At 35.1% G+C, this 144,179-nt stretch overlaps 7 protein-coding genes across 24 annotated transcripts in view; 4 read left to right on the top strand and 3 right to left on the bottom strand.

Annotated features, from left to right (window-relative positions):
* Positions 1–48,540, bottom strand: part of cfi (complement factor I) — a 74,925-nt gene extending 26,385 nt beyond the window's left edge. For 2 of the 10 annotated variants that reach the window (XM_051096562.1, XM_051096568.1), the window contains exons 1-6: positions 48,357–48,534; positions 43,810–44,554; positions 43,253–43,403; positions 42,988–43,175; positions 42,784–42,891; positions 39,729–39,833 (exon numbers count right to left, since the gene is read on the bottom strand). In XM_051096562.1, coding sequence (XP_050952519.1) covers positions 39,729–39,833; positions 42,784–42,891; positions 42,988–43,175; positions 43,253–43,403; positions 43,810–44,554; positions 48,357–48,407 — 1,348 coding nt within the window. In that variant the 5' untranslated portion in view covers positions 48,408–48,534. Of the gene's footprint in view, positions 1–106; positions 263–32,154; positions 32,306–32,495; positions 32,764–32,875; positions 33,873–39,728; positions 39,834–42,783; positions 42,892–42,987; positions 43,176–43,252; positions 43,404–43,809; positions 44,555–48,356 lie in introns of those variants that run through there. The other 8 variants (XM_051096563.1, XM_051096565.1, XM_051096564.1 and 5 more) reach the window with 8 other exon arrangements.
* Positions 9,969–18,409, top strand: LOC127154777 (phosphatidylcholine:ceramide cholinephosphotransferase 2-like). Its single transcript, XM_051096586.1, has 6 exons — positions 9,969–10,021; positions 14,315–14,701; positions 14,955–15,070; positions 16,239–16,394; positions 16,524–16,696; positions 17,964–18,409. The coding sequence occupies exons 2-6, from the start codon at positions 14,331–14,333 to the stop codon at positions 18,147–18,149; spliced, it is 1,002 nt and encodes a 333-aa protein (XP_050952543.1). The 5' UTR covers positions 9,969–10,021; positions 14,315–14,330; the 3' UTR covers positions 18,150–18,409.
* A 1,713-nt stretch (positions 48,541–50,253) lies between the features above and the next one.
* On the bottom strand, positions 50,254–80,341 carry LOC127154693 (tetratricopeptide repeat protein 39B). 2 transcript variants are annotated; one of them, XR_007825508.1, is made up of 19 exons: positions 80,130–80,341; positions 70,816–70,850; positions 70,618–70,722; positions 67,732–67,863; positions 67,579–67,655; positions 67,422–67,489; positions 67,270–67,334; positions 65,752–65,857; positions 65,514–65,579; positions 65,125–65,233; positions 64,883–64,950; positions 60,691–60,750; positions 59,715–59,876; positions 59,536–59,627; positions 59,341–59,461; positions 59,141–59,252; positions 57,183–57,300; positions 56,912–57,024; positions 50,254–53,917 (listed from the first exon to the last, which is right to left on the bottom strand). XR_007825508.1 is itself a non-coding variant. In XM_051096397.1 (19 exons), the coding sequence occupies exons 1-19, from the start codon at positions 80,172–80,174 to the stop codon at positions 53,821–53,823; spliced, it is 1,755 nt and encodes a 584-aa protein (XP_050952354.1). In that variant the 5' UTR covers positions 80,175–80,341; the 3' UTR covers positions 50,254–53,820. The 2 variants fall into 2 exon arrangements, 1 of the variants encoding a protein (XP_050952354.1); XM_051096397.1 differs by having other exon boundaries at positions 56,912–57,028.
* Positions 80,342–83,120: 2,779 nt separating this feature from the next.
* psip1b (PC4 and SFRS1 interacting protein 1b) lies at positions 83,121–96,169 on the bottom strand. 8 transcript variants are annotated; one of them, XM_051096703.1, is made up of 17 exons: positions 96,055–96,169; positions 95,570–95,662; positions 95,399–95,460; positions 94,957–95,095; positions 93,145–93,723; positions 92,879–93,053; positions 91,866–92,015; positions 91,164–91,313; positions 90,091–90,240; positions 89,661–89,863; positions 89,339–89,580; positions 87,863–87,903; positions 87,696–87,775; positions 87,516–87,617; positions 87,279–87,435; positions 85,797–85,875; positions 83,121–84,057 (listed from the first exon to the last, which is right to left on the bottom strand). In XM_051096703.1, exons 1-17 carry the CDS (start codon positions 96,058–96,060, stop codon positions 84,042–84,044), a joined length of 2,424 nt encoding a protein of 807 aa, XP_050952660.1. In that variant the 5' UTR covers positions 96,061–96,169; the 3' UTR covers positions 83,121–84,041. The 8 variants fall into 8 exon arrangements, with proteins under 8 accessions (XP_050952660.1, XP_050952659.1, XP_050952663.1 ...); XM_051096702.1 differs by having other exon boundaries at positions 95,929–96,092; XM_051096706.1 differs by lacking the exon at positions 90,091–90,240 and having other exon boundaries at positions 95,929–96,092.
* Positions 96,170–96,403: 234 nt separating this feature from the next.
* Positions 96,404–117,185, top strand: LOC127154849 (coiled-coil domain-containing protein 171). The gene is made up of 24 exons (XM_051096701.1): positions 96,404–96,637; positions 98,627–98,787; positions 98,864–99,014; positions 100,490–100,664; positions 100,884–101,074; positions 101,673–101,819; positions 103,183–103,275; positions 103,347–103,507; positions 103,870–104,050; positions 104,388–104,499; positions 104,641–104,714; positions 106,302–106,391; positions 106,492–106,650; positions 106,752–106,919; positions 106,992–107,147; positions 108,583–109,144; positions 109,252–109,433; positions 109,524–109,658; positions 110,542–110,727; positions 111,189–111,334; positions 112,903–112,957; positions 113,046–113,177; positions 113,587–113,739; positions 116,009–117,185. Exons 2-24 carry the CDS (start codon positions 98,657–98,659, stop codon positions 116,144–116,146), a joined length of 3,678 nt encoding a protein of 1,225 aa, XP_050952658.1. The 5' UTR covers positions 96,404–96,637; positions 98,627–98,656; the 3' UTR covers positions 116,147–117,185.
* Positions 117,186–119,002: 1,817 nt separating this feature from the next.
* On the top strand, positions 119,003–130,724 carry LOC127154880 (zinc finger protein basonuclin-2). Its single transcript, XM_051096753.1, has 9 exons — positions 119,003–119,017; positions 119,110–119,191; positions 119,281–119,375; positions 124,089–124,265; positions 126,352–126,606; positions 126,898–126,960; positions 127,914–128,028; positions 128,171–128,403; positions 129,543–130,724. Exons 1-9 carry the CDS (start codon positions 119,003–119,005, stop codon positions 130,722–130,724), a joined length of 2,217 nt encoding a protein of 738 aa, XP_050952710.1.
* A 3,292-nt stretch (positions 130,725–134,016) lies between these two features.
* si:ch73-168d20.1 (NACHT, LRR and PYD domains-containing protein 3) overlaps positions 134,017–144,179 on the top strand; it is an 11,642-nt gene continuing 1,479 nt past the window's right edge. The window contains 21 exon segments of the mRNA XM_051095695.1: positions 134,017–134,786; positions 136,025–136,108; positions 137,029–137,089; positions 137,377–137,584; positions 137,842–138,576; positions 138,579–138,904; positions 138,906–139,098; positions 139,101–139,289; positions 139,292–139,542; positions 139,544–139,582; positions 140,118–140,290; positions 140,449–140,622; positions 140,910–141,083; positions 141,476–141,649; positions 142,171–142,252; positions 142,254–142,345; positions 142,759–142,932; positions 143,256–143,429; positions 143,757–143,930; positions 144,077–144,096; positions 144,099–144,179. The exon segment at positions 144,099–144,179 is cut by the window's right edge and continues 70 nt beyond it. Of these exon segments, the coding sequence (XP_050951652.1) occupies positions 134,770–134,786; positions 136,025–136,108; positions 137,029–137,089; positions 137,377–137,584; positions 137,842–138,576; positions 138,579–138,904; positions 138,906–139,098; positions 139,101–139,289; positions 139,292–139,542; positions 139,544–139,582; positions 140,118–140,290; positions 140,449–140,622; positions 140,910–141,083; positions 141,476–141,649; positions 142,171–142,252; positions 142,254–142,345; positions 142,759–142,932; positions 143,256–143,429; positions 143,757–143,930; positions 144,077–144,096; positions 144,099–144,179 (3,595 nt within the window). The 5' untranslated portion in view covers positions 134,017–134,769.

Below are 144,179 nucleotides of genomic sequence, written 5' to 3'. Positions count from 1 at the left end.
TCAAAATACCAGTGTATTTATCATGACTCATTTTTAAAGTTAATGAGATGAATTACTGCATTAATCACAGAATGACTTTAATTTGATCAGATACACAGAAACTCACGGCAGTCTGGAAGAGAAGACACGTGAAGAAAAAAACAGCCCTCATGATTCCTCTCTGTTCTTCTCTTCGTCCTGTCCCCGACTCAGTCTGATAGACAAATGATTATCCGCTGCCAACAGATGCCTGACATCAGACTGAATCAGACAGAGAGGGAGGAGAAACACAGCAGCTTCTGCCCGGAAAGGTCAAATACTGATGCAGTTGATGCTGTGTCAATATTAGAGTTTTGCACTAGTCAGTAAAAACTGTTTATTCAGTCAACAAAAACAAGGCTACAGGTCTACTGATATGAACCAAACCTACTAAAAAATAAGTCTAGTCAGGTAAAAAAAAAAAAAAATTTAAACCAGCAAGTGCATAAGTGAAGGAAAAATTTTCTCAACCCTAAACAATTTTTCTCTCTATGAATTAAACATAGTAGTCCATGAACCAAGCGTGCCTATTGTCCAGATTCCCTTGAATGACCTTTTGTTTTTTCTGTATGTGTGAAAGTACGACAGCGTTTTAATGTTAAAAAATAATAAAAAATCTAAGATTATGACATCAAAGTCACAATATTTCGAGAATAAAGTCATAATATTTTGAGAATAAAGTCATAATATTTTGAGAGTAAACTTGAAATTATGAGAATAAAGTCGAAATTATGAAAATAAGGTCGTAATATTTCAAGAATAAAGCCAAAATTACGAGAATGAAGTAGAAATATTTCCAGAATGAAATCGAAATGTTATGAGAATTAAGTAGAAATATTACGAGAGTAAAGTCCGATTTTTTTTTTTTTTGATTTTAAAAACTGGATGTTTTGAACATTCCGAAATAACATTTTCAAAACTTAAAGGGAACATTGGCAAAATGTTCTTAAGATATATTTTGTTAACTGGGTAGAAAGGTTAAATGACTGATTTGAAGTGCTTTTAAAACTTCATCTCAGTTTTCTCTGCGTTTGGTACCTACGTTTGGTATAAAACAGGCTTGTTTATGTGATTACAGAGTGAACTGGTCTGTTCCTTCATTTACTGGTTATATTTGGTAACGGCCGGCCAGCCTGTGTGGAAGCGGATCCAGTCGAAATAATGTGCCACTTTAGTGTAGACGCCAGGATAATTGGGTTCGCCGCATTTATCGCCCCAGCTCACTATTCCCCACACGTACGACAAACCAGACGCGTCTTTACACACCAGCGGCCCTCCAGAGTCGCCCTGACACGAGTCCACCTTCCCTTCCAGGTCACCTGACACAGAGAACAACCAATGACAGCACAGGAACAGGTCAACAAAGAGTCACTTAACATGTTACTGTTTCTTTATTTAAACAAAAGCAAAATCATTAAATTACCCACAATGCATTTTATTTCAAAATGTTTTGTTTTTTTTCTTGACAGGGTTTCTTAGGGAGTTTTTCCCTTTTGGCTCACTGGCGTTTGTAAGTTAGATATTCTTTTGAAAATAAAACTTTCTAAATGTATTGTGTGAAATGCTACACAAATAAACACACATACATATGATACATTTGTTTAATAATATTCTATTGGTTTTTGCAGCTTCTGGCCACTGTCTGTGGAATCCTATTTCCACCATGGTGTAAAGAAACAATAAAAGAAAACAAAAAAGGTAAGTGTGAGTTTTTAATCAAACAGTTCACACTTTTTTCACCTTTCTGAAGAAAAAAGGTAAGAATTGTGAGATATTTTAAAATGTTGGCCTTTTTTAGTCAGAATTATGAATTTACAGTTCACAATTCTGCTTATTTGTTTCTGCTACAGCATTTTAAAGTTAATTTCAGTAGTTTATATCCACAATTCTCTTTATATCTTGCAATTCTGACTGTTTTGTACCATTGGATAAAAAAAAAAAAAGTCAGAATTGCAAGAAAAAAAATCCAACTTGTGAAATATATAACTATTTAAAGTCGAGTGAATTCTAATTGGCTGTAGATCAGTTCTGTGGCAGAATATGAATGACTCTCTGCTTAAGAGATAAACTCAGTCAAATGTCTGGGAGGAAGGTCTCACTCCAACTTATATCTCTCAAGGTTACATCTCCTAACCAGTAACTTTCCACACATAGTAAGAGTCAGATAAATACATTCTGCTACGTCATACTCCCTTTATATTTAGGGCCCCGATACCCTTCTCTCACATCATCCTCACGGCACATAATAAAATGATTTTTTTCTTAGACAATTTCCCCCTTTTTGTCATTCATTGATAACTACTCACTAAATTCATTACTATGCTAAAACTCTTACTCATATATCTATATACTCATATATATATATAAATATATATATATATATATATATATATATATAATTTTTTTTTTTTTTTTTTTTTTTTTTTTTTCTAGTCATAACAAAGCAAACTTATGTCATTACATCACACTTGTTCTCTGGAAGCCGGGCTAAACGAATAAGCACTGTTATTGCATTTTCTGACATGTGTCAGACCCTCAGTCACTTCAGAGATACCAAACATGAATGTTGCTTATCATTCCAAAGTCCATCCAATTGTACATCCAATTTAACCATTTGATGGGATACACTAGTTTTCACCAGTCTCTGTACTGAGCTGAATACAAGCTGATAAACACATGGCAGGCACAACAACACCAATACTCCAAAATTGGTAACACAGTATTACACAGCCTGTATCCCTATCCTCCCCACAAATTTGCAAACCATTAAAACCATTAATTGTTTGCTTGTTCAGGCTCTTTTACGGGCCTCATGTGGGCAAAAAGCACTTTGTGTTTACACCGGACTCTGGCATTTGTCAAGTCAAGTCAAGTCACCTTTATTTATATACCGCTTTTAACAAGAATTGTGACAAGGCGGCTGTACAGTATCAAATAGGAAATAGTGCATCAATAATGCAAAAGGGCAACAATAAACACTCAATATTCAGGTAAAGGCAGTTCATCATTGGATTCAATGATGTCATCATCCAGCTCAGTCCAGTTCAAATAGTATATGATATTGTTTGAAGAAAAAGTGTCCCCAACTAAGCAAGCCAGCGGCGACAGCGGCAAGGAACCAAAACTCCATCGGTGACAGAATGGAGAAAAAAAAACCTTGGGAGAAACCAGGCTCAGTCGGGGGGCCAGTTCTCCTCTGGCCAAAGTTCCCGTGGTCTTGTGCCGACAGCCGTCTAGGTGATGTGGTCTTTAATGTGGATCCGTCTCTGGGGCTCATCTAGTTGATGTGGACTCCGCTGACATTCAGGGCTGTAGAGGTCGTCTCTAGGTGCTGATCCACCGTCTGGGCTGGGTTCGGACTGGATCCGGGGGACTGCAGTGACCATCTGATCTGGATACGGACTGGATCTGGTGGTTAAGGTGACCTCGAAATAAGAGAGAAACAGACTAATATTAGCGTAGATGCCATTCTTCTGGCGATGCACTGAGTACATCGGGTGTTATGGGAAGTGTTCCCAGATTCAGATGACCTAATTAAATGCAGTCTAACAATCCTTTAATGGATCTGAATTATAGAAATATGTTGATGTGTTATGTGTAAGCAAGGTTAAAGAGATGGGTCTTTAATCTAGATTTAAACTGACAGAGTGTGTCTGCGTCCCGAACATTGTAGGGTAGATTGTTCCAGAGTTTGGGCGCTAAGTAAGAAAATGATTTGCCACCTGCAGTTGACTTTGATATTCTAGATATTATCAAATTGCCAGAGTTTTGAGAACGCAGCGGACGTGAGGGACTATAATGCGATAAGAGCTCACTCAGGTACTGAGGAGCTAAACCATTGAGGGCTTCATATGTAATTAGCAAGATTTTAAAATCTATACGATGTTTAATAGGGAGCCAGTGCAGTGTAGACAGAACCGGGCTAATATGATCATACTTTTTGGTTCTAGTAAGAACTCTAACTGCTGCATTTTGGACCAGCTGGAGTTTAAGCGAGCAGAACAACCACCCAATAAAGCATTACAATAATCTAACCGTGAGGTCATAAACGCATGAATTAACGTTTCAGCATTTGACATTGAGAGCGCAGGTCGTAATTTAGATATATTTTTGAGATGGAAAAATGCAGTTTTGCAGATGCTAGAGATGTGTTTTTTAGAAGGAAAGATTGCCATCAAATAGCACACCTAGGTTCCTAACTGATGACGAAGAATTGACAGAACAGTCATCAAGTATTAGACAGTGTTGTAGGTTATTACACGCTGAGGTTTTAGGTCTAATAATTAACACCTCTGTTTTTTCAGAATATAGCGGTAAGAAATTACTTGTCATCCAATTTTTTTTAACTCAACTACACAATCCATTAGTTTTTCAAATTGGTATGTTTCGCCAGGGCGCGAAGAAATATAGAGCTGAGTATCATCAGCATAACAGTGAAAGCTAACACCATGTTTCCTGATGATATCTCCTAAGGGTAACATGTAAAGCGTAAAGAGTAACGGCCCTAGTACTGAGCCTTGAGCTACTCCAAACTGCACTTGAGATCGATGTTACCTCTTCAATCACTGCCACGAACTGATAGCGGTCAGATAAGTACGGTTTGAACCATGCCAATGCACTACCACTAATGCCAACATAATTTTCAAGTCGGTTCAAGAGAATGTTGTGGTCAACAATATCAAACGCAGCACTAAGATCCAGTAGCACTAACAGAGAGATACAACCACGATCGGATGATAAGAGCAGATCATTTGTAACTCTAATAAGAGCAGTCTCAGTACTATGGTACGGTCTAAAACCTGACTGGAAATCCTCACAGATATCATTTTTCTGTAGGAAGGAACATAATTGTGAGGATACAACCTTTTCTAATATCTTTGACAGAAAAGGGAGATTCAAGATTGGTCTGTAATTAATTAATTCGTTGGGGTCAAGTTGTGGTTTTTTAATGAGAGGCTTAATAGCAGCCAGTTTGAATGTTTTGGGGACATATCCTAATGACAGTGATGAATTAATTACCCGCACAGCTTTTCAATTCTTCTGAAATGTACTTCTTGTTTCGTACTTGCTCACATGATCTCATTTTCTTGAAATATCCCAATCGCACTGATTTTAATTTCTTTCTAAATGTTTTAACCATGCTTGCTTTCCTCACATAATTTTCTTTACTTCAGAACGGATTGGCTGTGCTGTATTCTCGTGATTCTAATTTCCTTCCGAAATTATCTCTAATCATGTTGCCCACAGAGCTGGACAAGTCACTATGGTTTGTCCCCCTTTTTGTTAATCCCAATTCTAACAATACCAATTCTAATTTCAAAACCAAATTCTAGTTTCGAAACCAAATTCTTTTAGAATATTTTGATCTGTCTCTTACCAGAGAGTTCTGATGCCACCTGAGTTCGTTTACTGATTCCAGTGGTGTTCCTCCCGGGCCCTGACGGTCGGTCCCTCATCCCTTAATCTAATCAGGGTAGGGCTATGACTTCTAAGTCCATGATGAAGATAAGGATGATCAATCACCGTCCGCTCTCGGGCCCAAAAGGCACATCCAAGGAATCCCACCATCTCAAGGTCCCCTTTCACAAAAACCTGAGAGCTCCCAATAAAATGTATGGCCAGCCCCACCATCTAGCATTACAAAGCATTGCCGAATTGATGGATCTTCCAAACATTCACAGTGGAGACGTGAGAGATACTGGAATGCTGGAACAGCTGGGTGAGAAAGGCAACGTGAGCTGGAGTGTGGGTCACATGTCTCCAGATCGATGAGTAAACTGCCACAAACCCTGCAAAAAGCTTGTCCTCAGCAGTCATCTTTATGGGTCCGTTCTTCTGTCAGGTTTGCGTAGCAGGCAGAAAGACGAAGACTGGAGAATGACGTTTTAAACAATGTAATTTTACTAGAAACTGAAAAGACAGGGAGTACACACAAATAATAATGACTGAGAACGGACAAAGACTTAAACTGAGGGTTTAAGAAGGGGAGCAAATCAAAGGAACTAACAAGTTAATTAATAAACACAGGTAAACAGAATAACAATCAGGAAAACTAGGTCACATAGGAACAGGCCAACCAAAAACTCAATGAACACAAGGGACAAAAACTAAACATAACCCTGACAATTGGAAGCAAATATTGTAAGCAGCATGGTTGAAAGAAATAGATTTCCCCCCAAAATTCTCAAATTTTAAAATATCAAGAAAGCCAATATTGCTAAAAAGAAACTATTGTCTATTCTTGATTTTTATTTTTATTTTAAACTACATAGAAAACTTCTAAAAAATATATTGACACTTAAATGAACAAAATATATATATATATATATATATATATACACTACCGTTCAAAAGTTTGGGGTCAGTACATTTTTATTGTTTCTTTTTTTTTTAAGAAATTAATACTTTTATTCACCAAGGATGTATTAAGTTAATTATTAAAAGTTAATAATAAATAATTTACATTGTTATAAAATATTTATATTTTGAATAAACACTGTACTTTTTAAACCTGTTATTCATGAAAGAATCCTGAAAAAAAAATCACACGTTCCAAAAAATATTTGGCAGCACAACTGTTGATATTATCCAACATTGATCATTCTAATAATAAATCCGCATATTAGAATGATTTCTGAAGGATCATGTGATACTTAAGACTGGAGTAACAGCTGATAAAAATTCAGCTTTTCATCACAGGAATAAATTCTATTTTAAAGTATGTTAAAATAAAAAACATTATTTTATATTGTAAAAACATTTTGCAATATTACTGTTTTTTTTTTCTATATTTTTAATCAAATAAATGCAGCCTTGATGAGCATAAGAGACTTCTTTAAAGACTATTACAAGTCTTACTGACCCCGAACTTTTGAACGGTAGTGTATATGTGTGTGTGTGTGTATATATATATATATATATATATATATATATATATACACACACTACTGCTTTAAAAGTTAGGCTCAGATTTGGTCAAAATATCTGTTCATATGCAATTTATTTCTGTGATCAAAGCTGAATTTTCAGGATCATAACTCCAGTGTTACATCATGCTTCAGAAATCATTCTAATATGCTGATTTGCTGCTCAAGAAACATTTCTGATTATCATCAATGGTGAAAACAGTTCTGCTGTCCAAATTTTTGTGGAAACTGTGATATATTTTATTTTTTCAGGATTCACAGATAAATAAAAAAAAATCAAAAGAACAGCATTTACAGATTTTTTTTTGTAGCATTATAAATGCTCTTACTGTCACTTTTGATCAACTTAATGCATCCTTGATATGATATATATATATATATATATATATAAACACAGTGTATATAAACCAGTTTTTTTTCTTTTTTTTTTTTCTTAAATATTGACCCCAAATTTTTGCCATCACCTCACTATGTTTATATGATTATGTGTTCAGCTGGTCGGCTGCCTGGTGGTGTTGTTGTGTAATGTGCAGCCAATAAAGGTAGGAGGCGTTCAGTCGCAGGCCCGCCTCCTCTGCGCTGTCAATCAAGAGATCATGGAACCCTTAACTCCGCCTACTACTGTCCAACCTGGCGACAGAGTCACTTTCGAGAATTACCCCGGTAAGAGCTGCTCATCAAAACATCAGTCTGCTTTTTGCTCATAAACGCTGTCGGTTTGTAACGGATTGTGTTTGATGTGGCAGGTGAACCTGAGAAAGAGCTGAATCCTAAACAGCGGATCTGGGAGCGTTTACAGCCCGACCTGTGCATAGATTCGAAGGGCGTGGCCACATATAAGGGTGTGGCCTTTCAGGTGTGTGGGAAGGGCCTCTGCCGGGCCCCGAACGTCAGCAACGGCGGGATCAAATAACAGACAAGCTTCAAAAAAAAACTGACATCTAACATCAAAAGCTAATCAATAAATTATTTAAAAAAAAAAACTACAGTCCTCAGTGTTTTGCATAAACAAGCACCAAAATGTCAACAAACACCATGAAAGTATGTTTGAAGAACACTTGCTTGATGTCTTTTACAAAAGGGCTTTATATGACACTGTTGAGATCTCTCAGCATGAGATATGGAAGATTGAAAAGCTGAAATATTAATCAGAAATAGCCAAAACTCAAGAGTCAGACATACTTTAGCAACTGAAGCATTTCAAGGCAGGTTTGACAGGTTTTTGCGCCCTCTACCGACCAACAGCAGATAAAACACTCAAACACCACAGACATTATTCATAACTTGTACATAACATGTCTGCATTATCATTATCATCAATCCAAACTAAAGTGGATTTATGAGACAACAGATCATTAAACATTTTGAACACACAGTACTAATGATTAAGATCTAAAACATTTTATAAAACATACATAAACAGAATGTAAATGCTTTTTGCATTATTTATACATTATATATTATAATAGAATACATAATTAATTAATATAATAAATCTTACATAATATTTAATATACATATAACAAATATATTTAATATGATATTTATATATAATTATGAAAATGTACAAGAAAACAATATATGTCATAATATGAGGTTATATAACTTATACTTAATAATATATCTACAATTAGTGTAACAGATGATATGATATATTTATGATATAATATATCAGATAAATTGATTTTATGAAGTTTATGGAAATGTATTTGCTTTTTCATGAGTAGAAAAAAATTGTATTATACAAAATAATAATATATAATTAATTTAATATTAAAATAACAAAATATAAATATTCATATATTCAAATAATAATACAACAAATAAATAAAAGTAATATAATATATATTTATGATGTTATTGTTTTTTATTTTATTTATATACACTGACCAAAATTATAAATGCAACACTTTTGTTTTTGCCCCCATTTTTCATGAGCTGAACTCAAAGATCTAAGACGTTTTCTATGTACGCAAAAGGCCTATTTCTCTCAAATATTGTTCACAAATCTGTCTAAATCTGTGTTCGGGAGCACTTCTCCTTTTTCGAAATAATCCATCCACCTCACAGGTGTAGCATATCGATGCTGATTAGACAGCATGGTTATTGCACAGGTGTGCTTAGGCTGGCCACAATAAAAGGCCATTCTAAAATGTGCAGTTTTATCACACAGCACAATGCCACAGATGTCGCAAGTTTTGAGGGAGTGTGCAATTGGCATGCTGACTGCAGGAATGTCCACCAGAGCTGTTGCCCATTAATTAAATGTTCATTTCTCTACCATAAGCCGTTTCAGAGAATTTGGCAATGCATCCAACCGGCCTCACAACCGCAGACCACGTGTAACCACTGACTGCAGTTCGTCGTCGTAACCGGCTCGAGTGGGCAAATGCTCACATTCGATGCCATCTGGCACTTTGGAGAGGTGTTTTCTTTACAGATGAATCCCGGTTTTCACCGTACAGGGCAGATGGCAGCCAGCGTGTATGGTGTCGTGTGGGTGAGCGGTTTGCTGATGTCAACATTGTGGTTTTGCAATGGTCATCATCATAAAAGTTTTTTTATATTTTGATTTTTAAAAAATATGTATGTACACTTATAACACTATACTTTGTATTACATTACCTTTTCATCAAGTTACAAAAAAACTAGTTAATGCTATGCAAGAGTGTTTCTAATGCCACATCTATGGGAGGGAAGGTAAATTAGACATTGTACTCTCTTCTGACTGCCGATATCAGTCTCTCAGTTTTTTCCCTTTGATTGAAAGTCGTGAAAACACTATCGTGTAGTTTTTATTTTGCTATTTTAGCAAATGGGAATGCAAAAAATATATTTCCCATTCATTGCTCTTGGATTTTACCCAACTATGACGACTTCCATTATGAGAAACCCGGAAATGTGAGAAAGGTCCATTACATAATAACACATTTTTGTTTTGTTATATGCGCCCGCTCTGACTCAGCGATTCTCAGAGTGGGCGTGTCTGAGAGCACAGGTGGGCGTAACCGCAGGTTAAAGACCCTTTTGCCAGGCATATAGTTTCAGTTTTCCGGCGCAAGTACTCTGTTAAACAGGTAAATCGCCTGCTTTACATCTCTTTTCTCTTTACTCATACATTTAATATGTCATATCAGTGCTGTTTTATGCACACAGTGTTTACATTTGAACTTTTAACAGGTGTGTAAAGGGTTCCTTTCTCTTTGGCGTGTGAATTGACTTTATTGTAGATGAGAGTTATAAACATTATAAAACGTGATCATGACTGTTGATAAGGTTCGTGAGGGATCCGGTCTGATGTGTATTAAATTGGTTTCTACAAAGAAAGTTTTGACAGAGACTGTCAAAAACCTAGTCAGCTTCCTACCTGGACAGCATTTTAGACAGATTTTGATGTCTCACTGTGTTTTGAGGCACGTTCTTGGTGTTTGTGTTTATTTTGGGATCTTGGAATGGGTTTTACCGGCAGTCTCTGATTGATATCAATCGGTGCGCGCGGCAGCTCAGCAATGCTGTCAGACAGGCAACCCTTTAACTTTCACCCCTAAAAGGAGATAATGAAAAAATTATTTTATATTTATTATTTATATTGTTTTTTCTAAAACTCCACTGTCTGGTCGAGGTGTCAGTCCATGGTAAATCTGGATTTAACTTCAGAGAACTATTTCATGAGTTATTTTGCAATAATAAACATTCCTTTAATTTTATTAGTACTTTGGATACATCTCATAATCTTCAGGGTCCACAGAGTAAAAAAAAAAAATGTAAGTGTCTATATAATATATATATATATATATATATATATATATAATTTGATTAATTTTTTAGTAATGGAGTAATTTATCATGTTATAATTTACTAATTAGTATAGTTACAAGCATGTCTTACTGACAGAATGTGATTTATCATGTAGATTATACAAAGGGTGTTGGCTAGCCACACAGGACGTTCTTTACCTGAGAATTACTTTGACTCAGGGGCGGATCTAGAAAATAATTTTTAGGGTGGCATGGGGTCTATGAGGGGTGGCAACTCCAAAGTAAGCCCCCATGCATAGTTTTTGGGGATTTATAGTCTGACATACACAGTTGTGTTCACAAATATTGCATTACCATTAAGTAATCATCTATACTGTTTAAAATGAAAAATAACATTTCAACGTCCATCATGGCACCAAGTCAATAAACAATATTAATGAAAAACAAAAAAAAAAACTTCAACAGGTTATACAGTAAATGTTTGTGTTTATATCACTAAAGAAGACATGCGATTCTATTAAATTACTACTTAGATGGTATAAATCATGTTTTAGTGCAAGTTTAAGATGTTAATGTTGATGATTTAATGTTACTTTCCTAACATTAGAAAGAAACATTATAATATCAAAGCACTGAAACTGGATCAGTTTTGGAAACAATGGTTGATTTTCTGTTATTAACAGAGGTGGGAATGTCTGTAATCACTCATGACACACAATCAACCATACAATCTAGCAACACCCATAGCATAGCAAGAGCCTAGCAACCACCCAGAATATCGTGGCAACCAACTAGCAACACTTTAGCAAACTATGTAACTGACCAAACTATTTATGTTTTTAAACAAGTCTTAAGACAAGCCAGGATAAATTTGTCTTTCAAATGTTTCAATCTAGTTATTACAGGTATTTTTAAATGATTACACACAGTTCAAATACAATAATGACTCTCCTGCGCAGTGAACACTCATCAGATCAATAACACTAACCAAAAAGTCATATTAGGAATTAATTTGCAACTCAATGTCTATACAGTATACAACATAAATTAAATTACAGATTGCTAATTCAGCAATTAATTTTTGGGGAAAAAAAAATGTTTCCATTTTACTACTGTAGTCTTGCAAGTAATCTTGCAGCAGATTAAAAACACTAGAAAAGTTCAAATAATAAAGAACTGTATATGAACTTGGTATGCACCACAATACAGTACAGTAAAAAAAAATAAATTTAAAATTAAATTCAGCATCCTCTGCACATTTGGCTAAATTTCTTTAGATTATACAGTATTATTTGGTCTCCTGACACAAGACTATATCTCTAGGTCATTTCGCATAAAAAAAAAATGGTTACAAATAAAATTTGACAGTCACACGTCTGAAGGTGTATAACGTACTACAGTTTAATGTGTATATATAGAATAATGAAATTTCCATCACCTAATATACTGGTACTGTACTATAATTATACTGTATGTGTAAGTATAATACCCATGTAAATGATTCGTTCATTTCTCTCCTCTCTCCGTTGTTGGATGCAGAGATTCTGACTGATGTGTCATCAGTTTTGATACTTTATGATACTTATTTGATACTTATGTTTAACTTACTTATTGTTAAACTTTTTGAGAAATGTGTCTTGTTTTAGCACTGAATGAATGGATTGGGAATATAAGCCAACTAACATAATTGTGTTAACAATCGAGAAAACTGCAATACGACCAGATGCTTACCTAACTCTGCTATTAGTTTCCGTGATCGGCATCTTCTTATTGATTTCATGCTATTATATTATTTCGTCGGATATGGCAAAAAGGCCTACAGTATATCCATGATGAACGTGGTGCGAGCGGTCAGAGAATCGGATCAGCAAACAATTACGCGATGAATCTCAGACATATCCGGACGGGATTAGATTTCTTAGAGGACTTCTGAGTTAGCCGAGAAGCAGTAATTATCTGATTCACGACAAATGTAAAATAATTCGTTAATGAACTGGGCCGCGCTTTGTGTTTTTGACTCAAAACGAACCGTTTCATAAGAGTCATTTGTTAATGGAGTCAAATACACTGAGCGCGCTGCGTGCGCGTGCAACTATCGTGCACATTTTATTGAAAGACGTGTTTTTGCCATTATTTTGCGTTACGCTGTCATCTCTGCGGCTGGAAAGTAGCACATGAAACACTGCTTACATTTATATTTTATTCTGTGATAATTCTGGGGTGGCAGGTGGGGTGGCACAGCTTTTTCTTAGGGTGGCAGTTGGCTATAGAGCGCAGACAGCTCTGCATGCTTTTAAATCGCTCTTGCGGTACTTTAATGTCATACACCGGTCGGTGTGCGCAGCGCAACTTCAAGCCTCCCGCACCTTCTTCTTCTTCTTCTTCTTCTTCTTCTTCTTCTTCTTATTATTATTATTATTATGTTGAAAACAGCTGAGTACAATTTTTACAGGTTTCTTTGATGAATAGAAAGTTCAGAAGAACAGCATTTATCTGAAATAGAATTATTTTGTTACAATAAAATGTCTTTATCATCACTTTTGATCAATTTAAAGCATCCCTGCTAAATAGAAGTATTAATTTCTATCATGTCTTTCCCAAAAAAAAAAAAAAAAAAGAAAAAAACTTTAGAACGGTATAGTGTATAATGTTACAAAAGCTTTTTTATTTAAGATAAATGCTGATCTTTGGATCTTTCTATTCATCATAGAATCCTGAAAAACAATGTAGGCTACTCAACTGTTTTAAATATTGATAATAATAAAAAATCGTAAATGTTTCTTGAGCAGCAAATCAGCATATTAAACTGATTTCTGAAGGATCATGTGACACTGAAGACTGGAGTAATGATGCTGAAAATTCAGCTGCGCATCACAGAAATAAATTACATTTTTAAATAATTTCAAATTGAAAGCAGGTATTTTAAAGAGTAAAAATATATCACAATATTACTGCATTTGCAGGCTTGGTGAGCAGAAGAGATGTCTTTAAAAAACATTTAAATATACTTTAAATTGTATAAATATGTGTGTGTGTATTTATATAATATGTGTGTGTGTGTGTGTTTTTATATATACATAATAAATACACACAGTACAGACACATATATTATGTGAACACAAACTTTAATTTTGGATGTGACTAATTGCAATAAATAATTTGACAGCCCTACCTTCTATATAGAAAACAGAAGCAATAGTGAGATCAGCCTGAAAATGCTATATATTTTACCACGATTAAAGAGTAAAAAACAAAACGTATTAAACTTTTGTTGACAGATTTAAATGCTTATGTAATTAAAATAAGATACTAACCGTCAGTTTTGGAGATTTTGCCCCCCTCAATATATAAATGCTGATTGTAATCAGATTACAGTTACTGTTTTATTTATTACATGGTTACATATTCACAAGCAGCAAAAAAGTAATCTTAAAAAGCAGTCAGAATACTTCAAATGAGTAACCTCAATTGTAACGAACTACAATTTTCATTATGTAATCTGTAATCAGTAATGGACTACAATTTGTAAGTAATCCACCTAGCATTGTATATATATATGTATGTAATATAAACAGTTTACTTTGTTTTTTATTCAGAGTGTTTGTGTGTTAGTTGTAGTGTATGAGCGATGGCAGCATCTCATCTTTTGGATGATCGAGAAGATGATCGAGAAGATGCCACGCCCAGTGGCAATCAGGTTGACGACAAGCCAGAAAACCAGGACTACTCTCGCATCTCAAAGCCCAGCAGCTCCCAGCTGCCGTCAGAATGGTGGAAGACGGGAATCGCCTTCATCTGGGCCGGATTTAACCTCGTCCTTACTACCGTCATGATCACCGTCGTCAACGAGAGGGTCCCGGATAAGTCCGTCAGCCCGCCGTTACCGGACAAGTTCTTCGATTACATTCCGCGTGTGGAGTGGGCGTTTTCCGTCACCGAGGTGAACGGGATGATCCTCGTGGCTCTGTGGTTCGTCCAGTGGCTCTTCCTCAAGCACAGGTGAGCCTTTAGTGATTCATCTAAATCTTAAATTATGAAATGTCTTAGTGTGATTATCAAATCGCAAAGGCTGTGAACAGCAGCTTTAAGGCATTTAGATTTTAAAAGAGTAGCATTTCTACGTTCAGTCAGCTACTCCCCAACACTGCTGTCCATTCAACTTAAACCAAGCATTTGACAGATACAGTTGCAAATATAAATTCTGTGTACTCACTGAATCCCATGTTTCCTCCTCCTCCCGTTGTGTTGACAGAGCCATCGTGGGCCGGCGGTTTTTCTTCCTGCAGGGAATGTTGTATTTGTACCGTATAGTGACCATGTACATCACAACTCTTCCTGTTCCCAGCATGCACATGGACTGCGCCCCCGAAGGTGAGTGCTGCTCATTGAACACAACCACGTGTAAATGAGTGAACGATTATCAGCACTGTAGTGAGAAATTAGTCTTTAAAAAAAGACATGAATATAAAAGTCAGATGCAATACTGACATAATACATCTTTATAGAAGTTAAAAATGTATTTAAAATAAATGCAATCAATGTAGATCAATGTCAGATATTTGAGATCACTACTGCATGGTTAATGTAAAAATTCTCTTGCCATTTTACGTAAAATAACTGATCATCATTCTGTTCTAGTTCATTTGTATTACGTAAGGCTTGTGTTGAGATTTTAACATGTTACATGTTATTGGAAACAATGGATTATTTTGAGCTTTTTGTGTTATTTTTGTGTGGTGAGTTTAAAATCTTCTTGAGGATGTCATGTTTTCTCATATTATATGACCGATGACTCATTGGTGTCTCATAATTATTCATCCATCCATACTGTGAGTGTAACAGATTAAATGTCTTATATAAATGCTGCAAAATAAGTTTTAAAGGTAATTAAAAATGCAACAGTGTATTCATGTGTTCGATGCACAGTACAAATGCAAACAGTTAAAATAATTTGTGCATTAAATTATAGCTGTCGCATAAGCAAGCTGCCACTGAATAAAATTCTGCCACTGAATAAAACTGATAAAACAGCTAATTATGCAGATTTATCTCACAATTTGGACTTTTCTTTGCTCAAATTTGCAAGTTTAATTCTCACATTTGTAATTTATGAATTCACAGTTGTTAAAATTTTGCAGTAAATTTTTTTCTCCCAGATTAGAGTTGCAATGTTGCAATTCTGATTTTTTTTTGCACTGATTTAAGTTTTTTTTCATTTGATTTTAGTTTTTACATCATGCAATTCATTTTTTTACAGATTACAGTTTACATCTTGCAATTAATAACTTGCATTTGTAAGCTATAAACTTACTATTCAAATTTTTTTTTTTTTTTTACATATTGCAATTAATAACATGCAATTAATAAATTGTAATTAAATACCTTTTTTTTAAAAAAATTTCATAAATGTATCAAGTGTAGCTGTAATATATTTGTTAATTATTTTTTGCGTGCAATGCTGAATTGCGAATTTCGTGGGCAGCTTTGGCGCTTTTATTTCAGGTGTTTTTTTTATGTATGTTCTGCTTCTGTTTGTAGCTCTACAATGATTCTCATGGGAAGATCAAGCGTGTTTTGCAGCTTTTGTCTGGAGGAGGTTTGTCCATCACTGGCTCTCATCTGATGTGTGGAGACTTCCTGTACAGCGGCCACACGGTCATGCTGACCCTCACCTTCCTCTTCATCCAAGAATGTGAGTATGAAGAAACCATCGTCATCACTTTTTTAATCGGGTCTCAGTCCACTTCGCATTCACACTGTTGTTTGTTTGAACCTGGTGTAGGATAGGTTATGTTCTGAAACAAGATGTTTTGTGTCGTAGACTCGCCCCGCTCGTGCAGATGGCGTTGCTATCACGGGTTCTGCGGGTTGCTAAGCGCGACGGGCGTGTTCTTTATGCTGATGGCGCGTGAGCATTACAGCATAGATGTAGTGGTGGCGTATTTCATCACCTCGCGCCTCTTCTACTGGTACCACACCATGGCCAACAACCAGGTAACAGCCAAAAAATGCTTTGTTCAACTTTCATTCCATATTCGTGTGAACTTGCTGAGATGCAGCTGTGTGATGAGACGATTATTAATAAATATTCACCAATTCATCTAGTATGTTAAAAATCTGAGTATGATCTTTATGTGACAAAAAAACGAGGTTGGGCAAAAAAATATAGAAGCTTGCTTCCACCATGGAATAAAAAACAAAAAAGGTCATTGTGACTTTTTATCTCACAATTCTGACAGTTCGATTAAGTCAGTTGAGATACAAACTCACAATTATGAAAAGTCAGAATTGTCAGGTTTGAACTCACAATTGCAAGAAAAAAGGCAGAATTTCAAAATACAAATTTAATTCTAAGAAGAAAAGTCGGAAGTGTGAGGTTTGAACTCACTTTCGAAAGAAAGAAAAGTCGAAATTGTGAGAAAGAAGTTAGAATTGTGAGATACAAACTTAATTCTGAGAAGCAAAGTCACAATTGTGAGATTTGAACTTACTTTTACAAGACAAAAAGCCAAAATTATGAGAAAAAAAAGTCAGAATTGCAGAATATTAACTCAGAATTGTGAGATACAATCGCACAATTCTGAAAAGAACAGTTGGAATTGTGAGATTTGAACTCCCAATTACAAGATACAAACTCAATTTCAAGATAAAAAGTCAGAATTGTGAGAAGTCACACTTTTTTTATTTTTTTTTAATTCTGTGGCAAATCAAAAAAGCAGAGCTGTGATATGTAAACTTGTGAGGAAAAAATGAGCTTGTACCTAGTTTTTATGATGTATTTTTTTCTCTAAATTACGGAAATTGAGGGAAAAGTTCCAACTGTAAGATTAAAAATGTTGTTACCTTTTTTATTTTTTATTCCGTGGCGGAAATGGGTTTTCATACAAAACAGTAAACCTTTAACATTAGTAGTAACAAAACAGTAAAATAGCCCCAAAAAAGTAAAAACATAAGAAACATTTTAGCATTTCTCATGATTCCCAGCCAAACTGTGCACCAAAAACTCATCAATGCTGTGTAAATTTCTGCAAATAAAGGCATCTTCCAAATGCATAAAAGTACATGCAAACACCTTTAGAGGGAAGCTGAGAAACTGGCAGAACAAAATGCATCATAGAATATTATTATTAATTAGGTTCTGTGCAGCTGCCTTTAATTGATTCGCACACCTCACAATCATAATGTAAGCTCTGTTCGACACATGAGAGTGTGGAAACTTTGCAGACTTTGTGGATTGTAAATGTCTCTCCTGATTTTGTAGGCCTTGAGAGATTCTCCTCACAACTACCTGAACCGGACGTGGTGGAACTGGGTGTTTAACTTCCTAGAGAAGAACGTTAAGACGCCGGTTCCCTGCACGTTCTCGTGGCCGCTGTCGCTTCCGTACGTGTGCTTCAAGAACCCGTGCAAGAGCTACTCAATGGTGCAGAGCGCACGGGACGAATGACGCCACAAAACCCTACACCGGCGAGATCCTGTGTACTTGAAGCGCAGCTTTTACATGCCTTTTAATGTGCGCTTCCTGAAGGCTCATCACAGTTGATCTGTAAAGATTTGCTGCCCGTGGTTTGTTCCTTATAGTACTGTTTTCACGCTATACTTTTAGACATGATTAAAATGTGTATTCTAATAATGTTTCTCACTGAAGGATTACAAAATGTGTATTGTTTGTAATTGTATCATTTTTATTTCAACTTATCTGTTCATTACCTTGTGAAGGAAATGTGTTCTTTGTTTTACAAATTTCAGAAAAATAAATACTATTTTCTTAAATTTTAGAACTGACTCTGGTCAACTTACCCCTAACCTGGGGCAAATTGAGCCACAGGAACGCTTTTTTTTTTTATATAAGAATCCTTTGTCATAGATACATTCTGATAATTTAAAATGCTAGGAAACATCCTGAAATTACTTTAGATACTTTCTTTGTACTTCTCTCTCATTTTCCTTTATCTTAAGGACCACATAAGTAAAAAAAAAAAAAAAAAAAAAAAAAAAAAGTGGCTCATCTTAAAAAAAGTGGCTCATCTTACCCCACTCTCTCTTGAGATCACCGACGCCATCTCCGACCTTATCGGCTGCAGCGCATCTCAAGAAATTGATGTGCAGCTGGAGGTCGAAACGGACGACCACGTCTCCGTCAGTTACTGCAGTCCAGGAGAGATGAAGGTGCAGCTGGAGGTTGACGGAAATGAGAACATCTCAGTCTGCGAAGTGGAAGATTTGCAGCTGGAGATGGACAAGAATGACAGCATCCCAGAGCTGAAGAGTCTTTGCGCTGGTGGCTGAAGAGCAAAGTGACCTTCAGTGAAAGTGGCCAATGATCAGGCTGATGAGAACAACAACCCAACAGGTGAACACATGCATATGTCTTATTTATGTTTATTCGTGTGGTTAGAGATGTTCCTAAAAGTGTACATATTATTATATTGGCTTGACACTGTTTTCTTATTAAATGCATAGTTTTCCAAGAGTAACACTTCATTGAGCTTTTCAAGCTACAGCCACCAAATTTGGCACTGACCTTCAGGCTAATCTGAATTTTGTTGCTTTATCTTTTCTAACTGATCCAACTTATGCAATTCCAGTAACTGAGTTTTAAATAAGCACAAACTTTGTTTGATTTCCATTTAGGGGGTGAAAACTTTTGACAGTAGTGACTTGTTTAGAGTTTATCCACTCTATCTATATATAGATCTGCTAAAATAGTTAGATACATGCTATCAACAACTAGCAGAGGACTTGTAGTTGTTTGTAAAGATTAAATTGGATTTTTGATGTGGTTTCTTAGTATTCAGATGAAGTCTGAATTGTCAGAGTAAACCTTTGAAACTTAAGGCTTTTCAAAAGTTTTATCTAGTTTGTTTTCTGTTTGTTTTACAGAAAGCACTGCTGGGTGGATGTTCAAGAAAATGAGTGCAGTCTTCCAGCAATTGACTGCAATTTTCCAGACAAACACATTAAATGCTGTTGAAGAACCAGTAGTGGATCAGGTCCACTTGTTCCAACTGGAGGATCGTTGTAATGGATGTACACTGACCAACGCTCCATGTCAGTAGAGTCTGGCCCAAGATCTACATCGCAGATGAGTAAGTTTGCAACACAGCTGTATTTTGAGTTCATAATGTGTTTCTGTCATTTCAAACATGCTTCACCTTCTTTAATAAAATATTAAATCAGGCTGTTGTGTTCTTTTGCAGAGAGCTAGCAAATGACCGAGAGGAACTGAGGGACATGTGCATCACTCACATCCTCAATGCCGCTGCGCCCAAGAAGAATCTGAAATACTTCTTGGGAAAGACTCCTGCTGAAGGAACGATCAATATAGGGTCCATATTTTACAGAGGCATGGGCATCAATTATTGTGCCATGCCTACAACGGACAGACACTGTTCCGACATCAGCAAATACTTCAAGCGGGCAGCAAAATTCATCAAAAGGGCCCTGAAAAAGCACAAGAGTAAGAGTCACACACACACATACTTCATTTCTCATCTTTTATTAAGCGTTTTACATCTACGAATGAGATTTTTGACCATCTTTCTGTTTTTCTTTCTTCAGATCAGGTGCTGATATGCTGCAAGCAGGGTGACAACCACTCTGCGACTCTGGTTCTGGCATATCTGATGATCTACTGTGACTAACGTTGGAGGAAGCCATCGATCACGTCATAGCATTCAGACGGATCAGGCCTTCCAGAGACTTCCTGGAGAAGCTGATGGTCCTCAACGTTGAGCAGGTGGAGAAGCGAAAACTGAAGCTGCAGGATTTGAAAGCAGGTAAAAAGAAGAACAAATGGCAGCTGTTAAAAAAAAAAGATAAAAAAAAAAAATTTGCAATCGAAAAAAAAATTATATTGCAATCGATAAAAAGCACAGATTAAAAAAAAAAAAACAGAGAAAAAAAAGAGCAAGATAGAGCACAGATAAAAAAATAGAGCACCAATTAAATAAAAAATAGAGCACAGAAAAAAAAATAGAGCACAGATAAAAAAAAAGAAAAAAAAAAAGAGCACAGAAAAAAAATAGAGCACAGATTAAAAAATAGAGCACAGATTAAAAAAAATAGAGCAGAGCACAGATAAAAAAAAAAGAGCACAGATTAAAAAAAGAGCACAGATTAAAAAAAAAAAAGAGCACAGATAAAAAAAAATAGAGCACAGATTAAAAAAATAGAGCACAGAAAAAAAAAGAGCAGCACAGAAAAAAAAATAAAGCACAGAAAAAAGAAAAAAAAGAGCACAGATTAAAAAAATAGAGCACAGATTTAAAAAAGAGCACAGATTAAAAAAATAGAGCACAGATTAAAAAAAGAGCACAGATAAAAAAAAAAAAATAGAGCACAGAAAAAAAATAGAGCACAGATTAAAAAAAAAATAGAGCACAAAAAAAAAAAAGAGCACAGAAAAAAAAATAGAGCACAGATTAAAAAAAGAGCACAGAGCACAGATAAAAAAATAGAGCACAGATAAAAAAATAGAGCACAGATAAAAAAAATAGAGCACAGATAAAAAAATAGAGCACAGATAAAAAAAAATAGAGCACAGATAAAAAAAAACAGAGCACAGATTAAAAAAATAGAGCACAGAAAAAAAATAGAGCACAGAAAAAAAAAGAGCACAGATAAAAAAATAGAGCACAGAAAAAAATAGAGCACAGATAAAAAAAATAGAGCACAGATAAAAAAATAGAGCACAGAAAAAAATAGAGCACAGAAAAAAAAAAAAAAAAAAAAATAGAGCACAGATAAAAAAAAGAAAAAAAATAGAGCACAGAAAAAAAAAATAGAGCACAGATAAAAAATAGAGCACAAAAAAAATAGAGCACAGATAAAAAAAATAGAGCACAGATAAAAAATAGAGCACAGAAAAAAAAATAGAGCAGAAAAAAAAAAAAATAGAGCACAGATAAAAAAGATAAAAAACTTAGAGAGACAGACAGAAAAAAAAAACAGATTAAAACAGAAAAAAAAAACAGATAAAAAAATAGAGCACAGATAAAAAAAAAGAGCACAGATAAAAAAAAAGAGCACAGAAAAAAAATAGAGCACAGAAAAAAAAAAAAAAAAAAAAGAGCAAGAAAAAATAAAGCACAGATAAAAAAAATAGAGCACAGAAAAAAAATAGAGCACAGATAAAAAAAAAAATAGAGCACAAAAATAAAAAAAAAAAAGAGCACAGATAAAAAAAATAGAGCACAGAAAAAAAATAGAGCACAGAAAAAAAAAAAAAAAAAGAGCACAGATAAAAAAAATAGAGCACAGATAAAAAAATAGAGCACAAAAAAAAAAATAGAGCACAGATAAAAAAATAGAGCACAGATTAAAAAAGCAGAAAAAAAAAAATAGAGCACAGAAAAAAAATAGAGCACAGAAAAAAAAATAGAGCACAGATAAAAAAAATAGAGCACAGATAAAAAAATAGAGCACAGATAAAAAAAAATAGAGCACAGATAAAAAAAAGAGCACAGAAAAAAAGAGCACAGATAAAAAAATAGAGCACAGATAAAAAAATAGAGCACAGATAAAAAAATAGAGCACAGATAAAAAAATAGAGCACAGATAAAAAAAAAACAGAGCACAAATAGAGCACAAAAAAAAAGAGCACAGATAAAAAAAAAGAGCACAGATAAAAAAAAATAGAGCACAGACAAAAAAAAAAAAAAAAAAAAATAGAGCACAGATAAAAAAAATAGAGCACAGATAAAAAAAAAAAATAGAGCACAGATAAAAAAATAGAGCACAAAAAAAAATAGAAAATCTATCATTACATAGTGAATTCTCTCCACTGTAAATCTACTGTAAATATATTTTTACAGTTCTTAATCATGTGTATTCAGTGTTTCTTACTGTATTAATTATGATATGATTTAAATATCATATATTGATCATTTATTTGAATACTGAATTAATTAAACAATATAAAGTAATGATTAATATAAAAAAAAAATCATATTTCTTCAAATTCTATAATACACTCTAAAATCATAATAATTTTAGCACTAATATTACTTTGTCAATCCCTGCTATTTTGGAAGTAATTGCTGTACAGTTATGGTGAAAATACAATAAAAATGCAAACTAAAATAATCTGGTTTATGAGACACGGATCATAGTTGTGTAATCAGCACTTTATTAGGAGAAAAACATTCAGATGTTTTCAAAAGCACACAGTATGCGGTAACAGCATCAATCAGCAGATGTGAACTGGTCTGTTCCTTCATTTACTGGTTATATTTGGTAACGGCCGGCCAGCCTGTGTGGAAGCGGATCCAGTCGAAATAATGCGCCACTTTAGTGTAGACGCCAGGATAATTGGGTTCGCTACATTTATTACCCCAGCTCACTATTCCCCACACGTACGACAAACCAGACGCGTCTGTGCACACCAGCGGCCCTCCGGAGTCGCCCTGACACGAGTCCACCTTCCCCTCCAAATCACCTGACACAGAGAACAACCAATGACAGTGTGTGAAATGAATACACCTCAAGACTACAGGAAATTCAGTAATTTCACTTGTGTACAGTAGAGGGCGCAGCTCAAACAAAATAAGATGCAGGAGAAGAAAGTTCAACACTCATCAGCAGTGAAAAAATAAACACAAATGTTAAGTTTATTTGAAGTCATTTTTGCTTATTAGTATGGTTATTGTCCATTATTGATGTTTTTTATTTCTTACTGCTTAACAGTTCATCAGGCTCCTAATGATTTAATGCAGCGGTGCCCAACCCTGTTCCTGGAGATCGACCTTCCTGCAGAGTTTAGTTCCAACCCTGATCAAACACACCTGTATGTAATTATCAAGTGCTCCTTCAGATCCTAATTAGCTGGTTCAGGTGTATTTGATCAGGGTTGTAGCTGAACTCTGCAGGAAGGTTCATCTCCAGGACCAGGGTTGAGCACTCCTGATTTAATGTACAGTCATGTGAAAAAGTTTGGACACCTTATTGAATTCCATGGTTTTCCGTATCAGGACATCATTAAAAAAAACTGGTCCTTGGCTGGTCTTAAATTTTTGAAAATAAAACCTCAGATGAACAAAAACACATGGGAAATTGCACCGTGTCATTATTTACTGAACAAAAATAAAGCCAAAATGGAAAAGCCATGTGTGACAAAGTTAGGACACCCTTACTGTTAACACTGGAATTAAGAGGATAAATAACAGTCAAGCACTGCAGATCAAATACCTTTAATTAACTGATCATCAGCAAGTCTGAGCGCCTCTATAAAAGCAAGAGCTTTGTCAGTTTGCTGGTCTGGAGCCTTCAGGTGTGAGTTAACACAATGCCAAGGAGGTAAGACATCAGCAATCATCTTAGAGAAGCAATTGTTGTTGCCATCAATCTGAGAAGAGTAATACGGCCATTTCCAAACAATTTGACCTTTATCCACAAGTGGGAGACATTTAAAACAGACACCTCTCCTTCCAGGAGTGGACGTCCCAGAAAATTCACCCCAAGATCAGACCGTGTAAAGCTCAGAGAAATGGCAGACAACCCAAGAACTACACCTCAGACTCTACAGGCCTCAGTTAACATGTTAAATGATAAATTTCATGACAATATCATTAGAAAAATATGTGACAAAAATGGCATGTTTGGAAGACTTAGCAGAAGAAAGCCTCTTCTATTTAAAAAAAAAAAAAACAATGCAGCACAGTTTAGGTCTGCAAAGTTACATCTGAACAAAACACAAGTCTTCTAGAATAATGTTCTCTGAACAGATGAGAGTGAAGTGGAGATGTTTGGCCATAATGCACAGCGCCAAGTTTGGTGAAAACCTAAAGAGCATATCAGCACAAACACCTCATACCAAAAGACAAGCATGCTGGAGGAGGGCTGATCATTTTGGGCTTGTTTTGTAGCCACAGGACCTGAGCACCTCACAGTCATTGAGTTGGCCATGAACTCCTCTGTATATCAAAGTATTCTAGAGTCAAATGTGAAGGCATCTGTCCGACATCTAATGTTGGGCCAAAATTGGGTCATGCAACAGGACAATAATCCCAAGCAAACCAGCAAAACAACAGAATGGCTGAAAAGAAAAGAATCAAAGTGTTGCAACAGTCCAGTCCATGTCTAGAGCTCATCCTGACTCAAATGCTGTGGTGAGAGCTGTGCATAAGCAAATGCCCACAAACCTCAATAAACTGGAGCAACATTGAAAAGAAGAGTGGTCCAGATTCCTCCAGAACGATGTGAGAGACTGATAAAGTCACACAGAAAATGAATGCTTCAAGTTATTGCTGCTACAGGCGGTTGACTCATAAGGTGTCCTAACTTTGTCACACATGGCCTTTCCCTCTTGGCTGTATTTTTCTTAAATAAATAATGACACAGTGTGATATGTCATGTGATGATGTTTATCTGAGGATTTATTTTCCAAATTTTAAGACCTGCCAAGGACCAGATCATTTTTTATTATGTCCTGATACAGAAAACCATGAAATTCAATAGGGTGTCTGAACTTTTTCACATGACTGTGTGTATATATATATACATATGTATACACAAATTCAAATCCTTTAAGAAAATGAACCTTGGTTTTACTATAGTAAAAGTGTAGTATACTTTGTAATACTTTAGTAGTAATACTTTGCATGTGCTTCAGTTTATTTTTGGCACTTTTATTAGTTTGTTTTGATTTATCTATTTCTCTTTTTTAGAATTTGAAATAAAAAAACACAAGTGAGATCTAAAAAGTCCTGGAATTTCATTTTACAGTATTTGTACAAACCCTATTATAAATCCTACAAGAAGTCAGACAAAATTAACCTCAATAAATAAGCCTAAAATGTGATAAATTCTAGTAAAGGTGGTCATGATTTTATGTTAGTGCTGGTGAAAGATTGTTTTCTCTTCTTTTCACCAGTCTTTTTAGTTTATGTGCCTAATGTTCAGCTTTCTTTATAGCATTTTAAAGTGGCAATTTCCAAGAAATAAATGTATTTTAAATACATTTTAGTATATTTGTTTTCCACTTGGGTGTGATAGTAATTTGTAAATAGTAAATAGTAATGTGTCATGGCCTAATGGTTAGAGAGTCGGGCTTGTAACCTTCAATACCATGACTGAAGTGCCCTTGAGCAAGGCACTGAACCCCCAGTTGCCCCCGGGCGCTGGAGCAATGACTGCCCACTGCTCCGGGTGTGTGTTTACAGTGAACCCGTCACATGTGTGTTTACTTCTCACTGGTGTGTGTGTGCACTCGTGATGGGTTAAATGCAGAGGACCAATTTCAAGTATGGGTCACCTTACTTGACAATACGTTGTCACTTTTTACTTTAGTAGTTAATTGAAAAAGTAATCTGATTACATAACTCGCATTACTTGTAATGCATTATCCCCAACACTGCTTCTTTTGTTTAGTTTTATGGAGAACTTGTTTAATTAAGCCAATAAGAGACTATTAACTACAAAAGTTTGATTTTATCATATAAATGTGTCATAAAAATGTCTACATCACCGATTACGAAACGCTCGTATACCTGCACACTCCATTCCAGGGAGGAAGCGGTCCTTGTAATAATTCTCACAGTTGCCGATAAGCGTCATGTTTGCCCATTTCAGAGTCGTTTCTGACAATGCAAACACACAACAAGACAATAAGACCTCAAACTCTACCATACACTCCTCCTGGTTTCTGTAGACTGTGTTTGACATCGAGCCGAACCTTTGCCCCAGCCGGAAATGGTGCAGGTGTCATTAGGCTGGAATTGTTGGGTGGACCAGGGAACGCAGACGGCTCGCACCGCGGGATTGACCTGCACGCACTTGTCTGAAAGAGGCAGCGCTTCCAGCTGCACCAAAGCGATGTCGTTCGCGTAGGTTTTTGGGTTATATTCATTATGAATGATGATGTTCTTCACCGGGATGCTCTCTGTCGTTGACTGCATACGATGCTTTCTCCAGAGAGATAACTTGATTCGGAAGGACTTCGGTTTGGGCCTAGAGACGCGCAAATGTACTGGTTGGTGGACACAAAGACAGCATTTGGCAGTGCTAACTCATGGCTTGTGGTGATTGGTTGTACCTGACGCAGTGGGCGGCGGTCAAAACCCAGCAGCCGCCCAAATACGCCCCTCCACAGTGAATCAAACCTTCGTCCTGAATGGCCACCTGCCACTGTATCTGAGTCTGCAGGGCAAAGGTCACACAGAGGTCATTCCTTACCTGTTGACGTTAAATTTCCTCAAATAGACATTGTTATTTTGTCCATTGAACTATTGAACTACATTGATGTTATTGTTTTAGACCGACAAACTCTTTTGACTCTTGCTTAGAGTGTTTTTAAGGTGTTTCATTAAAATCTTTGTTGAGCGTTTGTGTGGATTGTTTGTCTGTTACATGTGACCCTGGACCACAAAACCAGTCATAAGGGTCAATTTTTCTAAATTGAGCTTTATACATCATGTCAAAGCTGAATAAATAAGCTTTAAAAAAAATTTAAAAAAAATCAAAATATTGAGAAAATCACCTTTAAAGTTGTCCAAATGAAGTTCTTACTAATGCATATTACTAATCAAAAATTAAGTTTTGATATATTTGCAGTAGGAATTTTACTAAATATCTTCATGGAACATGATCTTTACTTAATTTCCTAGTGATTTTTGGCATAAAAGAAAAATCAATCATTTTGACCCATACAACGTATTTTTGCCTATTGCTACAAAAATACCCCAGCGACTTAAGACTGGTTTTGTGGTCCAGAGTCACATATAGTAAGTGCATCCATACACACAGCATACAGTATACTCACGTAACGCATAATACTAGCGATATAGCAAATCTCAACTGCCTGATTATTTATATTATTGCAAAACATTAACGTATTATCGCCCTGCTCTATATACAAGGTGGTTTATATGTCCTTGTCGAAAAAAAATCGAAAATGTTCTGTTTCGTTGCGAGTGCAGTGAGCTTGCAAAGAGGCTCCGCATACTCGAAACATTTCGACTTTATTCCTGGAATTTCGACTTTATTCTCAAAATATTTTGACATTATTCTCGAAATTTCAACTTTATTATCAACTTGATTCTTGAAATTTCGACTTTATTCTCGAAAGACTTCAACGTTATTCTAAGAATTTCAATTTTATTTTCGAAACATTTTGACTTTATTCCTGGAATTTCACTTTGTTCCCAGAATATCAACTTTATTCTCGAAAGATTTTCACTTTTTTTTTTTAAAGATTTTCACTTTATACTCAACTTTATTTCCGGAAATTCAACTTTATTCTTTGAATTTTGACTTTATTATCAAAATATTTCGACTTTATTCTTGAAACTTTTCAACTTTATTCCTGAAATTTTGACTTTATTCTCAAAATATTTAGACATTATTCTCGAAATTTCAACTTTATTATCGACTTGATTCTTGAAATTTCGACTTTATTCTCGAAAGACTTCAACTTTATTCTCAGAATTTTATTTTTCAAAACATTTCGACTTTATTCCTGGAACTTTTACTTTATTCCTGGAATTTCAACTTTATTCTCGAAAGATTTCGACTTTATTTTTTAAAGATTTTCACCTTATACTTGAAACATCACCACTATTTTTCTGAAAATTCAACTTTTTTCTTGAAATATTTCGACCTTATTCTCGACACATTTTGACTTTATTCCCAGAATTTCAACTTTATTCTCAAAATATTTAAAGTTTATTCTAAAAGATTTCAACTTTATTCTCAAAAGACTTAAACTTTATTCTCTGAATTTTGACTTTGTTATCAAAATATTACAACTTTATTTTCAAAACTTTCGACTTTATTCCTGTAATTTCGACTTTATTATCGAAACATTTAGACTTTTTTCCCGGAATTTTGACTTCTCGAAATTTTGACTTTATTTTTGGAATTTCAGCTTTATTATCAAAACATTTCAACTTTATTCTCGAAAGATTTTGACTTTATTTTTTAAATATTTTGACTTTATTCTCAAAATTTCGACTTTATTCTTGTAATTTCAATGTTATTCTGGGAATTTCGACTTTATTATCAAATATTGACTTTATTCTGGAAATTCCAATTAATTTATAACGTGTTGCAATTTCATAAAGCATTGTTCAGAAGTGTCTGGACTGACCGGTAAGGTGTCTTTCCATCCTGCTAAACGTTTCCTGCGTGAACGGGGACCTTCCTGTCCGTACACATTCCCCTTATTGGGAACGCCACATTGCAGCTGTCTCTCTGCAGACGAGCGGATTTCTCTGATCTCTGGAACAACATGAAGGTGATTTATCTGTATGAACTTGAAATCATGTGAATACACTCTTAATCTTTTGTCCCAGACACTTGCTATGCAAAAAAAATAATGACGTATGACAGAGTCAGATAAGTTTGTTCTTACCTGACATTGGATCTGAAAAAAGTTCTTCTACTTTCTTGACTACTGCTTTGTCAGTTTCTGTAACACAATGAAGAGAACATAAAAAAAGCATTTTTTTTTATAACAAAAACAACGTTTGATGTGTTTCAAGTCTGTACAGGGATGTTCTAAACATCCAATAGATCTGACTATCTTAAGATTACAAGTTATATCATTTTATAGTTAACACTTTTTTAGTTATAGTTAACTAAAACTAAAACCAGTTATTTTATAGCGAAATACAAACAATAATGTGTTTTCACACTTTGAATCAGTCTTCTTTCCGATTTCTGATTTGTTTAATTTAAATTCGACTATATATTTTTTTTCATTTCTTCTGATGCTCCTTCATGTTTATATTGTGCTATAAACTTGAAATAAAGAGGCAAAACACATTTATAATTTGTATTTCATGATAAAACTGGCAGAATTTGAAGGCTGAACTGTGTTATATTAATCGCAACAAAGCACAAAATTATTGCTATGAATGGAAGACATTAAATATTATTTCCAATTATTTACTGTATTATACCGTGAATGAAACAGCTTGTGAATAGTTGCTTATATACCTCAGAAAAGACAACAATATAAGTTATGTTAACGAGTTGGAGTCCACTTTAACCTTTAGAACATTTTATTGTTGTTTTTGATTAAATACATGTGAGGAATGAAAGACTGGACCCCACAGATATTTAGGTGGTGGAATTTTTACAAAGAAAACAGTATAATTTAATGAATTGATTCACATAAATACAGCGATCTGTCACGCCACATTAAAGAGTGTGAAAAACACATTATTGCAAGACACATTGTTTGTATTTCACTATAAAACTGACAGATTTTGAAAGCCGAGACTGTTTTATATTAAAAGTACCAAAAGCACAAAGCTTATTGCTATTATTGGTTGACTTGCGCACTATAAATAGGCCTAATGAATGCAATCGAACTGTGAAAAATGATTTCCAAGTATACTGTCCCTGTGAGTATAACACATGCTTTGATTTCTGCTAATAATCACACATTTATTCAAATCTGTTCCGGTGGCCTGGAAACTTCTCCCAGTGCTCCCAATCCAGGCCATTTGCATGTGCAGGCTATATTCACAAAATATTATAACTTAATTGCTATGATTTAATTCTCGAACCATTTCAACTTTATTCTCACAATTTCAACTTTTTTCTCAAAATATTTTGACTTCATTCTCGAAACATTTTCACTTTATTCTCTGAATTTTGACTTTATTCTCAAAGTTTTGACTTTATTTTTGGAATTTCGACTTTATTCTCGAGGCATTTTGACTTTATTCTCAGAATTTTGACTTCATTCTCAAAACATTTAGACTTTATTCTCAAAAGACTTTGACTGTGTTCTCAGAATTTCAACTTTATTTTCGCAACATTTTGACTTTATTCCCGGAATTTTGACTTTATTTTTGGAATTTTTACTTTATTATTGAAACATTGACTTTATTCTTAGAATTTCAACTTTATTTTCGAAACATTTTGACTTTATTCCTGGAATTTTGACTGTATTATTGTAATTTCGACTTTATTTTCAAAATATTTTGACTTTATTCTCAGAATTTCAACTTTATTTTCGAAACATTTTGAGATTATTCCCGGAATTTTGACTTTATTCTCAAAATGTTGACTTTATAATCAAAACATTTTGACTTTATTTCCGGAATTTCGACTTTATTATTGTAATTTCGACTTTATTTTCAAAATATTTCGACTTTATTCTCATAATTTCGACTTTATTATCGAAATATTCAACTTTATTCTCTGAATTTTGACTTTATTATCAAAATATTACAACCTTATTTTTGAAAGTTTTCGACCTTATTCCCAGAATTTTTACTTTATTTTTCAAAATATTTCAACTTTATTCTCTGAATTTTGACTTTATTATCAAAATATTACAACTGTATTCTCGAAAAATTAGAAATTTTGCCTTGGCAACTAACTGAAATAAAAAGTTTAAAGTTTTAATGGTCTTAGTTTTAGTTGACAATAATAACCCTGACTGAAACCATAAAAAGACATTATTACTTGGAATAAAATGCACGTTTACTGCACACTACACATTACTACACAACTGTCAGTACTACACAAAGTTTAGCTTAAATTAAATTCTGATATTATCTGAGAATTTGACTAAATTCACTTTCAGTCGCTCGGTGGTTGTGCATGAGTATAGTACACTTTTCAAGTGAACTTCTACAGATGTCCCAGTGTGTAACCTGTGAATCAGAGCGTAGTTCTGTGACAACATCTTTGATTAACCTGTTTCTGCATTCAAGAATTAAATTCTGAATCTTCTGGTGTTTTTGAGCAGTAATTAGATCTTAAATGAATTCACTGACCATCAAGTTCATCTTCTCCTCCCAGACAGTCCCTGATTCCATCTCTGACGGCGTGACGGGGAATACAGACGCCCGATTTACAGTGGAAACCACTGTCACGACAGCCTTCACACAACAGAAACAGTAAAGTCAGCATAAATGTGAGTGATGTGTTTGATATTTATATTAATAGCTTTGTTTTCTGTTTGCGTAAAAGTTGTATTTTTTTGCATGTATGTCACAGACAGGCAGGAAGCGCAGACTCACTTTGGCAGCACATCTCGTCACTGTTGTCTCCACAGTCATCGACACCATTGCAGGGTTTTCCATGGAGTAAACACTTCCCGTTCGCACAGACGAACTTGTTACATTTGCCTACTCCGAGAAAATCCATCAGTGCGAGTCAAAGAAGTGTCAAGAGAACAGATTCACATTAAACATTAACATAGTGACAGAATTTGAGAATAAAACGGCACCTTTAGGTTCCTCGTAACACTTTGCGACGGCCACTTCAGCGTTTCCTGCGATTGGCTCTGGTTTATAGATCGTACACTCGGCCAATGAGAGCTCATATCCCGTGCAGCGAACCCTCATACACTCATTTGGCCATTTAATTGTTTTATCAAGAGACACATATGTGATTTTAGACGCCTTCTCTGCTCCTCTGAGAGACAGAACAAGAGAAGCGGTCAGTGCATGTTGAGTCGAGAGAAAGGTCGTCTTGTGTTCAGGTGTGTTTACCTGTCGACTTTCAGAGAGTTTCTACAAACGACATTTGCTATGGCCATATTCCAGTCCTTGCCACACACCAGCTTTTTTCCCAACTTAGTTTTTATCTCCACCACTTTATGAGCCCCAGAGTTCATCAGTGTCACTTTCACGTTATCCTCCGCTGGACATAAACATGTATGGACAAACAATCAATCATGAAGATGTTTTTAACTAAAATACAAGACCATAATCAATAATAACGGTAAAAAACGTGGTCTGGTCTGAATCAGGAAAGTAATCTGCACAGATCAAGCAGTGGTTTTAAAAGATGGATCACAAAGGTTTTACCTTGATTAAAGTTCACGTCTCACCTTTGCAGGTCTGGCTGAAGTGTGAGAAAGTGGGCATCTTGCTTCTGCAGGAGATCGCATTGGCCTGACACAGGGAGTAATACGTAGATCCGTCCAGCGCACAGGCGTTTATTTGCTGCCGCGGACATTTGTCCGGTGTCTTACAGACACACTGTCCTCCGATGCATCGCCTCCATGGAGGACAGAACACTTTCGAGCAAGACAACCGAGTGTAATTCTGATTCAGACATTGAGCCGGACCCAAGAAATCCTCATCAGATATTGACCACTGTGATCAAAATACCAGTGTATTTATCATGACTCATTTTTAAAGTTAATGAGATGAATTACTGCATTAATCACAGAATGACTTTAATTTGATCAGATACACAGAAACTCACGGCAGTCTGAAAGAGAAGACACGTGAAGAAAAAAACAGCCCTCATGATTCCTCTCTGTTCTTCTCTTCGTCCTGTCCCCGACTCAGTCTGATAGACAAATGATTATCCGCTGCCAACAGATGCCTGACATCAGACTGAATCAGACAGAGAGGGAGGAGAGAAACACGAGTGGGAGGGGAAACGCAGCAGCTTCTGCCCGGAAAGGTCAAAGCGGTTGATAAATCAATATCAGCATCAATATCAGAGTTTTGCACTAGTCAATAAAAACTGTTTATTCAGTCAATAAAAACAAGGCTACAGGTCAACTGATATGAACCAAACCTACTAAAAAATAAGTCTAGTCAGGGAAAACTGAAACCAGCAAGTGCATAAGTGAAGGAAAAAAGTTCTCAACCCTAAAACCTTTTTCTCTCTATGAATTAAACATAGCAGTCCATGAACCAAAAAAGCGTGCTTAAAATTGTACAGATTCCCTTGAATGACCTTTTGTTATTTCTGTATGTCTAAATGTTTCAAGGATAAATTTGAAATGTTTTGAGAATAAATTTGAAATGATTTGAGAATAAAGTCACAATGTTTGGAGAATAAAGTCGTAATGTTTCGAGAATAAAGTTGTAATGTTTCGAGAACAAAGTCGTAATGTTTCGAGAACAAATGCAGAATGTTTCGAGAATAAAGTCGCAATGTTTTTGAGAATAAAGTCGTAACGTTTTTGAGAATAAAGTCGTAACGTTTCGAGAATAAAGTTGTAATGTTTCGAGAACAAAGTCGTAATGTTTCGTGAACAAAGTCGTAATGTTTCGAGAACAAATGCAAAATGTTTCGAGAATAAAGTCGCAACGTTTTTGAGAATAAAGTCTTAACATTTAGAGAATAAAGTCGTAATGTTTCGAGAATAAAGTTGTAATGTTTCGAGAATAAAGTCGTAATGTTTCGAGAATAAAGTTGTAATGTTTCGAGAATAAAGTCGCAACGTTTTTGAGAATAAAGTCGGAACGTTTCGAGAATAAAGTTGTAATGTTTCGAGAATAAAGTCGTAATGTTTCGAGAATAAAGTCGCATCGTTTTTGAGAATAAAGTCGTAATGTTTCGAGAATAAAGTCGTAATGTTTCGAGAACAAAGTCGTAATGTTTCGAGAATAAAGTCGTAATGTTTCGAGAATAAAGTCGTAATGTTTCGAGAATAAAGTCGTAACATTTAGAGAATAAAGTCTTAATGTTTCGAGAATAAAGTTGTAATGTTTCGAGAATTCGCAACGTTTTTGAGAATAACGTTTCGAGAATAAAAATGTTTCGAGAACAAAGTCGTAATGTTTCGAGAACAAATAAATGTTTCGAGAACAAAGTCGTAATGTTTCGAGAACAAATGTTTCGAGAATAAAGTCGTAATGTTTCGAGAACAAAGTCGTAATGTTTCGAGAATCAAAGTCGTAATGTTTCGAGAACAAAGTCGTAATGTTTCGAGAATAAAGTCGTAATGTTTCGAGAATAAAGTCGTAATGTTTCGAGAATAAAGTCGTAATGTTTCGAGAACAAAGTGGAAATGTTTTGAGAATAAAGTCTTATAAAGTAATGTTTCGAGAATAAAGTCGTAATGTTTCGAGAACAAAGTGGAAATGTTTTGAGAATAAAGTCTTATAAAAGTTTTATAAAAACATTTAAAAAAACTGGATGTTTTGAACATTCCGAAAATAACATTTAGGCAAAATGTTCTTAAAATATATTTTGTTAAGTGGGAAGAAACGTTACATGACTGCTAAACTACCAGGCAAAAATTGATTTGAAGTGCTTTTATAACTTCATCTCACTTTTCTCTGCGTTATAAAACAGGCTTGTTTATGTGATTACAGAATGCAAAAACACCAGTCATGTTTGCACTGGCAGGAAAAATACACACAATCCAGGTTTGCAAATGACATTTATATGGATAACAGTCAGATTTCACATCAGAAATGTCTGCAGTGTCAATTTATCAAAAACATCACAAATTGAAACAAAAAGGAGGCAGGACTGAGCTGTTAAATTGCTTGATAACCAGCATTTTAATAGCAACATACAAATAGCACATAGAGTAGCGTTAATCAGCAAACGTGAACTGGTCTGTTCCGTCATTTACTGGTTATATTTGGTAACGGCCGGCCAGCCTGTGTGGAAGCGGATCCAGTCAAAATAATGCGCCACTTTAGTGTAGACGCCAGGATAATTGGGTTCGCCGCATTTATCGCCCCAGCTCACTATTCCCCACACGTACGACAAACCAGACTTGTCTGTGCACACCAGCGGCCCTCCAGAGTCGCCCTGACACGAGTCCACCTTCCCTTCCAGGTCACCTGACACAGAGAACAGCCAATGACAGCACAGGAACAGGTCAACAAAGTCACTTTTCTTGATCACTTTTCATTAAAGCTTAACCATTAAAGGGCTGCCCAAGGGCTGCCGTGACCCGCAATGCTTTTTATTTTATAAATAAATACCCACAATTGCTTTTTATTTCAAAATGTTTTTTTTTTTTTTATTTACAGGGTTTCTTACCCAGTAATACTTTTAAAAATAAAACTTATGTATTGTGAAAAATGCTACACAAATAAACACACTTATGATACATTTGTTTAATAATATTCTGTTGGTTTTTGCAGCTTCTGACCAGTGTCTGTGTAAGCCCATTTCCACCATGGTATAAAAAAACAACAGTTGTTTTTTTATACCATGGTGATTGATACCATTGAAATTGTTTTTTGAGGAAAGCATTTCAGTATATTTCTCCATATAATAGAGTTCAATGGTGCCCCGATTTTGAACTTCCAAAATGTAGTTTAAATGCAGCTTCAAAGGCTCTAAACGATCCCACCCAAGGAAGAAGGGTCTTATCTAGCGAAATGATCTGTCATTTTTTTTTTTTGAAAAAGTAAAATTTGTGTACTTTTTAAACACAAAAGCTTGTGTAACACTAGCTCTGGGATGCGCGTCCACAACGCTACGTACTACAGAATCACGTCGAAAGGTCACACGGAACTACAGATCCAGTGTTTACAAAGCGGATGTGCAAAGACTAATGTGCAAGTGAAAGTAAGTCAAACGCTGTTTACAAACAAAAAGGTACAATGATGTCGGACGATTCTGAAGTTGTAGGAGAAAATGAGATGGAGTTTTTTTGCCATACCCTACCTTTTTGTGCCGGAGTACGCAGACGATGAACTTAGACAGAGAGAGGAGACTGCTGCGACGACACAAGTTTCTCAAGCCTCGGGCAGACCACGTTCAAACGAGACACGGTGGTGCACGTGTGGAAAATGCCAACCATTTCCAACGGTGCAGGAATCTCAATGCTGTCAAGAATGGACCATATCTATTCCACTGTCTGAAACAATCAGCAAGTCAGGTGGTGAGTCATGGTGAGTTGAGCAACAATATTCTGTAGTACGTAGCGTCGTGGACGCGCATCCCAGAGCTAGTGCTACACGAGCTTTTGTGCTTAAAAAGTATACAAATTTTAATTTTTCTGAAAAAAATGACCGATCGTTTCGCTAGACAAGACCCTTCTTCCTCGGCTGGGATCGTTTAGAGCTTTTGAAGCTGCATTTAAACTACATTTTGGAAGTTCAAACTTGGGGTCACCATTAAAGTCCATTATATGGAGAAAAATTCTGAAATGTTTTCCTCAAAAACCATATTTTCTTCACGACTGAAGAAAGACATGAACATCTTGGATGACAAGGGGGTAAGTACATTATCTACTCACCCCCTTGTCATCCAAGATGTTCATGTCTTTCTTTCTTCAGTCGATAAGAAATTGTGTTTCTTGAGGAAAGCATTCCCCAATTTTTCTCCATATAATGAACTTCAATGGTTCCCCTGATTTTGAACTTCCAAAATGTAGGTTAAAAAGTATATAAATTGTTTCGAAAATGACAGATAGTTTCACTAGATGAGACCCTTCTTCCTCGGCTGGGATCGTTTAGAGCCTTTGAAGCTGCATTTAAACTACATTTTGGAAGTTCAAACTTGGGGTCACCATTAAAGTCCATTACATGGAGAAAAATTCAGGAATGTTTTCCTCAAAAAACATAATTTCTTATCGACTGAAGACAGAAAGACATGAACATCTTGGATGACAAGGGGGTGAGTACATTATCTGTAAATTTTTGTTCTGGAAGTGGACTTCTTTAATAAGATTTCACCAATAAATAGGCAAGAATGAACTCACAAATGAGCCATCCTCAATGATCCCTGTTCTTTCCAACAACAAAGCACTTGAACACAACAAACTTCAGAAGTATAAAGTTAGAACATTCTGTCAATACAACTTGAGAGGCCGTTCATGTCCAGTTTTCAACTAGGAAACGTATAGTTCTATTTTCGATTGCATGTGAAGGCAGCATTATGTGATGTTTTATTAACAAATTTCAGGAGGAGCACGCACAGATAATTAACACGGCCAATTCATCATCAGCAATCACACTCCCTATCCAGTCAGCACGAGAGAATCCCTACAAATAACCAAAGCGGTCTTACCATCATTTTTCTCGTCTCGCAGCACCCCTCCACCACCCCAACTCCTCACCTTCAGCCCGTTCCTTCCCCGGGGGGGTGGGAGCGCTTTGGGTTCAGGCTAAAATACCTAGCTCGGACCCCTCTCCCCGGGCAGGGGCAGTGCCTCGGGCTCGGAAATGATTACCGAGCTCGGAGCCCTCTCCCGGACAGCACGCCAAATACGCATAACCTTTACTCCGTTTATTATATGCAAGTGTGAACTCGTGAAATGTTGTTTATGAACATGTACACATTAATAAACATACAGTACCTGCACACTCCATTCCAGGGAGGAAACGTTCCTTGTAAATATTATTGCAGTCGCCGATAATCGTCACATTTGCCCATTTTAGAATCGCTGCTGACATCCCCTCTTCAAACAAACAGACAGAGAAACAATAAGACCTCAACTTTAACACCACTGGAGGCCAGTTCACACAAACACCAACGTTATAAACTTGCCAGCTGAATGCAGTTGGATTTAGAAATGTCGGCACAAATTTGGCAGATTTGCAGTCAGGATGGGTTGACAAAAGTTGCTGAAAGACTTTTGAGCCAGTTAGAACATACTGTTTTTTTTATTTGTTGTGCTTTTCCGCAAATGCATGGTGCATTCTTATGTTTTATGCAATATTTATGTGACTTCCACATGAATGCAACTCTCCCTGACCAAATATAAGAATGCAAATCCAGTTCTACAAAAAAACGGTAATTCATAATTCTATTGGAACAGCAAATAAACGATTATCAAGTGGAGATTTTGACATGTAGAGCTGAACCTCTATTGCGGCCCCATCCGGAGATGGTGCAGTTGTCACTGGGCTGAAACTGTTGGGTGGACCAGGGAACGCAGACGGCTCGCACCGCGGGATTGTCCTGCATGCACTTGTCTGAAAGATTCAGCTCCTCTAGCCGGATCAAAGCGATGTCGTTCGCGTAGGTTTGTGGGTTATAGTCCTGATGGATGATGATGTTCTTCACCGGAATGCTGTCTGTCGTCGACTGCTTACGATGCTTCCTCCAGAGAGAAAACTTGACTCGAAAGGACTTCGGTTTGGCCCTAGAGACATGATCGCACATCATCAACTGTTTCTCGGTAGCGATTCGGTACAGGTTCATCAAAATGTGTGGTGATTGGTTGTACCTGACGCAGTGGGCGGCAGTCAAAACCCAGCAGCCGCCCAAATACGCCCCTCCGCAGTGGATCAAGCCTTCGTCCTGAATGGCCACCTGCCACTGTATCTGGGTCTGTTAAAGTCACACAGATGTTTTTTCTTGACATTTGTTATGACATCTATCAATACTATCAATACGCTATCAATACTTTATCTTGTCATATCATCGTATCGACTGCTGTTTCTGAAGTTTTTATTTTTCAAGACTGACCGGTAAGGCCTCTTCCCCTCCTACTAAGCGTTTCCTGCGCGTACGGGAGGTCGCATCGACCTCCGGTTTGTACACGTATTCCATATTGGGAACGCCACACTGCAGTTCCTTCTCTGCAGTCGCGCGGATTTCTTTGATCTCTAGAAAAACATGATGGAGGGAGTGTGAGCAGATGTTGATTCAGCTGTATGATTCAAAACTAAACACATCAGCCTGAATCTCTGAATCCTGTGGATTTGCTCCATACACATACTACAAATACATGGACTTTAAACTTTGACCGGATCTTGAGGGGGATCTTTCAGAGATTTGTTTGCTGAAGTGACAGACATTAGTTTTGCAGTTTCAGATGAGTTTTGCTCTTACCTGACATTGGATCAGAAAAAATATCTTTTCTCTCTTTTTTCTCGGTTTCTGTAAGGCAAAGGAAAGAACAGAAAAGAACTTATAGTGTAACAAAAGTTTTTTTTTCATTATTTTATTTAAATCTCTCGTTCTTTCATTCTTTTGTTCATTCGTTCTTATTTTTCTCTCTTGTTCTTTTTTTTAAATGCTGCTCTTTCTTTCCTTTGTTCCTTTTTTGTTTGTTCGTTTTTTTCTTGTTCTTTTCATCTTGTTCTTTTTCTGCCATTGTCTCATTTTACTTTCTTTCTCTCTTTCTTTCTTTCTTTCTTTCTTTTCTTTGGGATTCCAGCAGCAATCTAACCTCATGTTGAATCGAATTTTGTTTGGCAAACAGCTCTAAATTCATAAAAATATACATATCTCAATCACAGAAGATTCTATTCAGATGACCTGTCTGAACTGGATGTTTGATGAACCTTAAGTTTTCATGAGTGTGAATAGAAAAGAGAAGCTGTTTCTCATTTTCAAGAACTAAATCATCATTCTTTTGGTGTTTTTGAGCAGTAATGAGATCTTAAATGAATTCACTGACCTTCAAGTTCATCTTCTCCTCCCAGACAGTCCCTGATTCCATCTCTGATGGCGTAACGGGGAATACAGACGCCCGATTTACAGTGGAAACCTTTTTCACGACAGCCTTCACACAACAGAAACAGTAAAGGAAGGATTATCAGCCTGCTTCTTGCCAGCAGTGTTGAAGTCATGGATTTATACAGTGTTTTAAGACAATACGTAAAGATTGTAAAATGAAACTAAAGTTTTTTGTTATTTCATCATTTAAATGATTATTATTAACACAATATACATTTCATTACTACAACACCATTTTAGTGCCATGGTAAAAAATCTCAAATTACAAAATTAAAGTCATTATATTTTGAGAATAAAGTTGAAATGTTTGAGAATCAAGTTGAAATATTTAGAGAATAAATTCCAAATGTTTCAAGAAAAAAGTCTAAATTATGGAATAAAGTCAAAATTACAAAAATTAAATTGAAATTATGAGAATAAAGTTGAAATATTTCGAGAATCAAGATGAAATTATGAGAATGAAGTTGAAATGTTTTGAGAATAAAGCTGAAATGTTTTGAGAATAAAATTGAAAATATGAGAATAATGTTAAAATGTTTTGAGAATAAAATCGAATTTACAAGAATGAAGTCGAAATGTTTCAGGAATAAAGTTGAAATTATGAGAATAAATTCAAAATGTTTTGAGGTCGAAATATTTCGAGAATCAAGTTGAAATTATGAGAATGAAGTTGAAATGTTTCGAGAATGAAGTTGAAATGTTTCGAAATAACGAGAATGAAGTTGAAATGTTTTGAGAATAAAATTGAAATTAGAATAAAAATGAAATATTTATAATCCAAATTTCAAGAAAAAAGAAAAAGAATTACAAAAATGAAGTTGAAAATGAGAATACAGTTGAAATGTTTTGAGAATAAAATTGAAATTACAAGAATAAAGATGAAATATTTAGAGAATAAATTCCAAATGTTTCAAGAAAAAAGTCAAAATTATGGAATAAAGTCAGAATTACAAAAATGAAGTTGAAATTATGAGAATAAAGTTGAAATGTTTTGAGAATAAAGTTAAAATATTTTGAGAATCAAGTTGAAATTACAAGAATAAAGTCTAAATATTTAGAGAATAAATTCCAAATGTTTCAAGAAAAAAGTCAAAATTATGGAATAAAGTCAGAATTACAAAAATGAAGTTGAAATTATGAGAATAAAGTTGAAATGTTTTGAGAATAAAGTTAAAATATTTTGAGAATCAAGTTGAAATTACAAGAATAAAGTCTAAATATTTAGAGAATAAATTCCAAATGTTTCAAGAAAAAAAATCAAAATTATGGAATAAAGTCAGAATTACAAAAATCAAGTTGAAATTACGAGAATAAAGTTGAAATGTTTTGAGAATAAAGTTGAAATTACAAGAATTAAATTGTAGCAATTAAAAAATATTTTGAGAGTACAGCCTGTGCATGCAAATGTCCTGGATTGGCAGCACCGGGAGAAGTTTCCAGGCCACTGTAATTTATTTGAATATAATAAGCAGAAATCATAGCATGTGTTATACTCGCAGGGAAGGTTTGATTGGAAATAATATTTCACATCTTTGATTGCATTCATTAGGCCTATCTGTAGTGCGCCAGCCACACAATAATAGCAATAAGCTTTGTGCTTTTGGTACTTTTAATATAAAACAGAGTCTCACTTTCAAAATCTGTCGGTTTAATAGCAAAATACAAACAACGTGTCATGCAATAATGTGTTTTACACGCTTTTTAAAGTGACGTGACAGATCGCTGTATTTTTGTGAATCGATCGTCTTTTCGATTACAATGAGACATTAATTTCAGTAAATGACACTGTTTTCTTTGTAAAAATTCCACCACCTACTCCACAAAAACGTCTGTGGTGTCCAATCTTTCATTCCTCAAATGCATTTAATTAAAGACAACAACAAAAGGTTGAAGTGGACTATGAACTATGGACCACAGACTATGAAGAGTTATATTATAACTTTACTCTCATAATTCCTACGAATTAATTCTTGTAATTTTGACTTTTTTCTCAAAACACTTTGAATTTATCCTTGTAATTTCAACTTTATTTTCGAAACATTTTGACTTTATTCTCATAATTTTGACTTTATGCTCTAAATATTTCAACTTTAATTTTGAAACATTTTGACTTTATTTTCATAATTTTAACTTTATTCTCTAAATATTTTGACTTTATGCACTAAATATTTCAATTTTATTCTCATAATTTCAGATTTATTCTCAAAACATTTTGATTTTATTCTCATAATTTTAACTTTATTCTCTAAATATTTCGACTTTATGCTCTAAATATTTCAACTTTAATTTTGAAACATTTTGACTTTATTCTTATAATTTTAACTTTATTCTCTAAATATTTTGACTTTATGCACTAAATATTTGTAACTTTATTCTCATAATTTTGACTTCATTCTCGAAATATTTTGACTTTATGCTCTAAATATTTCAACTTTAATCTCGTAATTTCAGATTTATTCTCAAAATATTTTGACTTTATTCTCGTAATATTTCAACTTTATTTTTGAAAAATTTTGACTTTATTCTCATAATTTCTACTTTATGCTTTAAATATTTCAACTTTATTCTCGTAATTTCAGCTTTATTCTTGAAATATTTCGACTTTATTTTCCAAACATTTTGACTTTATTCTCAAAATATTTCGACTTCACTCTCGTAATATTTCAACTTTATTCTCAAAATATTCAACTTTATTCTTGTAATATTTTGACTTTACTCTCATAATTTCAACTTTATCCTCTAAATATTTTGACTTTATTCTCCTAATTTCAACTTTATTCTCGTAATATTTCGACTTTATTCTAGACTTTAATCGTGTAATCTTAGATTTTTTTTTTTTTAATGTGGCACAAAAACGCCATCGTACATTATAGTACATTTCATTAAAATAAGTAAACGCAAATAGTTTGTGCTTTCACTTACAAACAGCGACACGAAGTGAACAGCACACAGGACTGTGGAAAACAGGAAGAGGAAAGATGATGTCACAGACTCACTTTGGCAGCACATCTCGTCACTGTTGTCTCCACAGTCATCGATACCATTGCAGGGTTTTCCATGAAGTAAACACTTGCCGTTTGCACAGACGAACTTCTTACATTCACCTACGAAAAGAAAATCCATCAGTGTGAGTGAAAGAAGTGTCAATAGATTCACATTAAACATTAACATAGTGACAGAATTTGAGAATAAAACGGCACCTTTAGGTTTCTCGTAACACTTTGCGACGGCCACTTCAGCGTTTTCTGCGATTGGCTCTGGTTTATAGATCGTACACTCGGCCAATGAGAGCTCATATCCCATGCAGCGAACCCTCATACACTCATTTGGCCATTTAGTAGTTTTATCAAGAGACCCATATGTGATTTTAGACGCCTTCTCTGCTCCTCTGAGAGACAGAACAAAAGAAGCGGTCAGTGCATGTTGGGTCGAGAGAAAGGTCGTCTTGTGTTCAGGTGTGTTTACCTGTCGACTTCCAGAGGGTTTCGGCAAACGACATTTGCTGCGGCCATATTCCAGTCCTTGCCACACACCAGCTTTTTTCCCAAACTAGTTTTTATCTCCACCACTTTATGAGCGTCAGAGTCCATCAGTGTCACTTTCACATTATCCTCCGCTGAACATAAACATGTACAGACAAACAAGTGAGCACTTTATCACCTGACACTCTTAACTCTTGTATTATGTTCTGGGTCAGTTTTTTCCCCTGGAGGTTTAACATAACACAAGGGCTAAAAATACATTTCCCAATTAAACCTGGACAAGCTGTTGTTAAAAGAGAGCCCCAAAAATATTTCATTCTCTAGTCTAGTTCTTGATCGCATTTAGCCTAGAAACCAATGATCTGAACAACCTCAAAAAAGAAACATCAAGAACTTTTCTTAAACTATTAAAAGAACTATACAGTAACTCAAGAATTTGCACAGGAAAAATAGTTCATCCACTTTGTTCAATAATGTCATACTAGATCGATACTGATAACATGCAATGTTTTTGTTTTCATGCGTGCCTTCATGTCTCACCTTTGCAGGTTTGGCTGAAGTGTGAGAAAATGGGCTTCTTGGTTCTGCAGGAGATCGCGTTGGCCTGACACATGGAGTAGTACACACTTCCGTCCAGCGTACAGGCGTTTATTTGCTGCCGCGGACATTTGTACGGCATCTTACAGACGCACTGTCCTCCGATGCATCGCCTCCATGGAGGACAGAACACTTTCGAGCAAGAAAACCATGTGTAATTCTGATTCAGACACTGGGGCGACAAGAAATGCTCATCTGGTACTTTTGGTTTGGGTGTTGAATCAGGTTTGGCTGGTGTGTCGGGCTTTAGTTTTGGTGGTCTGAGATCTGGAGCTGACTCTATTTGTTTGGACTCTTGTTCAGGGGGAACCAAGAAATGCTCATCGGGTCCTTGTGGGGTTTTGGGTGTTGAATCGGGTTTGGCTGGTGTGTCGGGCTTTAGTTTTGGTGGTCTGAGATCTGGAGCTGACTCTATTTGTTTGGACTCTTGTTCAGGGGGAACCAAGAAATGCTCATCGGGTCCTTGTGGGGTTTTGGGTGTTGAATCGGGTTTGGCTTGTGTGTCAGGCTCTAGTTTTGGTGGTCTGGGTTCTAGAGCTGACACTTGTTTAGAGATTTCCTCCAAAAGGGTATCTCTTGTGTTTTCCTCCGAGACTGGAATTTTTTTATCATGCAGACCATCTCTGATTTGCTCTAAGTTTAAATCTGTTCTTTGCTCCTCAGGTGCATGTTTCTTCTTCTGCAAACTCTAATAAGATGAAATAAACTTGAATCAAATATTAAATTTACAGTACATCAAACCATTGACATATTAGTATGGCTAAATAATAATAGGACTTCTGTGGATCTTAAAACATCTTAATTAGACAAAATAAGGCTTTAAATCAGAGCAGAAAGTCGTAAATTCATAAAGTTGTGGCCACAAATGCTGCGTGCACTGCAAAACCTTGAATATCTTCCTCAGTATTTTTGTTGTTTTCCAAATCATTTACTAAATCATGATACAGTCATGGCCAAAAACACCAGCACCCTTGCAATTCTGTCAGAAAATGCAACACTTCTCTCTGAAAATTGTTCCAGTTGCAAATGTTTTGGTATTCACATGCTTATTGTTTTTGTTTGCACTGCAACAACACACACACACACACACAAAACAAAGAAGAAAAGTCAAACTTGATCAAATTTTACACAGAACTCAAAAATGGACTGGATAAAATTATTGGCACCTTGTCAAAACTGTAAGAAATAATTGCTTTTCAATTGCTTTTGTGATGCTCTTGTAATTTGTATTTAGACACACCTGTGGCAAATAACGGTGTGGACAATATAGTAATCACACTTGCAACCAGTTCAAATAGAGAAAAGGTTGACTCAACCTTTGTGCTGTGTGTCACACTGAGAATGGAGAAAAGAAAGAAGTTGTCTGTGGATTTGAGAGAAAAATTGTGGAAAAACATGGGCAATCTCAAGGCTACAAGTCCATCTCCAGAGATCTTAATGTCCCTGTGTCCACTGTGAGCAATATCATCAAGAGGTTTACAGCCCATGGCACTGTAGCGAACCTCCCTGGACGTGGACGGAAGAGCAAAATTAATGAAAAATTACAATGAAGGATCGTTCGAACGGTGGATGAAGAACCACGATTAACTTCAAAACAAATTCAAGCTGATCTGCAGACACAGAGTGCAACAGTGTCAGCTCGCACTATCCGTCACCATCTGAATGAAAACGGACGCTATGGTAGGAGACCACTGCTGACACCAAGGCATAAAAAAGCAAGACTGGAGTTTGCCAAAACTTCTGGGAGAACGTACTGTGGACAGATGAGACAAAAGTAGAGCTTTTTGGTAAAGGACATCATGGCACTGTTTACAGAAAAGAAATGAGGCCTTCAAAGAAAAGAACAGAGTCCCTACAGTCAAACATGGTGGAGGTTCACAGATGTTTTGGGGTTGCTTTGCCGCTTCTGGCACTGGATGCCTTGACTGTGTGAATGGTGTCATGAAATCTGATGATTACCAAAGAATTTTGGGGCACAACGCAGCGGCCAGTTTTAGAAAGTTATGTCTCCACCAGAGGTCATGGGTCCAGCAGGACAATGACCCGAAACACACTTCAAAAACCACCCAGAAATGGTTCTGAAATGGCCAGCAATGAGTCCAGATCTGAATCCCATAGAACACCTGTGCAGAGATCTCAAAACAGCAGTTGGGAGAAGACATCCGTCAAATCTGAATGACCTGGAGCAGTTTGCAAAAGAAGAGTGGTCCAAAATTCCAGTAGAGAGGTGTGAGAAACTCATTCATGGTTACAGGAAGCCATTGATTTCAGTTATTTTTTTCCAAAAGGGGTGCTACCAAATATTAAGTTAAGTGCCAATAATTTTGTCCAGTGCATTTTTTGGGTTCTGTGTGGAATTGTATCAGATTTGACTTTTCTTCTGTTTTTTTGTGTTGTTCCAATGCAAACAAAAAATGAATAAATAAACATGTGAGTACCAAAACAATTGCAACTGCAACAATTTTCTGAGATAAGGGTTGCATTTTCTGACAGAATTGCAAGGGTGCCGATATTTTTGGCCATTTACTGGAGATGCAAAACAAAGATATAAAGCAAATTTGAGTTTATGCTTAAAGTAAGAACAAACATCTTGTCATTGGCAAATGAAAACATTTTTTCCCCTTTAAAATAATTAGATATTTCTAGGCTCACGGGTATTTGTCCTATCATTTTTTAGATACAAAAAAAACTTTTTAGAAAACGACATCTTATTCACAACTCTTGGTTTACTGACACTTGACAATCAAGGTAAATAAAAAATAAATAAATGTATTCAAGAGTCTCGCTGCTCACCAAGGCTGCTTTTATTTGGTCAAAAACACAGTACAAACTGTATAATATTTTTGCAACTTAAAACAGCTGTTTTCTATGTGAATATCTGTTAAAGTGTAATTTATTTCTGTGATGCGCAGCTGAATCTTCAGTGTCACATGATCCTTCAGAAATCATTCTAATATGCTGATTTTAAAAATAACTTTTCAGAAAACGACATCTTATTGTGTTATTTTATGGATCTTGATTAATCAAATTAATTAAACTTTTAATTAAACTTATTAGGATTAAACTTTTAATATTTGTACTGAAAAACAACTTTTTTTGTATTTTTATTAAATTAAAAAAGATGTATAGAAGCCTGTTTCTGCCACTGAAAAAAAAGTTATTGTGACTTTTTATCTCACAATTCTGACTTGCATGGTATAAACTCACAACTGTGTATTATAAAGTCAGACGTGTGATGCATAAACTCGCAATTCTAAGAAAAAAGTCAAAATTTTGAGTTTATATCTCGCAATTCTGACTTCATTTCTCAGAATTTCGACTTGACGTTTGCAGTTGCAAGTTTATATCACACAGTTCTCAGAAAATAAGTCAGAATTGCGAGATTTAGCCAAACTCGCAATTGCAAAAGGAAAAAAAAAATCGCAAAAGAGATAAAAAGTCGCAATTACCTTTTTAATTTTTAATTCAGTGACAGAAATGGCTTCCATAGAAATGTGAATGGTAATCAATTGGAAATTGTATTTTCAAAATTTACAAAACATGACATAGTGTGTTCACTTCTGTTTATTCCTTTAAAAAAAGGTCTTTAAAACATCTTAAATTTACCTTCATAAAACTTGCCGAAACCCCGAATAAATAATAATAGTAATGTTTCTAATTTAGCTGTCTAAAAATAACTTGCGTATTACAGTTATTTTTCACTTGCTTAAGTGCTTTTGTTCTACTGCACTGTAAAAAACAATTTGTTGAGTCAACATTAAATAATTTGTAACCTGGCTGCCTTAAAATTTTAAATTATACTAATTGACAACTTAGATATTTGAGTTGAATCAACTTAAAATTTTAAGGCAGCTGGGTTACTTACCCATCTGTTCAGTTTAGCAAACACAAATATCTAAGTTGTTACTTAGTACAACTTAACATTTTAAGTTGACTAAACTTATTTGAGTTGACTGAACTTAAAATTTTAGGGCAGCAGGGTAACAAATTATTTTAGGTTACTCAACAAGTTGTGTTTTTTATTTTTTAAAGTGTGGTAGTTTGATAAACAGTAGTTTGGAAATAAGTCAGAATCAAAGATGAACGGTGAGGTGAACATAAGAAGGTGAGCTGAATTTCATCATAGTTGCAAAATACAACATATTTGGCAATATTTTCGCTACGTTGATGCAACAGATGACTTATCAAATGAAGGTGTCCACACTGAAAACGTCCTAAAAAATAAAACTCACGCTGAAGATTTCCTAGCACATTTTAATCGCACTATCACATGAAATGATATAATTACTGATTTATGAGTTCTGTTATATAAAACGTTTTATCAATATTTCTATATTGTAATCAGTGTACAGTTGATTTTTGCAAAAATAATGACTGTTTTCATGCAGGTTTCCAAGACACACTTGACTGAAAAATTGTTTTGTTTTGTCTTTCTACAGATTAATCAGTGATTCATTTCATATGATCAGATGAAGTAAACAAAAACTCACGGCCGTCTGGAAGAGAAGACATGTGAAGATGAAAACACTGAGGACCTTCATGACTCCTGCAGATCTTCCTCTGTGTTTCTGTTCTGCTCTTTGTCCTGTTAGTTCAGCTGACGCTCTTCCATCACACACACAATCAGACGGAGCAATGATTAACCGCCGATGACAGAAGACAGAAATCAGACTCAATCAGACGGCGAAGGAGGAGAAAAACACCAGTGGGAGGAGAAACGAGAGCTTCTGCCCGGAAAGGTCACAACTCTTGGTTTATTGACACTTGACAATCACGGTAAATAAAAAATAAATAAATGTATTCAAGAGTCTCGCTGCTCACCAAGGCTGCTTTTATTTGGTCAAAAACACAGTACAAACTGTATATTATTTTTGCAATTTAAAACAGCTGTTTTCTATGTGAATATCTGTTAAAGTGTAATTTATTTTTGTGATGCGCAGCTGAATCTTCAGTGTCACATGATCCTTCAGAAATCATTCTAATAAGCTGATTTGCTGCTCAACAAACATTTATGATTATTAGCAATGTTGAAAACAGTTGTGCTGCACAATATTGTTGTGGAAACCATTATAAATTTTTATTTTAGGATTCACAGATGAATAGAAAGTTCAAAAGAACATTTATTTAAAATAGAAATATTCTGTAACATTATAAATGTCTTTACTGTTACGTTTGATCAATTTAAAGGACCTCTGATCAGTAATTAATTATTAATTAATTAATTATTAATTTCTTTTAAAAAAAAAATGCTATTGACTCCAAACTTCAGTAGTGTTTTTTTTTTTTTTTTGTACTACTACTACTACTACTATTAATATTATTATTTACAATTTAAAAACCATTTTAACATAAAAAAATGACATATTTTTTCATCATATATTTTTAGATAACTTTTTTTTTTTTTTTTTTTTTTTTTTTTTTTTTACAGTTGTGAACCAGTCACAAGGGTCATTTTTTTGAAATTGAGATTTATAAGCTTTTTTTGTTTGTTAGAACAGGACAATATTTGGCCAAAATACAACTATTTGAAAATCTGTAATCTGAGGGTGCAAAAATATCAAAATATTGAGAAAATCACCTTTAAGGTTGTCCAAATGAAGTTTTTAGCAATCCATATTACTAATCAAAAATTAAGTTTTGATATATCTACAAGAGTGAATTTACAAAAAATCTTCATGGAACATGATCTTTCTTTAATATCCTAATGATTTTTGGCATAAAAGAAAAATCGATCATTTTGACCCATACTATGTATTTTTGGCTACTGCAACGTACAGCGATCAGTCTATGCAGATAGTTTAATCTTTCTGTATTTCGGTATATTGGTATTAACTTTATTAGTAGTTAATGTGAATATCTTGTCTGCGAAAGTCTAAAGAGGAACATGCATTAATTGCTCAATAATGTTCTTTGCACATAAACGGCAGTGTTTCTCAACGTAAACCACCAGACGTGACAGCGAGATGTGCGTTTTGCTGTTTCGTTAAAAATAAGAGCTGCATTCGTCTGGAGCGCAACTGATGGGAAACTGAAGGACAGTAAATAAACATTCATTGAATTTGTTTAATCATTGACCTGCATTTCAGTCTCCAACTAAACCTATAACTCTGAACAGATATCAAAGTACTATAAGGCTTCAGCAAACATGAACTGTTACCCAAAAGTAATAAATAATAACACTTTTTTAAATGTTTATTTTTATAATTATTTTTTAGAATAATTATCTTGTTTTTTTTAAACAAGAAAAAAACGTTTTTTGAAGAGAAAAAAAATTGAAGACCAAAGTTTTGATGAAAGAAACGTTTTTTTGAAGAGAGAAGAGAAAGGATTTTATGAGCATGTTATTTACATGTTATTATAACTCTTGTATGCAATGACAACGTTGAGTTCTGTCAGTATTTTATTGATGCAAATGACCAGAAAAAATAAAACCTAAACACACTGGTGCATAAAAAACCTTTTGTTTTGAACTTAGATATTAAAAGCTTGGTAACCGTAAACAGCAAGAATAAAAACAAGTAAGAGATGACAGTGGAAAAAAACACTGATCAGACCAAACACAACTGAAAGAGCAAATAAAACCCAATAACAGCAGCTCTGAACTCAATCCTGTCTGTCCAAACACCAGAACCACTGTATGAATCGAACATGACTGACTGTGTGACATATTAATAATAACAACGGTTCACATCCAAGTCAGATTACACAGACGACCTGAATGAATAGCCAAATGCAGCCGAATTCAGAAAAACGTGGAAACTTTGCTATTACATTATAATTACATACGTTTGTACATTATAGATGAAGGCACCTAGTGTCTGTATTGATTTCAAGATTTATTCTCTGAAAACAAGCCTTCTGCAGTTTTGCTTCTTAAGTTAATGTTTAAAGATGTTTAGATTTATGATGCTTTTTTCCAGCATAAACTCGTTGCCCGCTTGATTGATGAGAATTAATTTTCACAAGCACAAATCATTTAAAATAATCAGGCAACAAGCTTAAAGAAATAATAGAAATGTAAACGTTTTCATTTGTACCAAATCAAAAATCTGCTAAACATTTTCAGGCCTTAATATACGTAACGCATAATGTTTTTTCAGCATTTGTGTCTTGTTTTTTTTTATTTATTTTTTTAAACATTTATAAATCAAGATAAGACAAAAAAATAAATAAATAAATAAATAAATAAATAAAAAACTGCCAGTGTGGTTAGAAAAAAAAAGTTCAGTTTAAAGGGAAAACAAGTTATTTTTTCATATTTTTGGGGGGTGGGGGTGGTGTGTTACGGGGGTAAATATCTGTTATTTCAAGTGTAAAGTCACTAAATGTTGATACATTTTTCATGAAACAATTTTTTAAATTATATTTTTATTATATACACTACCGTTCAAAAGTTCGGGGTCAGTAAGACTTGTAATAGTCTTTAAAGAAGTCTCTTATGCTCATCAAGGCTGCATTTATTTGATTAAAAATATAGAAAAAAAACAGTAATATTGCAGAATGTTTTTACAATATAAAATAATGTTTTTTATTTTAACATACTTTAAAATAGAATTTATTCCTGTGATGAAAAGCTGAATTTTTATCAGCTGTTACTCCAGTCTTAAGTGTCACATGATCCTTCAGAAATCATTCTAATATGCGGATTTATTATTAGAATGATCAATGTTGGATAATATCAACAGTTGTGCTGCCAAATATTTTTTGGAACCTGTGATTTTTTTTTTTTTTTTTTTTCAGGATTCTTTCATGAATAACAAGTTTAAAAAGTACAGTGTTGATTCAAAATATAAATATTTTATAACAATGTAAATTATTTATTATTAACTTTTAATAAACTTTTAATTATTAACTTAATACATCCTTGGTGAATAAAAGTATTAATTTCTTAAAAAAAAAAAAAAAGAAAAAAGAAACAATAAAAATGTACTGACCCCAAACTTTTGAACGGTAGTGTATATATATATATATAGAGAGAGAGAGAGAGAGAGAGAGAGAGACTTTGGGATCAGTAAGACTTGTAATGTTTTTTTAAAGGGGTCATCAGATGCCCATTTTCCACAAGTTGATATGATTCTTTTAGGTCTTAATGAAAAGTCTATAATATACTTTGGGTAAAAATTCTCATTGGTCGTGTAAAACAACACCCTTTTTACCTTGTCAAAATCAGCTCTGCAAAAATCATCCCATTCTGGTCGAGGCTGCTTTAATGTTAATGAGCTCTGCTCGCCCCGCCCCTCTCTTCTCTCTGTGGAGTGACGAGCCTGTTTACTTTAGCCGCATTTAGCCGCTAAACTTGCTAACTAGCACATTATTAGGAATCTCTTATGCTCACCAAGGCTGCATTTATATATCACAAATACAGAAAAAAAACAGCAATATTGCAAAATGTTTTTACAATATAAAATAATGTTTTTTCATTTTAATATACTTTAAAATATAATTTATTCCTGTGATGCAATGCTGAATTTTCATCAGCTGTTACTCCAGTCTTAAGTGTCACATGATCCTTCAGAAATCATTCTAATATGCGGATTTATTATTAGAATGATCAATGTTGGAGACCGTTGTGCTGACAAATATTTTTTTGGAACCTGTGATTCTTTTTTTCAGCATTCTTCGATGAATAACAAGTTAAAAAGAACAGCATTTATTCAAATTATAAATCTTTTCTAACAATGTAAGTGATATGCTGTCACTTTTTATTATTGTAACACATTAAAAGTATTAATTTCTTTCAAAAAAAGAAAGAATAAAAATTTACTGACCCAAAACGTTTAAACAGTAGTGTATATTGTTAGAAAACCTTTCTATTTTAAATAAATGCTGTTCTTTTTAACCTTTTAAAAGGTTTCCAACATTGATAATTCTAATAATAAATCAGTATATTAGAATGATTTCTGAAGGATCATGTGACACTTAAGACTGGAGTAACAACTGATGAAAATTCAGCTTCGCATCACAAAAATAAATTATATTTTAAAGTATATTAAAATAAAAAACATTATATTGTAATAACATTTTGCAATATTACTGTTTTTTTTTGTATTGATGATCAAATAAATGCAGCCTTGATGAGCAGAAGAGACTTCTTTTAAAAACATTACAAGTCTTACTGATCCCAGAGTTTTGAGCGACATATATATATGTATATATTTAAACAAGACAAAAATACTGATGAAGAATATCATTTTTTGCAATGTACTTTAAAGTGATAGAAAAACCCCCAAAACAAATAATGTTTGTAAAATAATATCAGCTGTATTTTGATTATTGTACAACATTTGGTAATAAAATTAAAATGAGGACACTCATGCACAATAAATAAAGTCAGTCCCACCCGCTACATTTAAAACATGTTTTATAATTACAGTTTAAAGTAACCAACAAAACAACCCCTTTCTAGAAAAAAAATAATTAATATACAGTTTCTTGATTGTTGGCTGATTATTATTGCTTTCAAATGGATTTTGTGAATTGCTTGGAGCGTCTAAACTTGTAATCAGCATAATAATAATCTATAAGACTCTTATTGCAGCGGTTTGTGAACGACAGACGTACAAACGACACTCGACGTCTACACACACACACACACAAAACAGAGGCACACAATGTAAGACACACAAGCAGACAAACAGATTTGGTCTTGAAAGTAAAATGTTACATTCATTACAGCAGCTGTTTTCTGATTGGACTTTAGCGAGCTTCTTCAGCCGTCTGACTGGCTGACTAAACGTACGACTCTGTATTTAAACAAGTGTTCAGATCTTCAGGTTTGAGGTACACGTTTGCTAGACTGACGTTATGGATGACTGAGCGGCGACTTTGGTCTGAAATGGTCAGTGAATGTGTTTTTCTACAGATCGCTACGCTGCTTTGGTGCTTCGATGGCGGTCGTGATGTGCTTGTCGCGTTCCTGCGCCGTGCTGCGCTGGTGCCGAATGCCGTCCGTCATCACGGCGAGTTCGTCGGAGAACCCTTCAGACTGCTGAGAGCCGCGTGGATGCGGAAATGAAGACGAGACTCCATTGAATAGTCCTTATAATTCAACCTACAAACACAAATACAGTCAGATTCATGAGGTAATGCTTAAATTATTGTGCTGATTATTGCCATTTTTTGCAGTGCCAGTCTTTTTTTTTTTTTTTTTTAATGGACCCTTGAACTTGGCATGTGGGACAATACACACTGCTGTACTGTGCCATCATCCCATTTCGTGGCACTGTTTCTCAGCCACTGTAAAGGATATCGTAAAGAAGTCAAAAGGGCTTTATATTACATGTACTGCCACAATGAAATTTACATTTAAAGCTCTTTTTCCTGTACCCATCTTTTTTTATGGACCCCTGAACTTGGCATGTGGGACAATACGGATTGTGCCATATTGCACCATCAGCCCAATATTAGAGTCACAGCCACAATGAAATGCAAATTTTGAACACTTTTTGCATTGCCAGTCTTTTTTTAAAGATCCTTGAACTTTGGATGTGGGATAATACACACAGCCATATTGCACCATCAGCCCAATTTGTGGCTCACTTTCTCGAACGTCACAGAAGACACGTTATACGAGACAAAAAGCCTTAATACTAGATCTACTGCCCTAATGAAATACAAATTTTAAGCTCTTTTTCCTGTACCAGTCTTTTTTTTATGAACCCCTGAACTTGTCATGTGGGACAATATAGACTGTGCCACATTGCACCATCAGCCCAATTCGTGGCTCTGTTTCTCAGTTACTTCAGAGGCTGTGTTAAATTTGACATGAACTTCCAATAGTAGAGTTGCTCCCATAATAAAATACAAATTTTGAACACTTTTTGCATTGCCATTCTTTTTTTTATAGATCCTTGAACTTAGGATGTGAGACAATACACACAGCCATATTGCACCATCAGCCCAATTTGTGGCTCACTTTCTTAAACGTCACAGAAGACAGGTTATACGAGACAAAAAGCCTTAATACTAGATCTACTGCCCTAATGAAATACAAATTTTAAGCTCTTTTTCCTGTACCAGTCTTTTTTTAAGGACCCCTGAACTTGGCATGTGGAACAATATGGACTGTGCCACATTGCACCACCAGAACAATGCGTGGCTCTGTTTTTCAGGCGCTTCAGAGGCTGTGTTAAATTTGACATGAACTTCCAATAGTAGAGTTGCTCCCATAATAAAATCCAAATTTTGAACACTTTTTGCATTGCCATTCTTTTTTTTATAGATCCTTGAACTTAGGATGTGAGACAATACACACAGCCATATTGCACCATCAGCCAAATTTGCAGTTTACTTTCTCGACCGTCACAGGTGACACGTTATAAGAGACAAAAAGCCTTGATACTAGATTTACTGCCCTAATGAAATACAAATTTTAAGCTGTTTTTCCTGTACCAGTCTTTTTTTATGAACCCCTGAACTTGTCATGTGGGACAATATAGACTGTGCCACATTGCACCATCAGCCCAATTCATGGCTCTGTTTCTCAGTTACTTCAGAGGCTGTGTTAAATTTGACATAAGCTCCCAATATTACAGTTACTGCAATAATTAAATCCAAATTTTCAACACTTTTTGCTTTGCCAGTCTTTTTTTATGGGGACCCCTGAACTTGACATGTGGAGCACTACAGACTGCCATATTGCACCACCAGCCCAATTAGTGTCTTGCTTTCTCGACAGTCACAAAAAAAGCCGTTACAACAGACAAAAAGACTTGATACTACAGTTACAGCCCTAACGAAATCCAAATTTTGAGCACTTTTTTTCTGTAATGTTCCATTTTTATGGACCCCTGAACTTGGAATGTGGGACAATATGGACTGTGCCATATTGCACCATCAGCTCACTTCATGGCGCTGTTTGTCAGTGGCTTCAGAGGCTGTGTAAAATTTGAGATAAGCTCCCTATAGATGAGTTACTGCCATAATCAAAATACAAATTCGAACACTTTTTGCAGTCTGAGTTTTTTTTTTTTTCAATAGACCTTTGAACTTGCCATGTTGGGCAATACACACTGTGCCATATTGCACCATCAGCCCAATTCACGGCACATTTTCTTAACCATCACAGAGGATATGTTAAATGAGAAATAATGACGTAATACCAGAGTTACTGCCCTAACAAGATCTCAAATTTGAACACTTTTTACACTACCAATTTTTTTTTATGGACCCTTGAACTTGGATTGTGGGTCAATGCATACTGGGCTATATTGTGCCATCAGCCCAATTCATGACACTGTTTCTCGAATGTCACAGAAGATGCATTATAGAAGACATAAATTCTTGAAACTAGAGTTAGTGCCCTAATGAAATCCAAATTTTGAGCACTTTGTGCTGCACCAATCTTTTTTAATGAACCCTTGAACTTGGCATGTGGGACAATACACACTGTCATATTGCACCATCAGCCCAAATTGTGGTATGATTTTGGATGAACAGTGGATACTGTTAAATCAGAAATAATGACTTGATACTAGAGTTAAAGCCCTGACAAAATCCAAATTTTGACCACTTTGTACATCACCAATCCTTTTTTATGGACACCTGAATTTGGCATTTGGGACAATTCACAGAGTCGTATTGCGCCAACAGCCTGATTTGCGTCTCGGTTTCTCAACCACCGCAAAGGATGTGCTAAATCAGACATAAGACCTTGATAACAGAGTTACTGCCCTAAGGAAATCTCAATTTTGAGCACTTTTTTTACTTACTATTCCTTTTTTATGAAGCCTTCAACTTGGCATATGGGACAATGGACGCTGAATTGTATTACGCATCAGCTCATTTCTCTATGAATAAGACTGGTACAGTAAAATGTACAAGCAATGTGTTTTTCACAAGACCGACACGCCCTTTAAGTTTGCAAATTTAGCACATCCTTAAATGTGACATTCAATTCTGACGGCGCTTATTGCGAGCAGCGTCATAAAGGATTTTTAAAGGAAGTGTCGTGTTAAGAGATTTAGTAGCATTTAATATTACTACGATAGCTTTAAGTTCTGATTTATTTTAATAGAGACGTGTAGACATATGAAAGCAAACTCACTTGGCGTCCTCGATGAAGCGTGTGGCTTTGATGTAATCGCCCTGTTGCTTGTAGAGTAAACCCAGCTCATAGAGGGTGAAGGGGATCAGATAGTGATCGTAACGGATGCGCTTCTTGCTGCAAACACGCACAGTCATCATTAAACGGCTCTCTCTGAACTACAGAGATCAACCCCACAGCTGATTCACATCACAGCAACAAGCCACTCGAGTGACTTTACTGTAACTTCCAAAAAAATAAGTAATAAAAATGGAGTCTGTGAAGTGTTTACCTGCTCAGCACTTGTGTGAAGCAGAGCTCAGCCTGCATTAATCGGCCCAGATGCTTCAAACACAAACCCTTCAACATCTGAACCAGACACTGATCATCAGGATGAAACTCAGATGGGTCTGAAACACACACACACACACCTCAGAGGAGATTTTAATTTGAATTCTATAGTTTTAATACTGAGTTTATGACAAATTCTATAACAGAAACCCTCACCTTTTTGCATTTTTTTATTAATTAAAACTATATTTATTAATCCAGCTCCTTGTGTTTTTTTTTACCAAAATAAAAGCTTGATATTTTAATGTTTGAAAATGAGGAATTTAGACAATACTAAAGCCAGAAATATTAGTATTGTAATTTTACAGTTATGATGTTATGTTACTTATTATATTGTTAATATATTATTTCTATTGCATACATTTCTTATTTTACAATATTACAATAGAAATATTTTGTATTTTGTTTAACATTTGATTAAGTAGTAGTAATAATAATAATAATAATAATCTTCATAATCATCATCATAATAATGGTATAATTATTAATAATAAATTAAGAATTACAATTTGGTCAATATTTTGACAATATATAAATCTGACAATATTAATAATATTTTACTGATCATCATTATTATTAATATCATTATTATTACAACTTTGTCCAAATTTGTGATTATATCAACTTATAATAAAATAATATATTAATAATAATAATAATAATAATAATAACAACAACAACACTTATACACTGCTTTTCAAAAGTTTTATTGTTTTTAAAAAAAGTTTCTTATGCTCACCAAGGCTGTATTTATTTGATCAAAAATACATTTTTTTAAAAAAAATATTATATATATTGCAATTTAAAATAACAATTTTCTCTTTTAATATACTTTAAAATGTAATTTATTTCTGTGATGCAAAGCTGAATTTTCAGCATCATTACTCCAGTCTTGATCTTTCAGAAATCATTCTGATATTCTGTGCTGCTTAATATTTTTTGGGACCTGTGATACTTTTATGAATAAAAGGTTAAAAAGAACAGTGTTTACTTAACATAGAAATTCTGTTACAAACTGTTATAAACCACTCTTCAAAAGTTTGGGGTCAGTACATTATTTAATTATTTTTTAAAGAAATTAATTCTTTTACTCAGCAAGGATGTATTAAATGGATATAAAGTGATAGTAAAGACTTCTATTTATATAAATGCTGTTCTTAACTTTTTATTTATCAAAGTATCAGAGGTTCCAAAAAATACTAAGCAGCACAACAGTTTCAACACTGATAATAAATCAGCATATCAGAATGATTTCTGAAGGATCATGTGACACTGAAGACTGGAGTAATGATGCTGAAAATTCAGCTGCGCATCACAGAAATAAATTACACTTTAAAGTATATTAAAATAATAAACCAATATTGGAAATTGTGTTAAATTTTCACAATATTACTATTTTTCTTTATTTTTGAACAAAGAAATGCAGCCTCAATGAGCATAAGATACTCCATTAAAAACATTAAAAATTTTACTGATCAAGGTCTAGACCGTAATATTCAACACTGGTGAAAAGCCAGTAAATTGGAAAAAAAAATACTTGGAAAAAAAGGAAAAACACTTTTCAGGGACAGTACTAACTTTTTGACTATGCTTTGAAAATCATGGTCTCAGATTATAATATTCTTTGCAAAACTTTTTTGGTCTTTTATCTATTAACACTGGTGATAAAATAAAATAAAATAAAATAAATAATAAAATAAAATTTCAGTCTTTTTTAACTAATTAATTAAAAACCATTTTCAACTTTTTTTTGAGAGGCAGCGTATGATAATGATGATGATTATTATTATATAACCACACTGTTTTGGCTAAATTGTGCAGACCTACAAACAAGAAAAGCAAACCTGGAGCTTTAAAATAATAAGCAATTTTTTTCATAAAAATGTGTGTGTGTCTCACTGGGATCGTTGCGTAGCTGCTCCTCTGCTTTCTCGATGGTGATCAGTAAATTCTCAGTGGCATCCGCACGCTTCCCAACTATAGTGAAGCCGTTCCACACGTACATCATTTCCTGTGAGAGGAAGAACCATAGATGCATCACTTCCTCCTCTCTTCATTTACATGCATTTATATTATGTGTGTGTGTTTGAGAGACGCACCAGCGCAGGAATCACCAGTTTAACAGGCGTGGCTGACGAGTATCTGCGTGATTTCCTGACGGCGAACTTCTCTGTCGGGATGGATTTCCCTGCCAACCGCTGCTTCAGTCCCTCCACCTGCCTACGACACACATGCCAGACCGTCGTCAGCCTCGGCACAGCACTCAACTGACCTGAGATCAGAGCCAGACTCACCTGAACAGCTCCACGACATTCTCCCCGGTCGTTTTCACCTCCTCATCAGACATCATGCTCAGGATGGCAGCTTTCTGATACACGTAGATGGCCTGTGTTCAAAAACCAACTCTAGTTACCTTACTTTATACTACACAGACTGTTTCAAAACAGGAAAATAACAGAGTTAGCTTCGTTACTTTAGACCAGCGGCTCTCTTTGCACAGCAGGTCGGCGTATCGATACGCGTCTCTCCACTGCTGCTGGAACGAGTGACACCACATCAGCTCCCAATAACACAGATGATGGATCTGACGCCACTGCTGCTGCGCCGTGATACACTCCTGAAACTTCACCAGCGCCTGAAACACACACACGGGACATGTATGAATACTAGCACTCAAAGGTTTTAGAGTTAAGTCTCTTCTGCCCACCAAGGCTGCATTTATTTAATTTAAAATACAGTAAAATTGTGAAATGTTTTCTATGTGAATATCTGTTCAAATGTAATTTATTTCTGTGATCAAAGCTGAATTTTCAGCATCATTACTCCAGTCTTCAGTGTCACATGATCCTTCAGAAATCATTCTAATATGCTGATTTGCTGCTCAATAAACATTTCTGATTATTATCAATGTTAAAAACAGTTGTGCTGCGCAATATTTTTGTGGAAACCATCATGCATGACTATTAAAAAAAGGTTAAAAAAAAAAGAAAAGAAATAATGTTACAAATGATTTAATGTTACAATGTTACAAAAGATTTCTACTTCAAATAAATGTTGTTCTTTTGAATTTTCTATTTATCTGTGAATCCTCAAAAATAAAATGTATCATAGTTTCCACAAAATTCAGCACAACTGTTTTCAACACAATAATCAGAAATGTTTGTTGAGCAGCAAAAAAAGATTTCTGAAGGATGATGTGACACTGAAGACTGGAGTAATGATGCTGAAAATTCAGCTTTGATCGCAGTAATAAATTAGAGTTTAACAGATATTCACATAGAAAACAGCTGTTTTAAATAGTAATAATATTTCACAATTTTTACTGCATTTTTGATCAAATAAAGGCAGCCCTGCTGAGCAGAAAATACTTATTTTCTTAACATTTAAAAATCTTAATTACTCCCATTTTTTTTTGACTCATAGTGTAAATGTCATCAAAAATCCCTCACCTTCTCAAAGTTTCCCCTCAGTAAGGCGATCCGAGCTGAGTAAAACAGGATGATTGAGCCCTGAGGAAAACAACATTGACATTTCATTGAGTAACAAGACTGAAAAATTATGTTTGATATCATTAGGGATGTAACAATATCAAAATCTCACAATGTGATAGTATCGCAATATTAAGTCCATGATACAATATTTATTGCGACATTTAAAAAAAAAAAAAAAAGAGAGAAATGAAGAATTGGGAAAAATTTGAATATTTTGTACAGTCGGAAAAAAGTCAGTGAATTGAACTTTAATGGGGAGTCAACTCTATTTTCATTTGTGATATACTGTCTCAGACTAAATTACATTCACACTGGTGTTTTAGGAAGCCAAACAAACTAGACTATAATAATAACAACAACAACGACAGTAATAGCCATATATTGTAAAACAAATGCACTGTAAAATAAATGAAAATGAAAATTTCACAGGTATATTATTTTTGCTTTACACTACAGTTGAGAAATTACAATACTTCTTTCCTAATTTCTCCACTTGAAAAAGACATTTTGAATTTGGACTGCATTTAAACCGCCAGCTGTGAGCAATTTATACTGCACTTTTAAACTTTTATTTTGATGGAAACAACAGGAGAGCTTTTATTCTGAAAGAAAACTCCAGCTTCAGTGAAAACAGGCTTACACAAAATCTAGTGGCATCCAGTGAAATCTGCCACAAAAATAAAGCATAAATGGTGGCCGTTGCGTTCCCAAACGCACACTAAACTCACAGCACATGCAGAAAACACAGGATCATGAGCAGATCGCCTGAGCGAAGCGTGTGTTTAGAAGCTTTGAAACGCACAGCGAAAAGAGTCTTGATGAAGGGATTAAAGGAGAAGTCCACTTCCAGAACAACAATTCACAAATAATTGACTCACCCCCTTGTCATCCAAGATGTTCATGTCTTTCTGTCTTCAGTCGTGAAGAAATTATGTTTTTTAAGGAAAACATTTCAGGATTTTTCTCCATATAATGGACTGATATGGTGCCCCGATTTTGAACTTCCAAAATGTAGTTTAAATGCAGCTACAAAGGCTCTAAACGATCCCAGACGGGGAAGAAGGATCTTATCTAGCGAAATGTTTGGTCATTTTTTTGGAAAATAAAAATTTGTATACTTTTTAAGCACAAAAGCTGGTGTAGCACAGGCTCAGGGATGCACATTAATGTACTATTGAATCACGTCAAAAGGTCACACGGAGCTACAGACCCAGTGTTTACAAAGCGAACGCGCAAAGACTACAAACAAAAAGGGACAACGATGTCTCAAGTTGTAAGAGAAAATAAGATGGAGTTTTTTGCCATACTCAGTACACAGAAGATAAACTTAGTAGTGATGGGAAGTTCGGATCATTTTACCGACTCTGACTTTGAGTCTCATTCAGCAAAATGAACGAATCTTTTTTCGAGTCATTTCGTTCATTTTAGCAAAATATAATTAAAATGTTCCGTGTTACTTCCCGAACACATCTACTGCTTACACAAACGTTGATCACACTACAAACAAGACAAAACTATAATGCTGTAAGAAACAGAAAAGATTCATTCATTGTTTACCTGGGTCTTTAGTCTATGATTCGCTCACCTCACCTCTTATCTGACAAGTTTTCGGGTTCGAGTCGTTCGTTCATCATGTGACAGCCCCATAAGATTAACTAATTCCAGTACAGAACCTAATAGGATGTTGCGCATAAGTGACTGAACGAATCACTCCCCGAGGTGACCCATTCTTCCCGAGTCACATCAAAGATTCGTTCAAAATAAAAGAACTGTTCAAGAATGACTCATCACTAATTCGTAGCATTGTGGACGCGCATCCCAGAGCCTGTGCTACAGCAGCTTTTGTGCTTAAAAAGTATACACATTTTTATTTTCCAAAAAAAAATATCTGATCGTTTCGTTAGATGAGACCCTTCTTCCTCGTCTGGGATCGTTTAGAGCCTTTGAAGCCGCATTTAAACTACATTTTGGAAGTTCAAAATCGGGGCACCAGTGAAGTCCATTATATGGAGAAAAATCCTGAAATGATTTCCTCAAAAAACATAATTTCTTTACGACTGAAGACAGAAAGACATGAACATCTTGGATTACAAAGGGGTGAGTACATTATTTGTAAATTGTTGTTCTGAAAGTGGACTTCTCCTTTAAGCCATATTGTGCTTTTGGTTTTAGTGCGTTTGACAGATACTGTGAATATGGCCCAAAACACAGCTTTCAAGACCTTTTATATTAGAATAAGAAGTTTAAATGTATTTTAAAAAGTACACTTTTTGCCCGGAAGACTTATCGTTTCATATTGTCACGTGACAACAATAATATCGAGACAGTTTTGCTATCACAATACCACGACAGGGCTTTACACTTACTTTTATTTTTAGGAGCACTTGTCACTTTAGGAGCACAGTCAAATTTTTAGGAGCACCTTCTAATCAATATTTAAAAAATGTGATCAAAAAATAGCCCAAGGTGATATTTGACTCCTTAAAGTGATTTACAGGGGAATTTTGTTTTTACCTTTGTAAGGGCATTTTCCTAACTTTATTAAAAGTATGTCATCTTTTGTCAATGTTTTTTTTATTATATTTTGTAAGCTTTTTAAAATTTCTAATTAAAACAACAGAATAAGTTACCAATCTGATGAAATCAGTATTAACAAAATGAATTTGTACTACAGAGGCGAGACAGAAGAACAAAAAAGTGGTGTGTAGGTGTATTTTCATATGTTTAATGAGGCTCAGAGGTGACATGAGTGCAATCAAATTTGTCAATTCATGTTTTAAAAATAACATTTTGAATACAGAAATATTAAATGTGAAGGATCGGACGATCCTCAAATGCAAACTGTGTGTGTTTTGCCTCAGAGCATGGTTGCAACATTTGTGTTGTGTTTTGCTTTCTTTTTATATATTCTTCATTCATTTATTCATTTATAATCATTATTTCATTTAATCATATAATCATTTATAATAATTATTATAATCATTTATATATTAATTTTATTGATTCATTAACTGATTAGTCATTTGTATTATATTATAGTTGTTTTTTACGTATTTTTCCATTGTTGTTCAGTCTTATGACTGTGTGGTTTCAAGGGCTGTTTGTCTTCATGAATAAGAGATACAAGGGAATGTTTATAGAAACTCAAGGTTTATGGGATGTTGTTGTGAACCAGTTTGGTATAACAATACTTGTTGGAATTGTGTTCTTCAGACGAAGTCTGAGCATTGAGACATACGCAACTAAGACTATTCAATAAACTCTGCTCCTTTTTATCATCATTACTTCGTCTCCTGCTTCTGCTCTTCACTTTCATTGGCTTTTTCCTCAGTCAACTTCTTGGCTGACAGAAGACTGTTAATAGTGTTTGGGTATTTTGGGGACCAGACAAGACCTCCTGTTAACAGGGTTTGGGTATTAGACCTCTCTGCTGACGAGTTGTTCTGATACTGGACAAACTGATATTTTCTGACGGGATCTGGTGTCCGGGGCTGGATCTTAATTGTCTAGGCACTTTAAAAATGAAACTAAAACTGCCAGTAGGTGGCGGCAAGTCGCAAATTTAATTACTGAATCATTCATTCATTTGATTCGTTCAAACAGCTGATTCATTCAGGAATAAAGCAAGTGACTCTTTATGAATGGGAAATTGAACTGACTCACTAGACTCGTTTAAAAACGCACGTTCATTTATAAACAAAACATAAATAAAACAGCGCTGTGTGTGAATGAATTCAGTTCTGATTTGTTTCAAACTATTTTTGATGATGAAATCGAGCAAAATCAGGCAAAAGTGTTATAGTCAGACAATGTAAGTCACTTAATATTAACTTCTTGTTTATTTAACTGTTGTATTAAATCAATATCTCATTTAAAACCCTTAAAAATCATTAAAAGCTGTCACTCATATTAGTTCATCGCGAAGTTCCATTATAATGAATGAAGCTCTCTACACCGCACAATCAATCTCTTATTTACACTTTGTTTATGAAAGGATTGCTGAGATTGTCTGTGATGCATCACTCAACTTAGCAAAAACATGTAGAAACTTTTGAAGCTCAAATGTGTTACATCCGTAATTGAACTGTAATTTTGGGGCAAATGGTTTCTTTATTAATTCTTTATGAAGTGTGTGTGTTCAGATTCTTACCCGTGGAAATCGCTCTATGTAGGGCTCTAATAAAGCTTCGGCCTCCACTAGATTCCCCTCACCAGTGCCTGAAACACACACAATAAAACACACAGTGTAAGGATGAACTTATTAAAATCACAATTAAGTGTTAAAGATAAACCGCAATTTGTTTTCTCTCCAAACTGCTCAGAAAACAAGTAAGTGTATGATGTCTGTTCAGGTTTTCGAAGGCGTGTTATGTGTTTCCAGCAAGTGTTTACCCAGAATCAGACAGACGTAAGTGTGGTAGAAGAGCAGCGTCAGGACACACAGGATGGATCTGAGACTGTGACTGCCGGCGCCGTCCCGCAGCTGCGACAAACCGAACTCCTGCAGGACAACAACAGCCGTTACTGAGCGTCTGTCCACTGGTATTCCCTACATTATGTCCAATTTTGACCTTGTGGGGGCATTTTTTGGTCCTAATGAGGAAGCAAGCTTATAAAACATCCAGAATGAAGTGTTATGAGAATGTAAAATGCCTGTAGTTTTGTGTGAGGGGTAGGTTTAGGGGAAGTGGATAGAAAATCCAGTCTGTACAGTAGAAAAACCATTACGCCTATGGAATGAACCCGTAAACCACATATGCAAGCGTGTGTGTGTTGCTCACTCTGTTCCCTGAGAAGCCGATAAACTCCAGCAGTCGAAGGATTCGTGCAGGTAGTAGAGACAGCATCTGTCACACGAGACACAAAACAACTAAACACTTACAGCTTCAGGTCAACAGGAACTTATCTGCTAATGTAAACACAGCTGCTCTCAGTTTGTTTCCATCAGTAACAGTTATTATGTCAGTCTTATTATCCACATGCATAATTGACACTCAGGTTAATGGGACACTGACTGACCAGGTTGAAGGAGCCAATCCCCAGCTTGACTCCGCCCTCAAACTGTCTGAAGGCCTCGCTGTCTCCGCCCACTCCCTGAGACATGTTCGACAAATTCTGGCAGTCCCTAAAAACACATACACACACACACACATCATCATCATCATTCTTAATATCTATTAAATATATATGCAATTATTGCTAATTATTTTCTGTATTGAAACAACTGTTCAGTACGAAGAGATAAAAGACAGAGTAGTCATACATAAAATTAACACCCACACCGACACACAATTTATTAATTAATTTATTTTTTAATGTTAAAATATACAAAAATATAAAAATTAAAGTTTAATATTATTTTTATTTATTATTTAATATAATTTTTTTATAATATTATTTCTGTATTTATATAAAATATTTTATAGTCCAGTGATTTTAATGACATTTTAACACATGGATGATTTAGTTATGAATCTACACAGACTAATTATTGCAACCTTTTATATACTCTTTAGGTAATGATAATATTAATATTCGTTAATATATATATTATATAAATATAGGTTATATAGATTATATAAATCGCATACAAAATAAGGCAAACTCAAAAAAAAAAAAAAAAAAAAAAAAAAATATATATATATATATATATACACACACACACACACACACATACATATACATACATACATATATATATATATATATGTGTGTGTGTGTGTGTGTGTGTGTGTACATATATATATATATATATATATATATATATATAAATAGAAGTAAATAAAGCATATTCACATATATGTGCTATATTATATAACAATTAATAATTATTAATATTAATGATGTTCTATTAATATAAATGTTTTAATCTGTATTTTATCTCTTCGTACTGAACTGATTATTTTTAATAAAAACAGTTATAATATAATAATATCATATAAAATATTATATAGTTAATATTATAAGTTTTTAATATTTTTTAATTGTTGCTTATATTGATGCAACTGTTGAAATAATTGCAAATCATTTACATTACAAATACAATATACTTTAAAAGTTATTACATATTATCTGTGACCCTGAACCACAAAGTCATAAGTATCACGGGTGTATTTGTAGCAGTAGCCAAAAATACATTGTGTGGGTCAAAATTATGCATTTTTGTTTCATGCCAAAAATCATTAGGATATTAAATAAAGATCAAGTTCCATGAAGATATTTTGTAAATTTCCTACTGTAAATATTATCAAAACTTAATTTTTGATTAGTAATATGCATTGCTAAGAACTTCATTTGGACAACTTTAAAGGTGATTTTCTCAATGTTTTGATTTTTCTGCACCCTCAGATTCCAGATTTTCAAATAGTTGTATCTCAACCAAATATTTTCCTATCCTTACAAACCATACAATCAATGGAAAGCTTATTTATTTGGTTTAAAAAAATTGACCCTCATGATTTTTCATGGTTTTGTGGTCCAGGGTCGCATGTAATATTTTTTAATACAAGCAACAGGAATGAATTCTTTCAGACTCACTTGTAGATTTGATAACTTGTGCGTATTTTGATTCCTCCTTTAATAAAACTGATCATGTTTTCATCCTGAAACACAGAAAACAGTGACGAATGAGAATGTGCCTTTGAGTAATTATCTTATAGCTCATCTTATTCATCGATCGCTTTACTGACCTGTACGAATGTTAGCGTGGCTTTCTGCAGCAAACACTCAGCGTAGCAGATCTCCGCATGCATCTCCTCTACAAACACACACACACAAGTAAAAACTGTTCACAAACACATTTAAACACATTCCCCAGCACACACAGTGTCTCAGACACACACTTACCCGCTTTCAGGCTCTCTGGTGACTGTTTGGACATCAGGCTGGATATGGACTCCACCATCGAGTTTCGTTTCCTGAACCTGCAGACGGATGAAACACGTCAGAAGCAGAACGCATGCGAAACGTCTCGTATTTGACGTCACGTTCGAGCCGCACCTTTGGCAGGTCTGTAAAGTCTCTTTGATGGTCGCCATACCGGCCTGGATGTCTTTGTGCTCGAAGGTCATGGTGGCCTGCATGACCAGAATACTGCTGTAGCCCAACGCGTGATACATGCTGTCCTTAGACCTGCAGAACACACAGGAACCCTATGAAGACCTCTAGATGATCAACACGATCAGTATTTGCCATCACACCCAATCTACTCTTTTATCAAGTAAACATCAGAATAACTGTAGTCATATTTCCTGAAGCAGCTTGGCTTTACTTGATTCTCCATGAATCATTTTTTTAGTCTCAAATCTGATGATCAGGATCTTTTGAGGAGCTTTACTTTCACTGTTCCTCAGCGGAGGAATGATCTTCACAAGCCTCCAAAACATCTCGCATCTTCGTTTATTTGTTCATCTCTCAATCATGTGATTGCATTGCATTATATGTTTGGATCATTTCAATCTCATCTTACTAACACATATTATTGGAGATATAGAGTGAACACTGATATTTACATCATTTTATGTCAGGATCTGCTCTACTGTTATAAAGATCTCACTGATTTACATTACAAGCATCAGAATATCATCATATAAATATCAGCATCTACAGCAAATTGCAGATTTTAACTTTTGGGTCTCTAAAATAAAATGAAATAAAATAATAAAATAAAAGAATAAAACAATAATAAAAGAAAATAAAAGAAAATAAAAAATATAATACAATAATAAAAGAAAAGAAAAGAAAAGAAAAAAAAGAAAATAAAAGAATAATATACAATAATAAAAGAAAATAAAATAAAAAATAAAATACAATAATAAAAGAAAAGAAAAAATAAATGAAAATTAAATTAAATAAAAAAATAAAATACAATAATGAAATAAAACAAAATATAATAATAAAAGAAAAGAAAAGAAAATTAAATAAAAAATAAAATACAATAAAGTAAAACAAAACAAAATAAAATAAAATAAAAAATACAATAATAAAAGAAAATAAAATAAAAAATAAAAATACAATAATAAAATTAAATTAAATTAAAAATAAAATAATAATATACAATAATAAAGTAAAATAAAATAAAAAATAAAATACAATAATAAAATAAAATAAAATAAAAAATACAATAATAAAATATCAAATAAAATAACTAAGTAAAAGAGCCATAAAGCCTGATGGGTCAAATATGATACAAAACATTGATGTTTGTCTAAATGTTCAATAAACTGCTCCATTAATTCAATTTCAATTTTTCATTTTCAAAAGAAATACACATATACACTACCGTTCAAAAGTTTGGGGTCAGTAAGACTTGTAATAGTCTTTAAAGAAGTCTCTTATGCTCATCAAGGCTGCATTTATTTGATTAAAAATATAGAAAAAAAACAGTAATATTGCAAAATGTTTTTACAATATAAAATAATGTTTTTTATTTTAACATACTTTAAAATAGAATTTATTCCTGTGATGAAAAGCTGAATTTTTATCAGCTGTTACTCCAGTCTTAAGTGTCACATGATCCTTCAGAAATCATTCTAATATGCAGATTTATTATTAGAATGATCAATGTTGGATAATATCAACAGTTGTGCTGCCAAATATTTTTTGGAACCTGTGATTTTTTTTTTTTTTTTTTTCAGGATTCTTTCATGAATAACAAGTTTAAAAAGTACAGTGTTTATTCAAAATATAAATATTTTATAACAATGTAAATTATTTATTATTAACTTTTAATAAACTTTTAATTATTAACTTAATACATCCTTGATGAATAAAAGTATTAATTTCTTAAAAAATAAAAAAAATAAAAAAAGAAACAAAAATGTACTGACCCCAAACTTTTGAACGGTAATGTACATATACATATATATAAAAGACTGAGTTTGCCTAATATATGTGTGTGCACTGTGTGTAATTATTATGTATATATAAATGCACACAAATTAAATGTATATATTTAACAGAAATGTTTTTTTATGTACAAAATGTTTTTATTTATATATAATATAGATTATATACAAATTATAATAAATACATATACTTGTAAATATTTCTTGAATATATACATGCATGTGTTTGTATTTATATACACATAATAATTACACACAGTACACATACATATATTTAATATATAAACTTTTTATATATAAAAGTTTTATTTTGTATGTGATTAATTGTCATTAATCGTTTGACAGTCCTAATATATAGTAGATATATAACAAATGCAGCTTTTGATGTTTAACAATGCATTAATTTTGAATTAAATAACTTTAATTAATGTATTAATATTAAAATATGACACATTTAGAGAGATTTACACATCTCAAAGCTGAATAAATAAGCTTGCTTTCAACTGATAGGACAATATTTGGCTTTTTTTGAAAATCTGGAATCTGAGGGTGAAAAAAAATAATTGAGAAATTCACCTTTAAAGTTGTTCAAATGAAGTTCTTAGCAATGCATATTACTAATCAAAAATTACGTTTTGATATATTTATGGTAGGAAATTTCTTCATGGAGCATGATCTTTACTTAATATCCTAATGATTTTGGGCATAAAAGGAAAATCGATCATTTTGACCCATACGATGTATTTTTGCCTATTGCTACAAATATACATGTGATACTTAAGAGTGGTTTTGTGCTCCAGGGTCACATATAAACAAATGCAGTTAACTAATGTTAAAAAAAAATTAAATGTTATTACCAAAATAAACATGTCCAAATGAACTAAAACTGAACTGAAACTAATAACAATTAAACTGAAAATAAAACTGAATTCATTTAAAATGTACATTTAGCAGACACTTGAGCGAAGCAAAAGAGGAACAAAAGTGAACATCGAGATTATTACAAAATAAGTCATCAGGAAGCAGTGAAGCGTTTTACCAGGGTCTGAGCAGATCCAGCGCTTCAGAGAACTTGTTGTTGAGGACGAGGTTGAGGGCCATGGTGCACTCCTCTATAGACGTACGCAGGTCCATCTTAGACGCCCTGAACACACACACACACACACACACTCAATGAGACCTGCAGCAATCAGACCGATGATCTGATGTGTTTGATTCACGCTGATCAGATACTCACACTGGGATACGATCGAAAGCATCTTCAAAACAGTCCTGAAACAAACGGAACAGATCACGTGACATACGCTCTCTAACATACATGAGTTCACATCAGCTGTGAGTTTCACCAACACACATCTCTATTTATAGATGTACGGTTATGTAACTTAATTTGGACTGTTGCAAACATGATGCCTTCATCTCTGTCTTTATGAAATTAATACTTTTATTCGTCAAGGCTGCATTAAACTGATCAAAAGTGACAGTAAAGACATTTATAATGTTGCAAAAAAAATTCTAAGTAAAATAAATGCTGTTCTTTTGAACTTTCTATTCATCTGTGAGTCCTAAAAAATAAAAAGTATGATGGTTTCAACAAAAATATTGGCAGCACAACTGTTTTCAACATTGAAAATAATCAGAAATGTTTATTGAGCAGCAAATCAGCACATTAGAATGATTTCTGAATGATCATGTGACACTGAAGACTGGAGTAATGATGCTGAAAATTCAGCTGCGCATCACAGAAATAAATTGCAGTTTAATAGATATTCACATAGAGAACAGCTGTTTTAAATTGCAATATTATTTCAAAATTTTTACTGTATTTTGATCAAATAAATAATAATTTGTCATGAACCAACATATCCAGTGTCTCAGAGAAATTTAAAATATTGAAAAACGTAAAACTATTATAAAAATATTTAACCCCTTAACTGTCACCCCCATTTTTGAACATAGACGTGAAAGTGCAACAGCCAAATTTAAATTGTTATAGGCCTAAAGTTGGTCTCTTTTTAAAGGAGACAATTCACAGATTATTAAGTGAAATCATTTAAAAAAATGAAACTATAAAAGTTGAAATTCACTGTAAAAATGTACTGTACTATTTTTATATAAAATAAATATTTTACAAAATAGCTTTTAATTCAAAATTGCTATTAAAATAAAGCCTCCTCCGCACTGTAGATTTTTTGAGGTGCACTCCTGTTGTAAATTAATGTATTACTATTCCTACATAATTTATAACAAAACACAGTGATAAAATATCTATTTAGGAGTCTTAGACCTTTCCAGTGATATATAGTTTGCCATGATTCGATTTAATTGTAATATAATGAAGGCGTCAGTTGACAGTTAAAGGGTTAAACAATGAAAAATAGTAAAAAATAAATAAATAAATAAATAATATTACATATATATATATAAATTATAACAGAAAACCGAAAAAAAAATTATATATATATATACACACACCAAAAATTTTAATTACTTAAAAAAAAAATTAACTAAATAAAATTATAACAGAAAACCAAAAGGAGTTAATATTATTATATTAGAATCAATAATAATTATATATTACATATTTGACTGAGAATCTCTCTCACATAATAACCTGTCAGACGACTTATTATACTGTAATTCTTGTATTTCTAGTTCCGTTGAATGAGGAATGTAGGAACTGTCTGGAATTACAAAGTGTGTATTAGTGGTCTGTTTAGTTTATCACCTCAAGCAATTACTTCACATAATGCTTTGTAATTCTAACCACTGCCGATGACGGATAACCTTTTACAGAGACTGACAAAAATCACAGAATCACAAAAAAATCCAACAGGTTTCAAAATAGAAATGTCCAACAAATTAAAATTGAGTTTTGCAATTTTATGCCATTTAAAATGATATTACAGACATTTGCTGTCATTATATCAGGCGTCAACGATCCTGCCCTGCAGACATCCATTATTAATAACTCCACATGATAATAAAGAGCCTGATAATGCATTAGGACTCATGTAAAGAGTGCACTACTGTCATTAATATTTAACTACATCTATCAGCGGAAACAGCAGCGCTTAAAACAGGAGGCATTCGTTATGAATGAAAGAGTAACAGTGTTTTAATGCACTGTACATTAGTAAATATTTTACATAATCTCACAAAAATGGTTTTCATAATATTTTTATTTTGTAGCTGAGAGTCACACACACACATCAAAGAAAGATGAATGGGTATAAATGTGTTGCAACTGATTTTTATGAATGACCAACACCCAAAGACACGTGTGTGTGCAGTTCATTTGTGATAAAACAAGAATTGACCTGCAATCACACACTGAGTCACTGTAAACCAGTTTGCCCTTTCAAACTATTTAATGTCTTATAAACCTTGTGTGTGTGTGATTGTAAATTCCTCCGTTTTAAAATCAGACATGGGTGTTTAACATATAATATGTTCAAGATTTTACAAAACATCTGTTGTTTCACTATTGTTTATTTTTATGGAAGGCCTTTTCATTATTGACTTATTAATTAAAAAACAAGCTGGAGAAGAGATGAAATGCTAAAAAAAGAGGTTTAAGAAAAGAAATAGTCACACTGTGAAATATACTATTTTTTTCGCTCCAAGTAAAGATTATTATTATATAACTAATGCTAAAACCATAAAACATTTATGTTACTTAAACTAAAAATAAAACCAACATTAACTAAAATGAAAAAAATTATTTTAGCTAGTTTAACATTTTTTTTTTTTTATTTTAACTTTAAGTACTAAAATAACTAAAACTGAAAAAACTATACACACATATTTTTTAAAACTAATTCTTAAAAAAAAAAAAATTAAATTAAAGAAAAAACAGAAAATATCAAAAAATCTAATTCAAAATATTAAGGGGGTCATTGGATGCCCATGCATGATTCTTTAGGGTCTTAATGAAAAGTCTATAATAAACTTTGGTTAAAAATTCTCGATGGTTGTGTAAAACTCTGCAAAAATCATCTCATTCTGAGGGATTGTTCTTTTAAATGCAAATGAGCTCTGCTCGCCCCGCCCCTCTCTTCTCTCTGTGGAGTGACGAGCCTGTTTACTTTAGCTGCATTTAGCCGTTAAACTTACTAACTAGCACGTTATAAGGAAAGGCGATCGCAAAGATTCATAAAAAAACCCTTACACTCACTTCTGCTGTAAGTGAAGCTGGATCACGAATGATTCACGTGAACATAGACGGATATATGTAGATCGGGAGGCGCATTCCCTTCACAAACAAACGTAATCCACTGCATCTTCAGCGGCTCAGATGTCGGGAGTAAATGACGACCACTATGTTCATTATTACATCCAGCAACACAACACCTCAATCGCTCAATCGGAGATATTCTTGTCTAACTTACATCCCTGCTCCGGCATCAAAACAATGGTGGTCGGACTGTGACAGGTGGTCTGAGGTAAGACGCTCATGTCAATCAACTATTACACCACAACAACAGTCATCTGAGAACGGCTCGATTTGTAAAAGGGGATATTATTTTTACAGATTAATTAAAAACCACTGCATGGATTTTTATCATTATAGGGTAGATTTGTACATACACTGACAACACACATTAATGTTCAAACAACATGGAAAAGTGAACTTAGCATCCGATGACCACTTTAACAAAAACTATAACAGCATATCAATGATACAAAAAAAACAACTAAAACAAAATAACTCAAACATTTTGACATGCACTTGATTTTTACTGTTAATGAATCTGTTAATGATTTTATTTAATGTACGTTTGAATAAATCACCATCCACCATTTAAATGTTTACATTTCAATAATGAACTGCTGCCAGAGCTGTGTAGATTACTTAATCTGTTACTGATTTCAAATTACATGAGAAGAATTGTAATCCATCACATTACAAATTTTAGGTAATATAATCAGATTACTTTTAGATTTCTTCTGACCGAACTCGTTTATCACATTGATTTAAACAAGACAATCTTGTACCATAAGGATGCAAAAATATAAAGAGTAAGAAAATATATTCCTTTCAAGTGCATTAAACATCATATTACATCAAGGTTTCCCAAACTGGGGTTCGTAAAGTAGGGCCCTATGATTTCTGCGATACGGAAAACGCGGATGGAATTGCGGAATCTAGTCATAAAGACGTAATTTACAGAATAACACGGAATTTGTCAAAGTTTGAATGAATTAATCAAAAGTAGGTGATTACACTTAAATCTATGGTCATAAAAAGCAAAAATACCGAATCCTGCATGTTCCGTGTGTCACTGTTTTAATGAGAGCAGAGAATAACACGGACGCTCGCCATGATTTCAGCGTCTGTCGTCTCACTAAATGAAGACATAAATACATAATATCTGCTGAGAGTCACTTCATGAGCATTTGACCGTTCCATTTTAGGAAAACTAGCGTTATATCATATACACACAGAACTGTAAAGGTAGACACGGCAACCCGTCAAAAAAAAAGTCCCGTTTAACCTGAAGACATTGTGCCAGAAATATATTACTACTATTACTACTACTACTAAAATAAAACAAACATTATTTTTTAGGGTATAATCACACAACATTTCTTCCATGTTTTAATTTTAATAGTAAATTCCCCTTTGTTTGCCAAAAAAAGCTTAATATTCAATAATTAAAAGATAAATGAAATTAATGTTTTATGCCTTCATTTGATAACCAGAACATTTTAAATACACAACACAGAATTTCTGAGGGTAAAAAAAACTTTCATAAGGCTATTTTAAGAATAAATTTGAATAAATAAAGTATGCATTCAAATAATTAGACATGCTAAAACACCAAATTTGATACCAATAAAACATATGGTGAGAAAAAATAAAACATTTCATACGGCCCTAAACATGCCATTTGTGTAAAACCTTTATTAAATTGATGTGAAATTGTATAAGTTTCATGATTTTAATTCATTAAACATGCTCTTTGATTAATACAGTTTAATTTAACCATTATAAAGGAGTTGAGAAAAATTAAAGCGGAAAAAACGGAATTTGGAAAAAAATAAAACGGATTTCATAGGACCCTAGTAAAGGAACTGCAGGTTTGTGAGTTTAATGAAAGGCTAACAAGTAAATAAATCATTAAAATGTAAAATTAAAATCAATCATTTTAAAATTACAATCAAAATAATTCACTTACTAAAAAAGAAGAAATGTTTTATGTTTACCTGGATGCCATTACACAAAGTCAGAGAAACGTGAAGATGCAAATGTGATACTTAATTATTAAAATATTCATTTTAAAATCTCAGGGGTACTTAAAGGGGTCACTGATTATGATTTCACTTTTTTAACTAACTTTAGTTAGCGTGTAACATGGCTGTCTGAGCATGAACAACATCTGCAGATTTATGACGCTCAAAGTTCAATGCAAAGGGAGAGATTGTCTTCTGCAGAACTGCTGATTGACCACCCCTTTAAAGAAGATATATTAGGTGAACAAAAAGTTTGAGACTGTCTGCAAATGAGAAATTGTGCATTTTAATGAATTTGAAAGACAAAAGCCTTTCAATAATACATGGTTAAATAACCTACTGAGTGATAATTCAAATAAAAATGAATGTGTTCATTGATCAAATCCACTGATTAAATGCTGTCACCAATAACTAATGACTAGACTATGTGTGAATGTCCACAAAACTGGACTTTCTGAGTATAATGTAAGCAGTAGACTATTTTAGAAAGGAAAATGTAAAAGATGAAAAAGAGGAATTAGAAAGAATCAATAAATAATGAATCATTTATTGCTATTGTGTAAATCATACAGTGTGTAATCAATAAAAAAGTAGCAGTAGTCTGATTACGAGTATTTTAAAATGTAACTTACTCTAATTACAAGTACTTAATTTTTCTGATGACGTAATACAGATCACATGTAATCAACTACTACCCAGCTGCCGCAGAAACAATTATATCATTAAATATAAAAACTGCCTTAAATGTTTGTATGAGTGTTTATTACATCTAAAAATAAACAGCAATTTAACTTAATAGTTTGGACTAATTTTAATATTATAGTAATTTACCAAGTGAGAGGGATGTTTAGTTGAGAGAAGAAAAACGTGTTACCTGATATATATTAAAACGAATCAATATCGAAACGAATCAACGGCGTGTGATTCTGAATCATATCGAATTGTGAAACTGTGACGTCACAGACTTAAAAAACAATCAGACACTGACAAACATCTACTGGAAAATCCTAAGCAATTATATAAGCATTTCAAATGAGTACCGTCACGAGGACTGAGTTTACGGTCTGTTTAATGGGATGCAGAAATGCTCTTAGTCGCATTTAACAGCTCAACAGACAAACCAATGAACGTGTGTGTGTGTATGTGTGTGTGTGTAGTGTAATGTTGTAATGGCATAAGTGGATTACACGCATTAGGCTACAGATCAGCAGCTCAAACACACACGCACTCATTCATTCTCAGTGAACATGCAGTAATATCTGTGTCCGATCAACAACAGTCTACAGTGGAAAAAACACAAGGTCAGTGAGGGTAACTGGATCTGCTGCACACACACACACACACACACACACACACACACACACACACACACACAGTGCCTCGGGTGTTTATCAATAAATAAACATGCAGTGCTGAGAGACAGAGACACACACACTGCACACTTTAAAAGCCTTTCATCAGATGATCTCAAACACACAGCGCTGTTACGAGTGTGTGTGTGTATGTGTGTGTGTTTCAGGATTAGTGGTTACCACAACCGGCGGGCTGAAGCACCTGGTTGCCATGGAAACACTTCTGTCAGGTGACAATATTAGATAAGAAATGACGTGCTGCAGCACTGATGGATGCTATATTACACTTTTACTGTAGTTATGATAACATATTTCCTCATAAACACATCAAAAACAAAAAACTAAGTTATTGCCATTAACTTTTACAATGGAGACACCAGTTATAACTATGATATCTACCATGAAAACACCAGTTATGATAGCATCCATGGTAACAAAATCACGATATTCTTTGAAGCAGTCCTGCAGAGATACCCAGTGTTGGGGAAAGTTACTTTTAAAAGTAATGCGTTACAATGTTGCGTTACTCTCTAAAAAGAAACTAATTACGTTAATTTGTTACTTTTTAATGGAAAGCAATGTGTTACGTTACTTTTTAAATCTGAGCTGGGCTTTCTTGTTTGTTTTTAATATAAAAAGTTCAATAAAAACGCAGGAGAAAAATGTTTAACACTCTTCAGCAATAAAAATAAAAATGAAGCACAAATGTTAGTTTATCTAAAGTAATTTTTGCTTATTAGTATAACTGAATTTAATACTCGAAGCTCAACAGCAAAGACGTTGGTTAGTAAAATGGAATTTAATACATAAGGGATATTTGTGTTATTTAAACCATTTGTGACCCTGGAGCACAAAACCAGTCATAGGTAGTAGCAGTATATTTGTAGGAATAGCCAAAAATACAATGTATGGGGCAAAATTATCAATTTTTCTTTTATGCTCTTTATGCTCTTTAGTAATTAATTAATAGTAATTAACAGTAATTAATTATGTGTTACTTTTGCGTTGCTTTTTAAATCTTGGCTGGGCTTACTTCTTTGTTTTTAATATAAAAAGTTCTATTTTTGGTAAAAATAAAAGCTGTTTCACACCAAAATTAAATGAATCTAAAGTTTATCTAAAGTCATTTTTGCTTATTAGTATCAGTGAATTTAAGAATCGAAGCTCAACAGCAAAGACGTTGGTTAATAAATACATAAAGGATATTTGTGCTATTTATATCATTTGTGACCCTGGACTACAAAACTTAATATAAAAAAATAGTCTTAAGTAGTAGCAGTATATTTGAAGCAATAGCCAAAAATACATTGTATAGGGCAAAATTATATTTTTTTCTTTTATGCTCCCTAAAAAAAGTAACTAATTACATTAATTTGTTACTTTTTATAAAAAGCTATATGTTATGCTACTTTCGCGTTACTTTTTAAAACTGGGCTGGGCTTTCTTGTTTGTTTTTAATACAAAAAGCTCTATTTTTAGTAAAAATTAAAGCCCTTTCACATCTGTACAGTAAAACACAGGAGAAGAAATTTTAATACTCTTTAACGATAAAAATAAAAATGAAACGCAAATGTTAGTTTATCTAAAGTAATTAGAATATTAAGTAAAAATCATGTTCCATGTAGATATTTTATAAATTTCCTACCATAAATGTATCAAAATGTAATTTTTGATTAGTGATATGCATTGCTAAGAACTTCATTTGAACAACTTTAACGGCGATTTTCTCAATATTTAGATTTTTTGCACCTTCAGATTCTAGATTTTCAAAGAGTTGTATCATAACAAACCATACATCAATGGAAAAGCTTATTTGTGACCCTGGACCACAAAACCAGTCTTAAGTCGCTGGGGTTTATTTGTAGCAGTAGCCAAAAATACATTGTATGGGTCAAAATTACAGATTTTTCATTTATGCCAAAAATCATTAGGAAATTATGTAAAGATCATGTTCCATGAAGATATTTTATAAATTTCCTACCATAAATGTATCAAAACGTAATTTTTGATTAGTGATATGCATCGCAAAGAACTTAATTTGGACAACTTTAAAGGTGATTTTCTCAATATTTAGATTTTTTTGCACCCTCAGATTCATTCACCCTCAAATAATTGTATCTCGGCCAAATATTGTCCTATCCTAACAAACCATACATCAATGGAAAGCTTATTTATTCAGCTTTCAGATGATGTATAAGGCTCAATTTCAAAAAATTGACACTTATGACTGGTTTTGTGGTCCAGGGTCACATTTATTCAGCTTTCAGATGATGTATAATTTAAAAAAAATGACTGGTTTTGTAGTCCAGGGACACATATTTGCTCCTAAACACATCAACAACAACACACAAAAAAAAAACATAAAATTATGATGTGAGCCATGAACTTTTACCATAGAGACACCAGTTATAAAAGTAACCATTGTATTGTCATGACTATATGAGATAGAAACATATATTATGATAGTAACTATGGCACATCTACCATGAAAACACCATTTATGATAGTATCTATGGTAAATACCACGAATATTATTTGACGTAGTCCTGTAGATAGTGTGTACCGCGGTATTGATGATATCGCTGTATCATAGAGGCTGAACAAAAGTGAATGCACTTCGTGCTTAACCATTTATGACGTCACGCCGTTGCATAATTATGCAAATGACGTTTACCTGAACGCACACGCACATTGTCGTTGTCATTTGTCAAAGAGTCAGTATGTAATTAAATCACCGTTATGGAGAAATCTAGACAAACACACGGTGACTTCCGTATCTGAGAGGAAAAGAGCTCTGTGTAGTGTGTCAGCGTCTCAACACCTAATGAGCTTCCTAAATAGCGCATCTCAGGCGTCTTCGTTGTCAATATCGTGACCTAGACTGTACGTAACGCGGAGTAGTTCGGATCCCACTGCGTTTGGAGATAGGACCGGCGTTTGCGGTTAGATATCTGACACTCACCTCCTCCGGTTCCGCGCCGTCCGCTCCGTTACCGACCCGAGCCATGGCGCTTGATTCCCTGAGATCGGCGCGGAACGTTTGCTTACATTAACAGTCACACATCTGGATCCGTCCGGGCTCTCCGGCTAGTTCGCTGCTGAAGGCGGTTCTACGCGGCGGACTCGGTTCAGCCTCTCGGTTACGGACGCCGAATGTCGTCGGAGTGTGACGTTTGGCTCAACGGACACGCCCACTGAGCGGAACCCGGCGACGCGTCACGCACGCGCTTTGCGATTAGAAACTGTGTAATAACATTTATAATTTAATCACTCATCCAGAGTGTTGGTATATTTGTCTATTAATATATAATTATAATAGTTTATTAATAGTTTGACGCAACGGTTTGAAGAAACCGGACGCAGAATTAACGGTCCTACTATGGTACTCCATCGCTTATGAATATTAATCGAGTCCTGCTGACTTTGCTTGGTAACCTTCCTGACGCATACCCTAATTAATATTCATGAGCCGCGCCTCGTCCACAGCAGGCTTCGCTCATTGGCCAGCAGACTTGCGCCCGCCTACCAACGCCAATCGGTTTGGCGCATGTCAAGTCACGTAATTATAATTCATGAGCTCGGGCTTCGCCATAGTAGATTCCTAAACTCAGCAGAGTGGATTTTGGAGCCACACACTCGCAGTTACTGCGACACACTGTTGGTTACTGTAACACAGGAAATAGTGATAAATTCACGTCTCACATATATAAACCATTTCGCTAGATGTAAACATACTGGTCGCGATACACTTCCTGTTTCTTTTTGTTTTTTCTTTTTTTTTTTACTTCACACAAACATCACAAAAAATACAACCAACATAACATTTGACTGGATGAAAATGTTACATTAGCACCTTTAAGATGTATTTGTATATGTGAAATTAAAAAAAAAAAAAAACAGGTTTACTACAATATATGCTGATAAATTCAATGTTGACTTAAGTGGTATGAGATGACTGGATGGTTTCAACTGATTTCCTATTGAACTGTCACCAACTGAATTGCAGTGATTAAAATATGTCAAATATAGTGAATTAAACAATGAAGTTGATATTTGTTGCTCATTCTAAATGGAAAAGTGCCCAAGCAACATTGCTCAGAAAATATGCCCAGTGTATCATCAGTGAAACATGGCTAAAGGCGCAAAAAGCGAAAGAACAGACAAACCGATTCAACCGAGTTTCATTTCATTTACGCTGGAACAGCTCCGATTGATTCAAACTCAAACTCGATTCTCGAATCATTTGATTCGGAGCTTTTTCAGCGGTTTGCGAATCATTTGATTCAGATCGGAACTTAGAGCGCGGATCGCGAATCATTATTCAGATCGGGGCTTTGGAGTGCGGATCGCGAATCATTTGGTTTAGATCGGGACTTTTCAGCCGGTTCGCGAATCATTATTCAGATCGGGAGTGCAGATCGCGAATCATTTAATTCGGAGCTTTTTCAGCGGTTTGCGAATCATTTGGTTCAGATCGGAACTTAAAGCGCGGATCGCGAATCATTATTCAGATCGGAACTTTGGAGTGCGGATCGCGAATCATTTGGTTTAGATCGGAACTTTTCAGCCGGTTCGCGAATCATTATTCAGATCGGAACTTTGGAGTGCGGATCGCGAATCATTTGGTTCAGATCGGAACTTAAAGCGCGGATCGCGAATCATTATTCAGATCGGAACTTTGGAGTGCGGATCGCGAATCATTTGGTTTAGATCGGAACTTTTCAGCCGGTTCGCGAATCATTATTCAGATCGGCACTCTTTCAGGCGGTTTGCGAATCATTTTATACAGATCAGAACTTTTCAGCTGGTTTGCGAATCATTTGATTCAGATCGGAACTTTGGAGTGCGGATCGCGAATCATTTGGTTTAGATCGGAACTTTTCAGCTGGTTCGCGAATCATTATTCAGATCAGAACTTTGGAGTGCGGATCGCGAATCATTTGGTTTAGATCGGAACTTTTTCAGGCGGTTTGTGAATCATTTGATTCAGATCGGAACTTAGAGCGCAGATCGGGAATCATTTTATTTAGATCGGAACTTTTCAGCCGGTTCGCGAATCATTATTCAGATTGGAGTGCGGATCGCGAATCATTTTTTCCTTCTTTCTGTCTTTCTTTTGTAAAGTACAGTTATAAAAACAAAACGAAGAAAAAAAGAAAGAAACAAAGTATACACAGATACAAATCCCTTTAATCAATTTAACCATGGTTTTAATATAGTAAAAGTGTTAACTATGTAACTACAGTTTATAACTATGTTTTTTTATAATTATAATTATAAATAACTAATATGTTTTTTGTCATATTGATTACCATTTGTATAACCACAGTTTTACTACACATACTATGGTCAAATTTTGGTTAGTGTAGCAAAACCATGGTTAATTTGTGGTTACTATGCTTTAACTATTAACTGGTGTTTTTTTGGGGTAATAAAACCATGGTTAATTTTCCTAAGGGATGTGATGTGTGTTCAGAGGACACATAGGATGCATATAGAAATGCAGTTTTCACTGCTTTAGGATGAACAGAGCTTTGGATAGTTTACATGTACTTTGAATAAAGAAAAGAGGTTTAGAGCCAGATGTATGTGAAATTCAGCTAGCAGGAAATACAAATTAATAATCATATTTTGCTATATTCTCTTCTGAGTAGCCAAAAAATCCAAAGAAAACATCTTCAAAATGTTATAATGTTGGTTTTACATAATCAAAATTGTGTAATTATTCTCTGATAAATATGCCAACATAAGCTCTCTTTATGAATAATGAGTATCTATAAATAAAGACTAGATGACATGAAACTGGTCAAAAGTCTATCGTAATGCAGCAATGTTGGTACAGTGAGAAGGAAAAGGGTGTTGTCTGCTGTTACATCCTCAACGATGTCAAAATCAAACCTTCGCCCTATGAATGCATACAAACATAAACAAGTCTCACAACACAAGCACCAAAGAGTACTGAAGATCAGTTTAATGCATATTCACTGTAATATCGACACAGGAAGCACATGCATGTGCTTTATAATACAAATCTAGGAGCGTCTGAGCGCAACAGACAATGCTAGAACGCGTTACAGCTAAATGTGTTTATTAAAGACAGCGTTTGTTGTATTAGCACCGGTTTCAGATCAGATCTAGTGTGTGTGAAAGAGTCCAGATATGACTCAAAGTGTTACTGTATGATTATAATGTAGCTGCCCTGTGTACAAACACACACAAATGAACAGTTTAATGCTCGGGTTTAACATGTACTTGATTGTGTTACATCTTACAAACAGAACAGAGAACTCATGTCCATGTGGGATGCATCGAACTAGATTTGTTGTATTTTCAGACACTACTTGGGGAAATTTCCTCTGAATAGCTCAGACTGTAACTGTAGCTAATAGCTAAAGTCTCTATGTTCACTGCTGAAGTGATTTAATGCTCTGTGATCAAAGGAAAGGCATAAATCTGAACAATTCATCCTGTCAGTCAGCATCAGAATCAAATCGGAGCTGACAGGAGAAACTGTTTCAGACCTTTATTAGTGTCTCTGTTTCTTTTCCTGCAGAACGACACATCTAAAGCATCGAAAAAACAAAAACACTGATGTCAAGGCATTGGGATTCATCTATGACACGAAAACCTACTGTAGAGATCCCAGATGAGCTGCAGAAACACTGACGGCGAGGGGAACCTGCGATTTACACTAAATCCTCACGACGAATCGTACTAGACGAATCGTACAAAACGCTCTTCTTAACAGCGCGAATAAATAACTGCAACGGCAACCGAATAAAAATCTCTCCGACAGGCGGATAAAAAGCCTGATTCCAGAATATCAACACAACAATAATAAAAACAAGACGTGAACTCCGGCGGTTTCCTCACGTCAGCTCCTGTCCGCACTGAAAACAGATCAGAGATCAGTCAAACCATCAGCAGCTGTTCAACACGTCTTCTAATGAGACATGACATTATATTCAACAATGGAAACAGAAAAACAAGCAACAAATTAACACCAGGCTGTTCTGGAGTTCTTAAAGGAACAGTTTACCCAGAAATTAACATTTGCTTTACATACTAACCAATGGATGTGAATGGGTGCCGTCAGAATGAGAATGATAAAAACATCACAATAATCCACACCACTCCAGTACAGCAGTTAAAACATCTTGAGAAGAAAAAATTTGAAACAAATCCATCAAGATGTTTTAAACGAAAATCCATAGAGTCCATAATCCATAATAACACTTCCTCCAGTGGAAAAAGTCCATCTTGTGTTGTCTCACACATCAAAATTCAGCCACATATTTAAGCTGTTTTTTGACTGTAAATGATGCTCTGTGCAGATTTCTCTCCTGATTCAGACCAGACCACTTTTTCACTGGAGGAAGTGTTATTATGGATTATGGACTCGTATTTTAGATAAAACATCTTGATGGTTTTTAGCTTTTGTCTTCTCAATAACGTTAACTAACTTGTGGTTTTAATCAGCTGTTTAGACTCTCATTCTGACGGCACCCATTCACATTCATTGGTGAGCAAGCGATGGAATGACACATTTCCTTGGTATTAAATGTCATCTTTTCAGATCATTAGTGATACAAGATGTAGATGAGTTTGTTTCTTCATCACATTTGGAGAAATGTGTATCACTTCCTCACCAATGAATGTGAATGGGTGCCGTCAGAATGAGAGTCCAAACAGCTGATAAAAACATCAAAATAATGCACAAGTAATCCACACCACTCCAGTCCATTAGTTAACATCTTGAGAAGGCAAAAGCTGAAACAAATCCATCATTAAGACGTTAACTAAAATCCATAGAGTGCATAATCCATAATAACACTTCCCTAGAGCTGTTTTAGACTGTTTTAGCTTGTAAACGGTGCTTGGTTTGTGCAGATTTCTCTCCTGATTCAGACCAGACCACTTTTCCACTGGAGGAAGTGTTAATTATGGATTATGGACTCTTAATGATCATCTTAATAGTGGATTTGTTTCAGCTTTTGTCTTCTCAAGATGTGAACTGATGGACTGGAGTGGTGTGGATTACTTGTGGATTATTGTGATGTTTTTATCAGCTATTTGGACTCTCATTCTGACGGCACCCATTCACATCCATTGGTGAGCAAGTGATGGAATGACACATTTCTCCAAATCTGATGAAGAAATCTGTACAGATGAAGCACTGTTTACAAGCCAAAACCTTCCAAAACAGCTCTAAACAAATATGTGGCTGGATGTTGATGTGAAAAATAAGAGGAGATGGACTTTTTCACTGGAGGAAGCATTATTATGCATTACAGACTCAATGTATTTTAGTTAAAAACATCTTAATGATGGATTTGTTTCAGCTTTTGTCTTCTCAAGATGTTAATTGATGGACTAGAGTGATGTGGATTACTTATGTGATGTTTTTATCAGCTGTTTGGACTCTCATTCTGACGGCACCCATTTACATCCATAGGTAAGTACTTCTCATCCACACTCATCCACATCTTGGATGGTCTGAGGGTGAGCAGAGTTTCAGAAAATGTTTATTTTTGGGTGAACTATTCCTTCAACAATAGGTTGTTCTGATACCAGCTAGACAGCAGACAGTGAAGGTCACAATGATGACGATATCATGATGATGTCAAACCTGTGAGGCACGGGTTCAGTGGTTTGAGGCGCTTGTTTCGTATCTTGGGTCTCTTCGCAGATGCTCGTCGGACTGACAGCTATAAACAGATGCAGAGACTCACGGTTATTACCATAAACTTGAACTAACATAAAATCTATAAACTGAAATAATTTATACAGCCTATATCAGACTATAAATAATTACATTATATTAAAATAATGTAACTTTTATTGAAAATGCTAAAGAACACATTAAAATCAAGAAAGGAGAAACAATTTTTGAAAGAACATACCAGGGTTATTATAGTAACTAAAACCATTAAAATAAATAATAAATAAATAAATACTTCTGTTACTTTAAATAAAAAAAAAATAAAAATAAAAAAAGTTTTATAAATATTTAATACATTTTATTTCATTTAAAATTGTTTTTAATTCATTTAAAAATACAAATAATTAATATTTTTTATTTTTATTATTTTTTTATTTAAGAAATTTCATTTTTATAACTTTATCTAATATTTATATTTTATTTCAAATAACAATAATGGTGTTTTTACTAGCTTTAGTTAACCATAATAAACCAAATACATACATTGCCGATCAAAAGCAAGGAATTTGTAAGATTTTTTTTAAAGAATTTCTCTTATGCTCATCAAGGCTGAATTTATTTGATCAAAAATACAGAAAAAAAAAAACAGTAATATTGTGAAATTTTACTGAAGTTTAAAATAGTGTTTTTCTATTTTAATATATTTAAAAACATAACATTCCTGTGATTTTCAATGTCACATGATCCTTCAGAAATCATTCTAATATGCTTGTTTGCTGCTCAAGAAACATTTCTGATTATTATAAATGTTGGAAACAGTTGTGCTGCTTAATATTTTTTTGCAACCTGTAATTCTTTTTCAAGACTGATTAATAAAAAGTTAAAAAAAAAGAACAGCATTTACTCAAAATAGAAACTTTTCTAAGAAAATAAGTTCTTGCCATCACACAACGCATCCTCCTTAGTAAATAAAATATTCGTTTGTTTAAAATAAAAGAAAGAATACATATTTACAGACCACAAACTTTTAAATAGTTTATATTGTTACAAAAAATGTCTATTTTAAATAAATGCTGTTTATAATAAATCAGCATATTAGAATGATTTTTGAAGGATCATGTGACACTGAAGACTGGAGTAATGAATATAATAAAATGCTTTAATAATAATTAAAAATAAAAAAATAAATAAGACATTTGACAAGGAAAAATAAAGCCCATCAGGGTGATCAGGAGCCTGATGCTGATCACATGACCTACTTATTATAAACACACGTTCTTGGCATATCGATCGAGTGTGAATGATTGTACTCTGTGAGTAGAGCGATGTCAAACTAATAGAGCTCTGCAGGAAATCAGCGCTCAATTATACCACTACTGAACAACCACGCTCAAGTATCCCAGAGGGCCGTGCACTAATCCGCATGAGCTCTGATGAGTGTGTTATTACCTGATCCGGCGTCCGTCTCTCTCTCCTCCTGCAGCGAGTCGATGTACTCCTGACTCAGAGTCTCGTCGGCGTCTCCGATGAGGTAGATGTTTTTAAAGCGATGATACAACATGGAGGCTTTAAACATGATCGCCTCGCTGCCGCGAAACCACCGCATCTGACCACGCACACACACACAATATATTTGAGACTGAACTCCATTACTCTGCACCACTGTGCATCTTCATATATACGTACCTTTCTGAGCGTGTCGATGAGTTCGCTGTGGTTCTGAATGTTTCGAGACGAGACCGGGACGTTGCTCAACTCATCCAGAGCCAATAAACACTTACTGACGTCCTGTGAGAGCGACACACAATAATTAATGATCATAGTGAGGAGCAGCTTTGAGAATTATGATATTAAATGGGCTCATACTGGATTTTCGAGGGTCATTGAGATTCTGATGTCACCATGTAGCCGGTAGAGCAAAGAGTCTGTGACGGACAGAGAGTGAGCTGAAACACACAAACACACAGTTAGAGATCTACACACACACACTCATGTTAATTCAGTGTTGTTTGAGTTTATTGTGTGAGTCTCACCTTTATGCTCTTCCTCTTTACTGCTGCTGTTGTTCTGCTGTCTGTAGAAACACATTCAGTTAATGACTGATTACTATAACCATAACTATTATGATAACTAGAATAATAACCATAGCTTTTATTACTACATGATCATATTAAAGTCAGATCAACTATAACAATACTAGTACAATAACAACATCAAGCATAACTACACCGGTGACTATAATAACATTAACTATCATTTTAGAGCTGCACAATTAATCAAATTTCTAATCGTGATTACAACTGCAGAGGCCACAATTATGTAATTGTACCTTTGAACAAAAAAAAAAAAAAAAAAAAATCCACTTACGTTATTCTGCTTTCTTAAGATGTGTGTGACAGAGCGAGTGTGTGTGTATTTTTCGTTCAGGTTATCTTAGGGTTTTTTTTTTAGGGTTTTTTCTTGAACAGAAAAATCCTGGATCATTGTTTTAATTTTTTAATTTTTATATTTAAAGAAGAAACTATATTTTTATAAACTATAATTTTCTAAGGCATGCAGTTGCTTCAAACAATGGTATAAAGCTATTCAAAACATCATTCCATGTAAATTGTGATAATCGTAATTAATAATCGCAATTGCTATTTCAAAGAAATAATCAACAATTACGATTTTTGACATAATAGTGCAGCCCTGTGTCATTTATAACACTGTTTTTTATTAATGTACCAATAACTATAATGACGACGACAACTATAACAACGATAACTATATAAATAACTATTATAACGACAACTATATAACTATAACCATAAAGTATAACGATAGTAATGAAACTGTAACAATAATGATAATGAATATAATCAATATAACCAGTAATTATAACAAAAAGGATGCTAGCTATTATAACTATAATAACTAGTACTATTGTAATTTTAACAATAATGATAATTTCTGACAACTATAATGATAACTACAACAAAGAATGCAGTCTTTAAACAATAACTATAACAATAATTATTTTATTAACAGTAAATACATCTACAACAATAACTATAACTTAAATATAACAATATGATCATTAATGTTATCACTACAGTTATGGTTGTTGTTATTATAGCTACAATGGTGTTTATACTAGGGGTCGAACAAAATGTGTTTTTCAGGACTGATGCCGATACTGATTATTAGAGATTGAGTAGACCGATAACCGATATTGTCACCTGCTGCTTTAAATGCTCAAACTCATTAAAGTCAAATGGATTCTGATTGGCTGTCAATGTTTTTAGCATTCACCAGCTGAAAAAAAAAATCTATGAAAGTGATTCCAGTGATTTTGTTGCTCTGTGCCGTTTTTGTTACTTTTATGGAACTGTTCTCTTAGAATTCACAGTTATAGTTCTCGCTCTTGTTCTGTGTGAACAGGGTTTATGATTAGACTCGATGTGCACATGTAAATGTAAATATCAGCCACATTCAGTGACTCATCAGTGCTGACTGATCTCACTCACTCCGTGCTCCTGCTCTCATGTTTTCCATTCTGCTCGGGATCTTTCTTCTCCTCCTCCGCTGTCGTTTTGACCAGGGTGCGGTTCTCGCCCTGGGCTCCGCTGCTCTTCTCAGGCTGTTTCTGCGGCTCCTCGAGTTGCGCCGTCTGTTCTGTGCCGGTCTGTGTCTTTCCTCTGGTGGACGTCACCAATCCTTGCAGGGACTTCAGCACGCTCTGCCTCTTCTCGGCCGGGATCTTACTCTTCTACGAGACACAGACACACAGACAGACGTCAGACCGCTGCTCCTCCACCGTATCTCTAAAGTGCTCTCGTCGGCTCTCACCTCTTCAACTACTGCTTTCTTCTCCTCTTTTGACTCGTCCTGCTTTTCAGGGATGATCGGAATGTCACTGTTTGTCTGTTTGGGTTTGTTCTGCGTTTCTTTCTGTTCCTCCTTATCTTGTGTGTTTATCTTGTTGACCTCGCTCTTCTCCGGTTTTTCTGGGGCAGACGTCTTCTCTTCTGTGAGCCGTTTCCTCTTTGAATCTGTAAATTGAGCAATTTGATTTCTCTTCTACATTTTAAAAGTAATATTCAAACAATGAACTGAACTGAGACAATTAAAATTTTATTTTTTTGTATATGTTAGTATAGTAATATAATTGGATTTTTACCCACATCTACTGTTTTGCAGCTTCAAAATAATTCATAAAATAAAACGAGTCTTTCAAACCAATTTTGTCAACGCTCAATTATAAGAATTATTATAAGACCTGCAGCGCTGGAGGGGGCGGAGCTGTCCGTCACAGGAAGAGGACCATGAGCATCTTTCTTCACATCAGATTCAGTTTGCGAGCATTTCCGTTTCCGAGTGGGTGCCTTCACCGACGTCGCAGTGATTTCTTCTGAGGTCTGGGTCAGATCTGCAGGATATAGAGCAAGCAGGACTTGATTTGATTGGTATAGTGAATATGATATCATTACAAAATAAAAGTGAGGTTTAATCTGAAGAAATGGTATTGTAAAACGTACTTCTCAAAGCAGTAATACAAATTAAATCATAACACCAAAAAAAAAAAAAAAAAAAAAAAAAAAAAGTAATTAAATGGAAAACATAGATTTTGGGAAAAATATAACTGAATTTGATTAGACACGTTTTTTGATGATTAAAAATGTAATTAAGCCTTTAAAACAGAACTTCAAAAAAATATAAAACAGAAGCAAAGACTAGAATTTGATTAAATATGCCTTCTGAATAATGTTTAAAAAATAATATTAAAACTTAAAAAACAAAAACAATACCACAATTTTGTATTTTACATTTTAACAGTAAAATTCAAACAATGAATTCAAATGATTAGACAACTGATTGTTTTTAAACAAAATTGCATTTTAAAAAAGGAATATTAAATAAATTCAAATGGAAAATATGGAATTTGGGAGAAATAAAAAAATAATTTGGGGAAACAAAATAACACAGTTTCACAGTGTTTCAAATGTCATTTTTGTTAAATTTTAATAAATTGTTAAACTGTATCAACTTCATTATTTCAAATAATCAAACATGCTTTTTGATTACTGAAATTTAATTTAACCATTAAAATGGAATCCAGAGAAATGAAAACAGAAAAAAAGAAATCCAGAATCCAGAAGAATTAAAATAGAGGGAAAAAAACTTGGGAATTTGGGTAAAATTGCCTAAATGTATTTTTTTATATATTAGTACAGTAATATAATTTAATAATATAATTATCCACATATACTGTACTCCAGGTCATAAAATAACTCAAGCAATGTCTTTCAAACAGATTTCATGGCAACGCTCAATTATAAGACTTCAGTTCACCTGCAGCGCTGGAGGGGGCGGAGCTGTTCGTCACAGGAAGAGGAACACAAGCGTCCTCCTTCACATCAGAATCAGTTTGAGAGCGTTTTCTTTTCCGAGCAGGCGTCTTCACCGGCACGGCAGTGATTTCTTCTGTGGTCTGGGTCAGATCTGCAGTGGAGCAGGACATAGAGCAAACAGGACTCAATTTGATTGGTAAGAAGTGAATATGACATTATTGCTCAATATTATTTGTCCCTTTCAGTGTTACATTAACGTTAACACTGCAAACCAGCAAAATAAAAGTTTTTTTTGTTTTTTTTTTAAGAATATCACATTTTTTCTTCTACATTTTAACAGTAAAATTCAAGCAATGAATTCAAATGACTAGACAATTGATTACTGTTTTTAAACAAAACTGCATTATTAAAAAAGGAATAGCAAATAAATTCAAATGGAAAAATACAGAATTTGGGAGAGAAAAAAAAACAGTTTTGGGAAACAAAATAACACTGATTTCATAGGCTTCTAAAAATGTCATTTTTGTCCTTTGATGAATTGTTGTTAAATCCCAAAATTTTTTTATTTTTTTCTATATTAGTATAATAACATAATTTATTTAATATTTACCCCACATCTACTGTATTTCAGCTCATAAAATAACTGTCTTTCAAACAGATTTCATGTCAATGCTTATAGTATTATTATAAGACTTCAGCTCACCTGCAGCGCTGGAGGGGGCGGAGCTGTTCGTCACAGGAAGAGGAACACGAGTGCCTTCCTTCACATCAGAATCAGTTTGCGAGCGTTTCCCTTTCAGAGTGGGCGTCTTTACCGACGTCGCAGTGATTTCTTCTGTGGTCTGGGTCAGATCTGCAGAGGAGCAGGACATGGGACTTGATTTGATTAGTAAGAAGTGAAAAATAAAAATTCAGTTCAATCTGAAGAAATTATGGGAGAAATACATTTTTCAATACGTACTTCTCAAAGTAGTAATAAAAATTAAAACACAACACAAAAAATAAATAAAATAAAATAAATTTGGGAAAAAATATAACTGAATTTGATTATACATGCTTTTTGATGATTAAAATGTAATTCCAACATTAAAACAGAACTTAAAAAAATATAAACCACAGCAAAAAATTAAATGAAATTTGATTAAATATGCCTTTTGAATATTAAAGTTTAAAAAAATAAAATTATTAAAACTTAAAAAAACATTTGAGTTTTTTTTTTTTTTTTTTTTTTTTTTAGAGAATATCACAATTTTTCTTCTACATTTTAACAGTAAAATTCAATATTCAATATTGTTTTTAAACCAAATTGCATGGCTAAAAATGAGTATCAAATCAATTCAAATGAAAAATACAGAATTTAGGAGAAATTCTGTGAAAAAAGAATTTTGGGAAACAAATTAACACTGATTTCATAACGTTCTAAAAATGTCATTTTTGTTACATTTTGATAAACTGTTGTTAAATTCTATCAACTGCATTATTTAAATTAATCAAACTTGCTTTTTGATTACTGAAACTTAATTTAACCATTAAAATGGAATCGAGAAAAATTAAGAGTCCCAAACGTTTTTTTGGATATATCAGTATAATAATATAATTTAGCTAAATTTTACCCACATCTACTGTATTGCAGCTTTAAAATAACTCATAAAATAATTCAAGTAATGTCTTCAAACAGATTTCATATCAACGCTCAATTATAAGACTTCAGCTCACCTGCAGCGCTGGAGGGGGCGGAGCTGTTCGTCACAGGAAGAGGAACACGAGCGTCTTCCTTCACATCAGAATCAGTTTGCGAGCATTTCCGTTTACGCGTTGGCGTCTTCACCGACGTGGCAATTTCTTGTGTAGACTGGGTCAGATCTGCAGTGGAGCGTGTGACCCTCAAGGGCTGGAAGATTACAGCACAAAAAAATCAACTTCAACAACTCATATTCTGACATAAACCAGGTCAAAAGTTAATTTTCGCGCATCACACAAACCTTTTTGTGATTATAGGCATCTATCCGTTTCTTGGCAGTTGAAATGATTTTTCTGTTCAGTACGTGTTTCCTGCGAGTAGAAAGCGTCTTTGCTGCAGCCGCTCGTCTTGCTAAAATGATCTTCCTGGATGGCAAAATCCTCCTTGCTGCTGGTACCGTCTTCAATGATGTCACTTTCCTTGCAGGTGCGACTTTATCTGTCCGTCTCTCATCTGGCGTGACGGCCTTTGCTGTTGAATCTCTTGAGCGTGTTGACCTCGTTACAGCTGTTTTAGCGTCTGTCGGAGTTTCTCTCTTAGGTGGCGTCACTGCGTTCGAATCGCTCTTCTGTGCTGAATCTTTAGAGGATCTGGTCTGATTCTTGGCTTCGCTCTGCGTGACAGATTTTGACTTTGTTTTGCTGGTTTTCACTGGAGTTTCCCTCTTACGTGGCGTCTCTGCATTCGAATCGCTCTTAGGCACCGAATCCTTACGGGATCCCGTCTGGTTCTTGGCTTCGCTCTGATTTTCTGCTTTCTTCTTCTTCCTGTCTTTCAGTTTCGGACGGTTTTCCGACAGCCGTTTCACCAGTGCTGCTTTCTGTCATAAACAAAAAAATCATGTTCCAGTGGATTTAAAACAGCAAACAACACAAACTGTAACACTTAGAGAGGTAACGGTACATGTATTCATACTGAAAAATTTGGTACTGGCATGCATGTGTACCGAATTAATAAACTGAAAAGCTAAGTGTTCGTAAGAATCAAATCCACCTTTGTGTCCAGCTAAAACACAAGTCCATAATCCATAACAACACTTCATCCAGTGAAAAAGTCCATCCCCTGTTGTCTCTCGCAATAAATTCCAGCCACATATTTGTTTAGAGCTGTTCTGGCTTGTAAACGGTGCTTGATCTGTGCAGATTTCTCTCCTGATTCAGACCAGACCACTTTTTCACTGGAGGAAGTGTTATTATGGATTATGGCCTTGTATTTTAGATGAAAATATCTAAATGATGGTTTTATTTCATCTTTTGTCTTCTCAGTAATGTTAGCTGACTAACTTGTGATGTTTTCATCAGCTGTTTAGACGCTCATTCTGACGGCACCCATTCACATTCATTGGCGAGCAAGCAATGGAATGACATTTCTTTGCTATTAAATGTCATCTTTTCAGATTATTAGTGTTACAAGATGAAGAGGAGTTTGTTTTTTCAACACATTTGGAGAAATGTGTATCACTTCCTCACCAGTGAATGTGAATGGGTGCCATCAGAATGAGAGTCCAAACAGCTGATAAAAACATCACAATAATCCACAAGTAATCCACACCACTCCAGTCCATCAGTTAACATCTTGAGAAGACAAAAGATAAGTCCATAATCCATAATAACACTTCCTCCAGTGAAAAAGTCCATTTCCTGTTGTCTCTCACATCAAAATCCAGCCACATATTTGTTTAGAGCTGTTTTGGCTTGTAAACGGTGCTTGATCTGTGCAGATTTCTCTCCTGATTCAAGCCAGACCACTTTTTCACTGGAGGAAGCTTTATTATTATGGCCTCATATTTTAGTTAAAACGTCTTGATTATGGATTTGTTTCAGCTTTTGTCTTCTCAAGATGTGAACTGATGGACTGGAGTGATGTGGATTACATGTGGATTACTGTGATGTTTTTAATCAACTGTTTGGACTCTCATTCTGACGGCACCCATTCACTGCAAAGGATTAAAAATAAACAAAGCTATTTTTTCCCTTTTCTGTAATGAAAACGTACCAAACCGTGATTTTTGTGTACCGTTACACCTCTAAAAACACTAATTATATACACTGACCTTTTGACCTCTGAGGCCCACACCTGGGTCATTCTCGATCTCCCACATGCCCTCCTCGAACCCGCCCCGTTTGGTTGACCGGCCATACTTCTCTTTGTTTGGCCAGTAGGGGACGATGTCTTTGAGAAAGAGGAACGTTCTGGAAGACGACAGAAGGACTACTAGTTACTACTAGTACTACTGCGCTTCCTAATAGTAAATAACACAGTATGCATTTTACATTTATGTATTTGGTAAATGCATTATCAAAGTACTGAATATATTCCATCATTTCATGCTTTTCTAAAATAAAACACGACATATTTATTTTAAGTACTAAAGAGGTTTTTTGTTGTTTTTATTTTGTTTTATTAATATATACATAACATTTCTTTGATTTAATGTGCTTTGTTTTGACTCATGAGTGTGAGAATGAGTGTGTGTGTGTTTCGAGTTCACTCACGTTGAGTGTGTTCCATAAAAGAAGATGGGGATCTTATTTTTGGGGGCTTTTCCTTCACCAATCTGAGTGACATATGAAACACCATATCAAAAGTCAGATTTTAATCAAACTCACTTACATATAAGACTGCATATGATGAATATGCCTTATATTTGCTGTATATAAACTCACCCTGGCAGGCCAGAAAGGATAGCCCTTCATCTTAGCAAACACTATGTCCCCTGGAATAAAATCTTCTGTGGTCTGGTCAGATGCCATCTTCATCTGAGAAAATAATAAAGGGTTAATAAATAAAAACAACACTCATCATGTGTCACCAAAACACACAAACAATAAACAAAACACCTGACCAACAATTCCTTCCGATTCAAATCATAATATTAGCCTTATGGCCATAAACATGCCTCTGTTAAACAATAATATGACTTTAACATCATTTCAGTGCTATCGACACTGAAGTAAATAAAACGTTAGCCGTGTTTAGCTAGCTCAAGCTAACACAAGCATATAGTGTTTGGTTATCAACTCACCTTCACTCCCTTCTGCATACCTACTCACTCAGAAACCACTCTATAAACACTCAAATTTGGAAAAACAATACGGAAAACACATAAGTTAAAAATATTAGCACGCAATGAATGAAAGGACGTGGAGACCTGCATGAGAATGTGTATCTCCCCTCAGCGCCGGTGGTATAGTTCGGTCCGCCTCCCGCTCACTGCGACTAAGGAACGTACCACTACGTAGAAAGGGGGGTTGGTGTTTTTACAATTATTTCAAATGTAATTAACAACAGGATTTCTGCCCAATATTAAGCTTGGTTATTACGTATTTTGGCTTGTATGTAATTATCCGCGAAGTTAAAATTATATTCGCAAGTTTAAAAGCAAAATTGCGTCACTGTTTGTTAACATTGGCCGTTAAATAGTTAAAATTCGGCGGAAGGAAGCGGCAAAATAAAGACGTTTGAAATATTTTAACCCTTTATTTTGTCAGCTAACAAAATATACAAAACACATACGCGTAAATTAAAAGCAAACAGCGATACGTGCGTTTAGGAGAATTTCGCGGTGTTTTTCGCTTGTGGTTGTTGTCATGGTGAGGGCGGAGGAAATATGGCGTCAGATTCAAACAGACGCTGAAGGAGTTTTACAACAACACGGATTTTAACATTTTCGTGTCATTTCACGTCAATATTTCGTCAAACACGGATGTACGAGCATCACAGGCCTTTAAATAGTAAGTTGGTGTTTAGTTTTGCTCATGTTATTTTGAATTAACCGTTTATCGCCTTTAGAAACAAACAAACAAACAACGTGAATTTCATTTAGTTCGATTCGAGTTTTCAGAGAGAGTTTTACTGAATGTCTTTTTTTTGTATTTTAATAAACTACGTATATGTAAACGTTAAATTTATATAAAACGTAGTTTTTGTCAAACGCAGCTAGGTTTAAATACGGCTTTAAACCGTTTTTGTGTGTCTTATGTAATTATATTGCTTTGTTTTTTATTTTCTCTGTCAGAGTTCATCGTAAATCTATCTGAAACATTCGTGTATTTTGTATTTTGGTAACTCTTTACTTTAAGCCTTTATAGATAATGCATTAATTAGTGCACATTACACTGTGTGCAGAATTATTAGGCATGTTGATATTCTGGTCATATTTTTTTTCTAAACACATCTTACCAATTCCAAACCACATCAGTCTTAATAACTACTGTTAATTTTGTATTTCATCATTTATATGTGATACATAATTGTCCGTGAAGGCTGGAAGTGAAAAACTCCTTATATTCAGGTGTGCATAATTATTAGGCATGTTTTCTTTTACAGATAAAATGAGCCAAAAAAGAGATTTAACCCAGACTGAAAAGTCCAAATTATTAAATGCCCATGAGAAGAATGCAATACTAATGCATTACAAGAATTTGCAAAGTTAAGGCTTGACCACTGGACAGCGAAATGCTTGTTGAGTCTGACTCTATTAAGGTGAAGAATTAGGTGTGACACCATCGGGAACCGTTTAGTCTCCAGCGCCACCATTTTCCAGAACTGCAACCTACCTGGAGTCTTCAGAAGTACAATGTGTCAGGTTCTCAGAGACTTTGCTTGGTAAAAAATCCTAAAAAATGCCCCTGACTTAATAAGAATGACAAGCTGACGTGTTGTGAAATACATGAAGACAATAGGCTTTAATAGGCTTTATAGACAGATAAGTTGAGAGTGACTCTTGAAGGACAAGCATCACGTTCTCTTGTACCTCTGATTCAAGAATTTATCTTCCAAAATCTGGCAGTAAGTTTTGGGAGTTCATGTTTAGTCTCCTATCCTGAAAAGTCTGACTTGCAGAGATGGACTAAAAAAAAATATATCATATGTCTTCATGTTCAACACGTCAGCTTGTTATTCTTATTAAGTCAGGGGCATTTTTTAGGATTTTTTACCAAGCAAAGTCTCTGAGAACCTGACACGTTGTACTTCTGAAGACTCCAGGTAGGTTGCAGTTCTGGAAAATGGTGGCGCTGGAGACTAAACGGTTCCTGATGGTGTCACACCTAATTCTTCACCTTAATTCCTACTTCTTTTGCAGTTAACATGCATCTTTTCTTCTCCACCTGTTTTTTCTGACCATGCAGACTCAACAAGCATTTCGCTGTCCAGTGGTCAAGCCTTAACTTTGCAAATTCTTGTAATGCATTAGTATTGCATTCTTCTCATGGACATTTAATAATTTGGACTTTTCAGTCTGGGTTAAATCTCTTTTTTGGCTCATTTTAGCTGTAAACGAAAACATGTCTAATAATTCTGCACACCTGAATATAAGGAGTTTTTCACTTCCAGCCTTCACGGACAATTATATATCACATATAAATGATTAAATACAAAATTAACAGTAGTTATTTAGACTGATGTGGTTTGGAATTGGTAAAATGTGTTTGGAAAAACAATATGACCAGAATATCAACACACCTAATAATTCTGCACACAGTGTATAATATATTATATGAGCCCATGAATAATGTAATACTTCATAAAACGTATATATTCATTGTTACACCTTTAGAAAGTATTTCAACAAGCGATTTAAGATGTAACAAGGAATATAGAAAAGCTATGATGCATCTTAACTTTGGTTACTTTCATAACATTGTATTATGAATATCTTCTAATACATTATAAATAAATGCTTTAAGTGTTACCACTATATTTGTTCATTTGTTTTGCAGATCTCAGAACCGTAACGTAACATCGACCACATGCCCATCGAATCTGCCCGTCCACGCCATGGCAAACGGGTCAAACATAAAGACCCAGTTTCAACCCTGCGGGCGTCTCACCCACGAGCCGTGGCCCAGACTGCACAAAACTCACAGGAAGAGATCAACAGGTTCCTCTGAGACACTTTTGCATGTTTCTAACATATTAAGATGCATGTATGTGACCTCACGCTGTTGTGTTTACAGGCTCAGAGATGTGATCGATCAGCTGCAGAGAGACAGACGGGATGGTGAGAGACAGACAAGTGATGATTTTACTTTCACAGCTGAGCTGAGGTGGAAAATTAACCAGCTGGAAAAGGAGAAACTGGATTTCACTTCCAAAAATAATGAAGAGGTACGTCACTGTCAGTCAGAGGACAGATTAAAAACAAACCCATGCATTTGGCAGATGCTTTTATCTAAAGTGACCTAAATTGCATTAAAATTATAAATTTGATCAGTTCATCTGTTAACCCATGAACCCATTTAACCCATGACCCTGTGTGAAGTACTGTGTCCCACAATTCATTTCACTTGTCCATCCACTTCCAGTGTGATGAATGCATCAAAGGTGATATCAACCACAATTTTTACAGTCTTATTGAGTCATATTATTTTTAATTAAATGTATTAAATAAAATGCTAAAAAAAAAATAGTAAACATAAATAGCCTAAAAATGTAAAAATAAATAATAAATATTATGTCTAATTAAATAGAATTAAAATAATTACAATAAAAAGTCATTTTTTGATCTACCCAGTTAAGTAATATTGAATAAAAATGCCTTTGTTACAGTGCAATTATACATTTAAATAATATAAATAAATTGTTGCTTATAAACAAGAAGTGTAAGAATAGTGTAAAAATAAATCAAGTGTACAAACAAAAAGTGATCAACCACAATTTTTACAATCCACTTGACTCATTTTATTACTTAAATATAACTGAAACAGTAAATATAATTAGAATGGATTACATAATTTAATAATATTTAATCATGTAAGTTATATTAAATTACCCATTTTCACTTTATCATTTTTTTTATTTTGTTGTTTTAATGCATTTTACTTTTTTCTTTATTTTTTATTATTATTATTTTTTTTTTTACTTTTTATTATCAATTAGTCAACGCTTTATTTTACACTGTACTTGTTACACATTACAAGTTCTTACTACAGTAAAAGCAGTAGATTATGCAGAATTACATGCAACTAACCCTAAACCAAACATTATCTTATAAGCAAACTATTAAATAAAATCACTAATTAAATGTATAATTACACTGTACACTTATTCTCCAAATAAAGTATAACTTTATACGGTTTATAATTTTAATTATGCATGTTATGGATATTTTATGATTTTGTTTTTTAAATAATTTGGGTAACACTTTATTTTACGGTTTCTTAACTAGTTGCTTATTAGCATGCATATTACTAGAATATAAGCCATTTATTAGTACTAATTAAGCGCATATTAAATTAAACGTGACATAAAAACATTTTCTTGACTTAAAATAAACATGCATTGAAATAACATAAAAAAAAAAGAAAACTAGCTAGTTTCCAAAGCAGCATTTCTCATTTTAATTTATTTTAACTTGAAGTACTAAATAAACTAAAATGAAAAAAAGCATATTTAAATAAATAAAAATGACAAAAACTCATAAAAAATGTAAATATAAAAGTGAAAACAGAAAATATAAAAAATAAATTCTTATTCAGAATATTAACAAATAAATAATTGTATTCACACTAGAATGTTGTTCACCTGCAGTCGTTCCTGATGTCGTTCGTCAGCGTGACTGAGTGTAACGTGTGTCCCTGCAGGTGTCGCAGTACGAGGCGCAGGTGGCGCGGTTGCGGGCGCAGGTGGAGCGTGGTGAGGCACAACGGCAGACGATGGAGTACAACGTTGCTGTGGTGAAAAGAGACGCGGCTGTAGAGAGGAGAAACGCTGAGGAGAAGATGAACGACCTGAGAAATGACAACCGCAGGCTGGATGGTGTGTGTGTGTGTGTGTGTGTGTTTCACAGACGTGCAGTCACCTGATGTTTATTTATGCAAATACTGAGATATTTCTCAAAATCACAAGTCACATGGATTAAAAACTTATTTTGTTTGGTCATTGAAGACTTACCTTATTGTAATGAAAGGATTTTTCAGTGTTTGTGTGGGAATGACCGTAGTGTGATGTTGATATTGTGTGTGTGTGTGTGTGTAGTCCTCAGCTCAGAGCTGCGTCAGAGAGTGTCAGATCTAGAGAGAGCTTTAGAAATAACGCAGCAGGCGCGAGAGGATGACATTAAGGGCCTCCACACGGAACTGCACGAGAGAGACCGTCTGCTGCTGAGCGCAAATGCTGAGAACGATCTGCTGCAGGCCGAAAAGAGCCGACTAAACACACTGATACAGGTACAGAGAATTTGAGATTCTATTAGAAGTATTGATAAGAAAGAAGTCTCTTCTGCTCACTAAGGCTGCATTTATTTGATCAAAATACAGTGAAAATTGTGAAATATATTTACAATTTAAAAAAAGCTGTTTTCTATGTGAATATCTGTTAAAATGTAATTTATTTCTGTGATCAAAGCAGAATTTTCAGCATCTTTACTCCAGTCTTCAGAAATCATTCTAATATGCTGATCTGCTGCTCAACAAACATTTCTGATTATTATCAATGTTGAAAACAGTTGTGCTGCACAATATTTTGTGGAAACAGTGATGCATTTTAATTTTTTAGGATTCACAGATGAATAGAAAGCTCAAAAGAACAGCATTAGAATAGCATATTTGAAATAGAAGTCTTTTGTAACATTATAAATGTCTTTACTGTAATTTTTGGTCCTTGATGAATGAAAGTACTAATTTCTTAAAAAAAAAAAAAAAAAACCTCTTACCTCAAACTTTTGAAAAGTAGTGTATAGAACTAAAAGATGTCATATGCAGTGTGAGTATTTGAGTAAATTTTTAGTATCACATTTGTTTAATCCTTTTATGTTTGTGTTAACAGGAACAGAACGACACACTACAGAAGATGAAATGTGAAATGGAGAGAATGAAGAGAGACAGAGAGAAAAATGCAGAGAAACTGAAACACAAGTCAATAGAATTGAACCGCAACACAGAGAGAGAAGAGAAACTGCGCTCTGATCTGGAGGTGAGTGTGTGATTTCACAAATATATGATTGATGGACAATGGCGTCCAATATAAAGCTGATATATATGATATCACATTATTTAATTTAAAGATAATAATAGGTAGATAACAGACGCATTAGCTGAAATGTAAATAACATGCATTTACACAGTTTATAAAGGTTTTTTACATAACATTTACCTAAATAATTAGAAATAAATAATTAGAAAAATGTAACTTTATTAAAAAAATAAATGCATCTACAATAAACAGATTTATGCTTCAGATAGAAAATAATTTATCCTATATGTGGGGAAAAAAAAAAAGTGTGTGTTGACTGTATCTCTAGAGCCGTTTTTACACCCAGAAGGCGCCATAGAAGTACCATAATAAAGAAATAATTAAAAAAATAATTTAAAATTGATTTAAAAGATAGATAAATAAACAGAATTTTTCCTATAGTAACTTCTTCATTTGGTGCTGTATATATACCTAAGTATATATATATATATATATATATATATATATACAGTACTGTGCACAAGTTTTAGGCCACTAGTATTTTCACCAGCTAAAAAATGGTTTAAAGTAAGTTATTTTACATCTTTTTGCTGTAGTGTGTCAGTAGGAAACATCAGTTTACATTTCCAAACATTCTGTTTGCCATTAATTGTAATAATCTAGTGAGATTTTTGTTTGCACAAGGAGTCTGACAACAGCCAGTGCTCCACACTGAGATCTGATCTCACCATCATCCAGTCTTCCTGGAATGACATGAAGACACAGAACAAACTGAAACAGACTAAATCCAGAAGAACTGTTTCAACATTGTTTCAAATAACCTACCTGCAAAGCTACCTGAAAAACTCTGCACAAGTGCACCTAGGGCAAAAGCTGCTGTAAACCCAAAGGATGGTCACATCAAATGCTGATTTATTTTAGTTAATAGAAGTTCATTGATAAAGAAAATCTATTTATGACATTGTTTTTGACAGCATCCTCATTTTATGTGCCTAACTGCCTTAAAATTGTAACAGTACTGTGTCTTTGTGGGTATAGGACTCTTAAAGCATCTTGGAGATGTTGCCACAGTTCTTCTGGATTTAGTCTGTCTCCAGCAGCCTGTGACAACAGCCTGTGCTCCATACAAAAATCTCACTGGATTATTATAATTAATGGCAAAATGAATGTTTAGAAATGTAAACTGATATTTCCTACTGACACACTACAGCAAAAGACCAACTTTAACTGACTTTGAACCATTTTTAGCTGATGAAAATACTAGTGGCCTAAAACTTTTGCACAGTACTGTATATGATACATATATACTTAAATATTTTATATTAAGCACATTTGTGTTATTTTTAAAAAACAATACACACAGGCAACTCTACAGAAGGTGAAGGTTCTGGAGCAGAGCGTGGAGTCGGAGCGCGCCGCACACCTGCAGTCTAAATTCAGCTCTGAGATCATCCAGGTAACACACGTGTGTTTATGAACATGCATGTGCAGTCAGACTGCAGCTGATCCGTGTGTGTGTGTGTGTAGATGAGGATAAGGGATCTGGAGGAGGCTCTTGAGGTGGAGAAGAGCAGTAACGCTGACGTCTCGTCCCGTCTGGAGCTCCTGAAGCAGAAGTTTGGAGAAGTGGAGAGAGCGTACGATCACGAGAGAGAAAAATCACACGACACGAGCCAGAAACTCACACAGTAAGATCTCATCTGAGCTTTCAGCATCATTACTCCAGTCTTCAGTGTCACACGATCCTTCAGAAATCATTATAATATGCTGATTCGCTGCTCAACAAACATTACTGATTATGTTGAAAATAGTTGTGCTGCACGATATTGTTGTGGAAACTGTCATACTTTTTATTTTTCACAGATTCACAGATGAATATAAAGTAAAAAAAACAGCATTTATTTGAAATGGAATGTTTTTTTTGTAACATTATAAATGTCTTTACTGGCTCTTGCTGAATAACAGCATTAATTGCTATTGAAAACACACAGACATACTCTAAACATATCTGTATTTGGAGTCATATTTAATGTGGTGTTGATGTGTTCAGGTTGGAGAAGGACTTCTTGACCATGAAAACTGATCTGATTGGTCAGCTGGATGGAGAGAAGGCCGCATCTGCTGAGCTGATTGGACAGTTAGAGCAGGAAAGGGCGGAGTCAATGAAGCTGTCAGTCAAACTGAAGGAGCTGGAGAAAGCGTGGACAGAGAAACAAGAAGAAACCAGCCAGGTAAAAACACTCTGTCTCTTTTTAAAGTTATAGTGCCAAATATATATTTTGTATATTTTTCTAGTATTTTTATAATTATGAAGTGTATATATTCAAATTATACAATCATATAATTATATATATTACTTTTTTTGTTTGTTTTTCATGCATATTAGAGTCGATGTGATGTCATAAAGATGTTTGAATTTGTTTCTGTCACGTCTCTTACATCAGTGATGTTCCAGTTATTATTTTTGACAGGTTGTATCGTTAATGTATTATGCTGCAGTTTTAAATGAACTACCAGCCACATCCTTCAATATTAACTCTCATTTGTCACTGTTTGTGTGTATTTTAGGTGCAGGAGGCTCTTGTGTGTGTGCAGCGGTCCTATGACAGTCTGTTGAGTGAAATTGATCAGGTGCTTCAGCAGTATCAGCAGCAGGGGGCGACACACGCTCATAACACAGGTCAGTATGAACAAAACCAACAAACCTTACATCAGTTTATTACTGTGAAGCCGCTTTGAAACAATCTGTAGTGTATAAAGCGATATAGAAATAAAGGTGACTTAACTTGAAGGTGTTTTACGGAGCGTGTTTGTGTTATAGAGGATGGAGGTAAACACAACGCATCTGCTCTAATGGACATCCTGCGGAGAACACTACATTACTACAACACACAGGTACAACATACACACATATTGAACATACATTAAACACTGCATATTTAGCAACACAGAAACACTATTACCTGACACAGAGGAATAAACGCTTTTTCACCAAATACATTTGTGACCCTGGACCACAAAACCAGTCATAAGGCTCCATTTTTATTAAAAAATGTATGTCTGTTTATAACTCTTTGGAAATCTGGAATCTAAAGTTGAAAATGAAGTTCTTAGCAATGCATGTTACTAATCAAAAATTAACTTTTGATATATTTACGGTGGGAAATTTACAAAATATATTCATGGAACATGATCTTTACTTAATATCCTAATGATTTTTGGCATGAAAGAAAAATTGATCATTTTGACCCATACGATGTGTTGTTGGCTATTGATACAAATATACATGTGCTACTTATGACTGGTTTTGTGCTCCAGGGTCACATTTAGGTAAAAATGGTTTCCTTGAACACAGTGCGTGAGCTCATGAGCTTTATTTGGTTGTTGTTGAGCTCACTCAAATAATGCAGACATCTTAATGTTTGGTGCCGTATCTTGAATTAATGCCATTGCATCCTGAATACATCATGCAGGTACTGTTTTGTACATTTTGTTGTTGTTTTGTCAGTGGACAATTTGGAAATTTGTTGTATGTGAAGTCTGCAGTTACTGTGACAAATTTTATTAGCTGAATGTGGCATTTTGTATTTAGTGAAATAATAAAATCAAGGTGATTAAAACAAAGTAGTTACTGAGGATGATTGTTAATTTATTTTATGTAATATACATGTGTGTGTGTGTATATAGTAATTTAATGTAATATTAAAATATTTTGTTCTTCTGTAAAGTTGCTTGAAACTATTTTGTGATTTGATTATTAAAATAATAATTGAGAGAACTTAAAAATCTGAATGCATGTTGCCTACAATTTTTCTCAACAAATTAATTCATTCATTTATGTAATTATTTATTTATTTATTTTTGTGAACAGTTTCTTGGTTATTTTAGCATCATGAAAATACTATTAAAGTTGATGACTATTATTTTTTTAGATTTTATTTTAGATTTAGTTAAGCACTTTAAGTTGAACTAAATGAAAATGAGAAATGTTGCCTTGACAACAAACTGAAATGTAAATTTAAAATTTGAAATAAAGGTTTTTATGGGTTTCTGTTTCTGTGCTGCTAAATATGCAGTGTTTTAGTATTTATTTATTTATTTTTGTGAACAGCTTCTTGGTTATTTTAGCATCACTAAAATAACATGAAAGTTTTTATTAATTTTTTTTTTTATGTTAATTTTGTTGCATGTTTTTCCATTTTTATTATTTTTTTGAATGTCTATCATTTTTATTAATTTAATGCAGTTTTAGTTAAGAACTTTTAAGTTTAACAAACAAAATGATAAATGTTGCCTTGGCAACTAACTGAAATTTAAAATTTAAATTTAAAATAAATAAAAAATTCAATAAAGAGGTTTTTGTTTTATTTCAGTTAAAGTTTTTGCTTATTTATTTGAAGTAACACAAATTATATGCATGATTTTATTTCATGTTTTGCTGTAATACATTGTTAAATTGACTGTGTGTGTGTGTGTGTGTAGTTGCAGGAGTCTGTGATTGTGATGCAGAAATTGAATCATGAGGTCAGACAGAAGGATGAAACAATCACTGATCTCCAGAGGAACATCCAGGTGTGTGTTTATCATTGTTCTGCTGATCAACAGACATTTAGGATGTAGATGAATAATACAGTGTCTTTGTAGGGTTAATCTGGTTTCTGTCTGTCTGCAGGAGTGTGAGGCTCGTGGCGTGTGTGTAAATGACGAGGTGAAGCGTTTGCGTGCATGTGTCGCAAACGCCGCAGCTGACCTGCGCAGCCTCAAAATGCAACACACAGACACACAAACACAGATGAGCAAACTCCAACAGCAACATTACAATGACTGCCAGGTACACAAACACACAGGAAGTGAGAGTATAACACTGTTTGCAATGTCTGATATCATTAGTATGTTACTATTGACTCATTCGACTGTAATGATTGTGTTTAGGAGAAACTGACGTTCCTCCACACACTGTATCAGCGTCTGCTCGCCGGATGTGTGCTGGTGACGCCGCCGCACAGCATGCTGGGTACCTTCTCGTGGGTGGAGCTTAGCGCAGTGGTGCAGGAGCACGTGAACAGACTGACCTCTGACCTCTCCGCAGCCAATCAGAAGGTGAGTAGAAGCTAATGGAAAAGATTTTCACAGATGTTGTGCACAGGTGTGTGTAACTGTTGTGTGTTTCAGGTGTCATGTTTAGAGAGTGTGTGTGAGGGGAAATCGGCAGCGCTGGAGAGTGTGAGCGCACAACTGAGACAACGAGAGGAGACCTGGAGCAAACAGAGAGAAGATCTCAACGCACAACACACACACCTCAACAAGCAGCTGCAGCACAAGATACAGGTACACAAACACACACACACACAGAGTCATGTTTGTTTTTGTGAATTGTGGGGACTTTCCATAGACTTAATTATAATTATAGATTTTACACTGACCTAACAATATTGTCTATCCCCTAACCCAACCCTAACCCTAAAACTATTTCAATCAATGTCATAAACTTAAAGACATACGCAAGTAGTAGTAATGACAGTGTTGTGTAAATATGGCTGAAGACGTGAAAAGAACAGATGAACTGAATCAATTGAGTCATTTACGCTGGAACCGCTCAGATTGATTCAAATTTGTGACTTCGATCATTCATTTCAAACGATTCACTAGCAAAAATCAGATCAGTTTAAAAGAACCATTAATTTTCAGTTTCAACATTACTTGTAGCGATTTTAAAAAGCACGTAGTGATGGGTGAAACCGAGCTTTTCGAAACTCCGAATCAGTTAAACAATTGCGTCGCAAAATCGGGACTTCAAATCGCATATAGCGAATAATTTGATTTAGGTCGTAACAGGTTTGTGAATGATGAATGATTCAAATAAAGTGATTTGCGATACGCAAAGTTCCGATCCATGCTCCGAGTCCTTATCTCTATGGTTGGCGAATCATTCAGATCGGGTCTTCAGAGCGAGTTCGCGAATCATTTGGTTTAGATCGGAACAGGTTTGTGAATCATTTCGCGAATTGAATGATTCAGATCAGATGATTTGCGATTTGAAGTTCCGATCTAAGTCAAATTATTCGCGATACGCAAAGTTCCGATCTAAGTCAAATGATTTGTGATTCACACTCTGAGTCCTGATCTGAAATAATGGTTCACGAATCATTTTTCAGATCAGAACTTCAGATCATGTGGATTTTCGCAAATCTTTATTTCTGTTTTTTTTTTTTCTTAAAGAGTAGAAACCACGTACAGTTACAAAAAGAAAAAGAAAAAAGAAAGTATACACAAATACAAACCCCTTAAGAAAATTAACCGTGGTTTTACTATAGTAAAATAGTATACTTTATTACCAATACTTCGCATGTGCTTTTCTTAATTTTTGCCATTTTTTTTATTAGTACATTTTTATTGATCTATTTCTCTTATTTTATCATTTGAAATAGAAGACATAAGTGAGATCTCTGATTGAAGTCCTTGAAAAAAAAAAAAAAAAAAAAATGGATTTTTAAAAAATTATTTTACAGTATCTGTACAAACACTGCTTACTAGACTGGAGCCGCTTGGCTTTACTTGATTCTCCATTATTCTTTTTTTAGTCTCAAATCTGATCATCAGAGTCTTTTGAGGAACGTTTGTTTCCAGAAGCTTTACTTTCACTGTTCCTCAGCGGAGGAATGATCTTCACAAACCTCCAACACATCTCACATCTTTTGAGGAACGTTTATTTGTTCATCTCTCAATCATGTGATTGCATTGCATTATGTTTTGTATCTCTCAGGATCTCAGCAGGCAGCTGCAGCAGGCCGAGGGGCGTGTCCGCTCTCTGGAGCGCGCTCAGTGCGAGCAGGAACAGGAAGTGACGCGTCTGCAGGGCTTGGTGAACGCGAGCGGCCACGAGGAGGCGTGTCTGTTGGCGGCGTGCGGCGTGTTGGCGGGATGTGTCCGCGGTCTGCGCAGACAGGTGTGCGCGCTGGCGTGGCAGAAGGCCGTGCTGCAGGAGCGTGTGTGCGACGCCGACGTCCTGAGGTCAGAGGTCGGCAGGCTGCTGCACGCGCTGGGTGACGGTGGGATCAAAGGTCATGGCGCACGCAGGTTCCGGCGGTGTGTGATCGCGGTGCTGGCGGCGGGTCGTCTGCGTGCGCTGGGACGGAGATCCGCGGTGATGTTCAGGGTTGCGGTGGGTTTCGGGCTGCAGCCGCTCGTGTGTGTGAACGAGGTGAAGCTCAGAGAGGAAGAGGAGGATGACGGCAGCAGGGTGATGAAGACACTTACTTCCTCTGAGCTGCTTGTGCTTGTACATTCAAGCATGGAGGGAGTGCAGCAGGAAATGAACCGAACCGGTGAGAAGCACATACACGATTTATGATTATTATGTTATTATTGCAGTTGAAAATACTATCAGATATGATGTGACAAAATAATAACAATTTGAATTTATGTGTGTCAGACTGTGTGAAGGACTCCTCGCGTGTGGCGTCGGCAGCTCAGAGCGCATGCAGGAAGTTACTTGAACGGCTGCTGTCAGACGTGGACTCTCAGTGCTGCGGGCATTATGGGAAGGACTCGCTGGCACGGCGACTGGCTGACGGACTTCACACGCTCGTGAAACACAGCTACTGTAACAGCAAGGTACGCAAACACACACATATGAAAGAAATCAGCCCAGACTGGCAGGTTTTGTGACGCATCTATAATGTGTGTGTGTGTGTGTGTGTGTAGATGATGATGGCGTTTCTTCAGAAGCACATCCTGGAGTTCACACAGCGTTTGCATTCAGCTGAGGTCGAGCGCAGGAACCTGAGACTGGAGATCTCACGCTTAAAACGCACAAACAGCTGCAAAGACACACACACCGTGAGTCACAGCAACATAATCAACATACAACACCTGAACTACTGCAACAGGTTCAATTATGAATGTTAAGTTGTATTTATTTGATCAAAAATACAGTAAAATTGTGAAATATTATTATAATTTGAAATAGCTGTTTTCTATGTGAATATCTGTTAAAATGTAATTTGTTTCTGTGATCAAAGCTGAATTTTCAGCATCATTACTCCAGTCTTCAGTGTCACATGATCCTTCAGAAATCATTCTAATATGCTGATTTGCTGCTCAACAAACATTTCTGATTATTAGCAATGTTGAAAACAGTTGTGCTGCACAATATTTTTGTGGAAACCACAAAAACTACTATTCAAAGTTTGGGCTGAGAAAGATTTTAAAAATATACTTTTATTAATCAACAACACATTAAATTAGTGAAAAGTGACAGTAAAGACATTTTTAATGTCACAGAATATTTCTATTTCAAATAAATGCTGTTCTTTTGAACTTTCTATTCATCTGTGAATCCTGAAGAATAAAATTTATGACTGTTTCCACAAAAATATTGTGCAGCGCAACTGTTTTCAACATTGCTAATAATCAGAAATGTTTGTTGAGCAGCAAATCAGCATATTAGAATGATTTCTGAAGGATCATGTGACACTGAAGACTGGAGTAATAATGCTGAAAATTCAGCTGCACATCATAATAATAAATTACATTTTAACAGATAGTCGCATAGAAAATAGCTATTGCAATATTATTTCACATTTTTACTATATTTTTGATCAAATAAATTCAGCCTTGGTGAGCAGAAGAAAACACACACACAAACATTTTTTTTTTTCTGAAGTTTGATTGGTAGTGTATGCATTTGTAAAATGTTTTGTTTATTTTGTGTGTGTGTCAGGCGTGTGTTCCTCTCCAGCAGTTCGAGAGTGTGTGTGAGGAGCTCAACAGTGCCCTACAGAGGGAGCAGCGCGCTCAGGCTCTGCTGCATGATCAGGCCGCTCAGCTGCAGCAACTGGGCCTCAGCATGGAGCTTCACACGGGGGAAGAGCTAGAGAAAGACCGCACACTCGCACAGGCTGTGCAGGTAAACACACACACACACACATATTGCTGTGAATCTCTCAGGACTGACCCACATTTCTGACTGTTGCTGTATTACCAGCACACAATTAAAATAATGCAGCACAATCTTGTGTTTTTGAATTTTGTAGCCGCAAAAAAACACTGAATGGACATTATGTGACTATTGTTATTCGCTTTGTTCTTTCCATGAAGATGTAGCCTTTCTGCTGACATGTCATTAAATAAAATAAATTTAGAATAAATTTTAAAGTTATTTTTTTGTTTTCAGCTAACATTTTAATTTAAGTAACAAAATCTTTGTATGGATTCAATTTTAGTTTCAGTTTTAGTTAACTATAATAATCCTAATACGTAATGCATAGTAAGTAATGCTAGGTAAATAAATTAAAAACCTGGATTATTCATGTCACAACAGACATTAGAATGAAGAATAAATGGGACGCTTTGTCGTTGTCTCATCAGAGTCTGTCAGACGCCAAGCTGGAGTTAAGGAGGAAGGATCAGACGTTGCGTTCGCTGGGGAAACGGCTCAGCCAATCACAGCAGGAGAACAAACAGCTACAGCACGACATCGCCAGTGCAGAGAACACACTGATCAATGCAGAAAAGTAACACACACACTCCGTCTCCTTTAAATTAATATTTCAGTAATTCAGCAACACATTTCCATGTTCTTACTTGGTCACATGACATGGTAAACAATTTTTTTTCCAGTTAGTTTTATTTGTTTTTATTGTAACTATTTTAATTTCACATTTCTGTTATTTAATTTATTTTTAGTAGTTTTATGTTTTTATTTTAATATTATTAAGGGGGGGACACTGCAGGCAAAAACACATTTTTTTTTATGTGCCTGTCAAGTTTGAGATTTTGGGCTGTTTTTTTATAGTTTTTGTTTTTTTATTTTTTTTTTTCTTCAGATTAGTGGAAAGAAAAAATCCAGAAGACACTGCGTTTCTTTTATAGCACTTTATCTATTTTTGTCAGTGGATTTAAATTAAAATACATATTTTTAAATTTTCTCAAAATGAATTTTTTCTCAGCCATAAATCTCCACTTCAGCAGCACTTACTTTTAGCAGCAACTACATTTTTATTCCTGTCCTTATCCTGAAGGTTTTTACAGAGGGATTTGTTCATATATAATTTGTTTGATTATATACTACATTTTAAACCCAAAAAATTGTGAAAATATATTGTTTTCTATCTGTTCTAAGTATTTTCTGAATTATGGAGGGACAAAAATGAGTTACCCAAATTCCCTCTGTAAAAAACATTTGACTCTAATATGTAAAAAAAAAAATTAACAAGAATATTGAAACTGACTTCATCCAGTGTTTAGATTTTTTTTAATTTATGCAAATTAGTGCATGTTTCAGTAAATAATGCCTCATTTGCATATTTAAACCTAACATTTTAGAAAACTTGTAACAAAAGGCGATAACTAATACTAGTTAATGTTTTTTTTTACCCTATTCACCTGCAGTGTCTCACCTTAATTGTAACTTTTTTAATTACTTAATTATTTAGAAGATTTAAAAAAAACTAATAATAAAACCTAAAAGCTCATTCTTTAAAAAATTTAATTATTAGCTTTTTATCAACTCATGAACTCATGCCATAATGCATCAGAATTCCATTATTCTCAATGGGAATTCTTTATACAAAGTATAAGTTTGCCTCACATATGTGTGTGTGTGTACTGTGTGTAATTAATATGTATATATAAATACACACAAATGTTTTGTGTGTGTGTGTGTGTGTGTGTGTGTGTGTGTGTGTGTATATATATATATATATATATATATATATAAAAAATATATTTAGTTAAGAGAAATATATTATTTATGTGCTAAATATTTTATATATATATATATATATATAATAATTTATAGAAAAATTATAATAAATACCTATACATATTTCTTAAATATATACATAAATGTCTTTGTATTTATATATACATAATAATTACACACAGTACACACATATATTCGGCAAAATCAAAGTTTTATTTTGTATGTGATTAATCGCGATTACATGTTTGACAGCCCTATTTCTCATTCATTTCTTACCATTTCAGGTGAAATGTGAGCTGGACTTGTTCTTGACAGGTTTCATGATATTCACTCGAGATCTTACACAGGTTGCACTGTTTTTTGCATCCATTTTTACAGGAATAAAGAGTCTCTGATAAGCTACATTAAGTCTGTGGAGGAGTGTTTACAAGAGGCAAGGACATACATTAAAAATATTTATTTTAAAAATCAAAGATTGTTTTTACTGTTCTGCATGTCTTCAAGCTTTCTTTTGTTTTCAGATGAAAGATCAAGTCATTCTGTCCAGAAAAGCCTCTTCACAGGATGATTTCACCCTACAGCTCTCCAGAATGTCCCTAACACAATCAGACATGCACAGCATCGTGGGAAACCCAGAGACAGAAGCATGTCAGGTACAAACTCTTACAAATAATATACTTCAAGTTGGTATGCAAAGTACATATTGTGCCGATGCAGATGCATGCTTCATACCAAGTATGCATGCCTTTGCATACTTTATGCTTTGTTGCATGCAGAGTCATCCTTTACTAAGTTTGCATGCTAGATATGCATGCTGATGCTTGCTTGATATTATGCATCCTAAGTATGCATGCTGTTGTATACTTCATATTTAATGTTAGCAGTAGTATGCATGCTGATTCAAAGTTCTTTACTAAGTTTGCATGCTAAGTGCATAATTCGTGACACAGAACAGTAACATACTCCTTCCAAAGCAGAATGTGGACTGGGAGTCTCATATTGAATTTTCTGCCCTACAATACAGAGCGAATGAATGTCATGCTGAACGTGTGTGTGTTGTAGCGTTTGGTGATGCGTTTTCTGGAGCTGCATCAGCTGGTGTGCTCAAAAATATCATCTCAGGAGAGAGAGATCTCATCATACGAGTCTCACATCACAGCACTGAAGAATGAACTACAGGACGCCTGCCTGCGGGAGAGAAACAGCTGTATACCGGTAAGAGAGTGCTGGAAAAGGAAGTTACTAATGCTGAATTGTAGTACTGATTATTGTAAATGAAAATCATACTTAGGTCATGACTGTCAGTTATTTGTAAACTAAAATGCTGTAACAGACTGAGCTGTTTAGGTCCATTGTATAAAACTATCCACCTTATTTTTTAATGCGGAAGTAAGCGGTTTTCTGGTATGCGTTAGACATCTGGTTCATAATCCGTCATAGGAAAATAACGAGAAGAATATCAAAGTGCAGTAAACGGTAAAACGGTTTGCACTACAAACCAGTGTGTTCATAATTAAGATAATACATTAAAATAATATGGTAAGACACACCAGTTTGCAATATCAAGCAGCAAAACAAGCTTTTTGTGCAGCTAAAAATAGCTGGAAGTGAATAAGACTGGAGGCCAGACACAGAAAATGTACAAATGGCTGCACCCGCTCTTATGGGAAAAATAAGGTGGATAAATAACATTAATATAATGCAAATTAATGCCCGTGCATCTTTTGTGGAAATTTCAAATGATATTAAACTAATATGTTTGCATAGCAATCCTCTTAAAATGTGAACAGTATTTTCACTTGTTTGCACATTTTCAGTAACATAAATTAATATTTTAGTTTAATGAAGATTGTTGTTTTCATAGTGTATAAGTTTTATTAATAAAGTAAAAACATTCACATTTTTGCAGATCAATACATATTCAGTGTCTTCATCCGTTAGTATTTTTTATTGTAGGATGAAATATAAAATTGCAAAATGCATGAAAGGGAATGCATAAATCAGTGCTTTTAATACCCAAGTACATTAAAAAATCAAGTACTTTTACTCAAGTAATATTGAAAAAAGAGTAATTGTACTTTTACTAATGTAATATTTTATTAAGGTGTTTGTACTTTCGCTTTTGTAAAATTCAAAAGTACTAATTATACTGTTACTGGAGTAAAATATTATTGTGCAGTCTACTTTTACTCAATTAAAATTGAATATGAGTATTAATACTTTCACTGGTGTAATATTTTATTAGGGTATCTATAACTTTAACTTAAAATTGAAAATTAATACTTCTACTTAGGTAATAGTTTATTATCCTATCAGTACTTTTACTCTATTAAAATAAAAAAACAAGTACTTATGCTTTTACTGAAGTTATATTTTATTATGGTATCTGTACTATTGAAGTAATATTTTTTTAGGGTATCTGTTCATTTACTCTAGTAAAAATCAAAACTAATACTTATACTGTTAGTGGGGTAATATTTTATTATGGTATCTGTACTATTGGAGTATTTACTAATATTTACTATTATACTAATAATACTGTTACTGGAGTAAAATTCCATTGTCCAGTCTGTACTTTTACTCAATTAAAATTGAAAACGATTACTGGAGTAATATTTTAAGGTATCTGTACTGTTGAAGTAATATTTTTTTGGGGGTGTCTGTACATTTGCTCTAGTAAAATTTAAAATGAATACTTATACTATTAGTAGAATAATATTTTATAATAATATGGCATCTGTACTATTGGAATAATATTTTACTATTATACGAATTATACTGTTACTGAAGTAAAATTTTATTGTCCAATATGTACTTTTACTCAGTTACAGTGAGTACTGGAGTAATATTTTATTAGGGTATCTATACTTAAACTAACTTGAGAAAATGAGTACTTCTAATTAAGTAATATTTTATTATGGTATCTGAACTTCTATTATGGTATTTGTACTTTTACTTGAAAACAAGTACTTATACATTTACAGAAGTAATATTTTATGGTATCTATACCTTAACTCTAGTAAAATTGAAAACAAGTGTTTATACTATTGGAATAATGTTATTGGAGTATCAGAACTTTTTCTCTAGTAAAATGCAAAATAGTTATTTATACTATTACTGGAGTAATATTTTATAAAGGTATCTTTGTTTACTCAATTAAAATTAAAAAATGCTTATAGACCATTTCGTCAGATGTAAACATACTGGTCCCGATACACTTCCTGTTTTTTTTTTTTTTTAACTTTACACAAACATCACAAAAAAATACAACCAACATAACATTTGACTGGATGAAAATGTTACATTAGCGCCTTTAAGATGTATTTGTATATGTGAAATAAAATAAAAAATAAAAAACAAAAAAACAGGAAGTGCTATTGGACCAGTGTTGTTTACATCTAGCGAAATGGTCTATACTTTTACTAGAATAATGTATGTGTGATTTATATATTCTCTGTTAACTCTCCCTCTGTTTTTCTGGTAGTTGCTTGCGTCCTCTGAGCCGTCAGCAGAGGTGGATTATGGGACGTGTTTTCTGTCAGACGCTGCGGTCTCACTGAAAAGCTCCTCTAGAAACACACTCTCAGATCTCCAGAGGAAAGTCAAAGAGAGAAAACACTGATGAACTGAAGCTAAATCACTGTGAGACAGACAATCAAACGGTCTCGTTCACAGGAACGTCTCATGTTTGTGATACCTGACTTTTCTGTGGATGATGTGTAATGGTGACACTGTTAACAAGTGTTATTAAATCTGCTGTGGTTTATTGGTGCTAGCGCTGTACTCCTCCTCACGCTCACATACATAAAACAACAGTGATGGAGGGGGGGGCGGGGGAATAAGATGTGTCACCCTAAATCTAGCAAAGTCTGCATTAAGTTTGACTTTTCAAATATACACTACCTCCCAAAACTTTGGAAAACCTCATGTTCTTTCTTTGGTCTGGTGCTTATTTATCATAGTCACATTAATGCTTGATTATCTGAGTAAGTGACACTGACTACGCAGATGCTGGATGTCAGAGGAGTGTGTGTTTTTTTTTGTTGTTTTTTTTTTAATCCTCCACTCGTCTGTGAAAATCCTCTTTCCAGTCGCCGTTCAGAGATGAGGAGAGACGAATGGGGCGTAGGTCTCGGTTCATGTAGATTATCTGACTGTCACTGGCTGCCAGTGATGTGTGTGTGTGTGTGTGTGTGTGTGTGTGTGTGTGTGTGCACCTGGTATTCATCACGTTATGGGGACCAAATGTCCCCACAAGGATAGTAATACCAGTAAATTTTGACCTTGTGGGGACATTTGTGAGGTCCCCATGAGGAAACAGGCTTATAAATCATGCAGAATGAGTTTTTTTGAGAAAGTAAAAGTGTGCACAGTCTCCTGTGAGGGCTAGGTTTAGGTGTAGGGTAGGTGTAGGGTGATAGAAAATACGGTTTGTACAGTATAAAAACCATTACGCCTATGGAATGTCCCCATAAAACATGTAAACCCAACATGTGTGTGTGTGTGTGTGTGTGTGTGTGTGTGTTTTGTACATTTTAAATTCATCACTTTTAGAGTTTAAAATGAAGAGCTCCATCCCATGTTAGTGTGCTTTTTGAAACTACTGTTTGTGGAAACATCATCTTATTTTAAATCTAGTGAAATGCTAAAATCATCTGGCCACAAAAATTTTTGTCAAGTCCTAAAGTTCCGATCTGAATCAGTTGATTTACTATACGTGCTTTTAAATTGCAATCTGTTGCAATCTGAATCAGTTGATTTGCAAAGTCGCTCCAAAGTCCCAATCTGAATCAAATGATTCACGATACGTACTTTGAAGTTCCGATCTGAATCAATTCATTCGCGAAGCATTTCAGAGTCCTGATCTGAATCAAACGATTTGCGAAGCTGCTAAGTCCTGATCCGAATCAATTGATTCACGATAAGTGATTTGAAGTTCCAATCTGAATCACTTGATTCAGAACACATGCTTTAGTCCCGATCCGAATCAAATGATTCGCGATGCATGCTTTGAAGTTCTGACCTGAATCGATTCGCGATACGTGCTTTGAAGTTGCGATCTGAATCAATTGATTCGCGAAGCCGCACCGAAGTCCCGATCTGAATGAAATGATTCGCGAAGCCGCTCCGAAGTCCCGAACTGAATCAAATGATTCGCGATAAGTGCATTGAAGTTCCGACCTGAGTCGATTCACGATACGTGCTTTGAAATTGCGATCTGAATCAATTGATTCGCGAAGCCGCACCGAAGTCCCGATCTGAATGAAATGATTCGCGAAGCCGCTCCGAAGTCCCGAACTGAATCAAATGATTCGCGATACGTGCATTGAAGTTCCGACCTGAGTCGATTCACGATACGTGCTTTGAAATTGCGATCTGAATCAATTGATTCGCGACCCCGCACCGAAGTCCCGAACTGAATCAAATGATTCGCGATACGTGCATTGAAGTTCCGACCTGAATCAATTCACGATACGTGCTTTGAAGTTGCGATCTGAATCAGTTGATTCGCGAAGCCGCACCGAAGTCCCGATCCGAATCAGATGATTCGCGATACGCGCTACGATGTTTCGATCCGAATCGAATGATTCGCCATACGCGATCCAAAGTTCTGATCTAAATCAATGACTCGCAGTACGCGCTTTGAAGTCCCATTCTGAATCAAATGATCCGCGAACTCGCTCCGAAGTCCTATATTAAACAAATGGCTCGTGATACGCGATTCGTTTTGAGCGCCTCCAAACAGTGAATCATTTTGCGGTCGTTTAACTGATTTGGAGTTCTGAAAATTTCCGTTTCACTTATCACTGCGTGCTTTATAAAATCATTTCAAGCAAATTCGAAAATAAATGGATTTTTTAACTGGTTTTATGCTAAAGTAAATAACGATTGAAATGAATGATCGAAGCCACGAGTTTGAATCAGTCAGAGTGGTTTCAGCGTAAATGACTCACTCATTTGAATCGGTTTATCTGTTCCGTTTTGTTTTCGCGTCTTCATCCATGTTTACAGGACATTTTCAGCACTACTACTGACTTAGCTCAATCGTTTTATGAGATTAGCTAAAATAAGTGAAAAAAGGTGTGATGTTTACAAATAAAATATTCATATTTCTATTCCGAAGATGCTTTCCACGTTGGAGACATCCAACACAAATCTACGGAAAATATTGAGGTGAGGTAACCTTTTACTTGTAAGGAGTAAAACACTGCATTAATATGACGAGCTGCAGCTCAAAATACATGTTAGATGTAAACATTGTGCATTATGGTGGAGTTTGTAGCTTAATTCACTAGATTTGGAATAGTTTGAGTTGCTGACAGTTCAGTAGGAAATCAGTGGAAATCATCCAGTCATCTCATACCTTTGAAGTCAATGTTACATTTATCAGTATATACTGTAACAAATATTTGAGACATTGTTGTTTTATGTGATTGTTTTAGTCTATACAGAGAGATAGTCGTTGTAAAAAGAGCAAATGAACAGCAAACAGGTGAACTGTGTTGAGTTGACTCACTGAGAATGATTCAGTTGTGTGGTGTGATTTGTTCAGTGTTCATGTATCAGTGATGTGCTGTTTGTCAGATGTTCAGTGCTGTCTGTTCTTCTGCTCTGCAGGATCTGCTCATGGATTGCTATGTTGCTGGAGATCTGCTGACATTTCTGGGTAAGTTTCTGGAGGACATGACTCACTTCTACCTGCTGAGATGCTGATGGCCATCGATTCAGTCCACAGACTCTGTTCTGTGCACACAGGTATCTGTACTCACACTGATCGCATCACATCATTGGTCATCAAACAGAATGTCCCGCCCCCAAACTCACATCATTGGTTGAGCCAGAAGCTGATGGTCAGAATGAAACTTCAGCTGCGGATGCTGATTCAGGCTCAAACTCTTAAAGTTTGGAGTGTTGCGCTGAAGCATCAGTTTATCCGACGTGTCTTGTGAGACACGAGGACTGATGTTCAGTCACGTCAGCAGCACAAGAGATCCACAGGGGCTGTTTTCATGATCTCTGGAGGATCTAGTGGAGCTTCAAACTCAATGTCTTGCTTACAGACACTCCTGAAACAAGTCCTTTAGCAAAAGGAATTCAGTTCAAAAATTCAAATTCTGTCATACTCGGTGTCATTCTATTATAACTTTATATACATAATACTTTTCAAAAGTTTGGGGTCAGTACAGAATTTTTTTAAAAGAAACTAGTACTCTCATTTATCAGTTGCACATTAAAATGATCAAAAATGCCAGCAAAGACATTTATAGTGTTACAGTAGATTTCTACTTCAAATAAATACTGTTCTTTTTAACTTTCTATTCATCTGTAAATCCTGAAAAATAAAACATATGATGGTTTCCAAAAAAATATTGTCAACTGTTTTCAACATTGATAATAATCAAATGTTTTTTGAGCAGCAAATCAGTGTATTTTAATGATTTCTGACACTGAAGACTGGAGTAATGATGCTGAAAATTCAGCTTTGATCACAGAAATAAATTGCATTTGAACAGGTATTTATAAGAAAACAGCTATTTTAAATTGTAATAATATTTCACAGTTTTACTGTATTTTTGTCAAATATATGCAGCCTTGGTGAGCAAAAGAGATTTCTTTCAAAAACATTAATAAATCTTACTAACCCCAAACTTTTGAGTGTGTGTGTGTCTTTAATCCTTGAAATAGTACTGTAAAAGTCTCTCTCCTCTGGTCACTGGTGTCTGTAAGAGGATCATGTGGCCGTACAAACTAACAGATTGTGAATAAAGTTGAGAGCAGCTTTAATCTCACGTCTGATTAAATGCCGTTTCACAAACACGCTGTCAGCCGTTTTTGCTGTAACGACACATTTCGCTGCTTAAAGTCCCTTCGTCCCGTCATTATGAATACATGAGCGTTTACAGTCATTACTGATGCTTAACGCATATAATTATTACAGTCTGATTAAGTCCAGTATGAAATGTCAGTTTACAGCTAGCGGCTTTTGTTCCTCGACGTTGAAAAGTTAAAAATGCAACCGGTTCTGCAAGAGCAAAAGATGTTTAAGGTTTTAATCATATTTTTATTAAAACATTAGTTTGAAGACGCTTTGATTTCTCAAAACTTTTAGTCATAATGTTGGTCACACAGTATAAAAGTGTTTGTCAGCATGTTTGAGTATTTGCTGGACCATAAAACAGCTGAAGAACTCATTGGATGGTAATAAAGGTCATAACGATAAATCATATTTATCGTACAAAAACCGTCATTTATGCAGCATAATAAGTGCATAGCGCTGAAACCATACTGTAATTGTTAGAATGATCACGGATCAGCAATCTCCACGTAAAACTGATCATGCAGACCAAACCGTATGTCGTAGCGACTTGAAACTTGGAGGGATGGTAGTGCTCACTCCACCTACAACGTGACCAAGGCTCGCCCCAGTCGGCCTGACGGGGGTGCTAAAGCGAACAAAAGTACAAAATCGCTCATAACTGCTAAACAAGCAGGCTCAAGTGTCTTATGTCGTTGGAATCCTTGGCTCACGCTGGACAAAACTCGTGCCTTAGATTCATTATTTGTCTGAGCAGAACCAAACCAGTACAGAAAGATTCTCTGGAGAGTGAATATCAAGAATTATCAAAAAAAGTCTTAACTTTCAACTCAACGTCGCGAAAAGACGCCGAAACGTATGAAGGGGGCAGGGCCGCTTTTAGTAAAATGCCTGTAACTCCTGGAATGAGATATCTTGCCAAACTCAGAACTCAATCTGAGGTCACAGAAAAAAAGCAGAGCTTGGCCACTTGGCAGCGCTATTAGAGGGAAACATAAAACATAAAAATGGCTGTAACTGCGCAACCATTTGTTCTATCAACATGAAAATTGGTGTGCATTGTCTTGGTCCAAAGTGCCACAAGTGTCTGTAAGGGCATTTGCGTATCTCAAAAAACATGGTCGCCACTGGCCGATGAAGTTTGAGCACCCATTAGACATAGTTAACGGAGGCCAGTCAGAACTCGGTGGGCCTGTTTGACCCAAAATAGAAATTAGAAAGAAATCGGCCACTGGGGGGGCGATATTGCATTTTTTTAAGGGTGTAAACGATCGTACATGCCACGGTTTTTCGCACATACATGTGATATTCATATTAGACAGTAGAACAATCTGGACATCTTTGCCTCTAGAACCACTGTTGTCAATCGAATCGTTTGTTAAATGTTTGAAGATGTGAAAAACTACTTTTGCGAACTAGTCCTAGGTTTTTCGCTCAATCTGAAAAAAAAACACTTCAGTACAATTCTCTGGACTCTCTAGGTCAATAATTATCATTTATAATGTTGATCGTGAGCCTGGCGAAATTTTCGGGTATTTTGGATTTTTTGCAATACCAACTTTTGTGAACTAGTCCTAGCTTTTTGCCCAATCAAAACCAAACCAGTGCAATATCTATAATTATCAAAAAAAAAAAAGTCTAACTTTTGACTTACCGTCGCAAAGAAATGGCAAAACCTCTTGAAAGGGGTGGGGCCACTTTCTGTAAAATGCCTATAACTCCTGAACGGAATGAGATATCTTCACTAAACTCAATACACTTCTGTAAGCGCTCAATTTGAGGTCACAGGAAAAAAATGCGGAGCTTGGCCACTTGGTGGCGCAATTAGAGGGGGACAAAAAACATAAAAATGTCTATAACTGCACAACCATTTGCCTTATCAACGTGACAATAGCTGTGCGTGGTCTTGGTCCAAAGTGCCACAAGTGTCTATGGGGACATTTGCGTATCTCAATAAAAAAACACGGCTGCCATTGGCCAATGAAGTTTGACCGCCCATTAGACATAGTTAACAGAGGCCGATCGGAATGAAAATTGGTGGGCCTGTTTGACTCCCGGCCCCAAAAGTCTGAGAGAAATTAGAAAGAAATCGGCTACAGGGGCAATATTGAATTTTTCAAGGGTGTAAACGATCGTACATCACACGTTTTTTTGCACATACACGCGATATTCGTATTATACAATAGAACCACTGCTGTCGATCGAATCGTTTGTTAAGTGATTGAAGATGTAAAAAACTACTTTTGCGAACTAGTCCTAGGTTTTTTACTCAATCTGGAAAAAAACACTTCAGTACAATTCTCTGGACTCTCTAGGTAAATAATTATCATTTATAATGTCGATCGTGAGCCTGGCGAAATTTTCGAATATTTTGGATTTTTTGCAATACCAACTTTTACGAACTAGTCCTTGGTTTTTCACCCAGTTGGAACCAAACCAGTGCAGAAAGATTCTCTGGAGAGTGAATATCAATAATTATAAAAAAAAAAAAAAGTCTAACTTTCGATTCACCGTTGCAAAGGGACACCAAAACATTTGAAAGGGGGCGGTGCCACTTTTAGTAAAATGCCTGTAACTCCTGAACGGAATGAGATATCTTTGCCAAACTCAGAACACTTATGTAAGAGTTCAATCTGAGGTCACAGAAAAAAAATGTGGAGCTTGGACACTTGGTGGTGCTATTAGAGGGGGAAAAAACATAAAAATGGCTATAACTGTGCAACCATTTGTCCTAACAACATGAAAATAGCTGTGCACGGTCTTGATCCAAAGTGCCACAAGTGTCAATGGGGACATTTGCGTATCTCAAAAAAAAAAAAAAAAAAATGGCCGCCACTGGCCAATGAAGTTTGACGACCCATTAGACAAGGTCAGTGTAGGCCGATCAGAATGAAATTCGGTGGGCCTGTTTCTGTATGAGAGAAATTTGAAAGAAGTCGTCCACCAGGGGCCTGTAGAACCACTGCTGTCAATCGAATCGTTTGTTAAATGATTGAAGATGTAAAAAACTACTTTTGCAAACTAGTCCTAGGTTTTTCAGTCAATCTGGAAAAAAAAACACTGCGGTACAATTCTTTGGACTCTCTAGGTTAAGAATTATTTTTAAAAAATGTTGAAATGTACCCTTTGGGAACCTATAACGGGGTCGTTTAGAAAAGGGGCCTATCTGAATTTACCCAAAATCCTATAAATCCTAAAGGAAAAAAAGTATATATACTAAAAATACGAAAAATTCTAAACAAGCATGCAAAGTTTTAAAGAGATCAGACCGCAGGTGGCACTAAAACAATCATAAACATTACAAAACATAATATTTCTAAGGTAAAAAAAAAAGGCTTGCTATATAGTTGTTGTTGTTTTTTTTTTCAGATGTGCTTAATAGCACTTCAACCCCAGTAATCGCTGCTTGCAGCTATACTTTTAATGTACTTTTCATAATCATAAACACACTGGTCTGTAAGCAAATAGTTTACTGTTTAACGCACTTTGTTGTTGTAGTTATTCACTGATTTCACTGGATGAATCGCAAGTCTAGTATTTTGACAGAAAACAGGTGGATATTTAGAATTAAAATGATCGAAATGTGTCTGCAGTATCTGTAATTTTCCTGTCTGTTTTGTCAATTTTTTCTTCACCATCACTTCGGGGAACTTCTGAAAGTGATTCAAGTTTTAATTATGACAAAGATCATCAGTCAGACTCCGTCTCTGTGTGTGTTTGTCCCCCTTTATATCTCCGATGTGCCAAGTTGGATCGCGCACAAAGAGACGGCGCGGGTCTGATCGCTTCACATCTCAATGTGGGACAGCGGAAAGTGGCATCAGAGGGAAAGTGGATTAAAGTAGGTTCCTCTCCTCCTCCTCTCTTCCTCGTTCTCTCTCCCTCACGGGCGCGCGATTTTTGGCAGGGTCACCTGAGTCCTCCGGTTGGCCGCGGCTAGCAGGTAGCGAAGTTTGACGCTAACGAGACGGAGCGCGGACGCTTTGATGCCGTCCCCAGTTACTTAAACACAACAACCTTCATTAATTCACAACGACGGTCCCATCAGGTTCTCATTAACGGCGGCACAAACACTCACCGGCGCCGTTATTAAGTATTAATCCTCGCGTTTCTAGGTGTTTCGGGCTCTTCCGCTGCCAAAGGCCTGATTTCCGCGCGTCGCGGGGATTGATGCCGCAGGTTTGTCCCTCCTGAGGGTCGGACTGTGAATATTCTGATCCTGGAGCGGTTTTGTCTTGTTTTCTGCTCTGTTTTATCTGTTGCAGCAGCTGAAAGTATAGTTTTAAATCTTTTGCTGATTAAAATGATTTTTTCTTCTTTATAAAAAGTCATATAAACCAATTATTCCAAAACTTTTGTCAGCTAAAGATTTTATTTTTTGTAGAGTTGTTGTTTTTAATAATTTGACAACACACTGCATTTTCCCAGTTTTCTGAAATAATTTAATGGTCGCATGATATGCAGGTATACAGTTAAAATATATAATCCTTTATTTAGTAGTGTTTTAATTTAATTAACATCTTGATTTTACATTTTTATGATTCAGTTATAGCATTAACTCACAAATACGTGGTGGTTGTCAATGTTTTTATCATTTATCAGTTGAAAAAAGTTTTTTGTGAAGCATTTTGAACTTCAAAAATTTACAAACAAACAAGGCATATAAATGACTAAATATGAATAGAAAGACAACAAACTTTCAATAAATAACTAACAAATACAATAGATGAAAAATTGCCATATGCTTATCCAGAAGTGAAATTAGCTTTTTTCTCCAGTTGGTTCATGTTGGCTTTGGGTATAAAACATCTGCATGCATGTTTTTCCTCTTAAATGATAATTTTTAAAACTTTATAGATTGTTGTCTTTATAAAACTTCCTATTGTTGTTGTTTTTAGTATGAATTTGTTTTTCCACCACAAATTTCTGCATTTAATTCAGCTAAAATTGCTTAACATAAAAATCAAATTTTGTGTTGCTAGTTATTTTCCAACTTTATATTTTAAAAATAATTGAATGACAATTTGTAAATGCCTTGAAAAGTAATATATTCATATAATATATATCACCATTTGAACTAGCTTATATTTTTATATATTCATTTTAGTTTGTTTAGTAATTTTGTTGTGTGCTTTTGTCATTTTTATTCATTTTATTTTTTAAAACTATTTCTGTTTATCTTTATTGCATTTCATTTTTAATCATTTTAGTCCTTCAACTTAAACTTTTGTTAGTAAAAAAATCACTTGAAAATTCAGTTGAAGTTTGTTTTTTAGTTTATTTCAATGAAAAAAAAAAAAAAATAATAGTTTGTTTCCAGTAACAACACTGATGTTGACTTTTTATTTCTATTTGTTTTCTTGAATTTATTTTCATTTATGTTGACATTTGTGACCTGGGAGCACAAAACCAGTCAATGGCTTCATAATAAATACATTTTATGGGTCAAAATTACTGATTTTAAAATTACACCAAAAATCATTAGGATATTAAGTAAAGATCATGTTCCATGAAGATATTTTGTACATTTCCTGCCGTGAATGTATCAAAACTTAATTTTTGATTATTAATATGCATTACTAAGAATTTAATTTAGACAACCTTGAAGGTGGTTTGTCCAAACATTGTCCTAACAAACAATACAGCAATTTAAAGCTTAATTATTCAGCTTTCAGATGATGTAAAAATCTCAAAATTGACCTGTACGACTGGTTTTGTGGTCAAGGGTCACATTTGATGCATCATTTTAAGACAGAACTAAAGAACCTGAACTCATGTAAAACTTGAGATTTCCTCCAGGAAAGTGTTAAAGAGCATTTAATCTCTCTAGGCCTGCAAGAAAACTCTCTCTGATGTATTTATACGGGGCCGTTAAAATGCTGATCAGCACATTTGAAATCTGCTCTGTGCTTTCAGACGTGTTTCTGTGCAGTTTTGCCCAGAGCTCTTTCCCTCCCGAATGTGTGTTTTAAATCCGCCAGTTTTTTGGTGTTTCTCTCTCGCTTTCCAAGACAAAGGAACGCTCTCGTCCAATCAGCCGCAGCCGCTCTACTGTTTCATTAGGAGTGGGCGGAGTCTGGCGGTTTGGAGAGAGAGTGATGCTGATTAGGACTCTTTATATTCACTCGGGCCCCAATCATCCCATCAGAACTTCAGCAGGAGACTCCAGATACGGACCACCTGGGAAAGAGCCGCGGAAACCCAACAGAACCAGCACCGACCCGTCTGGAGATATGGGGACGTGGACACACACACTCCGCCAGGAGGTATCACTCATGTACATACAGCACAATACTTCATATTTTGGAAAAATGCATTCTGTAGGAGTCTATTAAATGGCTTCATGAGATTTATGAGTTATTTCATCAGAAAACATTGAAAGAGGAAAGAAAAATTCATCAGTTTGGACTGTTAGATTAGTATGTTTTCCTTAAGTTCATACTTAATTCGTTTAATTTTATTGCCATTCACTGGAGAGCAAAAATTTTGTCAGAATTTTTCTTGCATTATTCATAATTTTGTTGACTTTAATTGTTCAGCATTTGTGTGATTGACAGACGGACAGTGACGAGTCTCTTCTGAAGCGAGATGAACAAACCACAAGTCTGAAGATGAAGGAGGTACAGACCGTTCAATCCTTAATTCACTAAACTCGCTAATCAGCATCATCAACTTCATAAATAAGGTGTAAAATTGACCTGCAATATTCCTGTGCTCTAAATGACATTTTTACTCCGTGTATTTTGATTCTTTGTGTGTACTTTCCAGGTCATCTTCACTGTTTTGTTGTAAAAAATAATTATCTCTGTCTTGCTGATCCAACTTATTAATCTTATTAAAAATGTAATTTTAAAATTCTAAATTTTAGCTTAATTTTATATGCAATTCAGTGTAACTCATTGTCCTTGAGCAAAGACTCCTCATCCATCTTCAAACAGTCTTTAATCTGAAGCAAACTGTTTATTTATAACCATAAATGCACATACTTCAATGTGAACACACTGCATGGTTTTTATGTAAATATTAATGAATAAAAAAAAATAATGAATTGTGAATAAACAAGGAATGAGAAACTTGTTTTGAAAGATAATTTTATTTATACGTTTATTTATGGGGATTTTTTATGTATTTTTATTACTTCTCAATAAGGGACAATTTTTATAAAGTTGAGATTTATATGAATATGTCATTTAATAAATAATAAATAAGCTTTCAATTGATGTATGGTTTGTTAGGACAATATTTGTTTGAGATACAACTATTCTATTATAAAAATCAAAATACTGAGAAAATCACCTTTAAAGTTGCCCAAATGAAGTTCTTAGCAATGCATATTAATAATCAAAAATTAAGTTTTGATATATTTATGGGAAGAAATTTACAAAATATCTTCATGGAACATGATCTTTACTTAATATCCTAATGATTTTTGGCATAAAAGAAAAATTGATCATTTTGACCCATACAATGTATTGTTGGTTATTGCTACAAATATACTCGTGAAACTTAACACTGGTTTTGTGCTCCAGAGTCACAAATGTGTAAACTTTAGAAGCATTTCATACTTTTTCAGGTGGTTGGTTGCACACATGACGACTGTCTGTGTGAGTGTTTCCTGCCGGGACGAGCTCAGATCAGGTCATGTGATCGCTGTGCTCATGGATGGGTTGTTCTGTGGTCCCCACAATGTTAAAAAACGATAAAAAAAAAATAGAGTGTGATGTTTTTAAAAAGTCAAACATGTTTTCTGTCTTTAGGGTTAACTGTAGGGGATAGACGTGTTAAAAATTTATGTGTCTGTGTGTGTGTGTGTGTGTGTGTGTGCAGCAGTGGGTAAGGTGTGCGCTCCGGCTCTGGTGTGTTCGGGTCAGGTGGAGATCGTCCAGAGTAACGTGGTGTTTGACATCAGCAGTCTGATTCTGTACGGGACGCAGGCGATTCCCGTCCGGATGAAGATCCTGCTGGATCGGCTGTTCAGCGTCCTCACGCACACACAGGTGCTCAACATCATACACACACTCGGATGGACGCTGCGCGACTACGTGAGAGGATACATGCTGCAGGTGAACACACACACACACAAGCAAAAACAAAAATATACTTTGTTATTTGGTGTGTCCTTTTGTTTTACATCTTTAACCCTATGTTTGTTGAGATGGGTAAGGATAGTCATATCCAGCCTAAACCTTGAAGTACTCGCACACCCACGAGTCTTCAGGAATGACACAAAAGACTTGCTTGTGGTTGTTTTTGTTTGAGTTTCGGTTTGTAGTTAGTCTCACAGAGGGCAGTTGTAACAGTAAAACACTTATTTTACTGGTTACAAAACAAAGCAGTAAAAGCAAAAACTTAAAATCAGGTAAGCTATAAGATCTATAATCAAGCTCTAAACTGCAATATTCCAAAATGCAGTTTAAATGTGACTTCAAATGATCCCAAATGCGGTTGTAAACAATCCCAGCCAAGGAAGAAGGGTCTTATCTAGTGAAACAATCGGTTATTTTAATAAAAATAATACAATTTATATACTTTTTAATGTCAAATGCTCATCTTGTCTTACTCTGCCTGGACTATTGTGAAATGATTTCTCGGTTCATGACAGTTAGTGAATGTGGAAAAACTCCCATCTCATGTTCCCAAATCAACTTCAAAATCGTCCTATATCACTGTTTTACGATTTTTTGTTAAGGGTGTTTGATCTTCTTTGCATGTTCACTTTGCAAACACTGAACTGTCTGTTCTTCTGCAGCAGTTATGTAGGATGATTTTGAAATGATTTTTTTCAAAGTTGAGGGAGAAAATCCTACATCACTGCAAAAATAACCAAATTGAAAATAACCGATCATTTCGCTACATAAGACCCTTCTTCCTCGGCTGGGATCGTTTACAACCGCATTTGGGATCACTTGAAGCTGCATTTAAACTACATTTTGGAAGTTTAAAAGAGGGCACCATATCAGTCCATTATATGGAAATAAAATCCTGAAATGTTTTCCTCATTTTGGAAGTTAAAAATCAGTCCATTATTGGAGAAAAATACTGAAATGTTTTCCTCAAAAAACTATTTCTTTGCCTGAAGAAAGAAAGACATGAACATCTTGGATGACAAGGGGGTGACTACATAATCTGTGAATCTTTGTTCTAGAAGTGGACTTCTCCTTTAATTCTGGAGTAAAGTAATCCTTTAAATCTCATCCTGTAGGACTCAATGGGGAAGGTTCTGGATCGCTGGGTCACCATGAGCCCGGAGGACGAGGTCGTGACCTTGCGTCAGTTTCTGCGTTTTGGAGAAACCAAATCCATTGTGGAGCTCATGGCTGAGGAGCAGCAGATGTGCCCAGAAACCCATCACAGTCCTGCGTTCAAACCCAGAGATAAAGCGCCCGTACAAACGCACCACTTTGAGAATCTACCAGGAGGAAACCTAGCATTCCTGCAGCCATTTCACTACGTCAGTCCGTCCGCATTTCCACCCTCACCAGCTGTGGAACGTCATCCAGCAACGCAAAAACTACAGCAACTCAGCAAATACAACAACACTGATGAAATAAAAGCCAGAAACAAAAAAGATGCTGTTCCTGAAAGGCTCATGCGTTCCACAAGCTCACCAAAACACCTGCAAAACGAAGAAGTCGGTCTGGCAATCGCGGAGTCTCCGGGAACACGCGAACGCCGCAACGGCGCATCCTCGAGCAAAGCTCGCGTGAGCTGCAGCGCGTGCGCCAAGACGTTTTACGATAAAGGAACACTGAAGATCCACTTCAACGCCGTGCACTTGAAGATCAAACACCGCTGTACGGTCGACGGCTGCAATATGATGTTTAGTTCTCTGCGCAGCCGCAACCGACACAGCGCGAACCCCAACCCACGCCTGCACGCCGCGGTCGAACACGCGACACGCCGATTGGTCGCTCAACCTCGTCGACCGCTCTTAACCTTGCGTGAAACTACCTCACCAGTTTCTATTGTGACCAACAACACTGTGTTGACTCACCATCAGATTCCAGTTATCTGTGAAGGAGGAGGGGGAGGAGCTACAGGCCATCGTACGGCCAATCAGAATGCGTTTGACACGGCGCCAAAAAAGAAGTCGAGGAAGTCCAGTACGCCGTTGAAGCTAAAGCGAGAAACTCGCAGTGAAGAACACAATCGGTTATCACCAGGACAACCGGTCAACGGTCTCCATGGAAACCAGTCGCACATGCATTACAACCACAAACAATTTTGTAAAACGCCGTACGGTTACCATAGCAACAGCCACGTGGAAGAGATTCCAGAAGCGCGTGACGAATGGAAAGGCAGGTGTCGACCTCTACCAAAGGTTAAAGAGGAGCTGTGTGACCCCACCTGTGACTGTAGAGGTCGTTACCATAGCAACCTGTGACAACGTGAGATCAGACACCAGAGGCCTGTTCTTCATACGTCGCTAACTCAGTTAGCTGGATTTGATTGTTGACGATTGCCGTGATCTTAGATTTCTTGGTTCTCAGGTCCGTAAGCTTGAACCTGCTCAGGATCAGGCTTATTTCATGTAAACAGGATTAGATTGCATCTTTTTAAGCAGAATTGATACTTAAAATCTGTCCCAACCACTAATTTATTACATGAGTTCTACTGAGGACAAATATTTTTAAGTAATAATCATTTATAAATTAATTTGAAAGTGATATAATAATGTATTTATTTGTCATAAAATAATTACTTTATTAGACACGCATGCTATTCTGATAATGTAGAGTCGTGCATTAATTTGAGTGATGACAGTTATTATGGGAGCGGCTTTATGGAGCACATGAGATGCAGATAACGTGATCTTGACCCTTAAGAAACTTTAATTAATGCTGTCACGTAACAAATCAAAGATAAAATAAATCAACTGCTAATTACTACACTGAAATAAAAATGTATTCCTGTACAAATATCAGAAATTGTGAATCTAAATAATTGGGAATCATGTAAAAAAATGTAAATAAAACATTTCATTTATCTGTTATAACATTTATGTAGTTTTGTTCGCTTGGCTGTTTACTTATAAAACTCCAGAAATTAGTTTTTCATGAAGTGTCTTTTTTTAATTATATGATGTTGTTATGTTGCTGTCTTGCCGTCAGACAATCGCTGCATTGCTGATCATGGTTTCGAGTGTTGAAGCCCTTTTTAAACCGACCCATGAACGTGCAATTATCTCCGATAACTCAATCCAGCCATACTAATCATCAACAACAGGTGTGTTCGAAGAACTGAATTAGCCAGATCATGATTAGCACGACGATATCATCATGGATGTGTCATTTGATCTCGAATGTAATAAACGAACTTAAATGTGAAATTCTGAAGGAGAAAGACTAAAGTAGTATTTGCTTGCAGTGTTGGGGGTAACGCATTACAGGTAATGCGAGTTACGTAATAATATTACTTTTTTCAAGTAACTAGTAAAGTAACGCAGTACTTTTTCAAATAAGTAACGGCAGTTACTTTTTTCCCCATTTATTGATTGACAAGTCTCCTGTCGGGAAATTAGGAGTAAACATGATGTTACTGTATTCTAGACTAAATGTGAACATGCATTAATTCATTTCACTCACAAAAAAGAGTTAGTATTCCTCAAAATGAGTGCAAACAGTGAAATGCAAACTCAGAATATGATGCAACCCTGCAATAATTAAATATGTTATATAAAACAAATCATCATGTATTTAATCCCATTTTATTAACCAGTGTCTTTGCTGCTGACCTTCGAGGATGCAATTCAACCAAACTAATAAGTAAAAATTACTTTAGATAAACTAACATTTGTGTTTCATGTTTTTATAGATGAAGAGAGATCTCCTGCATAAATGTACTTTTCTTTCAGCCTTTACAGTATTAAATAGGAAATAGTGCATCAATAATGCAAAAGGGCAACAGTAAACACTCAATTTTCAGTTAAAGGCAGTTCATCATTGGATTCAATGATGTCATCATTCAGTTCATATATGATATCGTTTGAAAAATACGTTTCCCCAACTAAGCAAGCCAGAGGTGACAGTGGCAAGGAACCAAAACTGCATTGGTGACAGAATGGAGAAAAAAAACTTGGGAAAATCCTTTAACGGATTTGAATGATAGAAATATGTTGATGTGTTATGTGTAAGCCAGGTTAAAGAGATGGGTCTTTAATCTAGATTTAAACTGTCAGCGTGTGTCTGCATCCCAAACAGTGTTAGGTAGATTGTTCCAGAGTTTGGGCGCTAGATAAGAAAATGATCTGCTGCCTGCGGTTGATTATGATATTCTAGGCATTATCAAATTGCTGGAGTTTTGAGAACGCAGCGGACGTGAGGGACTATAATATGATAAGAGCTTGCTCAGGTACTGAGGAGCTAAACCATTCAGGGCTTTATAAGTAATTAGCAAGATTTTAAAATCTATACGATGTTTAATAGGGAGCCAGTGCAGTGTAGACAGAACCGGGCTAATATGATCATACTTTTTGGTTCTAGTAAGAACTCTAGCTGCTGCATTTTGGACCAGCTGGAGTTTGTTTATTAAGCGAGCAGAACAACCACCCAATAAAGCATTACAATAATCTAACCTTGAGGTCATAAACGCATGAACTAACGTTTTAGCATTTGACATTGAGAGTATAGGTCGTAATTTAGATATAGTTTTGAGATGGAAAAAAAGCAGTTTTGCAAATGCTAGAGATGTGGTTTTCGAAGGAAATTTTGCAATCAAATAGCACACCTAGGTTCCTAAATGATGACGGTTACACTTTATTTTGATAATCCACTTTAGACATTCTAATAACTATACGTAACTTTGCAACTACGTGTCAACTAATTCTCATGAATTTGCAATTACATGTCTACTAACTACTATGAGCAGACAGTTAGGTTAGGTTTAGGTTTGGTAGAATAAGTTGACATACTTGCAAAGTTTAGAAGAGTGTTAGAAGATATTAAGCAGACAGTCTACTAATACTCTAATGACAAGTTGACATGCAGTTGCAAAGTTACTTACTGTTAGTAGAATGTCTAAAGTGGACTATCAAAATAAAGTGTTACCATGACATTTCGCCACTAGATACTAGAGTTTGTTGTTCTTCTTTTTGCATATTTGGTTTCGTTTAGCGTTTCAGGTCAACCAGCTTCTCAGAGCGTCAAATGTTTCTTTCACTAAGAGTGAAAGTGAAACTAAATCATCAGGTCGAGGAATGTGAAAACTTAATCTAAGTCACTCTCAAAGAGGAAAGCCAAGTGAGTATCACAAGGTGAGCATCATTGCTTGTTTTTGACCATTTAATGTAATATAAAATGAATGCATAGTCAGATTTATTAACTATAATACCGATCCACTTCCTCATCCTCTTGTCACGGACTCACAGAAGCAGAACAAACAGAATTAAAGCAAAGATGATAAAAGGAAGTGGACAACTTCAATGTATTTTCCTCACTTCTATATATAAATAAAACATCTTTTAATTACGATGAATTTAGTTTGTATCTAGTATGCTATTCAACCCACATTTGCATTTAGTCTAAATGCTGGCTACTGTAGGACTGTATTTTCTTGCCCTTGAAATACATTTTTAAATATATTTTGGTATATAAAAGCTAAAACTAAATATATCAAATTATAAGAATGTCATTTTCTTGGCAAATTGAACTAAAATAACATGGAAACATACAGTCAAACCAAAATTCACCTTCAACATTTCTCACATTATCAGTTTATTCGCTATATTTTAGAACATGGTAATAAAATATGACAAGAACTTGGAGTTCAACTGTGACCAAATTCATCTAATGTCAGATAACTTTGATAGAAAGATATGTAATAGATTACAGTCAACCAAACATTTTTCAGGCAACTGTTAGCATGACAATATTTACACAATTATCAATACTCTTTTGACCAGTTGCCAAGCAATGCTTACTTTTGTTCAGCCTGTGGCATAAAAAGGTCGCATTAGCAATTAAAGAAAAAACACTTAAGCAAAACATGGTGTGTGAATAATTTTTGGTTTGACTGTATATATCACTTTTCCATTCATTAATATAGCCTCATCTGGCTCTGGCAAATGTAAGTGAAGCAAATCACAGTATTTGGGAACTGAATCTGCTGATGTAAACCATAAATTACCCAACATGTGAAACTGTGCTGTTTTGTTGTCAGGCTCCACAAGGCATTAAAGACAGGTGCCTATTCCACACCGTTTGCATCCAGTGTAGATACGGAGTAAGAAAAACATGGAAGATTCATTGTGAATCCAAAATGGTTCATCTGTGACGTCATAGTGGATGCTCACTTTATTTTGAAGAGTGTGCCTGTCAAACACATATTTTTCGTTTGTGAAGTGAATCATTTCTAGATCGCACAGATAGCTTACATGAGCTAGTGTCTGTTTGCAGTTTGTTCACAGTTTGCAGAGCGGTCTAGATGATACCATGGACTCCAGAAAGAGGTGAGAACGAGCATATATACAAATAGAACATGATGACTTACATTTGCTATTAACAGTGTGAATGACTTTACAATCGAATCAAGATGTTAAAGGTGCTGTAAGTGATTGTGCAAATGCTTGACTTTATAAAGCAGAAACAGGCATTTCAGTGGTTATTGGCAGAAGTTCTGCAGCGGCTAATGAAAATGTGAACCTTTATATTATGCATTGATTAATGTACAAATTTTCAACTGCATGAACATAACTGTAAATAAATAAAACTAGACAGAGTAAACAAAGCTATATATATATGTATATATATGTATATGTATGTATATATGTGTGTATATATATATATATATATATGTGTGTGTGTGTGTGTGTGTGTGTGTGTGCATATATACATATATATGTATATATGCACACACACACAGTGTTGGGCAGTAACGCATCACTTTGTAATGCTTTACTGTAATTTCCAAATTAGTAATTAGATTATAGTTACAGCTGGTTTAAGCTGGTCCTTAGTTGGTTTATGCTGGTCCTTTGCTGGTTTTTGCTGGTCATGTTGCTAGTCAAGGACCAGCATTAACCAGCACCAAAACATACCTAACCAGCATCCCAGCATCTAAACATACCTACCAGCATATGCTGTTTTTTTCACCAGGGTGATCAATGCAAGATCAAACTGTTATTTGTCTAGTATGTCAGTCACCCACCAAAACATCATGCCTTCTGCAAAATATGTTTTATGTAGCTAAAATTTAACGTGGTTGCATTTGTGTGAGTGCACGGTCTGCGCTGCTCAAAAAGCGTCTACTCCAAGCATGCGTTGCAGAATTCACTGATCATGTAAATAGAGGCGCATTCAGTGCGATTGCTACGGATGTAGAGGCCAGGTCGGCAAGAGTTCCAATGCAAAAGCCTCTAAAAGCCGTCTTGGTCAAAAATGAGATAACAATACTGAGTGAATGCTCTCCACACATAGTATGTGTTCATCAGTACTTCCACTTCAAATGTGTGAAATCCCAGTCTCAACCCATTCAGAAGCACCAGTACTTGCATAGAAACCTATACACGGTAGCCAGAAAGAAATGCTAATTTTAAAGAAAAACGTCAGACGTACTTAGAGGCTTTTGCATCTGAACTCTTCATATATTATATAATAACATATAATTATGCTGAAATCTGATGGTCTAAACAGAGACCCTCACATATATGCAGTATTTAACTGCTGTTGTTTCTCTCAATGTTTTCAGAAGGAGATTTGTGTCTCCTGATCCTGAGCGCAGTGTGTCCCTGAGAGGAGGATTCAGTCCAAGAGACTCTTCTGCTAAAAAGCGGTGAGGAACAGCTCAAGCTTTTCAGAACATCCAGGACTTTATAAAAATGCATTTATAGCAGTTTACTGGCATATTAAAAGTGACAATGTCAATACATAATGTAATATTTTTGAGTTCTAGGTTTTTTTTTAATAACGCTGCAATGTCATAATTATTCAACCCCCTCGTTTTGCTGTAGCAGGAAGTGGAAAATCATGACCGTATGAAGGACTTCATGGATTCTCTGTAGTATCAGGCCATTTTGACAAGAATTGTGATGCATTTGGTGCAAAGACTAAAGCTAATGATCAGTAGACTTTCCCGCAGGACAATCACCCTGAAGTATACATCCAAATCTAATGCTTCGTTCAGAGATCAGTCATAGAATGTTCTTGAGTGGCCTGTTCAGTCCCCAGATTTAATTTTCATTAAAACAATTTGGTTGAATTATATATATATATATATATATATATATATATATATATATATATATATATTTTTTTTTTTTTTTTAATAAATAAACTTATTTTATTTCACCTGTCATTTAACTCGACACATTAAAATACCTAAAAACAAACCTGAAATCAAAATTAATAAAAACTGTATAGACATTAAAAAAATTAAATAAAAATGGCAAAACCACACAACAAAGTTACTAAAACTTTTACTAAAATTAAGATGGAAATATAAAACTAAAAACAACGATCTGTGTCTCCTGCTCCTGAGTCCAGCCGTGTATCCGTGAGAAGCGACACGTCAAAATTCAGTTCTGTAGACTCTAAATGGAGCTGAGGAATGGCTTGTGGATGAAGCACATTAATTATCAGCTGTATTCTACTGGATAACTGGTCAAGAACTGTATTTGATATTGAGGAATGGACACGATCATGAGTGTATTGAGTGTTCTGTCACTGAGTAAATATTTGCTTGTTCATCTACAGTAACGTACAGGAGGGATCAACGGCCTCGAATGACGAGGTGCTGCCGGACGCCGTCTTCAGGGTGAGTTTTTTTATTTTTTTTATTGAGTGTTTGGTCATAAACCAGAGGAATTCCAGTCTTCATGACTGAATAATATACTTTAATTATCTTTATAAGGTCCAGTGGGCCTCTAGAATCTTGTTTCTTATGAGACTTGTGTAGTCTACATAAACTCATGAACATCATCCACAATAGTTGGTTGCGACCTCTGAGCAGGAGTGGTGTTAAAACCCCTGTGCATAGTTCTGTTTACTCTCTGATAAGAGGTGAGCATCTGAATGTTTGCTGGGATTGAACACTGATTTCAGGAGCTTGAGGACACAAGCATCTCTTTGATGAAGAAAGAGTTGAGAAGGTTCAAGAACATGCTGAGCCCAGAGGATCCAGCATGCTCTGTGACAGAGGAAGAAGAGGAGGATGAAGGGCAGAGCCAAGTGAGCGAGGCGGCTCTGAAGATCATGCTTCACATACTGCGAAAAATGAACAAGCCAAACCTTGCTAACAAACTACAGACCAGTAAGATCCAGATTTCAAGCATTCTAGAATCTGTGCTACTTATTTGTGATAAGTCATTTTGATTTGATTTAAATTTTGTCTGTTACTTGATTATGCATGCATTTTGCTTGGTTGTTTTCTGGTCCAGTGATATCTACTTACAGCAATTGCAGTTTTCAAATAACATTGGTACAGCTTGTAGACAAACTTTAATGTTGGCTTATTGTCTTGAGTGTTGCTGTGCAACATGAACATTCTGCTTCTGCCGTATATTGCAGAACTGATCTCAGTAAGTCAACAACAGCTGAAATCCAGACTGAAGCAGAAATTTCAAAGAATAAGTGAAGGAGTCTCCAATCAAGGGAACGCAACACTTCTGAGCAAGATCTACACAGAGCTTTACATCACAGAGGGAGGGACTGGAGACGTCAACAATGAGCATGAGGTGAGACGGATTGAGAACTCAGTGTCCAGAGGTCGAGAGACATTGGAAAAACCAATCAAAAGTAATGACATCTTCAGATCCCTACCTGGACAAGACAATCCCATCAGAAATGTGCTAACCAAAGGAATCGCTGGAATCGGAAAAACTGCTTCAGTGCACAAGTTTGTTCTGGACTGGGCCGAAGGAAAAGCCAATCGGGACATTCACTTCATCTTTCCACTTCCTTTCAGAGACCTGAATTTGATGAAGGAGAAACAGATGAGTCTTATGGAGCTTCTTTGTTGTTTTTTCACAGAACTGAAACCAACAGAATATAAAGACTACAAAATAGTTTTCATCTTTGATGGTCTGGATGAGTGGCGTCTTCCTCTGGATTTCCAGAACAATGAGATTTTGTGGGATGTGACCAAATCGGCATCAGTGGATGTGCTGCTGACCAACCTCATAAAGGGGAACCTCCTTCCTTCTGCTCTCATCTGGATCACCACGAGACCGGCAGCAGCCATTCAGATCCCAGCAGAGTTTATTGACAGGGTCACAGAGGTACAAGGGTTCAGAGACCCTCAGAGGGCGAGTATTTTCAAAAAAGAATAAAAGATCAGAATCTGGCCAATAGGATCATTGCCCACATCCAGTCGTCAAGGAGCCTTCACATCATGTGCCGCATTCCAGTGTTCTGCTGGATCTCTGCCACTGTTTTTGAGAAGATGTTGGGTACAGCAGACAGAGCAGAGATTCCCAAGACTCTCACTCAAATGTTCACACACCTCCTGATCGTTCAGACCAAACTGAAGACCCAGAAGTATGATGGGAAATGTGAGGTAGATCTTGAGCAGGCCAGAAAGAGCATCCTCTCACTTGGGAAACTGGCTTTTGAACAACTGGAAAAAGGCAACCTTGGTTTTCTATGAGGAGGACTTGAGACAGTGTGACATTGATGTCCAAGAAGCATCCGTGTACTCTGGAGTTTGTACCCAAATCTTCAGAGAAGAGTTTGGGCTAAGGCTGGAGAAGGTGTTTAGCTTTGTGCATCTGAGTGTGCAAGAGTTTCTCGCTGCCTTGTTTAGGTTTCTTTCCTTTGCTCAGGAGAACAAAAGTCCTCAATGACAGATTTTCTGAAGCGGGAAGTGGACAGGGCCTTGAAGAGCAAGAGTGGACACCTGGATCTCTTCCTCCGGTTTCTGCTGGGGCTTTCGCTAGAATCCAATCAGACTCTACTACAGGGATTATTCAAACTGACATGGAGCTCCCAGGACACACGGGAAATAATCGAGTACATAAAAATAAAATCCGAGAGAATCCCTCTCCTGAGAAGTCCATAAATCTATTTCACTGCCTGAATGAGCTGAACGACCAGTCTCTGGTGCAGGAGGTCCAAACGTACCTAAGCAGTAGAGGTGCCCACCGCCTCTCTGGAGTCAAACTCTCTCCAGCCCAGTGGTCAGCCCTGGTGTTTGTGTTGCTGAACTCAGCAGAGGATCTGGATGAGTTTGAACTAAGGCAATATGATCTATCGGAGGAGTGTCTTCTGAGGACTGCTGCCGGTGGTCAAAGCTTCCAGAAAAGCAGAGTAAGTATATTAAATTCAAAAGCCTGTTTTCACCCTCAGTTAACCCTCAGTTTGTATAAAGCAATTAAAAGCATAGTCCACCCAAAAATGAAAATTCTGTCATTGTTTGCTCATGTCATTCCAAACCTGAATTACTTTCTTTTGTGAAACACAAAATATATCATTACAAATAAAACATTTATAAGGAAGCAGAATATAAAAGAATGTTGAGGTATCTTTAATAAGTCTTGAGTTATAGCACTCAGACATGTTTACACTTTGGAGTAAAGATACATTTCTAGTTTGAACATTATTTGTTTTTCAGCCATTCCACTTCAAAAGAAAAAAGTATCATCTAAATGCAAAGTGTTCCACATTTGGGTTTTGACCACTGAAAATGTGTACAATTTAACAGTTTATTCTTGGAGACATATTGATATCCCAGTATCCCTGGAACTGAACCATATAGGGCCTTAATTGATTTTATGAACTGTTTAAGTGAGCCTCCATGTAAATCCATACCAATTGCTGGTTAAGGCATATGTGTTTTTTTTTGCCAGTCTGCGGGTTGTAATCTCACAGATAAGATCTGTTCAGCCCTGGCCTCCACTCTCAGCTTGATCTCCTCCTGTTTGAGAGAGCTGGACCTCAGTGACAACAACCTCCAGGTGTCAGGAGTACAGCTTCTCTCTGCGGGACTGAAGAGTCCTCACTGTAAACTGGAGATACTTAAGTAAGTATTTTTATAAGTTGTTTCAGGGTTTTTTTGGATCCACTAATAATTCCAACTTCACCTTTTTGTTACATTGTTTTCATCTTAGTATGTCCTTGTGTTCTGATGTTATGTATGTCCTCAGTATGAATATTTTTAAATTTAATGCATTTTTGCAGGTTGTCTAACTGCAGTATTAGAGAGGAAGGTTGTGCTGCTCTGGTTTCTGCTCTTATATCAAACCCATCACACCTGAGAGAACTCAGTCTGAACTCCAATAAGCCAGGATATTCAGCAGTGAAGCTTTTGTCTGATCTACTGGAAAATCCACACTGTAAACTAGAGAAACTACAGTGAGTGATGTTATTATTGATATATGTCATTTTTCTTGCATTATTTTACAACAAACACACAAAAATCATACGTGTATTTAAACCTAAATAATAACAGGTTGCTGTAAATAATATTTCTACAAATTTTAAGAATGAACTCACAACTTTTTGAACAACTTAAACTGTTCTGCCAGGTGTATGGTAATTATTCTTATACTCACACACACTTGCAGCTAATTGCTCAATTTTAACTGCTGAATGAATCTGTTGAGCTGTATGTTTAAGTAGTTTGTTGTCTTTCTCTGTAGGCTGTATGATTGCAGTATTGGAGAGGAAGGTTCTGCTGCTCTTGCTTTAGCGCTGATATCCAACCCATCACATCTGAGAGAACTCAATCTAAACAATAATGAGCCAGGGGATTTAGGAGTAAAGCTGCTGTCTGATCTACTGAAGGATCCACACTGTAAACTGGAGAAATTACAGTGGGTGAAATTTTATCATTAGTGCTAACAAAGTTAACTCATTATTTTACACATTTTGTTTAAAATGTTGCAATGCAAAAATAGTAATGGTTTTATATACTGAAATCTTATTTCTTTTGATGTTTCTCTTTGAGATAAAATGCATTTACCAGGACTTTAGTCTAGACTAGCTTTGTGAGATCCACAAATTTTACCTAGTTTAAATTCTAAAATTTAATTTAAGTTTAATTTGGATCACCACAGAAAACATTTTTATCAGGCAATGTTATGTTGCTGGTGTAAATGTCCCCATTGTGTTTCTATTCAAAATCTTGTTCACACTGAATATTCACAGCAGATATTAAAGTTTGCCATCAAAAAGCCTCAGGTGTGATGTGTTTTTCTTTCTGCAGGCTTGATGACAGCAGTATTGGAGAGGAAAGTTTTGCTGTTCTGATTTCATCTCTTAAATCAAACCCATTATATCTGAGTGAATTCAATTTGAGCTGGAACAAACCTGGTGACTCAGGAGTGAAGCTTTTGTCTGACTTTCTGAAAGACTCAAACTGTAAAGTGGAGAACCTACAGTAAGTGATGGTTAATTTTAAGGCTGCAAAATACTTTGCTTCAGAATACAATTAATTCATGAAATATGATTTAAAAACTGCCCTTCTACTCATTTTAGGATAAGTTCAAATAGGACAAAGTAGTGACCTAGGAAACTGTTGTTCTCTTATTCTTGTTCTCCACTGTATATGTACATCAGTATGTTAATTAATGATTGAAGTTTCTGTTCTAAAGTTCCATGTATGTGCTGCAGATCAGGGTCTGTTAGTCTGAGGTCAGTTTTGGGAAGTTTTTGCATCTGGATGTGTACGCTGGCGTTTTTAGTAGCCAAAAAATATGAATGTGTGAGCAAATGTTTTTCTCTATGTACTTTAGTAAGGTACTGTTAGCTTCAACAGCCCACATGTCTTTGTGTTTTTTGGTCTTTTGAGTCACTTGTTTATTAATTTTGTTTTGTTTTGTCATGTTCATTTGTGTTCGCCTCATTCTTACCTTTTACTTGCAAAATTGTGTTGATCTGTAAGTGTCTTCATCTCCTCAGGCTGGAGTGCTGCAGTATTGGAGAGGAAGGTTGTGCTGCTCTGGCTTTAGCGCTGAAATCAAACCCTTCACATCTGAGAGAAGCTCAATCTGAACTACAATGAACCAGGAGACTTAGGAATAAAGCATCTGTCTATTCTTCTGAAGGACCCTAACTGTAATCTAAAGAAATTAGAGTAAGTGATGATAGTTAATCATATTACTTTTATGTGTTTACTTGCTTTTATCCAAACTGACTTACACCATAGCAGCATTTTGCAGCAGCAATTTGTCAATGAGCCAACAATTTTAGATTATATGATGCCAAGTTTATTAGAAAGCTAGATTACAAAATGAGATATAGCAGAGTAGAAATGCAGAGAGGAGAAAGAAGTGCATTGGAGAAAGAAGTTGTGGAGTGGTTAGTCACTGGTGGAAAAGGTGCATTTTCATCCTTCATTCTTTCTATATTTCACAACACAAATGGGAAAACATGACATACTTAAAATTCAGCACATAAAAAGATTTTTATTATGTTTGTGCTTAGTTTAGCACCAGTCTTAACAACCTGGAAGTGAGCAGTAGATGTCAGTCATTTTCTTTTTTGCAGGCTGAAATACAGTGCCATTGGTGAGGAAGGTTGTGCTGCTCTGGTTTCATCTCTTATATCAAACCCATCTCACCTGAGAGAACTCAATCTGAGCTGGAACAAACCAGGAGATTCAGGAGTGAAGCTTTTGTGTGAACTACTGAAGAGCCAACACTGCAAACTGGAGAAACTACAGTGAGTGATGTTTTTAATATTTTAAAATAAAAAAAAAATTGCTGTGCTTCTTTTTAAATTTTTTTCTGATTATTTAACAAGATGGCTATGTAACAATAACTGAATGGTTATTATTATTTATTTTGATAAAAATTGTTATTTTTTTTAAATAACTAAAAAAAAAAAATATTAAATACCAATAGTAATATTTATTGTTGTCTTTGATTTATTTTCAAATGTTAAACCATCAAACTTATAAATGGTTCTCATTACAAGTTTGGGAAGATGGCTGTCGATATCCATTGCGTATGTGCACACACACTGATTGTTTCTTTTCTCTGTAGGCTGTATCACTGCAGTATTGATAAAGAAGGATGTGCTGCTCTAGCATTAGCGCTGATATCAAACCCATCTCATCTGAGAGAGCTCAACCTCAACAATAATAAACCAGGAGATTCAGGAGTGAAGCTTCTCTCCGATCTACTGAAGGATCCACGCTGTAAACTGGAGAAACTACAGTAAGTGATACTATTTTAATGTATTTTTGGAAACTGGTAGTGTAGCAATTAACAATGTATATTGGATTATAACCAGGGTTCCAAGTGATTTTAAAGTATTTAAAATATTAAACGATTATCAATTCATTAAAATAATCTTAATTTTTTTTCGGCTAAAATGTTAGATAAAATCAAGATAAAAAAGATATTAAAGAACAGTTTTTGAAACGGTTTAAGCAATTTTTAAAACGCGCAATAATTTTTAGTTTTCATCATGAATATTAAAGCAGATGTAAATACTGTTAATAGTAAAGAAATAAATACTTTTGTTTTTCTTTCTCTTTGCAGCCTGGAATACTGCAGCATTGCTGAGAAAGGTTTTGCTGCTCTGGTTTCAGGTCTGAAATCGAACCTGTCGCACCTGAGGGAACTCAATCTGAGCAGAAACGAACCAGGAGACTTGGGAGCAAAGAGGCTGTCTGATCTCCTGAAGCATCCGCAGTGTGAACTTGAGAAACTAGAGTAAGTTTTATGGTGTATGTCAAAAACTACAAAAATAATTTTAAATGGAGCGCTATGAAAAGATCTGTCCTCTGTCAACATGCTCAGAGTAGTGACTTTCACTGATATGTTTGAATGTTGAGGCATATCTCTTCTTCTCTCTGCAGACTTGATGACTGCAGTATTGGTGAGAAGGTTTTGCTGCTCTGGTTTCAGGTCTGATATCAAACCCGTCACACATTAGAGAACTCAATCTGAACTCCAGTAAAC

Source organism: Labeo rohita, chromosome 23, assembly GCF_022985175.1.
Source record: "Labeo rohita strain BAU-BD-2019 chromosome 23, IGBB_LRoh.1.0, whole genome shotgun sequence".
Taxonomy (NCBI): domain Eukaryota; kingdom Metazoa; phylum Chordata; class Actinopteri; order Cypriniformes; family Cyprinidae; genus Labeo; species Labeo rohita.
Note: the sequence above shows the minus strand (reverse complement) of the source record. Positions and strands in the feature narration are given on the sequence as shown.

Bases quoted from the DNA above. Each gene is read 5' to 3' on its own strand.
- LOC127154880 (XM_051096753.1), top strand. The intron at 126,607-126,897 runs GTATCACTCATG...TGTGATTGACAG, and splicing joins CACACACACTCCGCCAGGAG to ACGGACAGTGACGAGTCTCT. The intron at 126,961-127,913 runs GTACAGACCGTT...ATACTTTTTCAG, and splicing joins CAAGTCTGAAGATGAAGGAG to GTGGTTGGTTGCACACATGA.
- LOC127154693 (XM_051096397.1), bottom strand. From the start codon at position 80,174: ATGGCTCGGGTCGGTAACGGAGCGGACGGCGCGGAACCGGAGGAG. The intron at 67,335-67,421 runs GTCAGTAAAGCG...TCTGTGTTTCAG, and splicing joins CCACGCTAACATTCGTACAG to GATGAAAACATGATCAGTTT. The intron at 59,877-60,690 runs GTGAGGGATTTT...TGTGTGTTTCAG, and splicing joins TGAGGGGAAACTTTGAGAAG to GCGCTGGTGAAGTTTCAGGA.
- psip1b (XM_051096702.1), bottom strand. The intron at 95,096-95,398 runs GTGAGTGAACTC...GTCGTCTTCCAG, and splicing joins TTTTATGGAACACACTCAAC to AACGTTCCTCTTTCTCAAAG. The intron at 93,724-94,956 runs GTCAGTGTATAT...TGTTTATGACAG, and splicing joins TGGGCCTCAGAGGTCAAAAG to AAAGCAGCACTGGTGAAACG.
- LOC127154777 (XM_051096586.1), top strand. From the start codon at position 14,331: ATGGCAGCATCTCATCTTTTGGATGATCGAGAAGATGATCGAGAAGAT. The intron at 15,071-16,238 runs AAGGTGAGTGCT...GCTTCTGTTTGT, and splicing joins GCACATGGACTGCGCCCCCG to AGCTCTACAATGATTCTCAT. The intron at 16,697-17,963 runs GTAACAGCCAAA...CTGATTTTGTAG, and splicing joins ACACCATGGCCAACAACCAG to GCCTTGAGAGATTCTCCTCA.
- LOC127154849 (XM_051096701.1), top strand. From the start codon at position 98,657: ATGCCCATCGAATCTGCCCGTCCACGCCATGGCAAACGGGTCAAACAT. The intron at 99,015-100,489 runs GTACGTCACTGT...GTGTCCCTGCAG, and splicing joins CTTCCAAAAATAATGAAGAG to GTGTCGCAGTACGAGGCGCA. The intron at 110,728-111,188 runs GTAAACACACAC...TTGTCTCATCAG, and splicing joins CACTCGCACAGGCTGTGCAG to AGTCTGTCAGACGCCAAGCT.